General features: G+C 46.5%; 1 protein-coding gene and 1 pseudogene across 2 annotated transcripts; one reads left to right on the forward strand and one right to left on the reverse strand.

Moving 5' to 3' along the window:
- Positions 1–19,096: 19,096 nt before the first annotated feature.
- STEAP3 (STEAP3 metalloreductase) lies at positions 19,097–67,616 on the reverse strand. 2 transcript variants are annotated; one of them, XM_055397947.2, is made up of 5 exons: positions 67,533–67,616; positions 39,633–40,132; positions 37,465–37,992; positions 29,255–29,419; positions 19,097–21,924 (listed from the first exon to the last, which is right to left on the reverse strand). In XM_055397947.2, the coding sequence occupies exons 2-5, from the start codon at positions 40,110–40,112 to the stop codon at positions 21,643–21,645; spliced, it is 1,455 nt and encodes a 484-aa protein (XP_055253922.2). In that variant the 5' UTR covers positions 40,113–40,132; positions 67,533–67,616; the 3' UTR covers positions 19,097–21,642. The 2 variants fall into 2 exon arrangements, with proteins under 2 accessions (XP_055253922.2, XP_055253921.2); XM_055397946.2 differs by lacking the exon at positions 67,533–67,616 and adding an exon at positions 60,392–60,619.
- Positions 67,617–143,612: 75,996 nt separating this feature from the next.
- The window catches only part of LOC129538446 (aldo-keto reductase family 1 member B1 pseudogene), a 906-nt pseudogene continuing 339 nt past the window's right edge, over positions 143,613–144,179 (forward strand).

A 144,179-nucleotide genomic window follows, 5' to 3' on the forward strand; every position in this document is an offset into this window, starting at 1 on the left:
TTGTAACCTGGGCCACACAGAACAGGAGGTTCGGAGGTGCCAAAATATCAAATCTATTGCTACCCCTCTAGCCATCTGTCTCAGGTGATGCTGGTGGTTGAAAGAATAAATATATGAAAATTAAGACCACTCTGCCTGCAAAAGAGAAGAGAAGGCAAGCTGGCCGTAGGCTGTCACCTGGAATCACCTACTGGGAAGTGCTGAGTCACCTCTAGATGAAGGATAGAGAGGAGGCTTGAGTGACAGACTCACTGGCAGCACCTTGTACGAGGAAGCTTCAGTTCAAAGTGAAAACAGATTCTCTGCCTTGGAGTCAACCTATCAGTATAAAATATTTTTCTCTTAATACAGGGGTATTTGTGATAAATAGATCAACACAGAAATGCCTGGTTTCATTTTTCATTTACGTGTTCTCCTTGGAACACCTCTCACTTTCCCATCTTAATGGCCTTTCCAGAACTTTTCAGAGCACATCCAGCCAACTCCTAGTGTGTCTGGGGATGATTTCTGGTGGTGGTGCACTGAGAAAGTTACTCTTGTTTTACCTGCCCTCCTGGTCTTCTGGTTGAGTGGAGAAGAGGCTTCACTCTGGTGCTTAAGACGTCCCTCGCCTGATTCCTTCTTGTTTGTTTTATATTTTCAAAGATACCAGGGCCAGTCCACTAAGCGTTTTAGCAGGTAAATATCTAGCTAGACTTAGCAAACCCTCTTTTGTTTCTAAGGTTTTATTTGTTTTAAGACTTTATGGAAGGTAGTACTGGTTTTTCATTTACATAAGAGGCATTTATTTAGCAAACACTCATATAGCCTTTGAGGCTTCCCTGGTGGCTCAGAGGTTAAAGCGTCTGCCTCCAATGGTCTCCTGGGAGACCCAGGTTCGATCCCTGGGTTGGGAAGATCTCTGGAGAAGGAAATGGCAACCCACTCCAGTACTCTTGCCTGGAGAATCCCACGGATGGAGGAGCCTGGTAGGCAACAGTCCATGGGGTCACAAAGAGTCGGACACTACTGAGTGACTTCACTTTTCACTTTCATATAGCCTTTATTCTATGGAAGGCCTGTTTCAAACACTATAAAGAGACAGCCCTTTGTTTCTCACAACTTGATTGTAAACCTCTGTGATAAGAACTATAATCACCCTCATCATGTTTGTGTCATGCTAAGTCACTTCAGTCATGTCTGACTCTTTGTGACCCTGTGTACCACAACCCGCCAGGCTCCTCTGTCCGTGGGATACTCCAGGCAAGAGTACTGGAGTGGGTTGCCATGTCCTCCTCCAGGGGATCTTCCCAACCCAGGGATCGAACCCAGGTCTCTTATGTCTCCTGTGTTGACAAGCAGGTTCTCTACCACTAGCGCCACCCGGGAAGCCCACCCTCATCACATAGATGGGGAAATTGAGGCACAGGGGGGTTAAATCAGCTTAGGAAGTGGCAGAAGCAGTATTGAAACCAGAGCAGCTTGACTCCAGACTGTGTTCTTAACCTCTGTGCACCTCTGCCTCTGCAGAAGGAATGCTTTAAAAATTGATGTATTCAAGGGAAAAAAAAATGAGCTGATTCAAAAAACATGATATGAAGAAAATGAGGTTCATGTACTATTTGGAAATGGCAGAAATGGTGACGGTGAACTAAAATGAGCGTTGCTGGTAGCTCACCTGGCTTGCAGGATGAGGAAGTGACTGGCCGACTAAGCACTTTACCTCAGACACAACGCACTGCACCCAAAGGATCCCTGGAGCTGCAGATAAGACTTCTTGCAGGTTAATTGTGTTGTAGAGACCTCCTGCTGCAGCAGACGATGTATTTGTAATAATTTGTACATGAATTCACAGGTACACGCACACACACGTGTGTGTGCACACTGCTGCTCTCACTGCTGTTATGGCCCAGGAATTGAGCTGCACAGCTTGATCAGCACCATTCCTTCTTTTCTTTCTTCATGGAAGTATAGTTCATTTACAATGTTGTGTTACAAAGGCAAAACAAAACAAACAAAACTATTAGTTTCTTGCATAGAGCAAAGTGATTCAGCTTTATGTGTGTGTGTATATTCTTTTTGCGATTCTTTGTCGTTATAGGTTACTGTAAGGTGCTGAATATAGTTCCCTGTGCTATATGGACATCACCAGATGGTCAACACCGAAATCAGATTGATTATATTCTTTGCAACCAAAGATGGAGAAGCTGTATACAGTTAGCGAAAACAAGACCAGGAGCTGACTGTGGCTCAGATCATGAACTCCTTATTGCGAAGTTCAGACTTAAATTGAAGAAAGTAGGGAAAACTACTAGACCATTCAGATATGACCTCAATCAAATCCCTTATGATTATACAGTGGAAGTGAGAAATAGATTTAAGGGACTAGATCTGATTGATAGAGTGCCTGATGAACTCTGGACGGAGGTTCGTGACATTGTACAGGAGACAGGGACCAAGACCATCCCCATGGAAAAGAAATGCAAAAGAGCGAAATGGCTGTCTGAGGAGGCCTTACAAATAGCTGTAAAAAGAAGAGAGGCGAAAAGCAAAGGAGAAAAGGAAAGATATAAGCATCTGAATGCAGAGTTCCAAAGAATAGCAAGGAGAGATAAGAAAGCCTTCCTCAGTGATCAATGCAAAGAAATAGAGGAAAACAACAGAATAGGAAAAACAAGAGACCTCTTCAAGAAAATTAGAGATTCCAAGGGAACTTTTCATGCAAAGATGGGCTCGATAAAGGACAGAAATGGTATGGACCTAACAGAAGCAGAAGATATTAAGAAGAGGTGGCAGGAATACACAGAAGAACTGTACAAAAAAGATCTTCACGACCAAGATAGTCACGATAATGTGATCACTGACCTAGAGCCAGACATGTTGGAATGTGAAGTCAAGTGGGCCTTAGAAAGCATCACTAGGAATAAAGCTAGTGGAGGTGATGGAATTCCAGTTGAGCTATTTCAAGTCTTGAAAGATGATGCTGTGAAAGTGCTGCACTCAATATGCCAGCAGATTTGGAAAACTCAGCAGTGGCCACAGGACTGGAAGAGGTCAGTCTTCATTCCAATCCCAAAGAAAGGGAATGCCAAAGAATGCTCAAACTACCGCACAATTGCACTCATCTCACACGCTAGTAAAGTCATGCTCAAAATTCTCCAAGCCAGGCTTCAGCAGTATGTAAACCGTGAACTCCCAGATGTTCAAGCAGGTTTTAGAAAAGGCAGAGGCACCAGAGATCAAATTGCCAACATCCGCTGGATCATGGAGAAAGCAAGAGAGTTTCAGAAAAACATCTATTTCTGCTTCATTGACTATGCCAAAGCCTTTGACTGTGTGGATCACAATAAACTGTGGAACATTCTGAAAGAGACGGGAATCCCAGACCACCTGACCTGCCTCTTGAGAAACCTGTATGCAGGTCAGGAAGCAACAGTTAGAACCAGTCATGGAACAACAGACTGGTTCCAAATAGGAAAAGGTGTACGTCAAGGTTGTATATTGTCACCTTGCTTATTTAACTTATATGCAGAGTACATCATGAGGAACGCTGGGCTGGAAGAAGCACAAGCTGGAATCAAGATTGCTGGGAGAAATATCAATAACCTCAGATATGCAGATGACACTACCCTTATGGCAGAAAGTGAAGAGGAACTCAAAAGCCTCTTGATGAAAGTGAAAGAGGAGAGTGAAAAGGTTGGCTTGAAGCTCAACATTCAGAAAACAAAGATCATGGCATCTGGTCCCATCACTTCATGGGAAATAGATGGAAAAACAGTGGAAACAGTGTCAGACTTTGTTTTTTTGGGCTCCAAAATCACTGCAGATGCTGATTGCAGCCATGAAATTAAAAGACGCTTGCTCCTTGGAAGGAAAGTTATGACCAACCTTGATAGTATATTAAAAAGCAGAGACATTACTTTGCCGACCAAGGTCCGTCTAGTCAAGGCAATGGTTTTTCCCGTGGTCATGTATGGATGTGAGAGTTGGACTGTGAAGAAAGCTGATCGCCGAAGAATCGATGCTTTTGAACTGTGGTGTTGGAGAAGACTCTTGAGAGTCCCTTATACTGCAAGGAGATCCAACCAGTCCATTCTAAAGGAGATCAATCCTGGATGTTCATTGGAGGGACTGATGCTAAAGCTGAAACTCCAATACTTTGGCCACCTCATGAGACGAGTTGACTCACTGGAAAAGACTCTGATGCTGGGAAAGGTTGGGGGCGGGAGGAGAAGGGGACGACGGAGAATGAGATGGCTGGATGGCATCACCGATTCTGTGGACATGAGTTTGAGTGAACTCCGGGAGTTGGTGATGGACAGGGAGGCCTGGCGTGCTGTGATTCATGGGGTCGCGGAGAGTCGGACACGACTGAGCGACTGAACTGAACTGAACTGAACTGAACTGTGCTATATTGTAGGACTTTGTTGTCCTATATACAGTGGTGTGTATATGTTAATCCCAAACTCCCATTTCATCCCTCCCCACCCTTTTCCCATTTGGTCACCATAAATTTGTTTTCTTTGTTTGTGAGTCTGTTTCTGTTTTGTAAATAAGTTCATTTGAAACATTTATTTTTTAGATTCCACAAATAAGTAGAATATGATATTTGTCTTTCTCTGACTTACTTCACTTAGTATAATAATCTCTATTATCCACGTTGCTGCAGATGGTAATGTATCAATCTTTTTTATGGCTGAGTAATATCCCCTGGCGGAGGGAATGGCAACCTACTCCAGTATTCTTGCCTGGAGAATTCCAAGGACAGAGGAGCCTGGTGGGCTACAGTCCATGGAGTCACAAAGAGTTGGACAAGACTGAGTGACTAACACTTTCATTTTCACAATATTCCAATGTATATACGTACCACATCTTTATTCATTCATCTTATTTTCTTTAACCTGTATTATCTCTTTAAATTTTCACAACAGCCTCTGTGGTGGGTTTCATACCCATCCCAGGATGAGGAAGCTGAGTCTGGGGTATGCTATGGAACTTGTCCAGGCCACCCTGCTGACAGGGGTGGACCTGGGCTGGGAGACTGGCCAGGCTGCTCCTAAAACCCAGCAAGGTCTCAGCTATGATATTACATTCTCAGTTACTTATTCCTTAAAGGTGAACTGAGTCTTCCTACATTCTCTTTCAGAAAAAAAAATGTTGGGTCTGAACATAACTCTTGACCATAAGTCTCAGACTCTGGCATTTAAATAATAAATAACTTAAATCTTAGGGACTGATTAAATTTGTCAGCTCTTTATTTCATCAGGTAAACACATTATTTCCCTAAGTAGTAGCAAAGTTCAACAATGCTTCTTTAACATTGTCAATACACAAATGAAAGGAGATCATGACAGAGAAACACAGGGAGGACATAAGCTTGGAATAATCTGTGTGTGTATGTACATGTGTGCAAACATATGTACATGTGTATAGTATATTTTTAAGACAAATGAAAGCTTCTTTATGGAGCCAAGTTGGTAGTATTGGGGAACCACTGTCTTAAGAGTTCTTGCCTAGTGTTTCTGCTGTTTTCTATTGGCTGGTAATTAGATAATTTTTTAAAGTGAAACATTTGTAATGTATTAGTATCAGGTATACAGCAAAGTGATTTTTATACATATGTGTATATATATGTGTGTGTGTATATCTTTTCTTTTTCAGATCCGTTTCCATGATGTTATTATAAGATATTGAATATAGTTGTACTATACAGTAGGACCTTGTTTTTTTAATCTATTTTATATAAGTAATGTGTTTACACTGATCCCAAATTACCAATTTATCCCTTCCCTCTCCTTTCTCCTTTGGTGACCATAAGACTGTTTTCTCTTTTATTTATTTATTTTGGCTGCACTGGGTCTTTGCTGCACATGGGCTTTCTCTAGCTGCAGAGAGTGGAGGCTACTCTCTAGTTGTGGTGTGCAGGCTTCTCCCTGCTGAGACTTCTCTTGTTGCGGAGCACAGACTCTAGGTGCACGGGCTTCAGTAGTTGAAGCATGCAGGCTCAGTAGTTGCAGCCTGTGGGCTCTAGGGCATGTGGGCTTCAGTAGTTGTGGTGTGTGGGCTCACTACCAGGCTCTGGAGCATGGGCTTACTTTCTTTCCAGCATGTGGAATCTTCCTGGACCAGGGATGGAACTCGTGTCCCCTACACAGGCAGGTGGATTCTTACCTACTGCGCCACCAGGGAACACCAGTAAGTTTGTCTTCTGTGTCTGTGAGTGTTTCTGTCTTGTAAATAAGTTCATATGTATCATTTTTAAAAATTCCACAAAAAAGTATATCATGATATTTGCCATTGTCTGACTGACTTCACCTAGTAGTTTAGTTGCTTCAGTCATGTCCAACTCTGTGTGACCCTATGGACTGTAGCTCACTGAGAGAGTCATTTCCTAGGCAGGTTGATAAGTCTAGGGGTCCCCAAGGAGAGAGGGTCTGGAATTCTCAAGGAGGAAGAAAGGACAAACTTTTTTTCCCTCTATATTCCTTAGGATTATGTATCCTGCCTGAGGACAGTCTCTGGATTAAACCTTCCGGCTAAGCCTGTTATCTTAAAATGTAAATTATGGGAGTAGGTCTGGTCTTTTTAAGGACTGTATAACAATAATGTATCCTGCCTGAAGGCAGTCTCTGGACTAAACCTTCTAGCTAATCCTGTTATCTTAAAATGCAAATTATGGGAGTAGGTCTGGTCTTTACAACCTCCAGACATTGTTCAGATTCACTGGAGAGTATATAACTCCATTGCTAACACTAGCAAGTGGGTTCTCTTTCTACCCTCTTCTGATGTCTATGTCTATCTCCTTTATACTTTAATAAAACTTTATTACACAATAGCTCTGAGTGAGCCTTGTCTCTGGCGCCAGATTGAATTCTTCTCCTACGGAGGCCAAGGACCCAGGTGTCTTTGCGTGATTCAGCAACAACTTTTCATCAGCAGGCTCCTCTGTCCATGGGATTCTCCAGGCAAGAATACTGGACTGGGTTGCTGTTTCCTTCTCCAGGCGATCTTCCTGACCCAGGGGTGGGACTTGTGTCTCTTATATCTCCTGCATTGGCAAGTAGGTTCTTCACCACTAGCACCACCTTGGAAGCCCATGATAATCTCTAGGTCCATCCATGTTACTGCAAATGATATTATTTCATTCTTTGTAATTACCGAGTAATATTCCATTCTATGTATGCACCACATTTTTAAAAACTCATTTGTCTGTCAATGAACAGTTAGCTGACTTCCACGTCCTGGCTGTTGTAAATGTGCTGCTATGAATGTCGTAGCCACGCGTTCTGGGAAACAAACTCACTCAGAAGGATGATGCAGATAGTGAAGTGCAGTTTATTACACTGGCGGGCCCAAGGAAGAGTCTCCTCTTAGCCAAGGACTCCGACCAGCATTTGTGAAAACCTTATGTACCCTAAGTGTACGTGCCCCAACCCACCTCCCCAGATTCCCTGAAACTAGTCTGAACAAAGGAAGAGAAAGATATAATCAAAGTTAACCCGTGATTTATATGCCTTAAGCCTCGGTAGTTAACAGTGGACAATTATCAAAAGGCCTGTGGTCATACCCCAATAAGCATAATAGAATATTTGATTCTATTTAGTTACACAGATAATTAGGGTATTCTTTTAGGCTATGGAGAGTCTAGGTATGAGCCCTGGGGTTCTTCCATCCGGGGGGTCTGGTTTTCCAGTTGGTATGTCATTTCCATAGATAGTGGGCATATAGCTCAAAGTCCACAGTCCAGCCCAAGATGGAGTCCTGCTTTCAAGATGGAGCCTGTTCTGTCTGTTTCCTCCTTCATGAACATTGGTGTATACATATCTTTTCAAATTGGAGTTTTCACTTTTTCTGGCTGTATTGGCTGGTTACTTTTAAAATGACCTCCTTCAAGTGATGCTAATATCTCCCAGTTATCCTGAAATTAATCGCTCTGATTATGGACTGTACTGGCTCTTAGTTCTGTAGGTTTTTAAAAAGCTGGTTCACAATCATCACCATCTCCAGTGACATGATAAATCCTAGGAAGTTGTGAGCTCTGAGAGGGGAATAGCAGTGTCTGTTTTTTCACTGCTCCGTCCTGGAACTTAGCACAGTGCCTGGCACAGAGGGGGTGCACAGTAACCACGAGTTAGGTAACTGAATGAATGAATGTTGGATGAAAGACGTGATTACACTTACAGTTTCTTATTCTTTGTGGCCAGAGCTGATAAACTCTTAATATAAACATACTTGTAAATTATGAAACAACAATGGCAAAGTACACTATTAACCCACTACTGACCTTAAGGAAAAAGCTTGTGGGTACCCTTCCTATCCCATCCTTCTTGCTTCCTTCTAAATAAAAACCACCCTGAATTTTGGGTTTCTTATTCTGTTGCTTTTTAAAAGAGTAGTTAAAAAAATCCCACAGGTGTATTCCATCCTAAATCTTATGTTTACCACCCTTGCTTCCTTAAGATAGTTTTAAAAATCACATATGTAGGTAACCCTAATCAGAGTGTTTTTTAGTTTTCACTTGGTTTCTGAAGTTTATAAAAAATGCTATCATATAGCTTATGGTTTTTTACTTTTTTTTTTCACTTCATATTATGTTTCTAAGCTTCATTGGAACAATAGGTGGTTTATTTTCATTGCTGAATAATAAACAGGCCATCATCTGAATAGTACAATTTACTCATGAATTCACCTGTCAATGGAATTTGGGTTATTTCTAGTTTGGGGCAATTGTGAACAGTATGGCTATAAACATTCTTTAAAAATATTGTTTTGGTTGTTAAAATAAAAGCATATACATATATACATGTATGCTACTGCTGCTGCTAAGTCACTTCAGTTGTGTCCGACTCTGCGCGACTCCATAGACGGCAGCCCACCAGGCTCCCCCGTCCCTGGGATTCTCCAGGCAAGAACACTGGAGTGGGTTATATACATGTATATATAGCATAAAAAGTGAAAAGTTCATGAATTAAAAACTGAACACCTTTAAATACCCCCATGGCAAGATGACTGACTCTGACTTCAAAGCCCACAATAGTCACCATGCCCTCCTCCCATTGGACTTTGTGCTAATCACCTCTTCATTTTTCTCTGTTGCACTGTCACCATTCCTAGGCACTACAGTTTAGCTTTGCCTGTTTATCTTTTCTTTCTTAAAATGTCTTTTCTAGATCTCCTTTCACCTGTAAGTCCCCATTCCATTTCCTCTCCCTCCTCTTGCCATTTTGAATTATTAGGCTTTTGTTTTCATCGGTGCATTCTCTGGCATGCTTTTATTATCTACAGGGATGTTATTCTGCTCCTCATTTTTCTTTGAATAACTGTACAGGATTTGACTTCAATCCTTTTCTCTTACTTATGCATACATGATATTAGGTTTCCCGAACTTATAGGAAGGAGGTTTAATTTAAGAGTTGTTCTACTTTTACAACTTTAGAGCATCCTCTTCTGCAGTTTTTGTTAAGTATTAAAGAACCCTGGCACCTCACTTCCTGCCATCTCCAGATTACTTTTATCAGGTTCTTCTTCCCACTCCCTTTACTCTATTTCCCTGACCCGCTCCCTGTAGATTCTATTTCTGGCAGTTCCTCCTCAGTTGCAATTTTTAAAAATAATTTATTTTTATGTTTTTGGCTGTGCAGGGTCTTCAGTGCTGTGCAGGCTTTTCTCTAGTTGTGGTGAGTTCGGGCTACTTTCTAGTTGCAGTGTTCTGGCTTCTCATTGCAGTGGCTTCTCTTGTTGCAGAGCACAGACCCAGTATTAGCAATTTGCAAATATTATTGCCCATACTGTGGGTTGTTTTTTCACTTCTTGGTGATGTTGTTTGAAGTATAGAAGTTTTTAATTCCATTTCATCTATTTTGTCTTGTGTTTCTATGCTCTACATGTCATATTGAAGAAACCATTGCCTAATCCATGGTCATCAAGATTCATACCTATGTTTTATTCCAAGAGTTTTATCATTTAGCTCCTATGTTTAGGTCTTTGATCCATTTGTGTTAATTTTTACATGTGGTGTGAGGGAGAGGTCTAATTTATTTCTTTAGTGTGTGACTATCCAGTTGTCACACCATTTCTTGAAAAGATATTCTTTCACTATCAATTGGCACCATTGTTTAAAACCAATTGACCATAAGTATATGGGTTTATTTCTTGACTCCAAATTCTATTTCATTTTGAACTGTGGTGTTGGAGAAGACTCTTGAGAGTCCCTTGGACTGCAAGGAGATCCAACCAGTCCATTCTAAAGGAGATCAATCCTGGGTGTTCATTGGAAGGACTGATGCTAAAGCTGAAACTGCAATACTTTGGCCACCTCATGCGACGAGTTGACTCACTGGAAAAGACTCTGATGCTGGGAGGGATTGGGGGCAGGAGGAGAAGGGGACGATAGAGAATGAGATGGTTGGATGGTATCATCGATTCGATGGAGGTGGGTTTGAGTGAACTCCGGGAGTTGGTGATGGACAGGGAGGCCTGGTGTGCTGTGATTCATGGGGTCGCAAAGAGTCGGACACGACTGAGCGACTGAACTGAACTGAGGCCCTGCACACACCCTGATCCTTATCAGCAACCCCACTCTTGAACTATTTCTATAAAACTCCTCACCAAATCCTCCCAGGTTGGGACAGTTTTCAAGGGTAGGAGCCCGCTGTGTCTCACTTTGCCTGGAAAAGCAATAAAGCTCTTCTTTTCTAATTCACCCCGACTCTGTCTCCAAGATTTGATTTGGCACCACTGCACAGAGGCTGAGTTTTTGGCATCAGAAGACCCAGCCTGGATACTTTCACACTCTCCTTGGGATGATAGTGGTATTGGAAAGTGCTTTTCTTTCCCTGACAGCACTCAGTTGTTCAGCTCAGTTCAGTTCAGTCGCTCAGTCGTGTCCGACTCTCCGCGACCCCATGAATCACAGCACGCCAGGCCTCCCTGTCCATCACCAACTCCCGGAGTTCACTCAAACTCATGTCCATTGAGTCGGTGATGCCATCCAGCCATCTCATTCTCCGTCGTCCCCTTCTCCTCCTGCCCCCAACCTTTCCCAGCATCAGAGTCTTTTCCAGTGAGTCAACTCGTCGCATGAGGTGGCCAAAGTATTGCCCTCTAATTTCAAGCTTATTGCTCTACTGTTTCTAATAATGCCCTAGGGCATAAATTGTCCTACAAACTAATCCAATCAAAGTATGGTTCCTTTGAAAGAACAGTTTCTGAGTTATGTTTGATACTCTGACTCTCAAAGAGGATTCCTCCCAGCAGTCCTACTCCATGAGTCTCTCATAAACTAGCCATCCTACAGTTTAGGTTGTGTTTTCTTAAAAATCCATGAATCTCCTTCTCATTGTCTTTCACCAAAACCTTCACTGTTCTTGATAGTGCTCTTCAGTTCAGTCGCTCAGTCGTGTTCGACTCTTTGCGACCCCATGAATCACAGCATGCCAGGCCTCCCTGTCCATCACCAACTCCCGGAGTTCACTCAAACCCACCTCCATCGAGTAGGTGATGCTATCCAGCCATCATATTCTCTGTCGTCCCCTTCTCCTCCCGCCCCCAATCCTTCCCAGCATCAGAGTCTTTTCCAGTGAGTCAACTCGTCACATGAGGTGGCCAAAGTATTGGAGTTTCAGCTTTAGCATCAGTCCTTCCAATGAAAACCCAGGATTGAGCTCCTTTAGAATGGATTGGTTGGATCTCCTTGCAGTCCAAGGGACTCTCAAGAGTCTTCTCCAGCACCACAGTTCAAAAGCATCAATTCTTCAGTGATCAGCTTTCTTCACAGTTCAACTCTCACATCCATACATGGTTTTTCCAGTGGTCATGTATGTATGGATAGTGCTCTTAGGTTTGAAGTTTTCCATGCTCTACTGAAACGGAAATCAGTTCCTTTGGGAAGAGATAAGGAACTACCTATTTTACAGTCTGCTTCTTACCCAGCAGAAATCACTGTGCCAGGGCTCTAGAGCTGCAGGCATGGACAATGACAAGCTTCTCTCTGAATCATACTTCTTCTTAGGAGCTGAGTGATCCCTGGAATGTGCTGGCAGCAACCTGTAGCCCCTTTGGCTTGTCTCTCCTGGCATGAAGCCATCACATAGGACGGGGCAAGGCAGGTGGGGCCCAGTATTCTCAGCATGCCACATCTGGGGTATAAGCTCTATTCTACATGTGGGGGCTGAACATAAGAAGGAAGCCTCCACCTCTCAATGACACTTGCTTAGAATTAGCCTTGCCGAAAAAGGTCCATCTAGTCAAAGCTATGGTTTTTCCAGTAGTTGTGTATGGATGTGAGAGTTGGACTATATAGAAAGCTGAGTGCTGAAGAATTGATGCTTTTGAACTATGGGGTTGGAGGAGACTCTTGAAAGTCCTGTGGACTGCAAGGAGATCCAACCAGTCCATCCTAAAGGAAATCAGCCCTGAATATTCATTGGAAGGATTGATGCTGAAGCTGAAACTCCAATACTTTGGCCACCTGATTCGAAGAACTGACTCATTGGAAAAGACCTTAATGCTGGGAAAGATTGAAGCCAGGAGGAGAACGGGGTGAAAGGATGAGGTTGGATGGCATCATCTACTTGATGGACAAGCTTCAGGAGCTGGTGATGGACAGGGAAGCCTGGCATGCTGCAGTTCACGGGGTTGCAAAGAGTCAGACATGAATGAGCAAATGAACTGCTAGGCAGCTAGGGATAGGATGTGAAACACTAAAGTTCTGCCTCTCCTAGGAATAGGGCCCTTCAATGGTAGCTTGAGGAGAGGGAGTCCTATGTCTTTGGCTGCAGAAGTTTGGAATCTTCACTGAGCTGGAAGAGGGAGGAGGGTGGTCTTTGTTCAAATTGCCTACTTGTGCCTTTGTTACCAATTTTGGGGTGTGTGTGTGCTTGCTAAGTCACTTCAGTCATGTCTGACTCTGTGCGACCCTATGGACTGTAGCCCACCAGGCTCCTCTCTCCATAGGATTCTCCAGGCAAGAATACTGGAGTGAGTTGCCATGCCCTCCTACAGGGAATCCTCCCAACCTAGGGGTCAAACCTGTGTCACCTGCGGCTCCTGCATTGCAGGCAAATTCTTTACCACCGAGCCACTGGGGAAGCCCAATTTTGAGGGGTAGGTTTTCTCAAATATGCAGAAGTGAGAGATGTCGGCTCCGGCGCAACCGACCACACACAGAAGCGTGGCGGAGAGGAGCTACCCCACATTCAAGGTAAGGTATAGCGGCTGCGCTTTGCTGGAGCAGCTGTGAAGAGATATTCCACGACCAAGGTAAGAGAAATCCAAATAAGATGGTAGGTATTGCGAGGGGGCATCAGAGGGCAGACACACTGAAATCATAATCACAGAAAACTAGTTGATCTGATCACATGGACCACAGCTCTGTTTAACCCAATGAAACTAAGCCATGCCGTGTGGGGCCACCCAAGACGGCTGGGTCATGGTGGAGAGGTCTGACAGAATGTGGTCCACTGGAGAAGGGAATGGCAAACCACTTCAGTATACTTGCCTTGAGAACCCCATGAACAGTATCAAAAGGCAAAATGATAGGATACTGAATGAGGAATTCCCCAGGTCGGTAGGTGCCCAGTATGCTACTGGAGATCAGTGGAGAAATAACTCCAGAAAGAATGAAGGGATGGAGCCAAAGCGAAACAAATACCCAGTTGTGGATGTGACTGCTGATAAAAGCAAGGTCTGATGCTGTAAAGAGCAATATTGCATAGGAACCTGGAATGTTAGGTCCATGAATCAAGGCAAATTGGAAGTGGTCAAACAGGAGATGACAAGAGTGAACATCGACATTCTAGGAATCAGTGAATTAAAATGGACTGGAATGGGTGAATTTAACTCAGATGACCATTATATCTACTACTGTGGGCAGGAATCCCTTAGAAGAAATGGAGTAGCCATCATGGTCAACAAGAGTCTGAAATGCAGTACTTGGATGCAATCTTAAAAACGACAGAATGATTTCTGTTCGTTTCCAAGGCAAACCATTCAATATTACAGTAATCCAAGCCTATGCTCCAACCAGTAATGCTGAAGAAGCCGAAGTTGAATGGTTCTATGAAGACCTACAAGATCTTTTAGAACTACACCCCAAAAAGATGTCCCTTTCATTATAGGGGACTGGAATGCAAAAGTAGGAAGTCAAGAAACACCTGGAGTAACAGGCAAATTTGGCCTTGGAGCACGAAATGAAGCAGGGCAAAGGCTAATAGAGCTTTGCCAAGAGAACGCACTAGTCATAGCAAACACCCTCTTCCAACAACACAAGAGAAGACTCTACACATGGACATCACCAGATAGTCAACACCAAAATCAGATTGATTATATTCTTTGCAGCCAAAGATGGAGAAGCTCTATACAATTAGCAAAAACAAGACCAGGAGCTGACTGTGGCTCAGATCATGAACTCCTTATTGCCAAATTCAGACTGAAATTGAAGAAAGTAGGGAAAACCACTAGACCATTCAGATATGACCTAAATCAAATCCCTTATGATTATACAGTGAAAGTAAGAAATAGATTTAAGGGACTAGATCTGATAGATAGAGTGCCTGATGAACTCTGGACGGAGGTTCGTGACATTGTACAGGAGACAGGGAGCAAGACCATCCCCATGGAAAAGAAATGCAGAAAAGCAAAATGGCTGTCTGAGGAGGCCTTACAAATAGCTGTGAAAAGAAGAGAAGTGAAAAGCAAAGGAGAAAAGGAAGGATATACCCATTTGAATGCAGATTTCCAAAGAATAGCAAGGAGAGATAAGAAAGCCTTCCTCAGCGATCAATGCAAAGAAATAGAGGAAAACAACAGAATAGGAAAAACAAGAGATCTCTTCAAGAAAATTAGAGATTTCAGGGGAACATTTCATGCAAAGATGGGCTCGATAAAGGACAGAAATAGTATGGACCTGACAGAAGCAGAAGATATTAAGAAGAGGTGGCAAGAATACATAGAAGAACTGTACAAAAAAGATCTTCACGATGGTGTGATCACTCACCTGGAGCCAGACATCTTGGAATGTGGAGTCAAGTGGGCCTTAGAGAGCATCACTACGAACAAAGCTAGTGGAGGTGATGGAATTCCAGTTGAGCTATTTCAAATCCTGAAAGATGATGCTGTGAAAGTGCTGTATTCAATATGCCAGCAAATTTGGAAAACTCAGCAGTGGCCACAGGACTGGAAAAAGTCAGTCTTCATTCCAATCCCAAAGAAAGGCAATGCCAAAGAATGCTCAAACTACCGCACAATTGCACTCATCTCACACGCTAGTAAAGTCATGCTCAAAATTCTTCAAGCCAGGCTTCAGCAATATGTGAACCGTGAACTCCCAGATGTTCAAGCAGGTTTTAGAAAAGGCAGAGGCACCAGAGATCAAATTGCCAACATCCGCTGGATCATGGAGAAAGCAAGAGAGTTCTAGAAAAACATCTATTTCTGTTTCATTGACTATGCCAAAGCCTTTGACTGTGTGGATCACAATAAACTGTGAAAATTCTGAAAGAGATGGGAATACCAGACCACCTGACCTGCCTCTTGAGAAACCTGTATGCAGGTCAGGAAGCAACAGTTAGAACTGGACATGGAACAACAGACTGGTTCCAAATAGGAAAAGGAGTGCGTCGAGGTTGTATATTGTCACCCTGTTTATTTAACTTATATGCAGAGTACATCATGAGGAACGCTGGGCTGGAAGAAGCACAGGCTGGAATCAAGATTGCCGGGAGAAATCTCAATAACCTCAGATATGCAGATGACACCACCCTATGGCAGAAAGTGAAGAGGAACTCAAAAGCCTCTTGATGAAAGTGAAAGAGGAGAGTGAAAAGGTTGGCTTGAAGCTCAACATTCAGAAAACAAAGATCATGGCATCTGGTCCCATCACTTCATGGGAAATAGATGGAAAAACAGTGGAAACAGTGTCAGACCTTATTTTTTTGGGCTCCAAAGTCACTGCAGATGCCGACTACAGCCATGAAATTAAAGGACGCTTACTCCTTGGAAGGAAAGTTATGACCAAGCTAGATAGTATATTAAAAAGCAGAGACATTATTTTGCCAACCAAGGTCTGTCTAGTCAAGGCTATGGTTTTTCCCGTGGTCATGTATGGATGTGAGAGTTGGAAGCTGATTGCCGAAAAATTGATGTTTTTGAATTGTGGTGCTGGAGAAGACTCTTGAGAGTGAGTCCCTTGGACTGCAAGGAGATCCAACCAGTCCATTCTAAAGGAGATCAGTCCTGGGTGTTCATTGGAAGGACTGATGCTAAAGCTGAAAATGCAATGCTTTGGCCACCTCATGCGACGAGTTGACTCACTGGAAAAGACTCTGATGCTGGGAGGGATTGGGGGCAGGAGGAGATGGGGACGACAGAGAATGAGATTGTTGGATGGGATCACCAACTCAATGGACATGAGTTTGAGTGAACTCTGAGAGTTGGTGATGGACAGGGAGGCGTGGCATGCTGTGATTCATAGGGTCGCAAAGAGTCGGACACGACTGAGCGACTGAACTAAACTGAACTGAAAGCCACCTATGCTGTAGACCTTATCTCTTCCTATACCCTCTAGAACTTCGACCTCTTTCTTGCTCTTCTTGAAAGACTCAGTTCATCTTGTTCTTTTCCAGAAACATTTAAAACATGTTCAGGTCAGAACCATGGGAAAAAATAACCAACTCTCCTAATCCCCCATTTCTCCAAACTTTTCTCTCCCCTACTTCACAGCCAAATCTTAAAATAGTGTCTAGAACTAGCCTCCATTTCCTTACTTCTCACTCATTCCCAGTCTTTACTTTATCCCCAACATTCCATTGAAATTCTCACCTAAAATTTCCATATTTCCAAATTCAGTGGACATATACTGGTCTTTACCCTACTTGAATTCTCCATAGGATCAACACTGTTTCCAACATTCACATGAGCGCACACACATACTTTCTCTTACACTTCTTTAGCTCTTATTTTAAAACGTTAGTTTTAAAGAGGGTTGCTGCTGCTGCTGCTGCTACTAAGTCACTTCAGTCGTGTCTGACTCTGTGTGACCCCATAGATGGAAGCCCACCAGGCTCCCCTGTCCCTGGGATTCTCCAGGCAAGAACACTGGAGTGGGTTGCCACTTCCTTCTCCAATGTGTGAAAGTGAAGTCGCTCAGTCGTGTCCGATCCTTAGCGACCCCACGGACTGCAGCCTACCAGGCTCCTCCATCCATGGCATTTTCTAGGCAAGAGTACTGGAGTGGCTTGCCATTGCCTTCTCCGTTAAAGAGGGTTAACAGTGTTTAATTGAATATCATTGTGTTTCTCTCAATACCAACTTACTCACTGTAAGATCATTACTTATAATAATTTCTACTCATTATTAGTATTATACACACACACACATATATACCAGTTCAGTCGCTCAGTCGTGTCCTACTCTGCGACCCAATGGACTGCAGCATTCCAGGCTTCCCCATCCGTCAACAACTCCCGAAGCTTGCCCAAGCTCATGTCCATCGAGTTGATGATGCCATCCAACCATCTCATCCTTTCACCCCCTTCTCCTGCCTTCAATCTTTCCCAGCATCAGGGTCTTCGCATCAGGTGGCCAAAGTATTGGAGCTTCAGCTTCAGCATCAGTCCTTCCGATGAATATTCAGGACTGATTTCCTTTAGGATTGACTGGTTTGATATGTCAGTGTAAATTACTTTGGATTTGTTTCTACTTTATATTTCAATTAAGACCTTATGTTGATTTAAAGGGTTTCCCTGGTGACTCAGATGGTAAAGGATCTGCCTGCAATGTGGGAAACCTGGGTATGATCCCTGGGTTGGGAAAAAACTACAAGTAGTAGTTTATATTATTTCTGAATTTCATTCATAGAAACGAATTTTCAACATATTTGTTAGAAAAAGTTGGTGCTAGTCTGGTGAGATTGAGAGTTTCTGCTGTAGCAGTGCCAATTTCTTCCTTCTAAAGAGATCCAGTGCAAGAGAGCTTCTGCACTTCCCAGTGTCCCCCTTCATTACTTTTGAAACAAATTCAGCTTTTCAAGTAGCTGAATGATAATTCTCTTTAACTAATATGAGTTATTTTGGTTGCTCCTTAGTTCTTATGTGAGCTATCAAAATACTGGATATTTTTTCATCTACTTTATCCCTTCTTTTTAAACTTACCTCTCCCAGCCTTATGCGTGGGAGGATGCATGCTTGCAAACTTCCAAGTACAAGATTTTGTTTTCCTATTGAAAATTATTTTTAGCGAAGTTTTATTCTGGCCGTGGTTCTTATTTTGGAAAACTCTTTTCACAGGCTCAAAATGGCAAGGCCATCTTTTGCTTATTGTTCCCAAGAAATGGTTTTCAACCACTAGATTGCTTTCTGCACATGGGTTTCATTTTTATTTCCTGGTACAAGACAATTCTGGTTGCTTCAGGAGAAAAGCTTGACTGCATGACAGGCGGGTGTTCTGTGAAGAGTTCCTGTTTTCTTGATGGACCAGAGCCGATGTGTGGGACCACCTGGCAGCACCCTACATGGAGCACACAGAGGGCAAGACTGTGGCGGGTGGGGTGTTTGCTCCCTCTACTTTTAACAAGGGTTTGCAGCAGCATCAGCAGTATCTCACCAGGGCAGCCAGGAACCAGAGCCCAGGGGAAGCTTAATGGAGCAGACATGCACTGGCTGTGGGCTGTAGACTGTAGCACAGCAGAGACTAAGAAAGCCACTGAAGCCCTTGTTACTCTGTCCGAGGATCAACACCGTGTGGGGCACTTGGGAACTTATTAAGATGCACAGTCCTCGTTCCTGACCCGTGGATCCAAATCGAGTTGTGGACGAGATCCTGATGCAACTCCTGTGCACATTTTAGTTTGAGGAGCACTGCTGCTCTAATCAGACCACAGCACAGACACTGCTCCCTCCAGGGAGTCTTCCTGGTACTCCTTTCAGTACCCCAGCACTCTGTCACCTGATCTCATCTGTGTCCTCACTGGCCTTGCTGCTGCAGGTCTGCATGTCCCTTCCTCAGAGCTGAGTGCTAACCCAGATCATTCTGTGCTCACCTTGCACACGACCTGATTCAGTGCATATTCTAATCAGAAGGCCCACTGGGCCAGTGAACCAATGAATGGGCAGGTGATCAATGAGACAGAAATAACAGCCTGAAGGCTAGGTGTTTATTTTTGCTGCTTCTCAGACAAGCTCCTCAAGGTAAAAACAAAACACACAGCTTCAATAGCATAGATTTTAAACGTTCAACCTCATACCATGACATTTCAGGTTTCCAGAGCACTTTGGTTCAGGCACTTTTGTACCCAGAGGCACAGAGAATTTCCCAGGCTGGAAGGGAGTGACTTACTCTCATGGGGGTGCTGTTGTCAGCTGCCTGTTGAGGTACGGAAGAGCAGCAGTTGACACCAGGTCAAGGCCAAACACACAGCCCACCCTGCCTTTCATGAGCTGATTGTCCAGTTGGGGTGTGGTCAGGTCCTCTGCTGCACCTGCCCCCCTGAGGATCACCTGCAGCAGAAGTTGGGCAGGGAAGGGGAGGGAGCATATTAGACTTGGCTCTGTGTCAGCATCTTTGGTGTAAGGACACATCCCAGGCCCAGGAAGGGCCGGAGAAAAGGGGCAGCTAATACTGAGTGGGACTGACAATCCTTGGTGAGTCCCAGCTGCCCATGTTCTCCCTGCTTCCTATCAGCAGGAAATTGATGGGCATTTTTGTCAAGCAAATGCTGAAATCTCTGCTTCGCCCACCGCCTTTCCAGTGAGCTTCTCTGAGGCCAAGGCTTCAGCTCCATCAGGGCCCATCTGGGAGGCAAGCTCATGCCACTCAGCTCTTGAGCAGCAGACGGAAGACATCCGCAGGAAGCAGGCAGTTTTGTCTGCACTGCTTTCCCTCCATCAGTCACTGGCCTAATGAGATATGCTTGCACTTGGCTCCTTTTTTTTTTTCCTTTTTACTTAAGGACCCTAATGCGCTCCACAGACATGAGCTTATGCAGTCTCCATGGGGAGGCAGGAGCATTTGTTCTGTGGCACTCCTGGGTCAGCTTTTGCCAGCTGACTCTATTTCATGAGATGGTTAGATAACATCATCAACTCAATGGATGTGAATCTGAACAAACTCTGGGAGATAGTGAAGGACAGGGGAGCCTGATGTGCTGCAGTCCACAGGGTTGCAGAGTCGGACATGACTTTGCGATAGAACAACAGGATGCCCCCTGGCCTGGGAGACCTAAGAATATAAGCATGACCAACACCCCCTTTCAGGGTACATCTCACTGATGTCTTCCATCAGGACTGCACCCCTTTGTGTTCAGAGAAAACACATCATCCCGATGCTGCCAGGGGTTGGGGGCTTAGCTGAGAACAGCTGTTTCTCTCCACAGGGGAAATAAAAAGTTTCAGTATGAATCGGTGAGGGACAGCATACAATCCAAGGACACATGTCCTGTGGCCTCTCTTGCGCTTTGAGGCAGCAGTGTTTCTAGTTTGTAGTTTTGGTGGAAAAGACCTCCCACTTTACCCCCGACAGCTATTTTGAAACATAACCCTGCATTAGGAAGAACTTGGAGCCAGTGTAGCTTTGGGGTGTTCAGAAGGCAGGTTCTCTGCCTGGCAGCAGCAGGAAATTAAAAAAGTCCCCAGTGTCCTTCTACAGGGCAATCAGTGAGGACTATCCATCCTTCAGCCCTCTGGCTGGGGCCCTGAGAAAGGCAGGTCTTATTTTCCCCACCCCCTTGAACCAACTTTTAGAGGGTCTGCTCCTGGGGAGACGTTCAAACTAATGATTTACAAGGTGAGAAGGCACAGTGGTTTAAAGAACAGTCATCACCAACTTAAAGAAAGGAAAAAAAGTACACTTGTTCTCAAGACAGGGTTCATTAGTGGCTCTGGTAAGGAGGTGATTTCACACTCCCACAGGAGGATCAATTTGCAGCTGGCGGGGTGATTTCTGACTTTTAGGGAAAAAAAAACTCTCCCCAGCTCAGGGAGGTTTAGGGGTAGCAGCCTTAGCCCCAATCGCTCCCCCTTCCCACCTCCTAACCTGGCAAAGGATGAACCTTCAGGTGGCTCCCTGGACACAGACCTGGGCTCACCCCCAGTGCCCTCAACCCCACCTGGCCTCCTGCTGCAGCCAAAGGAAGGGTGGCACCCTGCTCCCTGGTGACTGGTCAACCCTGTGCACCTGGATTAGGCTCCAGGCAGAGCTCCTGTTTGCCCTGCCACCCAAGAGCCTCAGCTCTGCAAATGCCTAGGAAAAGTAGCAAAATGGGCAGGGAGCAGGGAGGCGCACACATGGATGGACTCATCAAAGTACAAGCCTCTCATTGCCTTTTCTGTGCCAAGTCTGCTCAGCTCTCTGCAGGTGTCACAAGTGTGAGCTGCCCTTCTCCTAACATCTGGCACTGGCTTTGAAATCTACAGGTTGAAATCTCAGGGACTCAACTTTTGAGCTAAGTAAGTGTAATTGTAAATCCTGTTATCTATATGAAATACACGTGGACATATATACATCACACACAGGCGTGTCATTCTGAATATTACTGCACACATCCTAGGAACCCAGACCTCGGCTCACCAACTTGTGTGTAATTCTGCTGTCCTGCATGATCGAGAAGTCCTGGAAAACTCCGGGCACTGTCCTGCCTGCGTCTGGTTCCTGGAGCTGGGTGCAGGCCCGTCACACATGGCTTGTCTTCTGGGCCAGGGCGTGGTCCACGGGCAGTGTGAACCTGACTGAGCCATCTTTCTCCCAGCCCCTCCGGATCTTGGTGAGTCTGTGGCTGACGCATGGCAGGAGCAACAGGCCTTTGGCCAGGATGATAACACAGGGCACCAGCAGGGTCAGGGTGAAGGTGGGGGGCAGGAAGAACTTGTAGCGGCTCTCCTCGAAGGCACGGGTCCAGCCGTAGGTGAGCGTGTGCAGGGTGCTCAGTACCAGAGCCACAAAGCCCAGAGTGGACTGCAGGGGAAAAGAAGCAGGGTGACTTTAGTGGGGCTCTGGGTTCAAATCCCAGCACCATCACTCACTCTCTGCATGATCTTATTACTACCAAAACTCGCTGAACCTCAGTTTTTCCAACAGAAAAATGGGAACAATTCTCGTATGCCAATGTGTGTAAGAATCGGTTGATTCATAAGGATTCAATAAAATAACAGTGCTTTTCCCCAAACTGTATTATTCATACTTCTGCTGCTGCTGCTGCTGCTAAGTTGCTTCACTTGTGTCCAACTCTGTGTGACCCCATAGACGGCAGCCCATCAGGCTCCCCTGTCCCTGGGATTCTCCAGGCAAGAACACTGGAGTGGGTTGCCATTTCTTTCTCCAATGCATGAAAGTGAAAAGCGAAAGTGAAGTCGCTCAGTCGTGTCTGACTCTTAGCGACCCTATGGACTGCAGCCTACCAGGCTCCTCTGCCCGTGGGATTTTCCAGGCAAGAGTACTGGAGTGGGTTGTCATTGCCTTCTCTGGCTGTTGGGTGGGGTATGGCCAAAAAAAGAAAACATAAAATAAAACACAATGGAAAAAGTTCCCTTGACACCAACAGTGAAGATGGCTCTCAGGGGCCTCTAGACTAGGTGTCTTCACACTGTATACAAAGCCCATAGCACCACAGAGATGCTGCCTGTGGGTACTGGTCCCTTACTTCCTGCCCGTGCTCTGAGCTACAAACACCCCAGGTACAAATCCTACCAGGATTACTCTCCTGCCTGGAAGGAGATTAGTGATGCTAAGGAGATCAAGACCATCACAAATCCCAATGGACACGGTCCAGGCTGTCTTACAGCAGAGCATCCCACCCTTGAGCCGGGTATGGGCTTTTGTGGGTCACTTCCGGCCACAAGCAGGTCATCACCCCAAGTGCTATACAAATACCACTTTCTATGGGGATCATAATGTGAAAATAGCCAAGAAGTGCTGATCTGTAACTCCAGTCTCTGGGAATCTTTTTGCAGGTAGGGTTTCTTGCAAACTACCAATGATGCCTTCCAGATTTACTGTTGGTGCTAGTCTCAACTGACACTGTGACCCTCAACAAGTCGCTTCATTAGCCTCAGAGAAAAGGAAGTGATTAAAAAAGCTAAAGTCAGAATTGTGGGGAAAGCGCTGTATGGATGCAGCATTCTGCAGCCCCCAGACCTGGCAGGCAACAGTGCAGAGCAGAGGGCACCTAGGGTTAGGGCTTTGTAGAGGCTGGGGAGGAGCGCACAGGGCACTGAGAGAGTCCTGGTGGGGTAGACCTGTGCTCACTGCATTAGGAATATGCAATGACCTGTCAAGCAGTGAGCACACGTGCATTTTCTCCAAGGAGACACTGCAAGGGTCTAATCGAAATGTGGCAGCTTGATGGTACCTGAGGGTGCTTTTTACAGGTTGGTTTTGAGCTTTCCACAGAGAAGCTGTAATTGGCCTCCTGGATTTCCTTCCGGCCCAGCTTGTCAGCATCAATCCAGGGGCTTGGCTGAGAGAGGCTGTCTTGTTTTCACTCAGACACGGCTCTAAGTGGGTCTGATTTTACTACTGTACCTCATGCCTACTCCTCACTAGCATGGGCGGTGCTTTGTTTATACCCGCCCCAGTGTAAACCCAAGACGGTGAACCTTAGTAACTGGTTCAGAAGAATTGCTTGTAATGCTTTTACTAAAAATAGTAATAATAAATATTTTCTAGTGGCTATACACACAAGTTCATAAATAGGTTCGCAAGTATAACGTTTTAACCCTAAGTAAAATACTAGCTGGAGTCCCCTTGTGGCTCTGGTAAAGAACCCACTTGCCAATGCAGGAGATGAGGGTTCGATCCTGATTGGGGAAGATCCCACATGCCTCAGAGCAACTATGCTCGGCACAACAATTACTGAGCCTGTGTTCCAGGGTCCAGGAGCCTCATTACTGACCTCGATCCTTGGGTCGGGAAGATCCCCTGGAGAAGGAAATGGCAACCCACTCCAGTATTCTTGCCTGGGAAAATCCCATGGACAGAGGAGCCTGGTGGGCTACAGTCCATGAAGTTGCAAAGAGTTGGACATGACTTAGTGACTGAACAAGAAAAAAAAATACTAGCTGCCAAAAGATCCCATGTCTATCCTTCCTTAGCCATCTCTGGTTCTTCTTGGCTTTGTGACCATTTCAAGGATCTTTTTATCACATCCTTAACAACTGCTTGGCTCAGTACAGCCTGTTGGGAAAGGCCATGGTTGGCTCTGTGCTACCCACAGCTACTTCAGGTATCATATGAAAATGGTTGGCCCCCAAATGGGAGGCTTCTTGACTGTGAGTCACATGTAACCAGAGTCACTTCCAGACCTGTCAAGAATTTCAAATCACCTAGCAACTTCTGAACCACACTAACTTTTTCTAAGTTCTGATCTACTGATAATGAAGACTCAGGTTAAAGAAGTTCCCAGCATTGAGAAAATATTTGGGATTAATACCCAGAATATATAGAGAACTCTTAAACTCAACAACAACAAAAACAAACAACCTAATTCAAAAATAGGTAAAGGACTTGAATAGAAATATCTCCAAAGAAGATATATGAATGGTCAGTAAACACATGAAGAGATGCCCAACATCAGGAAAATGTAAATCAAAACCACTCCACATCCGTTAGGAGGGCTACTATTAAAAATAAAACAAGAAAAGTGTTGGTGAGGATGTGGAGCAATTGGAATACTTGCTGCTAGTGGGAGTGGAAAGAGTGCAGCTACAATAGAAGATGGTATGGTGATTCCTCAGTGAATTAAAAAACAGTCACCATGTGCTTTGGCAATTCCACTTCTGGTATATATCCAAAAAAATTGAAAATAGGGTCTTGAAGAGTGCTAACTATAAGCACAGAGTCCTCACCTGACCACAGAGTAATTCTCCATCAGGAATAAATCTTCAACTAGCCTTCCAACCACCCCGACATTTCCCAAACAACTTCCAAGTCCCAAACTACTGCTCTCCTTACTCAGGTGAATTCACTGGGTTTTGCTGAGATGGCTGGGATGTGCCTTTTCACAGCCAGATCTGGCTGCATAGTAACATCACTTGGGGAACATCTTAATGCCTAAGCGCCAGTCCTAGGAATTCAGATTAAATTGGTTGGGGATGGGGCTCAGACATCGGTAGCTTTTACAAGCTCAGCAATGATGCTGTTTGCAGATAGGACTAAGAATCACCAATTTGGGAGACTCTCCTCACCTGAGACCTAGCTTCAGGCTGAGAAGTCTTCGTGGCCCCTCTGCTCAGGCTGTTTGATGGTGGTGGACCCAGTCCTTTCTGTTCCTTCGACAAAGACCCACCCAGGGCCTGAATGTGCTTACACTCTGCACTGTGACACTTTCCCAGATGCTGCAGCACTGAGAATCCACCCAGGGCCTGAATGTGCTTACACTCTGCACTGTGACACTTTCCCAGATGCTGCAGCACTGAGAATCCACCCAGGGCCTGAATGTGCTTACACTCTGCACTGTGATACTTTCCCAGATGCTGCAGCACTGAGAATCCACCCTGGCCCAGGAATGAGGCCTGGCAGCCCCAGTGAGGCTGAAGCACCTCCCTTGGTGACATGTCCTGGGGCTCCAGGGTTTTGCCCATGCTCTCCACTGTCTCCGGCCCTGATCTGGAGAGTGATGGACTGTGCTGGACAAACAAGACATGCCCTGGGAGACAATAAAGACCTGCTCCCATTCAGACATCCTCTTCCCTTCACCATCCAGAATCCCACAGCGACGGATGGCAGGAGGCCTCAGCCTCAGGCTGATGGCTCACAGAGAGGGCTGACAGCCAAAGACCGGCCAATGCAAAGGGCCTTTTGACTTTCCAATCCCAATGAGAAGCCTGGATGACTCCAGAAAGTTTGTTTCCCTAAAACTCACTCTCGGGAACAATTTAAAAATCCCAGAACAGCCAAAGGGAGGCATGGTCTTGGGGCAATTAATGACCCCCACAACAAGCTAAGGCCATTTCTATTATATGTAAGTTTGTTAGTGAGAAAGAAACCACCAGGTCGTTGCTGGCTCCTGCCAGTGTTCAGTTACTGTGGTGGGAAGGGGCTCTGGACCATTGCTCACAAGGCTGGGATCAAAGCAGGCCTCTGCTATTATTTCAGGCAAGTGGCTAGAGTGGGCAAGGCCACAAGAAGCTCCTCTAACTATGGGGCAGAACTGAGGTGCTAAGAGCTGAACCCTAATTTCTCTTCCAGTTGAGCTGCACTGACCTGGGTATTCTGCAATCTGACGATGTTTAACTGACTTAATAAGGAGCAGTTGGCACAGCCCAAAACAATAGCAACAAAAACACCCAGACAAACAAAACTCCAAATTAAAAACTTTGAAAACAGCCTCAGGAACGTAAGCACAGGTCAGCTTGTTGAATCAACACACTGTTTTGATGGCTTGTAGCTCAGTAAATCATTACAGACCCAGGGGTCAAGACAGGCCCACTGGGAACCACGTGGTCTCCACAGTCAGTTTCTAGGCCCTGGTGACCTTCTGTGGTCATTCTTGGCTGGGGAAGGAAACGTGGTCGGGGTACTCCTCGTTATAAAGCAGTGCCTACCTTACGGAGAAGCTCACCTCAAAACCTATACAGCCCCCACTGGGTGCATGTGTCAGGCACTATACACGTCCTCAACACAAATTCTCCCAGTGACTACAGGAGGCGGACACAGACAAGTCAGGATACAGGTCAGGATGCTCAGAGAGCTAAGAAACTGTCTAGTGGTGCAAGGCTGGTAAGTAGTGGTCTTGGGACTGAAACCCAGGTCTGCGGGCTCCACCATCTCAGAGACTGTCACACACTGCAAGGCATGCACTTAAGTCACTCAAAGAGCTTATAAAGACAGATTCTAGAGCCAGCCCCTAGGTTGGGGTAGTCCTGGGTATCTGCATTTCTCCAAGAGCTCTGTGACTTCTAACTTTTTGATGTCAGCTCACCATAAGAATGGCATTTTCATTACTGCCCAGTACACAATGACGTTATCCACATATGTATCTATAACTACTGAACTGATACAACTGAAAAAAAGATGCCTGTGCTTAGAACATGTAAAGTGCCCTGACATTTTGGGAGACATTCTACTCTATGTCATATTTAAAAAGCTTGTTGTAGCCCCAAAATTGATTTCATGACCCATCAGTGAGTGTCCACTGCAGTTTGCAAACCCTGCCTTGGACTGTTCTAAGGCCCTTAGGGGAGTCTCTTGGCCTCTCCTGAGTGCTGAGTGCCTCAACTGTTCAGTCTCTTGCTGCTTCCTACTGGGCTCAGAAATGGGCAGTTGGTGGCTTAGTGATCATGGAAATGCGGCCACATGCCCTGAGAATAATGGCAAATCTCTTTGTATTTGTGTTTCACACATAATCTTGCACAGTGAGTCGCAGCACCTCTGGAGGGAATTCACTCCACTCCACAAGAGTGTCAGTAAGGCTTGGGAGCACACATGATCTGCCCATGGTTCCAGAGCTGGAGCAAGTCTGTTCCTCCTCCATGTCAGCACTCTTGGGAAATAAAGCATTTGAGGACGGAATGTGGGCACTGGATTTCCACAAGTAAAACCCTGCCTTTCCACCCCTCTCTCGGCCTTTCCATACCCTCTTCCTGCAGCATCAGCAGGACTTTCCTATTGGTATTTCAACTCTTCAGTATGTAAAGCAGAGCGGCTGCTGAGGTCCCTGTCAGCTTTTGCTAACAAAACCAAATCCCCCGGCTTTCTCTGCCAGCAGGAGCCAGGGCTTGTAATCTATGGCTGCTTAAGGAAGCAACTTTCTGGTGAGAGGAGCAAACTGGTCTGTTTTAATTGTGGATAAACCATGCAGCCCGGCAGACTCCAGGCAGGAACTGGAAAATCCCAGATTTGGGTGTTTGACACATGAGGATTAGTGGCAGATAAATAAAATTCTTCCTTCCCCTCTTTTGCCAGCATGTAGTCAGGCCTGAGTATTCCTCCAGAGACCTTCCAAGAGCAGAGCCAGTGAGAGTCAGAAACTGACATACTTATAAAACACAACTCTGTTTCGTTCTAGGGTGTGCATGTGTCCCCAGTGAGGAACAATAAATTTGGATTATATAAGAGTGCCACACCATTGGTGTCCCTGTTGGAATCTCATGCTGTGTCCTTGCTGCGCAGAGAAAATATGCAACAGATGTTTGTCGGCAGTGGGGGTGGAAGTGATAGCTGTTCCCTGCCCTGATACCACGTCGATGGTAGAATCCAGTATTAGTCAGCACTCATCACTGGAGTGGGTGAGTTAGTGTGTCAGCACCGGGGGTTGACCACGTGCTCTGTATAGAGAGCAGTGGGCGATGCCAGAGGAATGCAAATGTCCCTTCCCAGTTGTCCTTAAAATTAAAACATGGCTATGCCTGGCTTTAGAGGATGAAACAGCAACCCACTCCAGCATTCTTGCCTGGGAAATCCCATGGACACAGGAGCCTGGGAGGGCTATAGTCTACGGGGTCACAATGAGTCAGACGCGACTGAGCAACTGGCCATGCACACATGCATGCCTGGCTTGTTCGCAGGTCTAGCACAATGCTGGGTGCAGAGTATGTGTTCAATAAACACTCAGTGAATAAATGCATGAAGAACCTTTGCCACTAGTAGCAGCTTCCTAAGTGTGTTCTGTAGAGTGTAGATAGCTGTTATGTGGGTGGTGGTGGCGGGGGAGGTGGGGTAGGGAGGGTGCTATGACTCAAATAAGTCGGCTGAACAAGGTTTGCTTGTGGTAGACATTAATTTGATGTGCCAAAGTGCATTGTGACTAACTCAGGGGGCAGCGGATCTTTTCCCAAATGTATTTGACCCCACATGTCCTTTTTCATAGGAGCGGTATCCTTTGGGAAATGCTGTGGTTTATTTCCTATAAATTGGAGACCCTCACTCACGCCCACCTCCCATCCACTCTGCAAGAGTCAAGAAGCCAAAGGGAATAAAAGGGCCCGGTTGAGCTGAGGGTGCTGGGTGGGCCGCTAGGTTCACTCAAGAGCTCGCTGACTCCCTAGCCAGATCAGCGACACATCCACTGACTCCACATTTTGGGATTTTGTTTCAGAAGCCCAAGAATTGCAGAAACTGAGAATGTGTACTCCAGGGTTAAGCGTTCTGCCATTTGATTTTTTCACGTGCCTAAATCTGGCTTCCCCAGATGTTGTGAGGATGAGCTGGTCCCAGGCAGCCCCTTTCTCAGGAGACCTGGGTGAGCCTGCCAGGCTCCTGGGACACTGGACTGAGTGGTTCTGTTGCACAGATTATGAAAGCCAAGGCAGCATGCGGATGGGAGAGGCAGGGCCCAAGGCTACCTTACCTGGACAAAGCTGAACTCCCTCCAGTTGAGTGAGTTTGCAATGGATGGCAGTGAGGTGACAGCCAGCAGGGACAGCATGCCAAGGGCCAGCACTCCCAGGGACAGGTAGATCTCCATCCGCCACACTTCCTCCTCATTCCAGAGGTGACTCTTATTGGTCAGGACCTAGTATAGAAGGAGGGAAAACCACGACCACTGTGGTCACGGTCGATGCCCTGGGATTTGGGCCAGCGAGGAATTTGGGACGGGAGAAACCCAGTAACAACCAACATTTCTACTTTCCACCTTATGTAGTGTGTGTCTAGCTCTGTTTGAAGCCCTTTTCAAGTATCAGCTCACCTGATCTTTAGAACGACCCTGTGAGGGGGAGTTCATTACTGTCCCCATTTTTCAGATGAGGGAAATGAGGCACAGAGATCAAGTTACCTTGCCGTGGTCACACACACCTCAGGAGATGGCAGAGTTGAGATTAGGAGCCAGGCAGCGGGCTCCGAAGACATGGCTCCCTCCCCACGGCTTTCACAAATTTGCCTGGGGCCAGTCAACCAGAGCAGCCACATGAGCCAAGAGTAAGGAGCCAGAGAATTTGATAAGACACAAAGAACCTCCAAACATGACCATCTCTCAAGGTTTTCGGGTACCCAAGTCCCCCAGAGCAGGGAGGAGCTCTCCAAGCTCAGAATCCCCTCAGCTAGGTGGGCTGCTGCCCCTGCTGCCCACCTTCCCTCCCAGCCTGTCTCACCCTGGACCCTTGGTCCCCCAAGCTGCCCCCATCACTGGTTCATACTCCAGACACACACAGACACCAACCCCCTCAACATTACCTAACTAGCTCCCAGCTCCCATCTTCCCACCCAGCTCCTCATTTCTGTCTGAGGAATATAGCTTTGACTCAACTGTGGAGTCCCATACCGAGGTCACAGGTGTGAGGCCTTTAATGCAGAGCCTAGATCCAAGGTCAACTCTGGAACTGACTGAGCCTCATTGTAACCGTTGCCAAAACCCACCCTGATCCTTACTGGCCAGATTCCTGACTCCAAATTAGGCAAAAATGCCCCTCCTCCCAACCCCTCCCCCCTGGTACTCACCCTATTGCACCCAAACCAATCACCTAATGCCACCCTTCAAGCAGGACTTTTCTTTGTCCTGAGGCCATAAAAATTGGCTACCAACCCATGTAAAGCATCAGCTCTCCCTTGAGCCGACCAGCTGTTCTAACAGCGTCCTGTCAGCTCTCCCTCGTCTGTCAGGAGGTTGGCCCACTGTGCTCACAAGCCCCACATTAACTCGACTCTTTGTTCTTAATAAACTCAATCCCATCTGAAATGCTCTGTGTCTGGAAGTTCTTTTCCAACCTGCACTCGGAATGCCATGACATCAACCACTGCTACACAGCAGAGGCCAAGATCCACTCACCAAGCAGACCCATGAGCACTTAAGAAGCACCTACTGTGCCAACATCCGTTGGGTCATCAAAAAAGCAAGAGAGTTCCAGAAAAACATCTACTTCTGCTTTATTGACTACGCCAAAGCCTTTGACTGTGTGGATCACAACAAACTGGAAAATTCTGAAAGAGATGGGAATACCAGACCACCTGACCTGCCTCCTGAGAAATCTGTATGCATGTCAAGCAGCAAGAGTTAGAACTTGGCATGGAACAACAGACTGGTTCCAAATCAGGAAAGGAGTACGTCAAGGCTGTATACTGTCACCCTGCTTATTTAACTTATGTGCAGAGTACATCATGAGAAATGCCAGGCTGGATGAAGCACAAGCTGGAATCAAGATTTCCAGGAGAAATATCAATAACCTCAGATATGCAGATGGCACCATCCTTATGGCAGAAAGTGACGAACTAAAGAGCCTCTTGATGAAAGTGAAAGAGAAGAGTGAAAAATCTGGCTTAAAGCTCAACATTCAGAAAACTAAGATCATGGCATCTGGTCCCATCACTTCATGGCAAATAGATGGGGAAACAATGGAAAGAGTGACAGACTTTATTTTTTTGGGCTCCAAAATCACTGTAGATGGTGACTGCAGCCATGAAATTAAAAGATGCTTGCTCCTTGGAAAAAAGGCTATGACCAACCTAGACAGCATATTAAAAAGTGGAGACATTACATTGCCAACAAACGTCCGTCTAGTCAAAGCTATGGTTTTCCAGTAGTCATGTATGGATGTGAGAGTTGGACCATAAAGAAGGCTGATCGCCGAAGAATTGATGCTTTTGAACTGTGGTGCTGGAGAAAACTTGAGAGTCCCTTGGACTGCAAGGAGATCCAGTCAATTCTAAAGGAAATCAGTCCTGAATATTCATTGGAAGGACTGATGCTGAAGCTGAAACTCCAATACTTTGGCCACCTGATGTGAAGAACTGACTCATTTGAAAAGACCCTGATGCTGGGAAAGACTGGGGGCAGGAGGAGAAGGAGACGACAGAGGATGAGATGATTGGATGGCATCACTGACTCGATGGACATGAGTTTGAGTAAGCTCTGGGAGTTGGTGATGGACAAGGAAGCCTGGCGTGCTGCAGTCCATGGGGGTCACAGAGTTGGACATGACTGAGCGAATGAACTGAACTGAACTGAACTGTGTGCTAGGCCCTGGGCCACAGAGAACAAAGATCCCTCCCTCACAGAGTTCCGGATCCCCCACTGAGCTCAAGGGATGCACCCACTGATGAGCCACTGCAGGCCCAGAGGTGTCTACTTCCTTCCTCCCCACGGGGAGGGCCCTTGCAGCTGAGCCCCCTCGAAGCCAGGCTGACAGATCCTTCTATTAAAACTATCGTTTCCCAACTAGACCAGGTAGCAGAGTTCCCGGAAGTCAAGGTGTTCTCTCAGAACACTGGGAAATGCTGGTGCTTCAATTCTACCCACAGGACAAGGAACAGCATTTCCCTTAGGAAATACGAGCAGGCTTTAGCAGGCACATCTCCGCTTTGCAAAACAGTCAGTCAGGTTTTTGAGAAACTATTTCAGCAGAGGGAAAAAAAAATAACCCAAGTGCAGCTAGAAGATGTAATAATAAAAATGAATCTAGTGGGCTGAGCAAAAATGGTTGAAAAGCTTATGAGAAAAAGTTGAAAGAAACTGAACAAATGTCATCCATTGAGTACTTTTCCTGCAATTTGTGAAAAACGATGGACTCTGTTCTATTTCAGGACGGGCTGGCTCTCACTGGTGTCATTAAGCCACAAAAGGACCAGGAGTATGGAGAGCCAGGTTCTCACCCTGACCACGAGTCCTGTGAGACTCTGGGCAACTCCAGCCCCGGCCTATTTTTCTCCACGGACAGAGCAGGAAGAGCATGTGTCTAAAATCCTAGAATTTTGCTCCTTTACCAAACAAATGTCATCACCAGCTAGGGAAGGCGGGGCCGGATATTACCCTGAAGCGGGCTGGGAGGTCTCCCTCCTACCTGAGCCTGGTGGAGGCTTACTCACACCTTCCCAGGACTAACCACTGCTGCTTGTAAGTCATCCCCATGTTCTGAGTTGTTTGTTCTTCAGATATACTTCATTAGTCACTCCCTTCTGCATTTCGGTAAGATTAGGCAGTTAATGTCACAAGTCAAGAGTCTGGATGATGACACACACCGCATTTGCTTGCAGAATGTCTTGTTTTTTCCTAATGTTTCCACTCAGCAGTGATGCTGGGAAGGGGTTGGGTGAGGTGGGTGAGGGAGTCACAGGTGGTGAGGAACTGGTGTGAGCGTCTGGATATTAGGCCGTGGGGGTCTCACCCAACCACAGTGCTGTTCTCAGGGCTTCCAGCGACCAGGGTCACACACAGCTAACCGGGACATAGATTCAATAGCTCTCCACTCCCCTAGGGAATCTGCCATGCCCAGAGCTAATCAAGCTGGCCACCTTGACACAATGAGGACAGTGCTCATCAACAAGAGATGGAACGCGGGCATCCACGCATGACGTTCCCTTTCCCTGTAGGTTTCAGCTTAGAGGCAGAAGGGCTCAGGGACAGGACACCTAGAAGGCTCACCATGTCCCAAGAGTGGGTGGTGGTTGGCAAGAGGGTGATGTTGACCTCCAGCCAAACCCGGAGACTATGGTAAGGCAGGAGAAGGGTAAGTCTAGGGTGCTGGTGAGAGGAAGGAGAAGACAGTGTGTGTATAAAACATTTTCTTTGATATTAATTTTGATCTTAAAATGTATTTCTAAGGCACCATTGAAGTAAATCAGAAAGCACTAGTAAATAAAATATGATTTATCATAGCTGTAAATCAGAAAGTACTAGTTACCATTGGTAATACTATTAATACCAAACATGGTCTCAGAGGTCTTCTCTGCAGCTGGTGTGCAGCTGCATCTCCAATTCTGTGGACCTGGGGTTAAAGGAAACCTGTGTTTCCTGTGCCCAGGCTAGTGTGCTCCCTTCCCTCCAGTCGGGCAGCCAAGGTGGTGAGTACCTGCCTCCTGAAGGCCCTGAGAGGGTAGCCCGAGGGCAGACTGGGAAAGTCACAGGTCACAAACTTCCCCCAGAGCTCTGCTGTTAGGGGCTGAATGCAGAACAACCTCAGATGCCCAGTCTTGGAGCCTGAGGGCATGGTTGACCCGCAGATTATCTAGTATCTAAACCTCCAGGTTCAGGCAACTCATCACTTCTAGGGTGTGCATCCTACTTCTGGGCTACTCTGCTGTTAACAGCCTCCCCGCTCCACCCTCTGACATACCCACAGCAGCCCTGGCTCTGCCCTACAGAACACTGCAGAACAAGGTTTGGCCTCTTCACTTGACTTTGCTATCTGTCTCTGATCCCATCCTGTGGGAGTGATGGTTGCCTGGCAACCTCCACTGGGGCCTGCAGCCTTACAGGGCTTTGAAACTCAGGGAAAATGACCTTGCACTTGCCCCTCTGTGCCTTGGTATTTGCATCATGGCAAAACTATATTAACATAATATCAAGAAGAGCCTTGGGGACTTCCCTGGTGGCACAGTGGTTAAGAATCTGCCTGCGAGACAGGGGACACAAGTTTGATCCCTCGTCTGGTAGATTCCTGGTCCCGAAGACGCTGCAGAGCAAAGAAGCCCGTGTGCCATAGCTACTGAGCCCACACTCTAGAGCCTGCAAGCCACTACTGAAGCGCATGAGCTGAAGGGCCCATGAGTGACAACTACTGAAAACGGAGCACCCCAGAGCCCGCACATCACAACTACTGAGCCCGCGCACCTAGAGCATGTGCTCAGCAACCAGAGAAGCCACTGCAATGAGAAGTCTGGACACAGCAACAAAGAGTAGCCCTGCTTGCCTCACCTAGAGAAAGCCCACGCATCAACAGAGACCCAGCACGGCCAAAAATAAACAAATGATTGAATTAAAAACCAAAACAGAAAGAGCCTTTGCAGGGCGGAGAATCTGGAGAGTGGCAGTCAGAGGGTGAGCAGGGGAAGGGGCAGCCAGGGGTTTGCCTCATGCTCTGGTGGGAAGGGGGCATCACCTTCTTCCCTACCCACTGCCTGAAATGCCTGCCACCCAGATCTGCCACCTCCTGGGCTGCAAGCGCTATGCCATACCCTGAGAGGCTGTGCAGGACCTCCTGCCCAGTGGGAGAATATCAGAGAGCATCAAAACCACTAGCACTGGTGAGACCTGCACCTCCATCAGGGCGCTGAGAACCAACGAGGGGCTGTGACTTGCTCAAGGTCAAGCTCTTTGTTCTCATCAGTGATGCTAGAGGATAAGAGTCCAGGGTTCTGGCCTGCAGGCCTGCACGCCACCCCATGCCAGCTAAGGGGAGGATGAGACTGTCTTATTTCATCCTATGGCCTTAGGGCCTGGTAGAGTAGAACTCAGTGAATGAATGAGCTCTGGGATCACTTACTCAACTGGTAATTTGGACTTGTTTTCCCTGTAGAAATTACATGGGCATGAACATGGATCTGGAAGAGAATGGTTGGATCTGCATCCCACCTCAGCCCCTTACTGGCTGTGTAACTTTGGCCAAGTAACTTAAACTCTCTGTGCCTCAGTTTTATTACCTGTAAAATAAGGATAGTACAGCATCTGCCTTATAGAGATAAGGGCTAAATGAATTCACGCTGGGTATGTAAAGCTCTTAGAATGCTACTTAGAACACAGTAAGCTCTTTTTAAAGTGTATGACCATTATTTTTCCCTTTCTCTCTCATTGCCAGCAGGTGTCTTGCTTTTTCACCCGAAGTCTGGGTTCCAACTTTCTCTTATGAAAGCCCAAGCCTACAGATGCAATGATGCCAGGTGTCCATGGGTGGGAAAGGACAAGGGCATTTGAGAAGCTGCGAGCAGGGAAGCAGGAACCCAAGTGAGTAGGGGCTGAGGTCTATGGTTCCCAGGAAGTGGCCCCACCTTGTCCCACAGTCCTGTTCTGGGAAGTGGCCAGGCCTCTGAGGGGCTGGCTACATGGCAGATGTGCCTGGGGATGGCACAGCCTCAGTAGGATCCCTGCTTCCCAAGCAAGAACAAAACTGCAGCTAGAACCAGGGGTAGATGAGAAGGGTCTCATTGGGTGACTCAAGTGTCCTGGAGTGTGTAGGACCCACATACCAGGCCAGAGGCTGAGGGCCAGAGGTAGAATCAAGCAGGTTAGGGAAAATAAAGAAAAGTAGTGTTGCTTGCAGACCTGAGCTTTGGAGTCAGAATCAGGCCCTGTGAGTTTGTAAACCAGGAGGAAGCATCTAGGGGGCCTATTTCTGTGGGTACAGGCGCCAGGCACAACAGCTGCCTGTTGTGCTATTTGGTTTGGCCCAAAGGCCCTGCATTCCCAGGAATCCTGATGGCAAAAGAGCACCATCTGGCTTTCCTAAATACATAATTACTGTGCCCCCCCCAAAAAACATATTTCTGCAGCTTTCCCCATCTCAGATGATGGTAACTCCATCCCCCTAGGTACTCAGGCTAAGAGCCAGAGCACCTCATCTATCCCAAGTCTATTACAGCAATCCTGTGTACTCGGGCTTCAAAACATGCCTTCAGTAACTTCTTGCCCCTCTGCTGCCCCCACCCCATTCCAAGCCTCCATCGCCTCTCATCAGGGTTCCTGCACAGCCTCCTAACTGGTCTCCCAGCATCTTCATCTGATCAAGTTAGAAGATCTTCTATCTTCTCCACCTGGCAGAAGAGCGAGCCAATTAAAACCCAGCTGTATCATCAATTCTCTACTCAAACCCTTTCACTGGCTTAGAGTCTAAGACCCAAGCCCTTCCTTGGCCTTCAAGGCCTCTCTGGTGTGGCTTCAGCCTCCCAGGTCTCACCCACCACCGCCTCCCTGGGCTCCACCAAGAGGTCCTCCTTGCTGTTCCTCAAAGGTGCCAGGCAGCTCCTCTCCTTCCGACCTGTGCTCACATATCACCCACTCAGCAAGGCCTCCTATACCACCGTTTAAAATTGCACCACACCCTTCTCCACGGTTTTCTTTTCCTCCTTAGCGATAGGCATGTGTGCTCAGTTATATCTGACTCTCTGTGACCCCCGTGTACGTGGCCCACCACGCTCCTCTGTCCATGGGATTCTCCAGGCAAGAATACTGCAGTGGGGTGCCATTCCCCACTCCAGGGGATCTTCCCAACCCAGGGATTGAACCCACATCTCCTGCATTGGCAGGCAGATTCTTTACAACTGTGCCACCTGGGAAGCCCTCCTTAGTGATAACCACCTTCTAAATACCCTCTGTAACTTATGGCTACACGTTAAGTCTCCCTGGCTTGGGAGCATAGAGACTTTGATGCTTTGTTCACTGATACTCAAAATCTTGGACAGCAGGATGTGGATATGGCCCAGTCTGGCAGAACTGTGCGGTGTGTGTTCAGTCATGTCTGACACTCTGCAACCCCTGCAAAGGTATGAAGGCCTATTTTGAAGCTGGAGTACAAAGAATTACTGTAATGGACATGGGATACATAAGGCAGTCGAGGATGACACTGGGTTTTCAGCCTGAGAACCTAGAGGGATGGAGTTGCCATCAGTGTAGCCCTCCAGGCTCCTCTGTCCAAGGGATCCTCCAGGCCAGACTACTGGAGTGGGCTGCCATTCCTCCTCCAGGGGATGTTCCCAACTCAGGGATCAAACCGCCATCTCTTGCATCTCCTGCATTGGCAGGCAGACTCTTTACAGCTGTGCCACGGGGAAGGATTGGCAGATGACAAGTGGAGGGTTGGACCTACGGGACAGCCAGTACCATGACTGGCAGGAGACGACTCCCGAGGGCCGTACCTGCTTGACGGCCAGGTTGACCAAGTCGTAGCGGTGGGAGCGGCGCAGCGGCAAGCAGAGACTGTAGAGCGCGTGCAGGGCCGCGCAGAAGAAACTGAGCAGGCCGATCTGCTTGCGGTGCTGCAGCCAGTGGTCCAGCCAGTCGGGGAAGCGTTGGTACTTGGTGCCGCGGCACAACTGCAGGGCAGCTGCCAGCACGCCGGGCAGATACACCAGCGACAGCAGCACGTAGGCCACGCAGGGCAGTGTTGTGTTGACCACGAACACAGGGAGCTTGTAGAACTTGTTCTTGCCCTCCTGCACGTAGGGCTCCAGCACGTCCCGGACAAAGTTGTAGGCGTAGAAGAAGATGAAGAGCCCCAGGGCCAGGAGAGCGGGCACCTTCCAGCCTGGGAAGAGGCGCAGGGGCATGGCCTCCACCTCCCGGGCTGAGGCCAGGGACCCCATGTCCACAGGGGTGAAGCCCATGGCCCGCACCATCTCCAAGACAGTGCGCTTGGCTTCCGGCTGGTCACTGCAGATGGGCACCTGTGAGGAGGTGGGAAGCGTCAGATGGGGGTCCCTGAGTGGGGCCTCAGAGAGCCTCCTGGCCAAACTCCTCACTAAATAGCCAAGGAAACTGAGGCCCAGCAAGCTACCAGGTAAGGTACAGCTGGAGCAGAAGGTGGCCCTGACTCCCAGGCCAGAGGCCTTTCCTCCCTATGGTCTCTCAGTCTCTGACACAACAATGCCCACTACTCAAGGATAATGGCCAACACTCATTCAACAGTGATCATCTCACCCAGCTCACAGCCATCAGCATCCATAAGTAGAACACCCATCTAGGCAGCCCCCAGGAGCCCTTAGAATAGGTGCCTCGAGGACTCTGGCCTGCCCTGAGGGTCGCTCGGCAATTGGGCTCTGCATATGGCCTAGAAAGTGCTGCTGTGGCTGCGGCTCCATCCCTCAGTCCACAAGTGTCCTCTCTGACCACGTCCTCTTGCCCGTTACAGCTCTCAGCCAACACACAAGGCATGCCACAAGCCAGCCCCTGCCTTGCAGCCCATTGCTCCCCGCTGTGAGCCCCCAGGCAGGTCCATTGGTGTCCTCTGATCCCAAACACTCCATGGGTCTTGCTGACACTGCTGTGGTCAGCTGCTCTACCAACACTGCCTCAGGACCTACTATGTGCTAGGCTTACCATGTGTGGTCCCTCAGCGTTGCCACAAGCCTGAAAGCAGGTACTACTGTCCACGTTTTTCAGGTGAGGAAACTGAAGTTTGGGAACATCAGTTCTCACCTCTCTGCCTCAGAAGGAATGCCCTTCTGTGCCTGATGACATGAGGTAAGACCAAGGCCAAGGCTGACCTCAAAGGCTTCCGCAGCCTGGTGCTGGTTCTGTTCCCTCCAGGCCCTGCTATTTTACATTCAGCCACTGTCCCTTGCCTGTCCACATACAAGAGTCCCAAGATGCAGGCTGTGAAGAGGACCCTCCAGTTAGAGGGGCTGGGTACCTGTGGGCTCTCCCACAGCCTGGCATGGAGTTGGCAGAGGAGCCATCTGGGCTGGACTCATTGGAAGAGGGTCTCATACACATGTGGAGCCTGGCATCCTTCCTTCAGGAAAGTGCAGGTGGCCTCTTGACATTAAAAACCATCTTGTCTTGCTTAGAGCCCCTCTTGCCAACAACTGTATGCAGCAATGGCTGTTTTCTGGAGCCATTTTCCACTTCCAGAAAAACCTGCTGTTAACTATTCTGAGAAATCTACTCAGTTCTTGGAAGCCCTTGGAATAAATGGGATAAAGTTTGGGACTTGCTTGCTTCCTCAGGACCTGGCACAGGTTCTTCTTTCTAAGTCCAATCCTAAAAGCAAAATCTCTCTTCTTCTTGACTCCAGATAGTAAAAAGAAAGCCATCAACCTTTTCCTCCTTATTTTCTTGGAAATCAAATTACCACAGAAGAACATGGATTTCCGGTTCAAACCCCAGCTCACCAAGCTATGGGACCTGGTGTAAGTAAACTCATTAACAACTCTGCACCACATGGCCCTACTCTGTGAAATGGAACTTTGCAGTCATGTGAGCTGAGCTGAGATAATGTACACGAAGAGCCTGGCTCATCAAGGGCCTTCAGTGAAAGTTAGCCATTTACATTTATTACGATGACTGGCATTCCTCCAGCACTTACCTGCCTATTTCCATCCCTTGGACCAGACTGCAGGGTCCAGGCAGAGATGACATTGAAGGCCTTGACCACTGCGCAGGTGGGGAAAAGGGAGGCCAGGTACTCAGCATTGGACTCACGGTGCTGAAGGTGCTCCCGCTCTGTGGGATTGCTCACGTCCACCAGGATCTTGCCAGCCAGCTGGTCACTGAGGCCACACAGTGTGGAGTAGTGTTCCCGGAACATAGCCACAAAGATGACCTCCGGGGAGCCCACCGCCTCCTCCTGGAAAGTCACTCGCACTGCTGAGGGAAACAGCCCAGCCATGCGTTTGGGGTTGCGGCTCCCCACCACCACACTGAAGCCGGAGCCCACCAGGCGGGTGGCCAGGGAGCGGGCAAAGTCCCCACTGCCCAGGATGCCCACTTTGGGAACCTCACTGGGGACCTCAGCAAGGCTGCCATCACTGTCCACCAGGTGGTGGCTGATGAGCGGCTTGTCCATCCTTCCTGATGTTCTGGTGGCTAGAAGAGAAAACAGGAAGTTGGTCAGCGGAGGGCTTGTGGACTGCCCCTCCCACCAGCTCCCTCTCTTGTCCATCAGAACTGCATGATGGCCCAACATTCACCCAGCAGGCCTTTCAGTGTTAACATGTGCCAGCATGGGGGCACAAGCTGTATAAGTCCCAGCCCCTTCCTCAGGAGTTCACAGATTCCAGAAAAGGAGAGGGAAGGACCTCTGCGTTCCACACTCTGTCCTTTGTCCTGAATTATTTCCTTGGTACAAATTTGTGAGAGTGAGAGTGCTGAGAAAGAAGGATATGGAATTTCTATGATCAATGCTATGCATGTCTTTTCAAAACCATTATGTAGTAGTCAGTGTTAGTATCCAGGAGTGACCCCAACCTCAGCATCATTGGGTTTATCGGATTCCCAGGAAGGGTAGATGACATGCTCCTGTGCTTGTTTACATTCTGCATTTTGGAATGGTATCTCTGATGCTCTTCCTTAAGTAGACAGTGAGCAGCTTAAAGGTAGCGACCTCATCTTCTTTGACTGTGGATCTCACCATTTATCACAAGGCCTGGCACAGAGCTGGTGTTCAGTGCTTACTGAATGAATGAATGAACACCAGAATTCTACTCTCAGAGGGTAGGACTGGAGTGGGGCTTGATAGTGAATGGGACCTAAGATTGGGCCCCCTGAATTTGGGCTACAAATTTACAGTAAACTTGGGTGGGAAAGTTATTTGTTTTTATTGTCACCAACTTCTAGCTGTATGTTGCTATTTTCTTTGGTATGAATGTAAGCAGCAATACAGTAGTACTAGCCTATCTGCAGCTTTGTCGCCAATAATGACCAATGTCACATCACAAGTTTAATTGTGAAAGAGCTCTCCAATATGATTTAAACTCATCATTAATTTAAAATTATGGCAGGTAGCACACCTAACTACATAAGCAAATATTAATATACACAAGGAGAAAATAGCAACAATAACAGTAGGGGACCTCACTATCCCACTTTCAGTAATGGATGTATCAGACAAAAAAAAGTCAGCATGGAAACACTGAACTATACTTTAGACCAAACAAACCCAGCAAATACACAGAGGACATTCTATCCAACAGCAGCACAATAGACATTCTCCTCACACGTCACAGAACATCCTTCAGGATAGAGCATATATTAGGTCATAAAACACATCTTAACAATTTTTAAAAGCTGAAATCACATCAAGTATTTTTCCGACCACAATAGTATGAAACTAGAAATCAGTAACAGGAGAAAAATTAGAAAATTCACAAATGTGTGGAAATTAACATACTCCTGAATGACCAATAAGCCAAAGAAGAAATCAAAAGAGAAATTAAAAAAAAAAAAACCTATCTGAAGCAAGCAAAAATGGAAGTATAACATACCAAAAAATATGAAGTGAAGCAAAAGCAGCTCTAAGAGGAAAGTATAGCTTAATGACAAAATGAAGAAAAAAGAAAGATCTCAAACAAATTAATTTACATCTCAAGGAACTAGAAAAAGAACAGCAAAGTCCAAGTTAACAGAAGGAAGGAAATAATAAAGATCAGAGTGGAAATAATTGAAATAAAAGCTAGAAAAACAATAGAAAAAAATCATTGAAGACCTGGTGTTCTGAAAAGATAAAATTGACAAATCTTTAGCTAGATTCACTAAGAAAAAAAAAAAGATTCAAATAAAATTAAAAAGAAAGAGACATTATAACTGACATCACAGAAATACAAAAGATTATAAGAGACTATTATGGACAATTATATGACAACAAATTGGACAACACCAAAGAAATGGATAAATTCCTAAAAACATACTATCTACCAAGACTGACTCAGGATGAAATAAAAAATCTGAACAGGCCAGTAATGAGTAAGGAGATTGAATCAGTGATTTAAAAAACTCTCTGACTTAGCTGACTAGATAGATGTTGAATCAAAGAAGAATATCTATAATGATCTAAAGAAGTTACTAAAATACTCTTCCCTTTCCTAACTACATGTCTCTGTGAGGCTGGATTTTCTTCATACATTTGAACCAAATATTGCCCCACACTGAATATGGAAACACGAGAATCCAGCTCTTTCATATTAAGCCAGCCCTTAAGGAGATATTAAAAAACATAAAACAATGCCTCTGTTTGCATTACTTTTTGTTTTGGAAAATATCATTTTCATGAAAATATCTCACTATTTTAAAATAAAATGGATTTATTGTGACTATTTTAAAATAATAAGCAAAAAACAAAAAAAACCCCAAAGCCTCTCCCAAAAAAGAAAGGCCCAGGACTGGATGGCTTCACTGGTGAATTCTTCCTGAGATTTCCTTACAAGTTAATGCTAAATCTTCCCTCACTCTTCAAAAAAACTGAAAAGAAAGGAACACTCCCAAGCTCATTTTATGATGCTATCAATACTCTGATACCAAAGCCAGATAAGGGCACTACAGGAAAAGGAAATTACAGGCCAATATCCCCGATGAACATAGATGCAAAAATCCTCAATGAAACACCAAGAAACTGAATTCAGCAGCACATTAAAAGGATCCTACACCATGATCAAAGTGGGATTTATCCCTGGGATGTCAGGATGGTTCAACGTAGGCAAACCATTAAATGTGATATGCCATAATGAAAGAATGAGGGGTAAAATTAATATGATCATCTCAATAGATGCAGAAAAAACATTTAACAAAAGTGTACATTCATTCATGATAAAAACTCTCAACAAGTTAGATACAGAATTAGGAATGTACTTCAGTATAATAAAGGCCATATATGACAAGCTCACACATAACATCATACTCAATGGTGAGAAGCTGAAAGCTTTTCCTCTAAGATCAGGGACAATACAAGGATGCCCACTCCTGGCCACTTCTATTCAACATAGTAGTGGAAGTCCTAGTTAGAGCAATCAGACAAGAAAAAGAACAAAAGACATCCAGATTGGTAAGGAAAAAATAAAATTGTCTTTCTTTGCAGTTGACATGATCTTATATATGCTGCTAAGTCACTTCAGTTGTGTCCGACTCTGTGTGACCCCATAGACGGAAGCCCACCAGGCTCCCCCGTCCCTGGGATTCTCCAGGCAAGAACACTGGAGTGGGTTGCCACCTACTTCTCCAATGTGTGAAAGTGAAAAGTGAAAGTGAAGTTGCTCAGTCGTGTCTGACCCTTAGCGACCCCATGGACTGCAGCCTACCAGGCTCCTCCATCCATGGGATTTTCTAGGCAAGAGTACTGGAGTGGCTTGCCATTGCCTTCTCCGGATCTTATATATAGAAAACTCTAAAGACACCACCAAAAAACTATTAAAACTAAGAAATTAATCCAGTGAAGCTGCATGATACAAAATCAACAAGCAAATAAGCTGTATATATACCAACAATGAACTATCTGAAAAAGAAATTCACTAAACAATCCCATACAGTACCATTAAAAAGGACTTCCCTGGTGGTCCAGTGGTTAAGAATCTGCCTTCCAATGCAGGGAGTGCTGGTTTGATCTGTGGTCAGAGAACTAAGATCCCACATGCCTTGGGGCAACTAATCCTGTGTGTGCTGCAGCTAAGACCCAATGCAGCCAAATAAAACAAATAAATATTTTTTAAAAGAATAAAATACTTTGGAATAAATTTAACCAAGGAGGGGAAAGATCTGTACACTTGAAACTATGGAACACTGATGAAAGAAATTGAAGAAGATGCTAATAAATTAAAAGACTTTCAGATTCATAGCAATCTATACAAAAATTCCAATGACATTTTTCAGATATAGAAAAAAAAATACTAAGAACCACAAAAGATCCCAAATAACTAGAGCAATCTTGAGCAAGAAGAACAAAGCTGGAAGCATCGTACTTCTTGACTTCAAATTATATTACAAAGCTTTAGTAATCAAAACAATATATTACTGACATAAAACAGACATAAACCAAAACAGAATAGCCAACCCAGAAATAAACCCATGCATATATGGCCAAGAATGTGCAATAGGGAAAGGACAATCTCTTCAATAAATGGCATTGGAAAAACTGGACATCCTCATGGAAAAGAATGAAAGTGGGCCCATATCTCATATCAAACAGAAAAATCAACTAAAAATGGATTAAAGACTCCACTTAAAAAAAAAAAAAAAAGACCTGAAACTGTATTACTGTCCTAGAAAAAAACTTGGGAAAAAGCTCCTTGACATTGATTTTGTCAATGACTTTCTGTAGATTTGACACCAAAAGTACAAAGATCAAAAGTAAAAACAAACAAGTTCAGTTTGACTACATCAAACTAAAAAGTTTTTGCACAGCAAAGGAAAAACCAACAGTCAACAACATGAAAAGGTAATCTGTGGAATGGAAGAAAACATTTGTAAATCATATATCCAATAAGGGGTTAATTTCTAAAATATTTAAGGAAATCATATAACTCAACAGTAAAAACCCAAGTAATCCAATTAAAAATGCAAAGGAATTAACAGACATTTTGCTAAGGAAGGCATACAAACGGTCAACAAATATATAAAACGATACTTAACATCGCTAATCAGGAAAATGTAAATCAAAACCTCATGCCTGTTAGGATGACTAGTGTCAAAAAGTCAAAAGATAGTAAGTGTTGGCACACATGCAGAGAAATGAGAACCCTTGTGCACTGCTATTGGGAATGTAAATTCGTACAGCCATTGTGAAAAACAACACAGTGGCGCCTCAAAATATTAAAAACAGAACTACCATATGATCCAGCAAACTGCTACTGAATATTTACCAAAGGAAATAAAATCACTATCTTGGAGAGATCTGTACCCCATGTTTATTGCAGCATAATTCATAGTAGACAAGATATGGAAACAACCTCAGTGTCTGTCCATGGATGAATGGATAATGAAAATAAGGTGTATGAGTACAATGGAATATCATTCAACCTTAAAAAAGAAGGAAATATTGATATTTGCATCAACATAATGAACCTGGAGGACATTATGCTAAGTGGGATAAACCAAATACAGAAGACAAATACTGCATGACCCCACTTACATGTGGTTCTGAAAAACCCCAACTTAGAGAGTAGACTGGTGCCCAGGAGAAATGGGGAGATACTGGTCAAAGGGCAGAAACTTTCAGTTATGAGTATGTTTGGGAGATCTAATGAACATTATGGTGACTACAGTTGATAACGGCACACATTATGGGGGGGGTTGTTGTAGAATGAAGAAACCAACATGTGTTAAGCATCCAGAACAGTGCTCTCTCAGCACTTAAGCCAGCACTGGGTGGATGGTGGCTCTGGTGATGAAGCAGACCCTGGGTGCCAGCACTGTCCCAGCAGCAGGGATGAGGTGATGGGAGGATGCAGTGGCCCTGCCAGAGCCTCTGCACCTGGGGAAGAGGGGCGAGTGGTGACAGGGGCTTTGCAGGCGGCCTTAGATTCTCAGGCTAGCATCAGGGACTTGGGCCAAGATAACTGTACATCCCTCCCTAGGGACTCCAGCTTTCCCTATGGTCAGTCGGGGCTCGGACAGGTACCCTGGGGTCTCCCCAGTCCCTGCCCCAGCCACCTGGAGACACCAGCGCCAGAGCAGGCTTTGTTCCTTCGGGAGGGAGAATCACCACACTGAGGCCTCCAGGTGACCTTCACGTTTGCTAATGATTTGGAGGATCCCAAGCAGGTCCCCTCATGAACAGAAGCCGCTCCTCTGGCTTTGCTGTCCCCTTCTCCTTCCCATCTCCTGAGCAACTACCACATGCTGAACACTCTTGGGAGCATAAAGATGAATAAGAAATGCTCCCTACTCTCCAATGGTTTATAATTGTGTGTGTGTGTGTGTGTGTGTGTGTGTGTGTGTGTGTTGGGTGATGCAGGAAAAGAAGGGAAAGGGCTTCCAAAGGGGCAGCCAACGACAACTTCATGGCACACACGGCTTCTGCTGGTCCTTGAAGAGCCCCGAGTGATCTACAGCCTCACAGTAAACATGAACCAGCCCAAAGAGAAGTCACTGAGACCTGGACTTGGAATCCTGTCTGTGTTTATCTGCAGACTTAGCATCACGAGGTGGGAGGCAGTGTTCGGTGCTGGCACTCACTGCTTCAGAACCTCATCTGTATTTGCTTCCCATCAGGGATCTGAGGTGATGCAGCTGAAGCTGAGGGAAGCCACAGCCCCAGATTGGGGGACCTGGGACTGGTCCCAGTTTTGCACTGAACTGACCCTGAGACATTGGAACATCTAGGGACCTATTAAATATGCCAGACTTATTGTCTTCAGGGGCCCTGCTTTGAGTCTCAGGGTAAATGGAAACTAAACATGAAACACCTCCAAAAATGCTTCTTGCTACCAAAATTTGGTCCTTGGGACAGGAAAAGGCCAGCCACCTGGGCAGAGGTGCTAGGTTCTGATCATAGCCACGACCATTGCTCACTACCCAGGTGCTTCTGCACTTTAGTCCTCTCACCTTTAAAATGGGGACACAAAGTGCATCTTTCTCCAAGGATTGTTGTGAGGGTGAAATCAGAAAACAAGAGCTCAGAGCCACCTTTTCTGACTGGTGCTATGTGTACGTGTACATGTGTGTGGGTGTGTGCTGTGGGTATGTGTGTATCCATGTGTACTATCTTCTGAAGTGCTTCATGGGCCTTTCAAAATTCTTTGGCCCCCCCAGTGCCCAGCAGGGCATGTGGTAGGATCCTGGAGGCCCCAATGGTCTAGTGGAACCCCTGTTGCCTGTCCATGTGACCCAAAGGTGAGAGGGCCTAACCCTGCCTGGGCCCTGGCTCCCCTGCTATGGCTCCCAGATCTATTTACAGATCTGGGGGAGGTGGAAGGGAGGGGATCAAATTGCAGCTGGGTTAGGGCAGCTGGGGCCTTCTGCCTGCACACCCATACCTGCCCGCCTCCCCTTCTCAAACTGTGGACAGAATGACATGTAGGCCTGGTTGTGAAGGAATTGGCACAAACCACAGTTCCCAGTCCCCTCTGGGTCTCTGCCGTGCTTGCTGGGCCTCTCTTCCTTCCTGGCAGGGCCACAACATGGGTTGTTTGTGGCTGGGAGCCAGGCCTGGCCTACAGGCCTGCTTGCCAGCTTCTGTCTGCTCTTGGATAGGCCTTCAGAGGTGGGCAGTCAGGGCATGGACAGCCCTGCAGCCCCTTCTACACGGGTGACACACACCCATCAGACCCTAGGGGTTGGAACAGGCCACAGCCACAAAGGCGTTGCTTTGGGGTTGGATGTGGGTGGGGGTGGGGGTGCCAGCTTGGCACCCTGCAGCTGGAGGGTCTGCAGGCTACCTGGGATGCCACCCCCTCCACCCCCAGAGCAGAGGCTGACTTAGCTAACATTTCTGGCCTCATGGACTGCAAGAGGAATATGGTACAATTCTTGCCCTCAAGTGGCCCACAATTGTGTTCAAGCTTTATTTTTAAATTTTAACATTAAATCTGGGGGGCACACATTCCTGTAATTCTATGTATGTGCTGTGCTAAGTCACTTCAGTCGTGTCTGACTCTTTGTGACCCCATGGACTGTAGCCTGCCAGGCTCCTCTGTCCATGGGATTCTCCAGGCAAGAATACTGGAGTGGGTTGCCATGCCCTTCTCCAGGTGATCTTCCCGACCCAGGGATCAAACCAGAACTGCTCTATTTATTTATAAATTGAGTATATTTTAGTATGATTTGTGCACTCTGTTATATACAGAATAAATCATATATAAACACACATAAATGTAAAGAGATAAGGCTAAAAATTTAAACACAAACAGAAGCTCTAAGTTTTCTTCTCACTCCCAGGGATGATCCCTGACAACTCCTGGGGAAGTTCACACCCTCCAGACACTGGGGTCCCCACGGAGTGACAGGCACAAGATGCAACTGAACACGGTTCCCTGGGAGAGGACCCTGCCTGCAGACAGGGCAGCTGGGCAGCTTCCTGCAGGAGGTGGGCCTGAGCTGAGCCTTGAAAGATGTGCAAGTGAGCCCAGAAAAGCCTTCTAGAAAGATGAGCCTGTGTGAGAAAAGGCCCAGGAGCTGAAGAGCAGGGATCCACAGATAGCTCGTGGCCCTGGGGCAAAGGGTGTATGTGCCCACAGCCAGCACCCAGGAGCTGGCAAGTCATAAATGAAAGTGCAAATTCTTACCTAGAACTTAAAAAAAAAAAAAAATCTAAAAAAGCATAGAGATGAAGAGCATGGCCCTCAGAGGCTGGACTTCCATCCTGACAATTTCCTCACCAGTAGACACTGGACAAGTCCCTTCAGTTTCCTCCTCTGTGAAATGGGGGAGGACTGCCTGGCTTCCCTCAGTGGGCATGGGGTAGTTGAGCCTGGCACACACCTGGGACGTGGCCTGTGGTTAGGGACCTAGCAGGCTTCTCTAGGTCCATGTCTGTTGGCGTCCCCATGCCTTGCCCCGGTCAACTTTGGGAACGTAGAGATCGCCATGCTTGTTCCATGGCCCGACGTCTAAAACGCAGCCTTGTGCCTGACACACTGCAGATGTTCCATGCATATTTGTGACTAGACATACATGTCATAGGAGTTTCCAGCTTCAAAGTTTACTGTGTCTCAAAGGACAAAAATTTGTCCTTTGGGGGCAGAAATCCTTCCAAAATGCAGTGCCTGTTTCAAGAGAAGGCAAGCACATCCTCACGCAGAGATCAACCTGAGCCACAGGAAGGGATGTTCCTGAATCTCCTCTTGCTTTTATAGAACTGTGTTGTAGGCTTATCTCCTCCCTCACTGGCAGGACATTTATCACAGCTGTCAGCCCGCTTGCCTCTTAATTAAAGCCCTCCCAGATCCTGTTAATTGGCTGTGGACAAGAAATACAGACGACACCCTATCGAGAAAGGGAAAGGACAACCCACAGAAGGAGAGAGCAATTCTGGAAGCCATATCTGGCGGGGGACTTGTTTCTAAATATACAAAGAACTCTTACAACTCAATATTAAAAAGACAGCCTATATGAAATTGGGCAAAGGATTTGAGTAGACATTTCTCCAAAGAAGATTTACTGGTTTTCAAGAAACACACAAAAAGATGCTCAACATGATCAGCCTCCAAGGAAAAGCAAATTATCAAGAAAACCATGAGGTATCACTTTATACCCACTAGGATGGTTTAACAAAAAAAAAAAAAAGAGAGAGAGAGAGACACAAAGATAAAAATTGTTGGTGGGGATATAGAGAAATCGAAACCCGCATCCACTGCTATTGGGAAAGTAACACGGTACAGTCACTGGAGAAAAGAGTCTGGAAGTTCCTCAGAAATTTAAACGTAGAGTTTCTATATACTCCAGCAATCCCACTTCTAGGAACACAGATACCTACAAAAATGAAAGCATATATACATACAAAAATGTGTGCACCAAGGTTCCCAGTAGCTCATTCACAATAACCCCAAAGAGGAAACAACCCAATGACCTCCACTCATGAATGCATAAACACACTGTGGTTCACGCACACAATGGAATAACATTCACAATAAAAAGGAATGAATTACTAATACACACTACAACATTATGAACTTTGAGAATATTATGCTAAATGAAAGGAACCAGTCTCAAAAGGCCACATACTGTATGATTCCATTTATATGCAATGCCTAGAAACAGGCAAGTCTACAGAGACAGAAAGTAGATGAGAGACTGCCAGGAACTAAGGATGGGGCGGGGGGTAAGGGGTTGGGAAAAATGAAGAGTGACTGCTCACTGCTACAGGGTTTCTTTTTGGAGTGATGAAAATGTTCTAAAATTGATTGTGGTGATGGGTGTACAGCTCTGTGCATATACTAAAAAACCACTGGGTGGCTTACTTTAAATGGGTGAATTATATAGTACATGAATTATAGCTCAATAAAGTTGTTACAAAAAAACCTGAGACACTACACAGCCTGTTGCTGCTACTGCTGCTGCTGCTGCTAAGTCACTTCAGTCGTGTCCGACTCTGTGTGACCCCATAGACGGAAGCCCACCAGGCTCCCCCTTCCCTGGGATTCTCCAGGCAAGAACACTGGAGTGGGTTGCCATTTCCTTCTCCAATGTGTGAAAGTAAAAAGTGAAAGTGAAGTCGCTCAGTCGTGTCTGACCCTTAGCGACCCCATAGACTGCAGCCTACCAGGCTCCTCCGTCCATGGGATTTTCTAGGCAAGAGTACTGGAGTGGCTTGCCATTACTATGTATAAACTAAGAGCAAACATGCTTTGGTGAGAGTTTAAGGACGCCTCATGAGTTAATGCATGGATTTTCTGACATCAGTGTTGGTGATTCTGCAACCTTCTCAAGTTATCTCCTGTTCTGTTCTGTTCAGTCGCTCAGTCGTGTCTGACTCTTTGCAACCCCGTGGACTGTAGCCTATGGGTTTCTCCGATCATGGGATTCTCCAGGCAAGAATACTGGAGTGGGTTACCATTTCCTTCTCCAGGGGATCTTCCCGACCCAGGGATCGAACCCAGGTCTCCTGCATTGGAGGCAGACGCTTTAACCTCTGAGCCACCAGGGAAGCCCTAGTTGTTTCCAAAATTTGAGGTTTCTAAGCCCCAGGACATCTAGAAAACTGAGGCTTATGTAATTAACACTATTAACTATCGCTGTAGGGGAGATGGTTGTTGCTGTTGTTTAGTTGCTCAGTTGTGTCTGACTCTTTGCGGTCCCCATGGGCTTTAGCCCCCCAGGCTCCTCTGTCCACGGAATTTCCTAGGCAAGAATACTGAACTGAGTTGCCATTTCCTTCTCCAGGGGATCTTCCTGACCCAGGGATCGAACCCATGTCTCCTGCATTGCAGGCAGATTGTTTACCACTCAGCCACCTTGGAAGCCCCAAAGGCAGACAGTACCATGGGCTAAACAGCCCTCTTGGCTTCTGAATGGGCCTTGCAGCTTTTGCCCACAGAGCTGGTTCTCTGCATTCCACCCCATGTCAGCAGACAGCTGTTCCAGAGCCATAGTGGATGGCCTGCAAGGAAGGGCGCTGAGGCCTGAGGCTCACCCACCAGCTCCTGGGATGCATCAGTGAATAGGCAGGCATCGTCTGCTCCTCATCCAAGTGGCTGAGGGTTTATATAAGGACCTACAGCTGGAAAAACAAGAGACCTCTTCAAGAAAATTAGAGATTCCAAGGGAACATTTCATGTAAAGATGGGCTCGATAAAGGACAGAAATGGTATGGACCTAACAGAAGCAGAGGATATTAAGAAGAGGTGGCAGGAATACACAGAAGAACTGTACAAAAAAGATCTTCACGACCAAGATAGTCACGATAACGTGATCACTGACCTAGAGCCAGACATCTTGGAATGTGAAGTCAAGTGGGCCTTAGAAAGCATCACTACTAACAAAGCAAGTGGAGGTGATGGAATTCCAGTTGAGCTATTTCAAGTCTTGAAAGATGATGCTGTGAAAGTGCTGCACTCAATATGCCAGCAGATTTGGAAAACTCAGCAGTGGCCACAGGACTGGAAAAGGTCAGTCTTCATTCCAGTCCCAAAGAAAGGCAATGCCAAAGAATGCTCAAACTACCGCACAATTGCACTCATCTCACACACTAGTAAAGTTATGCTCAAAATTCTCCAAGCCAGGCTTCAGCAGTATGTAAACCGTGAACTCCCAGATGTTCAAGCAGGTTTTAGAAAAGGCAGAGGCACCAGAGATCAAATTGTCAACATCCGCTGGATCATGGAGAAAGCAAGAGAGTTTCAGAAAAACATCTATTTCTGCTTCATTGACTATGCCAAAGCCTTTGACTGTGTGGATCACAATAAACTGTGGAAAATTCTTCAAGAGATGGGAATACCAGACCACCTGACCTGCCTCTTGAGAAACCTGTATGCAGGTCAGGAAGCAACAGTTAGAACTGGGCATGGAACAACAGACTGGTTCCAAATAGGAAAAGGTGTACGTCAAGGTTGTATATTGTCACCTTGCTTATTTAACTTATATGCAGAGTACATCATGAGGAACGCTGGGCTGGAAGAAGCACAAGCTGGAATCAAGATTGCTGGGAGAAATATCAATAACCTCAGATATGCAGATGATACCACCGTTATGGCAGAAAGTGAAGAGGAACTCAAAAGCCTCTTGATGAAAGTGAAAGAGGAGAGTGAAAAGGTTGGCTTGAAGCTCAACATTCAGAAAACAAAGATCATGGCATCTGGTCCCATCACTTCATGGGAAATAGATGGAAAAACAGTGGAAACAGTGTCAGACTTTATTTTTTTGGGCTCCAAAATCGCAGATGCTGATTGAAGCCATGAAATTAAAAGACGCTTGCTCCTTGGAAGGAAAGTTATGACCAACCTTGATAGTATATTAAAAAGCAGAGACATTACTTTGCCAACCAAGGTCCATCTAGTCAAGGCAATGGTTTTTCCCGTGGTCATGTATGGATGTGAGAGTTGGACTGTGAAGAAAGCTGATCGCCGAAGAATCGATGCTTTTGAACTGTGGTGTTGGAGAAGACTCTTGAGAGTCCCTTGGACTGCAAGGAGATCCAACCAGTCCATTCTAAAGGAGATCAATCCTGGATGTTCATTGGAGGGACTGATGCTAAAGCTGAAACTGCAATAGTTTGGCCACCTCATGCGACGAGTTGACTCACTGCAAAAGACTCTGATGCTGGGAAAGGTTGGGGGCGGGAGAAGAAGGGGACGACGGAGAATGAGATGGCTGGATGGCATCACCGACTCTGTGGACATGAGTTTGAGTGTACTCCGGGAGTTGGTGATGGACAGGGAGGCCTGGCGTGCTGTAGTTCATGGGGTCGTGGAGAGTCGGACACGACTGAGCGACTGAACTGAACTGAACTGACAGCTGGAAACTTGCACACAGTTGCCAATCTGCCTTCATTAGGTCCAATACATTCATCTTTCCCCACCAAACTCATCCCTTCCTTAATTAGGCAGAAGATCGGCCCCTGAGAGCCATCAGTGGTCATTGGGAGGTTGCCTAGCAGAATGCGGTCTCCTGAAACATCTGGATTTACTCAGGATCAGTCACCTTAGGAAAATGCAAAGTGGACCAGCAAGAACACAGGCAGTTATGGGGTCATATTTTAGCTGCACCGCTTACGAACTGGGTGGCCTTGGCAAGTCACTTTACCTCTCTGAGCCTCAGTTTCTTCATCTGTACAATGGAGTGATGTCACTTACTTTAATGAAACATAGTAAGGATTATAGGAGGCAGCAAAGTGCCGCAATCTGAGCCTGTTAAAACTCATACGAGTTTCATGTTGTTCCTCCCTGCTTAGGATTTTTAAAAACCTTTTATCTGTGTAAAGCAGAAATAAATGCACCTAAATCAATAAATGGTGTTCTCTGCTGAATGGAAAATTTTACTCTAAAATTTTCTAAATATACGCTCTGAGATAATGGTCTGGATATCTGCACACACTTCTCACTAAGACAATTGGAGGAAAAGTCATGCTGCTCTTTGGGGCTCAGGAAGAGGTAACAGGGGGTGGTCGGGCAGGGAGGGGTACAGTGGAGAGAGGCTGGCGGTCAGGGGCAGGGCACCAAGGGTGGTCTGGGACCGGGCTTTGCCAGTCTCAGCACCAGGCTCCCCCCTAGGGATGGAGCTCAAGCCACTGGTGTTGACAGGCCACCAGCAACCCTTACCAGCCACCCCAGCTCCTAGATCAAACCCCACCAGCAGCCACTCTGCCTTCATGCTTTTTGACAACAGCCCTTTCGCACTGACAGCATCTCTCTTTCCTGCCTTTGTCCTCCCCAGACTCCAAGGGCAAGAACAGTCAAATTCACTTCTGTAATTGCCGCACTTAGCCCAGCGCCTGGCATGTATTAGGTCAATCCTGAGCTACACTGGAGTCATCTGGAGGGCTTGGTAAAACATACCGCTGGGTGGGACTTCCCTGGTGACTCCATGGTGAAGGGTCTGCCTGCCAATGCAGGGAACACGGGTTTCAACCCCTGATCCAGGAAGATCCCACATGCTGTGGAACAACTAAGCCCATATTCTACTACAACTACTGAGCCCACGTGCTGCAATTACTGAAGCCTGAGCCCCAGAGCCTGCGCTCCTCGGTAAGAAGCCACCGCAACGACTGCGGAAAAGCCAGGGAAGCAACGAAGATCTAACATGGTCAAAAACAAATAAATAAAATTATATATGTATTATAAAAAAGAAGCCATACTGCTGGGCAGGCCTTCCCTGGTGGTCCAGTGGTTAAGAATCAGTCTTTCAAAGCAGAGGACGCGAGTTCAGTCCCTGGTCAGGGGAACTAAGATCCCACATGCCAACGAGGAACTAAGCCCAGGAGCTGCAACTACTGAGCCTGCACACTGTGCTCTGCAACAAATGATCCCAAGTGCCACACAGCCAAATAAATAAAGAAGAAAAAAAAAAAAAACCTACTGCTGGGCTGCATCCCCAGGATTTTTGATGCTGCCGGTTCTAGGACCACAGGCTGAAAACACTGCAGCAGATGCTCACAAAAGGTCTGTGTGAGGGGTGAGTGAATTAATGAATCACTCGCACATGAGAACCACTCCGGATCTGACTTCCTCCTTGAATTCTTATAGTCAGGCCTAGCCTTTAGGCCACCTCCCTCATAAAGCCTCCCTGACCCCTGGGACCCCAGGGGTCAGTTCAGTTCAGTCGCTCAGTCGTGTCCGACTCTTTGCGACCCCATGAATCACAGCACGCCAGGCCTCCCTGTCCATCACCAGCTCCCGGAGTTCACCCAAACTCATGTCCACAGAGTCGATGATGCCATCCAGCCATCTCATTCTCGGTCGTCCCCTTCTCCTCCTGCCCCCAACCTTTCCCAGCATCAGAGTCTTTTCCAGTGAGTCAATTTGTCGCATGAGGTGGCCAAACTATTGCAGTTTCAGCTTTAGCATCAGTCTTTCCAATGAACACCCAGGATTGATCTCCTTTAGAATGGACTGGTTGGATCTCCTTGCAGTCCAAGGGACTCTCAAGACTCTTCTCCAGCACCACAGTTCAAAAGCATCAATTCTTCAGTGCTCAGCTTTCTTCACAGTCCAACTCTCACATCCATACATGACCACGGGAAAAACCATAGTCTTGACTAGGCGGACCTTTGTTGGCAAAGTAACGTCTCTGTTTTTTAATATGCTATCTAGGTTGGTCATAACTTTCCTTCCAAGGAGTAAGTGTCTTTTAATTTCATGGCTGCAATCAGCATCTGCAGTGATTTTGGAGCCCAAAAAAATAAAGTCTGACACTGTTTCCACTGTTTCCCCATCTATTTCCCATGAAGTGATGGGACCAGATGCCATGATCTTTGTTTTCTGAATGTTGAGCTTCAAGCCAACCTTTTCACTCTCCTCTTTCACTTTCATCAAGAGGCTTTTGAGTTCCTCTTCACTTTCTGTAGCTCTCCTATACTCCTCAGTCTTGAGGGCCAGGTGTGCCCCATCCCTGCATACACTTTGGCCTCCCAAAGCTGGCTCTTTCTGGTTAAGGAGAAGGCAGTCAAGGCTATGGTGGCACTGCCCACTCAGCCAATGAGGCGAACCCTCCAGGCAAACTGCTCCCACGGCCCCCCTCCCCGTCCCGTGTGTGGGTCACCAGGCCCTCTGCAGGGGGTCACTTCTCCCACTGAGGGAGAAGAGAGTGGAGAAACCAGGAGGCCACATAGATCCCGTGGACCCAGGAGCCCCCAACACATCAGCTGGGTGATCTCCCCAAAAGACTTAGTTTCCTGAAGGACCAAGAATTCAGATGGCCTGAAGTCATATCCATATCCATGTATTCTTTCACTAGGATTTGACAGCCAGGCCTGGAGGAAATGCTCACTTGCACAGTTCATCACTACCTACCGTCAGCACAGAGGCAGGAGGGTGGTCATTGCTGCTTGCAAGGGGGAGGGAGGAAGTCCCGGTGGTCAGCACCAAGGCCAGTGGCGCAAAACAGGGAAGATGCTAGCAAGGGGCCCTGTGCTACACAACCCCAGGGGCACCATTTACATTGTGATCCATGTGAACAGTGCCCTCTGGAGTTGTGCAGTGCACATCCTGTGCGGTTTTACGTAAAGGTTGGTGCTGCCAACCCTGGTCTGAATACCCACTGCGTACTCAGCAGGTGTTCTGGTTGCTGCTGCTGCTGCTAAGTCGCTTCAGTCGTATCCGACTCTGTGTGTGACCCCATAGATGGCAGCCCACCAGGCTCCTCTGTCCCTGGGATTCTCCAGGCAAGAATACTGGAGTGGGTTGCCATTTCCTTCTCCAATGCACACATGCATACTAAGTCGCTTCAGTCATATCTGACTCTGTGCGACCCCATGGACAGCAGCCGACCAGGTTCCTCTGTCCATGGGATTCTCTAGGCAAGAATACTGGAGTGGGTTGCCATTTCCTTCTCCAGGTGTTCTGGCAGGTGGCTAAAAAGACAGTTTGTCTGTTTGAGGCTCTTAGGGGAAAGGTCGGCTACACCCTGTAGCAAGGAGAAAAGTGCTTGAATGAGGGCGCGCCCAGCACTGTGGGAGCCAGGGAGGAACACTTGCCTCTGCCCAGTGAGGTCAGGGTGCTGGCACGTGGAGGCAGCCAGCTCCCTATGGACTGGTTAAGTCAGCCAGGTTGGAGGCTGTCAGGCAGCGGCAACTGAATCTGCCGCCTCAGCGATGGGGGTTGGATGGCTTCTCGCTTTCCAGGGACACTTGGTGTTGCAATTCCTGGGGCCAGATGGGACTTGTGGCTGGTTGCTGCCTCAACCCTTTCCCCTTGCCATGATGTACATTTGCACATCCAGCAATGGGCCCACCTGGCCCTGAGGGCTCCCCTGCCCCAGGGAGGATAGAGGAAGGGAAAGGGGCAGGTCCCCAGACTTTCGCCAAACAGCTCAGCCTGCCTCACATGGCCAGATTCTTGGGTTTGGGGTGCATGTCTCCTGACTTTGCCCAGCTGATGGGCCACCTTTTCCAGGAAGCCTCTGGGGTGCCTGACCCTGACCCTCAGGGGCCTCTTCCTCTGAACTCTTAGGGATAGTGGGACTCATCCTCCACTCTCCAACTGCTCTGTGTGGGGATGGTCGTCATGCCACTCCCTTCCAACCACCTGCTGCAGGCCAGCTCCACACAGAACTCTGACTTTTGTTAGAAGTCTAGTAGTAGACCGAGTAAAGCCGCTCAGTCGTGTCTGACTCTTTGCGACCCCATGGACGGTAGCCTACCAGGCTTCTCTGTCCATGGGATTCTCCAGGCAAGAATACTGGAGTGGGTTACCATTTCCTTCTCCAGGGGATCTTCCCGACCCAGGGATTGAACCCGGGTCTCCCGCATTGGAGGCAGACGCTTTAACCTCTGAGCCACCAGGGAAATCTATGAGAACTCAAAGAGCTGGTCCAGGTGGTCCTGGAAGCACCTCCCGGCTTCCTCCTGGGCCCTGACGGATGGAGGGGACCCTGTGCTCTGTGACTCAGCCTGCAGTCCTGTCACATTACCATTGACTACACATACTGGTTGGCTCGTCTATCATCCCACCAGACTAGGGGCCACTTTGGACTCATTTCTGTCTCTAGCATCTGGTCCCCACTCCAGTGCTCTTGCCTGGAGAATCCCAGGGACGGGGGAGCCTGGTGAATTGCAGTCCATGGGGTCGCTAAGAGTCGGACACAACTGAGTGACTTCACTTTCACTTTTCACTTTCATGCATTGGAGAAGGAAATGGAAACCCACACCAGTGTTCTTGCCTGGAAAATCCCAGGGCCGGGGGAGCCTGATGGGCTGCCGTCTATGGGGTCGCACAGAGTCGGACACGACTGAAGTGACTTAGCAGCAGCAGCATCTGGTCTGGGACCTAGCACCATGTAGGTGGTCCATCAATGTTTGTGGTTTGGATGGCTTAACTGCTAGACTCTGTGCCTGAGGGCAGAGTGCTCTTGGGAGTGAGCTCTGGCTGTTCACCCCAGAGCCTAGCTGGGGTCCTCCTCTACCCAGAGGGGATTAAATCATATGATGAGTTTCGATGTCCTACTGTAGCTTGCTTATACTGTTAGTTAGAACTGGCCAGACATTTATTTCACTGTTTAATGAACTTAGTAACACAGAAGACTAATGCATAGCTGCACTCACACACTGCAAATAAATAGAATGACACAGTTCGACTCATGCAACTCTGGCCAAAGTAGGAAATCAAACACCACATCTGAGGCACATCAGGGTGCAGCCTGGTAAGGACAAACCCAGGGAAGGAGGCTTCAGGGATGCTGGGCCAATGAGCCAGGAGGTAGCAACCATTCAGAGCGATCTGGCCAGTCTCCATCAGGGAATAGTACCTGGGGCAGGCGAGGCACAGCTGTGGCTTCGGGCAGATGAATTCCTTGGCTTTTCCCAATCAAGACCCACCTGGCCTATGGTCATGACTCTGGACAGCCTTCCTTCCTTATGCTTTTTCCTGATCAAGTCATAGACTTAATCTCTGTGCCTGAAAAGTCTTTTCCTTCCAAATGACAAAATTCAAGGTACAGCAGAAAGGCCAGTCCTCTGTGAAGCCCTCACCTTACCTCCTCTTCCAGGCAGGATTAACCTCCTTCCCCTGGTCCCCTTGGCTCCCTGCAGCATGCTAACAGGATGGAACCAGCATATAATGGTAGGAACTTTCTCTGAGAGGCCCAAAGGGTGGATGGTGGTGGAGTTCCCAGCCTCCTTAAATCTCCATCGCCCTTCCCCATGTGCTAATGTTAATATTAAAATGAACACACTTTGATATGAATAATTCACATTTCCCAGTCTGGTAAATGTGACAGCTCCGACAAAATCTTTCCCATTTTATAAATCTGAAAGAGACAATCTAAGTACAAAGCCGGCTACTTGTTAGGCAAATAGATATGGTTTTCAGGGAAGTCCCCTAGTTCCTCCTTCCCTCCACATGACTGCCCCTAAAGCCACGTCATGTAGAAATCCCGGTCTCCCTGGGGCTATGAGGTCCGCCAGCCCTTCCCTACTGAGATGCAGCTGGGAGGTCACAGCCCAGTACCCAGAAAGTGTCTGGCACACGCCACACCAGCAACAATCAGGAGTCAAAGAAGAGACGACGAGGTGGGGTCTGACTCACACGGTGGACAGACTCTGACTGTGGACTTGTACACTCAGGGTATCACTGCTTCCATTCACAGATGAGAAAACCGAGGTCAAGTTAGGACTTCCTGATGGCCCCTAGATGGCTCTTGCCCTAGCCCCATCCAGGCCTGCTCATGCACATGGGTGTGAGTAATAGCCAGTCATCTGGTCTCCACGGAGCTCTGAGGTGGTCTCGGCTTCCTCTCCACTCTCCCTCCACCCAGCTCAGCTGCCCAAACTCATACTTTTCAAGCTCTCATTCTCAAGTTTTTCCTGCAAATCCAGGGCTGCCCTCTGTCCTAGATGCGAAACCACAGCAGCACCGGCCCTCCCTCCCTGATCTCAGGTTGAGGGGTCCAGGGGGCAAGAAGGAGGTGCTACCTGTGTCCAGTTGCCCACCCCCCAAACCCCCACAGCTGACCTGACAGGAGACAGCATAGAAGATGCCATCTCAAGTACAGGTTTAAAAGCTGGGTCACAGACACGCACATCTAATTGGTGCGTTTCTATTTTTTTTCCTGTGGGCATTTTCCCTTTCTGATGGACTCTAACAAACATTTTACTGTTATATTTCTTGTAATACTGCCTAGAATCATTATTTAGACATCATTAAAAAATCATTATATTTTTAAAAGGAAGGCTGAACAGTTCCTACAGAAGAGAATAACAAAGCAGGGGTGCGTGCACATGCATCCATACACAGCCCTGCACACACACAGACACATATACGCGAGTTTGGCTGGACAGAAAAGAGGTTTATCATCACACTGCCTGCAAAACAGAGGTGGATGAATAATTTACAAGGCTTTTTACAAACATTTAGATTTTTGAAACATTCTAAAAAAAATCCGGTTCGACTATTTACAGCAGCAGTTCTCTGATAAACCAACCCAGAAGTGGTTACTAATAAGTAAAATTTACAATTCCCAAATGAACCCGCCTTCCCTTTTTTTTTTTTTTAACACACCAGAACCCACAAAGCCAGTACTCACATTAACCGAAGGCACTGTGTGTGATAAATCCTTGAACCCTTTACTAAGGTTTCTGACTTAATGTGCTGATGATAAGATTTCCCATTTTGGCAAGAACATCACCAGATGGTGCTCTTTGGTGCCAGTTCTAAAACAGGGGCTCCCCGAGATGCTGGGGTACACTCAAGCAGATCAGGATTGGAGGGGCTGGAGAGAGGGCCCCACATGCTGCCCAGGCCATGTGGCTCTGCACCCTATAACCAGACTCACCCACGACAAGCCGATGCGAGGGTCTGACGCACGCGTCCCTTGACAGCCCCACTGTGATCTGGCCACCCGTTCTCCCTGGGGTCTCCCCCTGACCTGACTTTGGCTTGGAACACAGAACTCAGGCGGATGATCAGAAGGCGTGGGACTGCCAGGGGCTTGGACAGCCGGGCTGCCACCGCCTCAGCCTGCACTCTGGTTCCCGGCTGCCGGGAGTGAACGTAGCAGTGACTGATGCTTGGTTTCAGAGTGCACTGCGAGCGAGTGGCTTGGGCTTGATACTTCCTGTTTAGGGAGGAAACCTCACTGGTGATAATTAGTGGCTCAGACTCAAGTCTCTTGGCTGCAGGAACTGAGGCACGACAGCCAGCAGAACCCAGGATACATAAAATGAATAAATGTCATCCAACGCAGGGCAGACTGCCTCACCACAGGAGTCTGTGTGTGTGTGTGTGTGTGTGTGTGTGTGTGTGTGTGTGAGACAGAGAGAGAGAGTGCCTTTTCTTCTCAGACACAAAGCCAAACGTAATGGCTGCAGAAAATGGCAATTTACCAATTGCTTCAGGGGGTAATTTATTGCAATCACTGTGGCTGTCATTGGCTTAGTGATAATTCTTTCTACATTAGGTGCCAACAAGGCTTCACAGTCATCTTTACTAGCTAGTGGGTGCCTCTCTCCCGTGGGAAGACAGACAGAAGGACGAACAGAAAGACAATACTGTCCAGGGGACATAGCTTGGATGGGGAAGGCCTGCCTGTGCAGTGACCCTGGAGGCCAGGCCACACCAACAACACAGGGGGAGGCCAGAGGTGTGGAAGCTTTTGTATCATTGAAGTAAACTATGCCAAGTTCGGAGAAGGCAATGGCACCCCACTCCAGTACCCTTGCCTGGAAAATCCCATGGATGGAGGAGCCTGGTGGGCTGCAGTCCATGGGGTCGCGAAGAGTCGGACACGACTAAAGTGACTTAGCAGCAGCAGCGTGCCAAGTTCAGTCTTACGACAAGTACCTTTGTTTTCAATTTGTTGGAAAACTGGTGATTTTGGGAAACTAGCTGTGAGGAACTATGGGCATCTGGGCCTTTGATGACCAGAATACACATCCTGGTCTCCAGACAGGTTTACTCTTATTACCAGCAACAGGTCAGGGCCTGCATGGTTCTCGGCTAAGGCTCCTCTGTCTCACCCTGTGGGCAGGGAGGGGCATTGTGGAATGTCTCCCGAGTCTAGCCTAGACCAGCAATGCACAGACTGACTTTCCCCTGATCAACTCATCTGCCACCCCTCCTTCTAGTCCCCACTGCTCCCCTCTTCTGCCAGTGCCATCATCTCCACCTGAAGTCTTGGCATCCTTCCGTCCATTCACACTCCTCTTCCCTGAAGATCTAGCCTGAGTCCTTGGGCATGCAAGGCACCTCCAGCTGCGCCCCCCCTCAGAGCCCCCCACCCATCTCCCTCATTCTGAATACAGAGGCAGCTGTCCTCATGGGGGATCTAGTTAGACAGATCTAGGTGTGAATTCAGGTTTGACCGTGCACAGCTATGTGACCTTGGGCAGGCTACTTTCCTTCTCTGTTCTGATGGTTAAGCAAGACAGTAAGCAGGAAAGCTCCCAAACCTACATCTTAGAACTGCTATTTCGTATGCATGGCCTGTGTTCTGCTGTAGGCCACCGGCCACATGCAGCCCTGGACTCTTTCCCTTCCGCTGCCAAGGAGCATTCTGTATCCTCATTTGGCTTCCCAGTTGACTGTAAGTTCCCTGAGGGCTCTCCACTCCTGTGTACCTACACAGCCTCTTGGAGAAGCGGCCCTGTCAGGAAACCACACTTCCTTCTGAAAGCAAACCCTCCAGGCATGAGCTCCAGGCATGAACAGCACCCCCATGGTTCCAGCTGTGATGCCCTGCCCCCTGGGGCTCTCCCAAAGCCACTAGTTGTGTCCTGAGCTCCCCCAATCTTGTGATTCCCTCTCCCTTCACATGTCGCACAGAGCCATGCCAGATCAGAATGTTCTGGAAGAGCTGTAGCAAAACTTTGTTGTTGATTTGTCGCTCTGTCATGTCTGACTCTTTGTGACTACACGGACTGTAGCCCGCCAGGTTCCTCTGTCTATGAGATTTCCCAGGCAAGAATACTGGAGCAGGTTATCATTTCCTTCTCCAGGGGATCTTCCTGACCCAGGGGTGAAACCCCCATCTCCTGCATTGCAGGCAGATTCTTTACCACTTGAGCCACAAGGGAAGGCCACAGCAAAATTACGAGAGGACAAAGGCCACCAAGCCAGAACTCACAGAGCTGTCAGATCTCCAGCCTTCTAATCTAGGAACACCAGGAGGGCAGGGCTTTCCCAGATTGAACCCCCTGAACTCTCATCACAACCCTTGGCCACCTGGCTCAGCATGTCTTGTTTCTTCCCTAAAAATTCCAGACGCCACCTGATTTCCAGCCAGTGTGGAGCCATCTCTGTAGATAGCCACAAGGGGCCTGCTCTGACCTCCAGGAGAGGCTCAGCCCCACACCAGGTCATGGCTCATTTGCCAGACCCCTACCCCACCATATCTGTGCAATACTGACCCACATACACGTCTGGCTGGGCACCTGGGCTTGGCACAGACCCATTTGATTCAAAAGGCCCACTGGGGTGACTCCACAGGCACTGTATTTGGCCAGGCTGTCTTTCACAAAATCTACCTGGAGGGCCCATCTCACAGGGCCACCTGAAGCCCCTTAACATCCTCAGCTGTCAGCCTTGAGTGATACACCTTCAGAGAGACCTTCATCCCAATAGCAGGGCATGCTGTCACCTCCCCAAGCCCACCAGTCAAATCACAGGCCTCCCCTTTCCACAGCCTGACAGCCACCAGAAGCGCTGGTCGCTACAATCATGGGTCCTCCCATCACAGATGGCACACAGGCTCTGGGAACCATGCTGTCTGCACTTGAACCAAGACAGCCTACTCCCCACAGAAGACTTAGGAGGCCCATTCACCAGTCCATAAACTCCTTTACATTTACCTTGACTGATTTGATAGTCTTGAGGCTGCATTTTTAACAGTTTAATCTCCTAATTGGATAGCTCTAAAAGGCTTAAAAACGTGCTGTGTGCTTCGACCCCACCTGGATCTCATTAAGCAGAAGGTGGAGTGAGCCCTTACTGCCTGATTGCAGGTCAATTAGGGCTCACCTGTGGCACGTTTTGCCAGATGACAATGGTGACTGATGAGGACAGACTGATTGGAAAGAGTTGAGCATCAGGTAATTCTCCAGTGACAGTGTTCCATACCTGAGGACGGGGGAAATCTTTTGCTCTGGGTTGAAGAGACAATGCAGGGGTTTATGATTCTGCATAAATTTGCAGCCACTGATCCTGCCAGGGCAGTGGTCAATACCTCCAGCTCAGGGAGGAGCCATCTCTGGTTTTGAATCCTGGCTCCCTCGCATTAGCTGTGGAACCTTAGTTCTCCCACTCATATTCAGAAATAAGTGGAGGGTGTTGGTTTTCGTGTGATTATAAACGACAACCTACACTCATTCTGCTAGAAGTGGGACTCAAACCAGGTCCTGAGTGCCTGACACCAAGTTAGTGCTCAGTAAATGTTGAATGAAGAAACAATTAGGCAAAATTTGGACAAGTAGTTATAGTCAGTGGTTAGAACAAATCTGGTGTCAAAAGAATGGAGTCTCATGTGTTCTTGGGAAACATAAGGCTGGGAGAATAGCACTGTCTATTTCATAGGACAGTTGGAAGGTTCAAGTGTGCTTGGCACGTGGGGAGCTGACTATTCAGTGATGATGACGATTGCTTTTCAGTTATGAAGTGGTGCTCACTGCATGCCAAGGGCAGGAAGGGCTGACACGCAGAGGTCTGGGAATGGCAGATCAGGTTGGACAGGTAGGTGGGCCCAGCTGTGGGGCGCAGATAGGAGGAAGTGAGACTTCTGTACCCAAATGTTTGAAAACCACCTAGTGTGCCATGTTCCCACCCCTTGCCTTCCCACCTCCAAGTTCTGTAACCCAAACTAAACTTAGGCCTGGGCTCAAGACCAGGTCTGCAACAGAGAAGGGGACCATGGAGGCCATGCTCTAGTGAACTGAGGGGTTCAGACAAGAGGAGCAAAGAGCCTGTAAGGTTCCCAGCTGCTTTTCACACTCAAACCCTGGGAGAATGGGAAGGGGTCTGATATTTACTGTACTCCTAAACCTCAGCACACACAGTGCATCCTCCCCCAGCAGGCACTATTGTTCCTGCTTTATTGGAATATCAGGTCCCAAGCCCTTAGCGAGGTCTTGTAGATGAAACAGGTTCCGAGAACGGAGGCCGTGCTTTAGGCCACACGGTAAAGGGCTCTGATGACTGCAAAGGCAGGCCCCCTCTGCAGTTAGCCACTCCACTGTTCAGGTTTGCAGCTATGGACTTTAGTCCTTATATTTCCCCTTTTAACTATCTGAAGCCTTGCCCAACACTCTGATATATCCTATAAAGGAAGGGCCCTGAGTTAAGGACAGAAAACTTGGAGGGGAGAGGAGTTCATCTGTTTGGCATCTCTAGGCCAAAGAGGGCATACCTATGATCCCAGTGTGACCAGGCCTGGTCCTGGGGAGCTCAACAAGCTTGAGGCTGTCTGTCCAACCCTCTAATGAACAAATGGCCTGGCCTGAGCTCCCTGCAAACTCTGAGGCCAGGGTCACCACATGCCAACTCCAGGCCTTCCTCCCCCAGGCCTGGCTGAGGTCACTTGTCCATCATTCAAGGCCTCCTTCAGGAAAACTTTTCTATCCCAGTGACAGCCCCTGCCCCATGAAGTCCATTCATCCATCAGACATTGCTTAAGTGTTGCAGGGAGAGTCAATTGACTCCATGTTCGATCTATTTCTTTGACTTGTTTTTCATCGCTTTTGTTATTATAATCATACGTTAGGGCCTGCCTCAAAGAACTCTGTCCCTCTGCCTGACTGTTAATCTGCTGCTGCTGCTAAGTCACTTCAGTCGTGTCCGACTCTGTGTGACCCCATAGACTGAAGCCCACCAGGCTCCCCCATCCCTGGGATTCTCCAGGCAAGAACACTGGAGTGGGTTGCCATTTCCTTCTCCAATGTGTCAAAGTGAAAAGTGAAAATGAAGTCGCTCAGTCATGTCTGACTCATAGCGACCCCATGGACTGCAGCCTACCAGGCTCCTCCGTCCATGGGATTTTCTAGGCAAGAGTACTGGAGTGGCTTGCCATTGCCTTCTCCGGACTGTTAATCTAGAGCGCCCTTATTCAGCTCCTAGGGAGATAATCTGACCCTGTCCACCAGTGAGTGGCTGTAAGAAAGACGAGAATAGCATATCCCTTTCCCAAGGCTGGCCATTCCCAGAGATGTTTTGCAAGACTGATGGCCTTTTTTACTTTACTTCCTCATTGCCTCTATTCTCCTTTTTTTTATCTTAGTTCCTCACTGCTTCTCTCTCTGGTTCTATAAAAGAACCTAGCACCCAGACCCCACAAGATGGTTTTTGGAGATATTAGTCTGCCATCTTCTCGATCAGCCAGCTTTTCAAATAAAGTCGTATTCCTTGCCTCAACACCTCATCTCCCGGTTAACTGGCATGTTGTGTGGAGAGTAGAGTGAACTTGTACTTGGTAACAAAAGCACCTGCTCCAAGCTGGCCCCTCTGGAGGCCACTGGGGATACAGATGCGGGTAGAGATGACTTAGATATGGTCTCAGCCCCCTAGGCACTCCTGACTAGATGCTGGGGGGTTCACTCTGCAGAATTGGACTCGGCCATCTGTGGGTAGGACCTTGTTGTTATTTAGTTGCTTAGTCGTGTCTGACTCTTTTGCGACCCCATGGACTGTATGTAGCCTTCCAGGCTTCTCTGTCTGTGGGATTTCCCAGGCAAGGATACTGGAGTGGGTTGCCATTTCCTTCTTCAGGGGATCTTCTCAACCCAGGGATTGAACCCATGTCTCCTGCATTGGCAGGTGGAATCTTTACCACTGAACCAACAAGGAAGACCTAGGTATCTGTATTTTTAAGAAACCATGCAGGTGACCGAGGGTCACACCCAGGTTAAGACTCTTCGGTCTTGTGGATTTTCTGGCCCCTAGCCTGGGATTCTTCAGGCTGCCACATTCCTCTGAGAGCATGACCTATCTCTCCCAGTAGTAGCATCCTCTTGGCTCTCATGTCAGATAAATCAGTGTACAAATCCTACTTTTGCAACTTAGTACTCCTTATAAAATACCCATGCTGCCTGACGCTCAGTTTCCCCAACTTAAATGCGATAATAATGGTGCCTTTCCATACTGAAGAATACTGTGTGCAAAGCAAGAATTCTGGTGTAGATAATGCACAATAAATGTCTGCTATTAATCATATCATCACTGGACTCTGGTGGACAGAAATACTTCCCTGTATTTCCAGGATCCCGCTCTGCAGCCTGCGTCTCAGAGGTGGCCTTGGAAACCTCTGAGGCCTCTCCCCAGAGTCCTCTGCCAGGGCTCCAACAAGACCTGTCTGCATTTTCCCTGAGGACCCAGCCTCCTGGTCCTCAAAGGACATACTAACTCGTCGTACCCTTCCCTTCATCTAACCCAGAGTGAGCAAAGTTCCAACCACGCCTCTCTGGGCAGCCTGCCCCAATTTCGGGGAAACCGGTAAGTTTGCCAGGCAAGAGCTCCGCGGGCAGAGGACACTGGTCAGCCCAGCCTCTTCCTGGTCAAGGTCGGGAGCCCCCGCCCCTGCCGCCTGCCCCGCCCGGGGCAGCCACAGGGCTGGGAGGCCTGGCGAGATGATCCCGCCCCCGGCTCCGGCGCTCCCCGGAGACCGCGGGCGGGAGCAGCGGGGAACGCGGGACCGCTGGACTCGGCGGGTCCGCGGGGTGCGGCGCGGGATGCAGCATCCCGGGGAATTAGCTCGGTCCCTTCGGCCACGACCCCGGCGCTGCGCGCGCCCGGCCCTGCCCACCTCGGGTGGCGCACGAGGTTGAGAAGGAAGGCACACAGGGAGTGGAGGACCCGGGACCCGGGTTCGCTGCCGCCGGGCACACGTGGCTGGGTCCCAGTCGCCCAGGTTTCCTGCACGCGTGGGCAGCCTCCGGGGCCGGGGTCCCTGGCAGCGCGCAGCCCCGCGGAGACCTGGGCGAGGGGTCACTCACCTTTCAGGCCCGCCGCTGCTCCGAGCGGCGGCAGCAGAAGGTCCGCGGCGGCGGAGGCGGTGGCCCGGCCCGGAGGCTCCTCCTCTCCCGGTGCCCCGCCCGCCCGCGGGGCCGGACCTGCAGGGGAGGCGGCCGCCCGCCTGCCGGCTGCTGCTGCTTATCCGGCTTGGCCACCTCCCCCGGGACCGCAATCGGGTAGCTGCAGGGTCCTCGGTCCCCGCCTGGTCCTGCAGCTCCAGCAGTGGTGGTGGGCGGGGGGGACGAACGACCCTCCCCTCCCCCGGCCTAATGTTCCTAAACCTCCGGAACGACTCCTCTATCTCCCCCATTAAAGTGGGCAACTCTTAACCCGGACAAGCAGGGCGTCTGGAGTCCAGGGTAACTTCTGGGACCAGCTGGCTCCCTTCATCCGAGGGACACCTCACATCCACGTCCATTTGATACTGCCAGGTTAAGTGGCAGGCCAAGTTCACACAGGTGGGAAGATGCCAAGGCACCAGTTCAACCTGGCTTCCTTCCATCCTGCACGGGGCGCAGCAGCGGAGGTCCCCTCCTCCACTAGGCTGCAGCCAGGCCTCCGTGCTTCCGTTGCTGCTCTGTCCCTGGTCTACCCTTACCGCAGACCTCTGACCCTTTTTCAGAATCCTCACTTGCAGGGCCTGGGAACTGGGGCAGGGCCCTTGGGAGGGAGTTAGTCTCCTCATCTAGACTTCCTAGGCTTGAAACTACCACCCTGCCCTGAGACTGATGGCCTCCAGCCCTGAGTACTGTCCTCCACTCCCCCATGATGGTGGCCTCCCAGCACAGCCGTGAGTCAGGTATAAGGTGAGGGTATCTTTCAGGTACCTTTCTAGAGGTGTGCGCCTTCATCTGAAGCCCTTTCCCACCTGCAGTCTCACATCATGTGCTGCTGACCACCATTCCTCTCCTTCACAGGTGAACACAGGGGCCCTGATCGTTGTGGGGCACCAATGTCACACCTCTTCTGGGAGGCTGACTGGGGGTTGCCTGGCCCCTGGGATTCTCTCTGGATTAGTCCTCTAGGACATATTCTGCCAGCCCTTGATAAAGAGCTTCAAATTACTCCAGGATCCCAAGCTGTTCTGGGGAGATAAGTCCTAGGGAGGGGCTATCTGAACCCCGAGACCAGAAAGGCAGGGGGCTGGGCCTCAAGGATGGCCCCACAACTAGACCTCAGGGAGCGCGATGAGGGGGAGAGGCAGAGCTCTGGCCAGGTGGCGGGGTGAGTCCTTTTCTCCATCTTCTTGCTTCACCAGCACCGTGTGCTTCCTCACTTCCGTAGGTTTCCTCTTGCATGAAACACCCACCCACCGCAGCTCTCCACTCTGCCAGACCCTGAGGCCCAGCTTCTCTCCCACCTCCTGTCCCACCCTGCCCCAGGAAAACATCCTCTCTGGGCTCTGGAGGCAATTCTCATAGGTCCTTTGTGCATTCCACACTCAGGGAACTGCACCGTATCACAGTGTTCCAAGATTGGGGACACAGTTGCCCTATGCCTGGTTCTGGCCCTGGGATGGCCGGTTGCCTCTGCAGTGACTTTGGGGAAACAGGAATGAGCGTGTAGCCTTCTTTGGTGCCCCTCACATGGTGCCCTGCACACAGTAGGTGCTCTTTAAATATCTTCTCTGTCTGATGAGGGTCTCTGAGCACCCTTCCTGTTACTTCAGAGGAGTTGGGGCACAAGGAGTTGCAGCTTGGGAAATAGAGACGCTGAGAGGTCCTCCAGTATTCTCAAAGGATCTGTCTAGCATCCTTCCAAAGAGACCTGGTAGGCCTCTGAGGGGCTCCCCATGAGTTGGAGAGAGGGCAAAGGCTGGAGCAGCAGATACACACAGAGGAATGTCCTAGTGGAGCATGAACTTGTGCAAGAGAACAATGAGGGGCCTGAAAGGCACAGGGAGGGAGAGAGGTGAACACTCTGCTGAGGGCAAGCACCTTGGTGGACAGAGCACCATCGACACCATTGGCCTTTGATGCTTGGCCTGTCTGTATCACCTGACATGGGGCCTAGTGTGGGTGAGAGCTGAATCAGTGTTTCCTGGAGCCCAACTCCCGGAAGCAGACGAGCCATCTCCTGAGCCGGGAAGGAGGACGGACGGTGCACTGACATTGGCTGAGCACCTCCTCTGTGCCAGACTTGTGTCCACGGCCAGGCCAAGGGCAGAGTGGCTGGAGCCATCCTTCGGAGACATTTGTCAGATCATGTTACTCCTTGGCTCAAAACTTGCCCCTGGCTCCCTGGTCTCTGAGAGTCAAAGCAAAGTCCTTTCTATGGCGACCACGCCCAGCAGGACCTTGTCTCCGGTTCCCTTCTCTCTGCTCTCACTCAGCCCTGCCACGCTAGCCTTCTCCCTCCCTCCTTTGGATCATTGAGAAATAACATCACCTCTGTGAGGCTCGCCCAGTTATCTGCATCCCTCATCTGGGTACCCTGCCTATTTCTTTTCACTTAGCCTTTTTCTCCTCTAGTGTGTGTGTTAGTCACTCAGTCATGTCCGACTCTTTGCGACCCCATGGATTGTAGCCCGCCAGGCTCCTCTGTTCACGGGATTATTCAGGCAAGAATAATCCCATGCCATTTTCTACTCCAGGGGATCTTCCCAACCCGGGGATTGAACCCATGTCTCCTGCATTGGCGGGAAGAGTCTTTACCACTGAGCCACCAGGAAAGCCCTTTTTTTCTCCTTTTAACACTATAAGACACACCTTCTCTGCTGTTCATTAATGTTCTGTTCCCACAGAAATGTAAGATCCTTCAGGGCAGGGAGTTTTATCTGTCTCTTTCACTTCTTTATTCCCAGTGCCTGGCACGTAGTCGGTGCTCTGTAAACAGTTGTTGAATGAATGCTTGGCCATTCTCAACCTTCTGCACCCCCCAGCATCTCTGGGAAGCTTCACCCAGGGCTCCCACCCACGTCTGGTCTTCTCCTCTGCTTGCTCCAGAGCTAGCACTGCAGGCACACAGGAGGTGCTCAGTACATGCACTGGTGGATATCTGGATATGGAGCCCCTGCATGTCAGTTTCTTGAGATTGCTCTTTTTCCTGCAGACAAGGCTACTCCTTTGGCTTAGAAGATGAGAGTATCCGGGAAGAGAATCTAGGTTTATCTCCTACTTGGCCCAGAGAGGAGAAGGAGATAGTTCAGACTCAGCTTCTTGGATTGATCCAGCACTTATAAGCTTGGACAGAACACATCCATTTCACAAAATAAATACTCTAATTGACTACTAAATCAAGATGGTCTCTAGAAGCCATGTGCCAGATGTATTCTGACAGCCTGGCTGGGAGCCAGGCTAGCTGGACCTAGATGTGCTCAGGCTGGACTGTGGCCCTAGGAAAGGTGCCCTGCCCTCCACTGCCCAGCCCAGGCAAAGTGAGACTACCCAAACCAAGCCTCTGGGCACAGGGAACTGCTTCCTTCTGTGAAGGAGGGAGTGGGACTGCAACTTGGGGAAGTGATTTCAAGGGAAAATGGAGGGGTTGTGTCTTCTTCCATGACGACCCTGTGGATAAAGCCTTGTCAGAACCACTCAGAGGTGAGGCAGTGGTCGCAGGCACGGGGTGGGCTGTGGGGGACAGGCGCTGGAAGGGGAGGCAAGCTGCAGAAGTGTGCTCAGGGCTCAGGGTTTAAGCTTACAGTCTCTTTCATGTCATGGATTATTTCAAGCCAATATTTTACAGCATTATAAGGTGTGGCTAACAGGGCCCTCAACCCTCTGCCCCTGCACCCAGGGCTTGGCACTCTGGTGTAAGTCTTGCCCTCCTTCTAGTCCTCTATTGCAACATGAGTTCTCCCCAAAGGAAAAGCTCTCTGAGTTCAGTGGAATGAGAGACCGTATCCACAAAAGATTTAACTGTGGCAGCACAAGAGCATGAAGAAGTTTCTAGAGGCAGCTGCTTTTAGGGGGAGGGGTGGGCAGGAACAGCCATTTTGCTAAGGGCGCTCTGACACATGGTAGATACTTATCAGTCTCTGTGTGAGTCGGGAGTCATGGCTTGGGACTGGACACCAGTGGTCAGTGGGAACTAGGGCAGCACTGCATTACCTTCAGTTGGGGGAAGCCGCACAGGTGCACAAATAGAGAAGTCTGGGCTTTTAGCTCCTTGCTCCAAGTATGGTACACGTGGAACCCTGGGAGGTTTTTAGAACTGCCCACCCCAGATCTAAATCAGAAAGGCATTTTCAAAAGACTTGCCGGAGATTGCATGCGTATCAAAGTTTGAGAAATGCGGGTCTACAACACCGATGAGGAAAGGGAAAACTCGCTGAACACCCAGGACAATCTGACCATCAGAAACCTGTATTGGAATGCATTCACCCTAATGGGGTGGTACTTTAATACCATTCCCTTTGCCTTTTCAAAGGCTCTTGTGAGCCAAATAGCTTGATTTCATCTGCTTCTGAATTTTTAGAAATATGAAGTAAATGACCTATTTCTCACAATGCTCAATGCCTGTTATATAAAGCTCTAAGAAAAAAAATAAGACTAGTATGCATCTTCCTTTCCAGTTGCTGATCCTATTTCCCTTTTTACCATGGAGACTAGGATACTCAGGCCCATATTCATGATTATCTTATCTTTACTAAATATATTTAATGAAAGTCGCTCAGTTGTGTCTGACTCTTTGCAACCCCATGGACTATACAGTCCATGGAATTCTCCAGGCCAGAATACTGGAGTGGGTAGCCTATTCCTTCTCCATCAGATCTTCGCGACCCAGGAATTGAAACGGGGTCTCCTGCACTGCAGGCGGATTCTTTACCAGCTGAGCGACTTTAAGTTCTACTTTATTTTTACCCCAGCCCATGATTTCCCATGTCTTATTTACTATTAACCTTATTGTGAAGCTCTTCTTTATAAGCTGTTCAAAATTGCTTTTGGAAAAAGCTGATTGTTTAAGAAAAATAAATGGGTAGCATCTGTGTGTTACAACAGCAAATTCATTTCTCCCTGGACAACCATTACCTTTCCATTCCCATCCTCTGCTGGATTTTTGAGAAGGTGGAAGGATTGGGAGACGGATGAGTCTGCCCGAAGTTACTAAGAAAAGAAAGCTCGACCAGCTAGGTGGCACTGGGGCGTCAGTGGTGGGCTTCAGTGACACCCATACTATGTTCCTTCCTGCTTTCTCCCAGCCGGTCCATGCCCAACTCACCTGATTGGGGGTGCAAGGGGCTGTCCTCCATGTCAAGGGACTTACCGCACCCTGGAGCAGGGGATCTGCTCACCAGCTGCCCACTCTCCATGTGCTGCTTCTTCTGCCCCTGGGCCCGAGACTGGTGGCCAGGGCTCACTCAGCTCACTCGGCTCAGCGTGGGCGGAGTGTAGAGTCAGCCCAGACTGCGCAAGCGCAGGAGTGTCAGAGCCTCTCCTGGCCCAGGTGGGGTCACTGACCTCAGGGTTATCTGCACATGCACTGTGGTCAGTAGCTAGATAAGGCTTCCTTCCAGGCCTGAGGATGTTTTCATCCTGCCTAATTCTCTGCTTCCTGGGTATTGGCTCCCAGAGGGAGGTGGGTAAGGAAGTGACATTTTTGAAGTTCTATCACAGATTTAACTTATATGCAGAGCACATCATGTGAAATGCCAGACTGGATGAAGCACAAGCTAGAATCAAGATTGCCGGGAGAAATATCAATAACTTCAGATATGCAGATGACACTACCCTTATGGCAGAAAGCGAAGAACTAAAGAGCCTCTTGATGGTGAAAGAAGAGAGTGAAAAAGCTGGCTTAAAACTCAACATTCAAAAAACAAAGATTATGGCATCTGGTCCCATCATTTCATGGCAAATAGATGGGGAAACAATGGAAACATTGACAGATTTTATTTTCTTGGACTCCAAAATCACTGCAAATGGTGACTGCAGCCATGAAATTAAAAGACATTTGCTCCTTGGAAGAAAAGCTATGACAAACCTAGACAGCGTGTTAAAAAGCAGATACATTACTTTGCAAACAAATGTCTGTATAGTCAAAGCTACAGTTTTTCTGGTAGTCATGTATGGGTAAAAGATTTGGACCATAAAGAAGGCTGGACACCAAAGAACTGATGCTGTTGAACTGTGGTGTTGGAGAAGACTCTTGAGAGTCCCTTGGACAGCAAGGAGATCAAATCAGTCAATCCTAAAGGAAATCAGTTCTGAATATTCATTGGAAGGACTGATGATGAAGCTGAAGCTCCAATACTTTGGCCACCCGATGTGAAAAGCTAACTCACTGGAAAAGACCTTGATGCTGGGAAAAACTGAAGGCAGGAGGAGAAGTGGGTGATGGAGGATGAGATGATAGGATTAGCATTGAAGTAGAAATTACTAGTCAGTGTAGAACTCTGGTTGGGGCATAGGCCTGGATTACCAGTAATGCTGAAGAAGCCGAAGTTAATCGGTTCTATGAAGACCTACAAGACCTTTTAGAACTAACACCCAAAAAAGATGTCCTTTTCATTATAGGGGACTGGAATGCAAAAGTAGGAAGTCAAGAAACACCTGGAGTAACTGGCAAATTTGGCCTTGGAGCACGGAATGAAGCAGGGCAAAGGCTAATAGAGTTTTGTCAAGAGAATGCACTGGTCATAGCAAACACCCTCTTCCAACAACACAAGAGAAGACTCTACACATGGACATCACCAGATGGTCAACACCGAAATCAGATTGATTATATTCTTTGCAACCAAAGATGGAGAAGCTGTATACAGTTAGCGAAAACAAGACCAGGAGCTGACTGTGGCTCAGATCATGAACTCCTTATTGCGAAGTTCAGACTTAAATTGAAGAAAGTAGGGAAAACCACTAGACCATTCAGATATGACCTCAATCAAATCCCTTATGATTATGCAGTGGAAGTGAGAAATAGATTTAAGGGACTAGATCTGATTGATAGAGTGCCTGATGAACTCTGGACGGAGGTTCGTGACATTGTACAGGAGACAGGGACCAAGACCATCCCCATGGAAAAGAAATGCAAAAGAGCGAAATGGCTGTCTGAGGAGGCCTTACAAATAGCTGTAAAAAGAAGAGAGGCGAAAAGCAAAGGAGAAAAGGAAAGATATAAGCATCTGAATGCAGAGTTCCAAAGAATAGCAAGGAGAGATAAGAAAGCCTTCCTCAGTGATCAATGCAAAGAAATAGAGGAAAACAACAGAATAGGAAAAACAAGAGACCTCTTCAAGAAAATTAGAGATTCCAAGGGAACTTTTCATGCAAAGATGGGCTCGATAAAGGACAGAAATGGTATGGACCTAACAGAAGCAGAAGATATTAAGAAGAGGTGGCAGGAATACACAGAAGAACTGTACAAAAAAGATCTTCACGAGCAAGATAGTCACGATAATGTGATCACTGACCTAGAGCCAGACATCTTGGAATGTGAAGTCAAGTGGGCCTTAGAAAGCATCACTACGAACAAAGCTAGTGGTGGTGATGGAATTCCAGTTGAGCTATTTCAAGTCTTGAAAGATGATGCTGTGAAAGTGCTGCACTCAATATGCCAGCAGATTTGGAAAACTCAGCAGTGGCCACAGGACTGGAAGAGGTCAGTCTTCATTCCAATCCCAAAGAAAGGCAATGCCAAAGAATGCTCAAACTACCGCACAATTGCACTCATCTCACACGCTAGTAAAGTCATGCTCAAAATTCTCCAAGCCAGGCTTCAGCAGTATGTAAACCGTGAACTCCCAGATGTTCAAGCAGGTTTTAGAAAAGGCAGAGGCACCAGAGATCAAATTGCCAACATCCGCTGGATCATGGAGAAAGCAAGAGAGTTTCAGAAAAACATCTATTTCTGCTTCATTGACTATGCCAAAGCCTTTGACTGTGTGGATCACAATAAACTGTGGAACATTCTGAAAGAGATGGGAATCCCAGACCACCTGACCTGCCTCTTGAGAAACCTGTATGCAGGTCAGGAAGCAACAGTTAGAACCGGTCATGGAACAACAGACTGGTTCCAAATAGGAAAAGGAGTGCGTCAAGGTTGTATATTGTCACCTTGCTTATTTAACTTATATGCAGAGTACATCATGAGGAACGCTGGGCTGGAAGAAGCACAAGCTGGAATCAAGATTGCTGGGAGAAATATCAATAACCTCAGATATGCAGATGACACTACCCTTATGGCAGAAAGTGAAGAGGAACTCAAAAGCCTCTTGATGAAAGTGAAAGAGGAGAGTGAAAAGGTTGGCTTGAAGCTCAACATTCAGAAAACAAAGATCATGGCATCTGGTCCCATCACTTCATGGGAAATAGATGGAAAAACAGTGGAAACAGTGTCAGACTTTGTTTTTTTGGGCTCCAAAATCACTGCAGATGCTGATTGCAGCCATGAAATTAAAAGACGCTTGCTCCTTGGAAGGAAAGTTATGACCAACCTTGATAGTATATTAAAAAGCAGAGACATTACTTTGCCGACCAAGGTCCGTCTAGTCAAGGCAATGGTTTTTCCCGTGGTCATGTATGGATGTGAGAGTTGGACTGTGAAGAAAGCTGATCGCCGAAGAATCGATGCTTTTGAACTGTGGTGTTGGAGAAGACTCTTGAGAGTCCCTTATACTGCAAGGAGATCCAACCAGTCCATTCTAAAGGAGATCAATCCTGGATGTTCATTGGAGGGACTGATGCTAAAGCTGAAACTCCAATACTTTGGCCACCTCATGAGACGAGTTGACTCACTGGAAAAGACTCTGATGCTGGGAAAGGTTGGGGGCGGGAGGAGAAGGGGACGACGGAGAATGAGATGGCTGGATGGCATCACCGACTCTGTGGACATGAGTTTGAGTGTACTCCGGGAGTTGGTGATGGACAGGGAGGCCTGGCGTGCTGTGATTCATGGGGTCGCGGAGAGTCGGACACGACTGAGCGACTGAACTGAACTGAACTGTAGAACTCTGAGACCTTAGTGTTGTTTTCAGCAAACATCCACTTCATTGTCCTGAATTCCTGGAATGTCTCTTTAGTCTGATAAGTTATCAGCACTCAGATCCAGGGAATGGCAGTAATTGGATTCTGTTCCACATGCTTGGGGGAAAAGCAACTGGTGATTGTTAATCTTCAGTTCAGTTCAGTTGCTCAGTGTCCAACTCTTTGTGATCCCATGGACTGCAGCAAGCCAGGCTTCCCTGTTCACCACCAACTCCCAGAGCTCACTCAGACTCATGTCCATTGAGTCAGTGATGCCATCCAGTCATCTCATCCTCTGTCGTCCTCTTCTCTTCCTGCCTTCAATCTTCCCCACCATCAGGGTCTTTTCAAATGAGTCAGTTCTTTGCATGTTGGAGTTTCATCTTCAGCATCAGTCCTTCCAATGAATATTCGGGACTGATTTCCTTTAGGATAGATTGGTTGGATCTCCTTTCAGTCCAAGGGACTCTCAAGAGTCTTCTCCAACACCACAGTTCAAAAGCATCAATTCTTTGGTGCTCAACTTTCTTTATAGTCCAACTCTCACATCCATACATGGAAAAACCATAGCCTTGACTAGATGGAGCTTTGTTTGCAAAGTAATGTCTCTGCTTTTTAAATATGCTGTCTAGGTTGGTCATAAGTTTTCTTCCAAGGAGCAAGCGTCTTTTAATTTCATGGCTGCACTCACCATCTGCAGTGATTTTGGAGCCCCCCAAAATAAAGTCTGTCACTGTTTCCATTGTTTCCCCATCGATTTGCCACAAAGTGATAGGACCGGATGCCATGATCTTAGTTTTCTGAATGTTGAGTTTTAAGCCAACTTTTTCACTCTTCTCTTTCACTTTCGTCAAGAGGCTCTTTAGTTCTTCTTTGCTTTTTGCCAAAAGGGTGGTGTCATCTCCTTATCTGAGGTTATTGATATTTCTCCTGGCAATTTTGATTCCAGCTTGTGCTTCATCCAGTTCAGCATTTCTCATGATATATTCTGCATATAAATTAAATAAGCAGAGTGACAATGTACAGGCTTGATGTACTCCTTTCCTGATTTGAAACCAGTCTGTTGTTCCATGTCCAGTTGTAACTGTTGCTTCTTGACCTGCATACAGATTCTCAGGAAGCAGGTGGTCTGGTAGACTTTGACTGTGCAGATCACAACAAACTGTAAAATTCTTAAAGATTATTAATCTTAAGCCCATATATCTGGTAAAATGGCCAGAGGGCATGAAAAAGGGTGGTGACTTAATCCAAGGATAAAGAGAAACCATAAAGATTTTAAAAATCTTGACTTAAATTGATTGGTTTAACTTGACTTTAGATTGATTGGTTAGAAATAATGGTTATTATTGGTTAGAATCGGAGAAGGCAATGGCAAGCCACTCCAGTACTCTTGCCTGGAAAATCCCATGGAAGGAGGAGCCTGGTAGGCTGCAGTCCGTGGGGTCGCTAAGGGTCGGACACGACTGAGCGACTTCACTTTCACTTTCACACGTTGGAGAAGGAAATGGCAACCCACTCCAGTGTTCTTGCCTGGAGAATCCCAGGGACGGGGGAGCCTGGTGGGCTTCCATCTATGGGGTCACACAGAGTCGGACACGACTGAAGTGACTTAACAACAACAACAACAATTGGTTAGAACAATAATCGTTTAGAAATAATTTGAGGAAGGATATAAAAACTGCTTTCAGTCCCACCTTGGGGGTACTCTTTACCCCCTCTCAGTGTCTATGCTGAGAGCTTTGTACTTTCCTCCTCTTTAATCCTATTCACTTGCTACTGTGAATGTTTGCGTGTTCATGTATTCCGTTCTTCAGCTCTGCAGACAAGAACTCAGATTCCCATCTCAGCATCTCTGATTCAATGGACGTGAGTTTGAGCCAGCTCTGGGAGATGGTGATGGACAGGGAAGCCTGGTGTGCTGCAGCCCTTGAGGTCACAAAGCATCCGACAAGACTGAGCAACTGAACAGCAGCCACAACCTTGAGGCAAGGACTGCGCCACATTTAAATCATGCGCTTTAAGCCCCATCGAGACATTGTGAGGTGAATAGAATGAGTCACATTTTCAGATGAAGAAAGCATCACGCAGTGAGGAAATAGAGCTGGGATTTGAACCAGGTCTGCCTCAACCACAGGTCTTTCTGCTACCTCTGCCTCACCAGGTGCATGGCTCCTGTGGGCAGTGGCCAGCACACCTTTGTGCTAAGGGCTGGGGTCAGCCTAGTCAGGGGCAAAGCAGGAGTAATCAATGTAGTGTGGTCAGAGGGAAGATGAATCTGGATGGGGAAACACTTGCAGCCCTGCCCCTCCTGGGTGGAGTCCTATGAGCCGCCCTAGCCTCTCAGAGGTGAGGCTCCACGATGAGATCTGCATAGCCTGGAAGCAGGTCTGTAAAGTTTCAGGTAGGTTTTCAAGAGTTTGGTTCTTTCCAGTGTACTGTCTGCTTTCACTGATGTGCACAAGTGGGCTGTCATCCTCAGAGTTGTGTAAACATTTGCTATTCCATGGCAGCATGTGAGAAACTAGGTCTCTGCAGGACAAATAAGGGAGATGGTGGCCCAAGTCCTGGTATATATTCCAAAAGCCAAGGCAACAGTCAGCTAGATCCTGGGGACTCCAGGGAGGAGAGGGACCGGGGATTGGTCTTTAGAGGCATTTGCAGGACAAAGCAACATATTGACCTGGCTTCAGACTGAACCCAGGATTCAAACTTGGTTTCCTCAGCTGCAAAATGAGTGCATATATCTCCTTCAGGTGATTGTAAGAATGAAGTGATAAACTGCCAGGAAAATGCATGGCACATAGCAGGTGTTCATTAAAAGGTAGTCAATCAGTTAAGAGGAAAAGGAAGAGTGAAGTGGGCAGACCACTGAAAAAAGTCATTTCCGTAAGAAATGCACTTCCTAGCAGGCCTCTCTTCTCCCCCTTGGAAAAGTCTTCTTCCTTCTGTGTCCTGATCTAAATTCTCCCTGTCTCTGAGAATCCCTCAGGGAACTAGCTCCCCTCTCAACTCATGTCAAAGACCCCTCAGTGAATGCCAGTTTCCCCACTCCATCCTCCTGTCATAGTGGTCAGTGGGCACTGTGGGCCCGCTAGTCAGCTTCCAGGCTGACTGTAGAAACTTCTTGCCCAATTCCCTGCCCCTGCCAGCTCAAGGTGTCTGAAAACTTAGTGTCTGAAACTTCCCCCAGTGCCTTGTGAGTCCTGTGAACAGGTCTTGGCCTGTGCATTATCTGGGGATCCCTGAAAGAAGCAGCAGATGGGGCTGGGGACAAAGGGATGAAGAGAGGCCTGGTTTGCCTTTGGGTGAAAATCGAGGCTTTGTCCTGCTGGCTGTGGGGGCCCAGGAAGATTTGAAGAGGCATGAATGTGTGTGATAATAATAGCTAAGAGTTTTTGAGGCATGCTATGTACCAGGCCCTGTTCCTAGCATGTTAACTGTGTTAACTCATATAATCCTTGTATGGGCAGTTTCAACTACAGATGGGCACTTGCCCAGAGTATTGGCAGTGACTGAACAACAAGGGCATTTGCCATCTGCCTCTGTGGAGATTGAACCCTGGTGTTCACCTTCAACACTCCCTGAGGGGAATTTCGGGTGGAGTGAGACACCCTGTGCTTCAGGGAACCTGGTGGGATAGGTCTTTAGATAGGTGGATATTTTAAGGAACAGATTTTATGATCCCAATTCTTGCATCTCCTCATATCCAGAAAACCACTAAATCCCTTCATGATGACATCAGATCCTGGCAACTAACAGAGAACCTCTTGTAAAGTAAGCATTGATGGCACTGAACTCTCCCTTCACCATAATTTTATGGATTGAGCTTCCCCCATGACCTCTTTGGAGCAGTTTCTCAGAGCTATCTGAGATGCTGTCTCCTCGTCTGCAGTCCTCATTTTGCCCCAAATAAAGCTTGACTCACAATTCTCAAGTTGTGCATCTTTTTCAGTCAACAGCAGGTCATTCAAAATGGCTCTTCTCTTACTGTCTGTATATCCCCTCTTCAACCAGACCTTGCTTCATTCACGTAACTACCTAATCCTTTTTAATTACTGAGCTTAATTAGTTCCTGGTAACTGATGAGCCCACCTGACGTCAATAAATAGTAGCCTCCTTTTCCTCTGAGTAGCAAAACCTGCTGTCATGTCTCACTCACCATCTGTCACACACAGTGGGGGTCTCTCCAGGACCCTCTGCATAAGATCCCCTGTCCAACAAACCACTGCTGTCTCTGTCACTGTCTCCAGGCTTTTTCTTTGATCTTGAGGCTGAGCAACGACAAGGCTTGCACATCCACAGGGTACAGCCCAACAATTTTCATAGAACATTCTCCCCATTTTCTTTTTTTTTAATTTATTTTTTATTGGAGGCTAATTATTTTACAATATTATATTGGTTGGTTTTGCAATACATTGACATGAATCCGTCCTGGGTGTCCCCATTTTCAAATAGGAAACAGGTATGGGGAGGTCACACCACCTGTTGCATTGTATTGTTAGTCTCTCAGTTGTATCCAAGTCTTTGCAACCCCACAGACTGTAGCCTACCAGGCTCCTCTGTCCATGGGACTCTCCAGGCAAGAATACTGGAGTGGGTTACCATTTCCTTCTCCAGGCGATCTTCCTGACCCAGGGATCAAACCTGGATCTCCTGCATTGCAAGAAGATTCTTTACGATCTGAGCTACAGGGATGTCCCTACATCACCTACTTGGTGTGAAATAGCTCAGAAAGTGGTGGAGCTGGGATTGAAAACCGGTGGGTATCTTTTGGTGCCCACTCCCTACCACTTCCTTCCTGTCTCTTGGAAGCCGTTGGGGGTGGATCAAAAGGCACATGAGATGCTGGGAGAGGGTGAAGTGTACTTAGGGGACAAAATAAGTCTGGTAAATCTTGTGCATTCAGAACTCCTCACTCAGGGCTAAGGGCTGCATGTTTAATCAGCGTTCAAAGCAACTGCCTAAGTTGTTGTCTGGCTGGGGCCAAAAAGGGCGTTCAAAAAGGTCATTTAGCCAAAATCAAATCTCTTGCTTTCTGGAATCCAGGAAGGGAAGTGACTGAGAACCTATGGCCCACCCACTGCCTTTGACACTTGGAGAGAACAAGGCTTTTGAAGTTGAATCCCGAGCCTCAGTTTTCTTATCTGTAAAAGAAATGGAGCTGATGACAGCAGGGGAGTAAACTACATGCAGATGGTAAAGTTAGGCCTTGAACACACATTAATTCCCCAATCTGCCCTCACCTATATTCCTTGGTGTGTTGTCCTTCTCTGCTCCAATCAATCCCCTGGATTCCAGAGCCTGGAGGGATGGAAGGAGGATGCTAGGACCCTGGGTACCTGCTGCCCATTGGACCTGGCCCAGCCCTGGCTGGAAGACCTGAACTTTATGGCTGCGAGGCCCAGTCTTCCTTTAGCTCTCCCCTCACAACCATTCCTGACATTCCAGAAACCCTCATTCATTGAAGGTGGGAAGCAGGGTTGTTGTTGTTCAGTTGCTCAGTTGTGTCCAACTCTTTGCAACCCCAAGGACTGCAGCACACCAGGCTTCCATGTCCTTCACTATCTCCTGGAGTTTGCTCAAACTCACATCCATTGAGTTAGTGATGCCATCCAATGATCTCATCCTCTGTCACCCCCTTCTCCTCCTGCCCCCAATCTTTCCCAGCATCAGGGTCTTTTCCAATGAATTGGATCTTTGCATCAAGTGGCCAAAATATTGGAGCTTCAGTTTCAGCATCACTCAGGATTGATTTCCTTTGATTGAACTGGTTTGATCTCATTGCAGCAAGGAGAGCAACGGACAAGGGAGGACTTTTCCCGATTCTGCTCTAGACTCATCAGTCTACTCTGATTCTGGAATTTCTCTGTGAGGCTTGGAGCCTCTTGGGCATGTTCTCCAGTCTGCTGGTGGTATTGTTCATGTGCCTGATGTACAGTGAGGCCAAACAAACCAAAACGGAGTTTGGAGCAGAGAAAGTTTTATTGCAGGGCCAATCAAGGAGAGCAGACAGCTCATGCTCAAAACACCTGAACTTCCTGAATATTTTCAGGGAAGTTTTTTTTTTTTTTCTTGATAGTTAATTATTTGCCTGCACCAGGTCTTAGATGTAGCATGTGGGATTCAGTTCCCCAAGGCATCAAACCCAGGGCCCCTGCGCTGGGATCTTGGAGTCTTAACCACTGGACCAATAAACCTAGGAGAACCCAGGGAAGAGTTTGTACAGGAAACATTTGGGATGAGGGCTGCAGGGTGCATGACTTTTTTCAGATTAATTAGTGGTGATGTAACAGGATGGTGTTCCAGGAATCTTGAGTTTCGTACAGAGGGAATGGGGGCTTAGTTCCTGTGGAACTACGAACTCAAAGATGTGCTGTTATTCAGTCTCTCAGTCATGTCCGACTCTCTGTGACCCCATGGACTGCAGCACACCAGGCTTCCCTGTCCTTCACCATCTCCTGGAGCTTGCTCTAACTCATGTCCATTGAGTCGGTGATGCCATCTTACCATCTCTTCCTCTGTCATCCCTTTCTCCTCCTGACTTCAGTCTTTCCCAGCATCAGGGTCTTTTTCCAATGAGTTGGCTCTTCACGTCAGGTGGCCAAAGTATTGGAGCTTCAGCTTCAGCATCAGTCCTTCCAATGAATATTCAGGACTGATTTTCCTTTAGGATTGACTGGTTTGATCTTCTTGCAGTCCAAGGAACTCTCAAGAGTCTTCTCCAACGTTACAGTTCGAAAGCATCAGTTCTTTGGCGCTCAGTCTTCTCTATAATATATTCCAATGCTAACATCCACACATGACTACTGGAAAAACCGTAACTTTGCCTAGATGGACCTTTGTCAGTAACGTTATATCTCTGCTTTTAAATATGCTGTCTAGGTTGGTCATAGCTTTTCTTCCAAGAATCAAGTGTCTTTTAATTTCATGATTGCAGTCACCACAGTGATTCTGGAGCCCAAGAAAATAAAGTCTGTCGCTGTTTCCATTGTTTCTCTACCTATTTGCCATGAAGTGATAGGACTGATGCCATGATCTTAGTTTTTGAATGTTGAGTTTTAAGCCAGCTTTTTCATGCTCTTCTCTCACTTTCAAGAGCCTCTTTAGTTCCTCTTTGCTTTCAGCTGTAATGGTGGTGTCATCTGCTTATCTGAGGTTATTGATATTACTCTGGCAATCTTGATTCCAGCCTGTGACTCATCCAGCCTGGTATTTCGCATGATGTATTCTGCATATGTTAAACAAGCAGGGTGACAATATACATCCTTCATGTACTCCTTTCCCAATTTTGAACCGGTCAGTTGCTCTATGTCCGGTTCTAATTGTTGCTTCTTGACCTGCATACAGGTTTCTCAGGAGGCAGGTTAGGTGGTCTGGTATTCCCATCTCTTTCAGAATTTTTCAGTTTGTTGTGATCCACACAGTCAAAGGCTTTAGCGTAGTCAAAAAAGCAGCAGATGTGTTTTTGGAATTCTCTATGATGCAATGGATGTTGGCAATTTGATCTCTGGTTCCTCTGCCTTTTCTAAAACCAGTTTTTATATCTGGAAGTTCTTGGTTCATGTACTATTGAAGCCTAGCTTGGAGGATTTTGAGCATGACCTTGCTAACATGTTAAATGAGTGCAATTGTGTAGTAGTTTGAACATTCTTTGGCATTGCCCTTCTTTGGGATTGAAATGAAAACTGGCCTTTTCCAGTCCTGTGGCCACAGCTGAGTTTTCCAAATTTGCTGGCACATTGAGTGCAGCACTTTCACAGCATCATCTTTCAGGATTTGAAACAGCTCAGCTGGAATTTCATCACCTCCACTAGCTTTGTTTGTAGTGATGCTTCCTAAGGCTCACTTGACTTTACACTCCAAAATGTCTGGCTCTAGGTGAGTGATCACACAATCGTGGTTATCCGGGTCATTAAGATGTTTCTGGTATAGTTCTTCTGTGTATTCTTGCCACCTCTTCTTGATATCTTCTGCTTTTCTTAGGTCCATACTGTTTCTGTCCTTTAATGTGCCCATCTTTGCATGAAATGTTCCCTTGGTATTTCTAATTGTCTTGAATAGATATCTCAGTTCAGTCACTCAGTCTGTCTGACTCATTGTGACCCCATGGACTGCAGAATGCCAGGCTTCCCTGTCCATCATCAACTCCCGGAGCTTGCTCAAATTCATGTCCATTGAGTTGGTGATGCCATCCAGCCATCTCATCTTCTGCAAAGGGCTGACTCATTGGGAAAGACCCTGATGCTGGGAAGGATCGAAGGCAGGAGGAGAAGGGGGTGACAGAGGATGAGAGGATGAGAAGAGATGTCTAGTTTTCCCATTCTATTGTTTCCCTCTATTTCTTTGATCACTGAGGAAGGCTTTCTTAACTCCCCTTGGTATTCTTTGGAACTCTGCATACAGATGGGTATATCTTTCTTTTTCTCCTTTGCCTTTTGCAAAGATGTGTATCAGATTGTTATCCCTTGGGGAGGAACTAGGACTCCGCCTTATCACTGCACTAATGTTTCTTGACTGCTTTTTCTCTGATTCTGCATTTTCTCACTTCCCTAGTTAATAACTGTTTGAATCTGCCCGTTGGAACTCCAGAAGGTCTAAGAGGTGGAAACCTTTCTCCACAAATAAAAAATAGGGGAAAGGCTTTTGTATGTGGGAGGGCCCTGCAGAATCATGCTCGGTTTCAATCTTCCCTGTTCTTTGATACTCCTCTGTTTTGAGGAGAACATGAAAGGGAATAAGGTTTTGGATTGAGAGGTATGAAACTGGCCGAGGAACTGGGCTTTGGGGAGACTCAATTTCAATGGGTCCATAGGCACACCGGCTCCTTTGGTTCTGGTTCCAGCTCTGCTACAGACTCTGTGATCTCAGCTGAGAACTTTGCTCTTCCTTGGGCCTCTGTTTGCCCAGATATAAAATGGGGGAGGGAGTTCAAATACTCTGAGAAGCCTGAGTTCCCTGCAGATGCCTCTGTGGAGTGAGGGACTTGCCTAAGGGAGGACTCCACGCTGTGCCCTCCTCTCAACTAGAGCAGAGCTGCCCTTACCTGTCTGAGGGTGGCATCAGGTTGAATGGCCTTGGATTAGACATCCTGAAAGTCCTCTCTATGCTTAAGATTCTAATATGGTTAAATTAAGGCTGCAGTACTCTCGCCTGGAAAATCCCATGGACAGAGGAGCCTGGTGGGCGGCAGTCCATGGGGTCACTAAGAGTTGGACACGAATGAGTGACTTCACTTTCACTTTTCACTTTCATGCGTTGGAGAAGGAAATGGCAACCCACTCCAGTGTTCTTGCCTGGAGAATCCCAGGGACGGGGGAGCCTGGTGGGCTGCCGCTATGGGGTCGCACAGAGTCGGACACGACTGAAGTGATTTAGCAGCAGCAAGGCTGCTGAGGAGTAGGGAAGGATTGGAATTGCCAAGATCTGCCTTTCCCAGGTACTGCGAATTTCTGTGGTCCTGATGGGGGTTCAGGGGTAGCAGGTGGAGGAGGGGAGGAGTGGAAGTGCAGGCCTGTGGGAGACATTCTCTGCTGGGGGTAGGGCAGAGGGTCTGGATCCTCTCTTGACAGGAAACCCAGGGGGCCACACCTCTGCTGGCATACTTTCCTGGAAAGCAGAGATGCAGGAATGAAATAATTGGCTACAAGACACGGGATACAGTGCTCATGCAAATTTATGCAAACACCATGCAAATGAACATGGCCTTAGGCAGGGTTCCCTGGGATGGCAGTTGGTTGGGGTTGGGGTGCCTCTCCTTCACTTCTGACTTTGCCTTAGGCCTCTGAGAATTTCACAGAGACCCATAGCCTTCCCTTTGACAAACCCTATTCCCAGTGGGCTTAAGACAGACAGACACACAGACAAACCAAACAACTATGGAGTGCCTACTGTGGGTAGGTCCTACTGTATAGGAAGACACCAGGTCCACCAAATGGACCACAGAGAGGAAGAGTCCAGGCAGCCTGATTTGGGACAATGTCCTCATTCCATAGAAAAGGACAGCGAGGCTTGGGGAGGTGAGGTGAATTTCCCCATCACCCAACTAGAAGTGACAGAACTGGAATTCAGTCCAAGGCTGCCTAGTTCTGACTCCATGCCCCTTCACCATGACTGCTGTCTGCAGTGCTGTGCCACCTGATATCTAGATACTATTGCATGTGTGCATATATGTGAGAATGAGCCTCCAGAGCCTGGCAGGGGGGCCCAGGCTGCCTACCATGGTAGCCCTGGGCCACCTCTCCATTCCCAGACTAGAGCTTGGTAGGTGCTCGATGAATGTTTTCATGAATGCATGGAAGTTCATCTTTACTGTAAGTACTTAAAGTCTATTTCAGCTACTCAAGGTATTTGTTGCTCTTAAGTCAGCCTGGTCTAGAGTGAGACTATGTTGCTGGTCAAAATCTTGGCTTTCTTTGCCTACTGAAGCTGAATAAAAAATTCAGAGACAGAATTTGGAGGAAATAGAAAGGTGGTTTTAATTCGCAGCTGGTGGAGAGGGGAGCACATTAGCCTCATGCCTCAAGAACTGTTCTCCCCTCTGGGAGGAGTCTAGGGGCTTATACTAGGTGAGGAACAAAGGTGTTAGGATCTTGATTTCTTCCTCTTGCATTGTTTCAAAGACAGTCGTAGGCTGGCATCAGGAACTCAGTAATTGAGTCTGGAAGTTTGGTGGCTCTGTGGCCTTCTTTCTGATATGTAACTACAAGGGGAAGGGTGTTGTAAGGGTAAACACCAGACACAGGATGTATTTAGCACAGAGTCAAGGGAAAATAGGTGTGAATTGTAGCTCCTGCAGATTTCAGTTCAGTTCAGTTGCTCAGTCCTGTCTGACTCTTTGCAACCCCATGGACTGCAGCACGCCAGGCTTCCCTGTCCATCACCAGCTCCCAGAGCTTACTCAAACTCATGTCCATCGAGCCAGTGATGCCATCCAACCATCTCATCCTCTGTCATCCCCTTCTCCTCCTGCCTTCAGTCTTTCCCAGCATCAGGGTCTTTTCCGATGAGTCAGTTCTTCTCATCAAGTGGCCAAAGTATTGGAGTTTCAGCTTCAACATCAGTCCTTCCAATGAATATTTCAGGACTGATTTTCTTTAGGATGGACTGGTTGGATCTCCTTGCAGTTCAAGGGACTCTCAAGAGTCTTCTCCAACACCACAGTTCAGAAGCATCAATTCTTCGGCACTCAGCTTTCTTTATAGTCCAACTCTCACATCCATACATGGCTACTGGAAAAACCACAGCTTTGACTAGACGGACCTTTGTTGGCCAGGTGATGTCTCTGCTTTTTAATACGCTGTCTAGGTTAGTCATAAGTTTTCTTCCAAGGAGCAAGCGTCTTTTAATTTCATGGCTGCAGTCACCATCTGCAGTGATTTTGGAGCCCCTCAAAATAAAGTCAGCCACTGTTTCCTTTATTTCCCCATCTATTTGCCATAAAGTGATGGAACCAGATGCCATGATCTTAGTTTTCTGAATACTGAGATTTAAGCCAGCTTTTTCACTCTTCTCTTTCACTTTGGTCAACAGGCTCTTTAGTTCTTCTTTGTTTTCTGCCATAAGGGTGGTGTCATCTGCTTATCTGAGGTTATTGATATTTTTCCTGGCAATCTTGATTCCAGCTTGTGCTTCATCCAGTTCTGCATTTCTCATGATGTACCCTGCATATAAGTTAAATAAGCAGGGTGACAATATACCACCTTGATGTACTCCTTTCCCAGTTTGGAACCAGTCTGTTGTTCCATGTCTGGTTGTAACTGTTGCTTCTTGACCTGCATACAGATTTCTCAAGAGGCAGGTCAGGTGGTCTGGTATTCCCATTGCTTTAAGAATTTAGAGTTAGGGGGCAGAAAAGCAAACTTCGAGACATGCAGAGTTAGAAGCAGTTAAAGGTAAAAAAACCTAGGAATGTTCTGGCCCGCTCACTGTTCTCTTTACCTTTTTTGTTCTCAGGAAAGGGAAACAAAAAAACTCATTTCTTCTTTTTTTTTCTTTTTCACTGCAATAACTACAACATGTGGATAGCTAGGGATGTGTTCGTTTTCTTGCTTCAGAGATTGGATTTCTACCAGCTGGTCAAGTCATGGGGAAAGAAGCTAATCTGGGGGTGGGAAAGCAGGGGGCCTTAGAATTGGGCAAGGATGCCCCCCACTGGGCCAGAGAGTGCTGAAATGAGTGTTCAGGTAAGGAGGAGCAAGAGTTCCAGCTAGTGGGGATTGAGTTGCAACTTACTTCTTCCCCTCTCCAGCTTTCCCTGTTCATTTCATTTCTATGGGATCATATGGGCACAGTTGAGAACTGAGTGGATTTGTAAGGTCAGTAAGTTGTAAGATCATGAAGTGAGTGTGAGCTGTAAGGTTTGCGTGAGCCAGGAGTGCTGGACTTAGGTTATCTTCAAACTTTGAGGGACGTTTTGCTCAGAGTCATGGTTGTGCCTAGTTGTGCTGTAGGCAGTCAGCAATCCCATTCCTTCTTCAAAGCCAGTGGGGTCATCAGTGGTCCCCTAGTGGAAAGAGCTGTGCCTACATGACTGCACATGTGACCATCTCATATGGTCATTGGCAAATGTGGGGGTCAGACCAGAGGCTAGAGAAAGGGCCTCATGCAAGAGCCCTTGGAAGCAGTTTTCTGGGAAATCTGACTTTGTTCAGTCACTAAGTCGTGTCTGACTCTTTGTGACCTCATGGACTGCAGCACGCCAGACTTCCCTGTCTTTTACTATCTCCTGGAGTTTGTTCAAACTCATGTCCACTGAGTCAGTGACACCATGCAACCATCTCATCCTCTGTTACCGCTTTCTCCTCTTGCCCTCAGTCTTTCCCAGTGTTGACTAAAAAGATGTACAATGTGAGAGTTGTGAGTGAAGATTTATTTGGGGCAAAATGAGGACTGCAGCCCGGGAGATAGCACCCCAGTTAGTTCTGAGAGACTGCTCCAAAGTGCCAATCTGTAGCTGACACCAGCACCTGGGTGCTTTTCAATCAGTTGTCTCTTCACATCAGGTGACCAAAGTATCAGAGCTTCAACTTCAGCATCAGTCCTTCCAGTGAATATCCAGGGTTGATTTCCTTTCGGATTGACTGGTTTGATCTCCTTGCTGTCCAAGGGACTCTCAAGAGTCTTCTAGAGCACCACAGTTCAAAAGTATCAGTTCTTTGGCACTTAGTCTTCTTTGTTTCTGGGAAATACTCAGAAATAATGGGGGGCGGTGGCAGGTGTACTTTGAGAAGGGCTAACCTTCTGGGTAGATGATGGTAAGAACTTGTATTACAACGATTTCAACCTAAAAAGCAAGGGCACATTCTTTTGGGATCATAGGCTGATGGGCTCAGAGACCCGTATATCCCACCCTGGTCTCTGGCCTGCGGACTAGTCAATCATGGGGTGGAAGAATGCCCAAAGGCTGGTATGGCAGTGACAGAGGAATGGGCAGAACTGGCAGGGGCCTGGGAATCCAGGCAGAACTGATGGCAAGTGTGGGGTCCCTGGGCCTAGCATCCAGTCTTCTTTTCCTGCCAACCTCAAAGCACTGAGCTTTCCTCCCAAGCATCATTTACTTCAGAATTTGACTGGGGCTTCCCTGCTGGCTCAGTGGTTAAGAATCTGCCTGCCAAAGGAGGAGACATGAGTTTGATCCCTGATCCTTGAAGATCCCACATGCCACGGGACAGCTAAGCCCCTGCACCACAACTACTAAGCCTACACTTTAGAGCCGGTGCTCCGAAACAATGAGAAACCCACGCACTGTAACTAGAGAGTGGCCCCTTCTTGAAGCGACTAGAGAAAAGCCCATGCAGCAGTGAAGCAATTAAAAAAAGAATTTGACTGGTTCCCTAACTAAGACACACCTTTTCACTTTGCCAGGCTTTTCATGCAGTGAAAAGTGAAAGTGTTAGTCGCTAAGTTGTGTCTGCCTCTTTGCAACCCCATGGACTGTTGCCCACCAGGTTCTTCTGTCCGTGGGATTCCCCAGGCAAGACTACTGGAGTGGGTTGCCATTTCCTTCTCCAGGGCATCTTCCCAACCCAGGGATCGAACCCCAGTCTCCTGCATTGCAGGCAAATTCTTACCACCTGAGCCACCAGAGAAACTCCATTTCATGTAGGGACCAGGTACAATTACTGGTTAAATAACATGCCAAACCCCAAAGCAGAGGCTCAAGTTCTTGGCAGACGGCAAACCGCAGTGCCTGGCAGTGTGGTGAGCCCGGCTGCAGGGGCAGCGTGGGCTCTTGCCCAAGCAGGGCAGAGGTGGGGGTGCCTGAGCACTTAGGCAGGGTTGGATTAGTCCATTTCCTAGACCATTAGCAAGGCGAGTGACTGTTGAAAAATTAACCACAGGCAGGGGTAATGCGCTTTGAAGAGGAAAGTCTCAGAGGCTCAAATGGAGGACCTCGGCCTGACAGGCTGGCCGCCATGGGCGGAGCTTTTGGAAAAGAAAAGAGAATGGAAAGATATGGAGTTTGCCCCCATAGCAGCCTTCCTCAGTAGTGTGGTTGAGGGAGAGACCCCAAGGGCTGGGGCTTCTCTTTCATGGCCCCCACGGAGCCTCAGATCTGGGAAGACTTCCTTGATCTCTTTCAAGGCTCTGCTCTCTCACCTCGAGGGTCTTCCCTGCCCCCCACCAATGGCACAAGTAGGCCCACCTTCTCCAGTCAGTCCCCAAATGTGTTTCCTTGAGGCAGAAGTCCAGTTGGTTGTAAACACTCCTGGGCAGAGAGCTCACCTGAGCTGGGGCAGGAGATCAACTAATGCTCCCTCTGCTTGGCATGGGGTCCCCTTGCCTGCCTGCTGGCTTTCCTGTACATGTGCCAGCTGCCCCACTTCCATTATTTCTAATGTCCTCAGCACTCTTCCAAGATGGTCCTTACCATCTGCCCATTTCTCAGACAAGAACACAGATCCCTCAGCAGTGAGAGCTGAGAAAGTCATGTGGCAGGCAGTGCTTCAAGCAGGCCAACTCAGTGCAGCATGGATCTTGAATGTGTCTTCAACCCCCTCCCCTTGCTGAGGGAGGTAACACCTGAACCATAGGTTTCTTTCAGGCTCAAGTTCAATTGGCAAATGTCCATACCACCTGCAATGCAATAGATAAGATCCTTGGCTCAAGAAGATCCCCTGGAAAAGGAAATGGCAACCCACTCCAGTATGCTTGCTTGGAAAATCCCTTGGACGGTGGAGTCTGTGGGGTCACAAGGGTCATACACGACTTCATGATTAACCCATCACCACATCATATTTGAAAGCTTCTGATGGATAGTTGGTTTGTCAAAAGGGTATAAAGCCAGGGCTTTCAGACTTTTTCTTGGAGTCATGCAATCTGGCACAATACATACCTACTTATATATAGCTTATAGATCCATACCTGAAACAAAAGTGTGAGGAGACAAAACATATCCTCACCACGTGTGGTAAGATCTGATATTTAAACTTTTATTCTCTTCCACTTCATTAAAGAAAAAGCTTGTTGACCTAATCCTCTAACAAAGGTGTAAACTGAAATTTGCCAGCACTGGCTGGTGGCCATGTACGCCTGGTCAGGAAGCGGTCCCGCCAGAGTGCTGTGGTTGCTGTGGTGTGGTAGTGGGTTGTGGCCTTTTGGGGTCTGAACAATGGGGCCTGTGTGAGAAACGGATGGGAGACTGGCCAGCCACAAGCATCTCAAGCCTGCACCCCAGGGAGTGCCTGGGGTCTGAGGCATCCACCCTGCATTTCAGAAGGACCCAGATTCCCTCACCTAGCTGGGTGCCTTTGAACTTAGTCACTCTCCCTGTTCTCAGTTTCTTATCAGAGCACTGAAATGGTGGGAGCTGATAATGCCCACGGGCTGTTCTAGCTTGACCATTCTGGGATGGCTCCAACATGAACTTGACTTTCTAGGCTGTAAAACCCTGCCCACTGAGGGGCAAGTCACCAGAGGCTGAGTGGGGCTGGCAGCACTGCAGGAGCAGGGAGTGGGACTGGGGTAGGGGTGGCAAGCAGCAAGACTTGAGGCCTTCTGTTATTGCTCTGGGCACTCAGGAAGCATCACAGGTGGGGAGCCATGGACCTGCCATTCCCCTCTTTAGTGGGCTCCTCCACACCTTCTAGCATTTGGAATGCAAGAAAGTAGGCATAATCACACATTGAGACACCCTAGCCAAACTTCATACCAGCTCACCCTGTTCTCAGAGTTCTTCACCACTTAGTGAGCAGCTTCATCTCTTTTGTGTTGGATGTTTCTTTAATACGAAGAATTGTATTATTCTTAAACACAGGCTACAGTCTGAGTGCCCTGGGCCAGGAGGAAAGCAGAATTCATCTCAGAGAGGGAAAGAGAGATAGGTCTGCCCCTTTGGGACTCCACCTTGGCCATGAAAGTCAAACTCCTGCTTAATCCTTCACCTCACACCTAGGATCACAGGCATCAGACTAACGGGAGATAAGTTTTCCTTTTCCTTTTTTTTTTTTTTAGTATTTTTATTTATTTGGCTGCACTGGCCCTGGGTCTTTGTTGCTGCGTGCTGGCTTTCTCTAGCTGTGGCGAGCGGGGGTTACTCCTTGCTGTGGCTTCTCTTGTGGAGCACGGGCTCAGTAGTTGTGAAGCATGGGCTTAGTTGCCTTGCAGCATGTGGAATCTTCCTGATCAGGGATTGAACCCATATCCCTTGCATTGGTAGGCAGATTTTTAACCACTGCACCACCAGGGAAGTACAAATTTTCTTGTATTTTCAATAACAGGAATTTTGCATTTCAGGCCACTTGCCACTTGGGAGAGAGGGTGAGGAGCCAGAGCTCAAAGTCAGGCAAAAGGAAGATCTAAAGAGAAAAGGGTTCCTGAAACAGGGTGGAACCTAGGAGCTTCTTGTTAGAAACTGTGCTGTGGGACATTCCGCTCGAAGTTTTCCAGCCCCACGTCAGTTATGTGCTCCAGGTTCTCAGACTTTCGTGAGCGACTGTCTTGAACACCTGCTTATGGTTAGTATGCTCTGGGGACTGTGGGAAGGGGAGCAGGCTGAGTCCATGTCAGGCATCTAGGACATGGAACTGGAGCTGTGTTTGTTCCACTGTTGGCTGGGAACAGACCACTGTGTGGACTGGCTAGGAAAACATGAGCCCCTGAACATTCAAGAAGTTTGGATTCCAGAACGTTTGGGTGGCCCACCACTGGGTTTCAAGGTCATCTCTCTAGCCAGCTCTGCAGAATGGTCATGGCTTTTGCCAACCCCCTCTTGTCCTTTGTTGCATGTTTGTTAACTTCTGCCTACATTATTTTCCTTTAGGCTAGGAAAGCAGTAAGGAAAAGCCAAGATCCCCTAAAAGAATCACTTACTGTCCTATTGGGCTCTAGTGTCCTTTCATCTTAAGAGACAAGTAATGAGATGTCACACGCACATGGCCCTTACAGTACCAGGCTCCGTCCTATATATGGTCTGACATATATACCTATATGATTTCATTGTCTTATGGTCAATCCACGAGGTGGGCTCTGTGACTATCATCCCCATTTCATAGATGAGGGAACTGAGGCATTCAGAGCTTGCATAGGCATAGCCTCTCTCCTGTGACTAGCTCTCAAACTGCAGTGTGTTTCTTGAATGATTTCCGATTAGCCCAGTGGTTCTCGTCTGTGCCAGTTACACCCGCCCTCCCCCCAGCAGGTGACACAACAACATCTGGAGACACTTTTGGGCAGAGCCTCAGGCCAGTGTGCATGTGGTGTATTTGCAGGGAGAGCTCAGGGAGCTGGGTGCGGGGCTGGGGAAGTGAAATGGAGAGGGAGGAGCCAAATCAAGGGTACATTGCTTGATGTGATCTCCATCCTGCTAGAAGCTTCTGGGGAGTCTATGTGTTTCTGCAGACCCTCCAGCCTTATGGCCATGGAGGACTGCTCCAAGGCTCCTTAGTGGTCCCGCACTTCTGAGCTGGGAGCAGACTAGGCCCTGCTGCAGTCAGAGGGGAGGTGAAGGGAGTATGAGATGGAGCACTAGAGCAAGGGACAGACCCAGTGGGCCAGTGCTGAGACGCCCACCACAGCATCAAGAGACACTGACACATACCCGGTGAGGACTGTGGAGAAGGTGATGGCATCCCACTCCAGTGTTGTGGCCTGGAACATCCAATGGATGGAGGAGCCTGGTAGGCTGCAGTCCATGGGGTCGCAAAGAGTCAGACACGACTGAGCGACTTCACTTGCACTTTTCACTTTCATGCATTGGAGAAGGAAACGGCAACCCACTCCAGTGTTCTTGCCTGGAGAATCCCAGGGACGGCGGAGCCTGGTGGGCTGCCGTCTATGGGGTCGCACAGAGTTGGACACGACTGAAGCGCCTTAGCAGCAGCAGCGGCAGTAAGGATTGGCAAAACCCCTGCCTTTGGGCCATCATTGTCTGGTTGGGGAAAAAAGATAGGATTCTCCCAAACAGCTGGTGAGGCCAGGACCTTACATAACCCAGCTGCACACCCACTGAGCAACAGATGACAATGTCAGAGCTAGAAGAAGCTTCAAGGAGCCTCTTGTTAATTCCAGTCCAACCTTCTCACTGACAGAGGAAATTGAGGCTCATGTATTTATTTGTTCAACAACTATGTCCATTTTATTATAGTAAAATGAGAGAGAAGTTATTTATCTTCAGAAGGCAGCCGATGTTTTGGGTGATTCACCAGGAAGTCCCAGAGGACTGGACGGGGTCGGGGGTGGGCAGGGCCAGCTTGGAGCACCTCTGCTGACTTACCATACCCCTTGGAGGGTGATTCCCAGTTATTTTGGACACACCAAGGAAGACCTGACCTTTGCTGGAGATTTGGCCGTCCTCCCTCAGTTGTTAATGGGTATTGATCTACACATAAATTCTTGAGTATGAGAGATGAGGACTCTTTAAAGAATGAGCATCAGTTCATGTAGAATTTGGAGTCCTACAGAAATATGGATACTGTGTCTGTACTTTTGGTTCTGTTTAACCTTGAGCGGTTCGTCTTTCCTCTCTCTGAGCCTAAATTTCCCCATGTTTTTAACCCAGCTAGAGTCTTCCAGAAAGGCGGGCTTTGTTGAATGCATGAACCAACCCACGTAACAGTCAAATTTAGATAGATGGTAATGATGACCCTATATGTGAGACAGCAAAAGAGACACAGATGTAAAGAACAGACTTTTGGACTCTGTGGGAGAAGGCGAGGGTGGGATGATTTGACAGAATAGCATTGAAACATGTATATTATCATATGTGACATAGATCGCCAGTCCAGGCTCGATGCTTGAGACAGGGTGCTCAGGGCTGGTGCACTGGGATGACCCTGAGGGATGGGATGGGGAGGGAGGTGGGAGGGGGGTTCAGGATGGGGAACACATGTACACCCATGGCTGATTCATGTCAGTGTGTGGCAAAACCACTACAATATTGTAAAGTAATTAGCCTCTAATTAAAATAAATTAATTAAAGAAACACAAACAAAAAAACAAGAAAGTAGCCTTGGAGATAATCTTACCTTGTTTAAAGATGGGGAAATTGAGTCCCAGGGAGAGAAAGCATCAATTGCCCTCCAAACACCTATAAGCAAGTGAAGGAGGCAGACGTGTAATACGAGGTGACAAGTATTAGAGCAGGGATGTGTGCCAGGAACATAAGCATAATGAGAAGGGTGATGAAATCTGTCCAGGCTTCTATGGGTGGTGGGGAGTGGGCTGGAAAAAGCCTTAAATTCCCCCAGATGCCACAGAAGTGTCTGTTAGTATCATAGTCTTTAATTTTCAATTTTTTAAAGTTTATTTTTAATTGGAGGTTAATTGCTTTACAATGTTGTATTGGCTTCTGCTGCACAATAAGAGGAATCAGCCATAAGCATACCTACATTCCCTTCTCGAACCTTCCTCCCACATCTGCCCCCAATCCCACCCCTCTGGATCACCATGGAGCACCAGGCTGAGCCCCCTGTGCTGTGCAACAGCTTCGCATTAGCAGCCTCGTATTCTCTCCTCCCTCCCTCTCTGCCTCTGTCCCTCCTTCCCCGTCTGTGACCGTGAGGGCTCTGGGTTGCCCACAATAGACCTGTGCTCTGACCGTCTGGAGCAAGATATGGGTCCTTACAGAATCGAGGGAGGCACCAGGGAAATGAGCTGGAACCACAGGCCACCAGGAAGACAGCTGAGGTCACGTGACAGGACTCTGTGGCCATCAGCATGGACACCAGATGCCACTTGTTGCTTCTTCTGCACCCAAGCCATCTGACCAGCCCTGCTTCCAAGTGTCACTCACTCTAGTCTAAATCCCAGTAGGAGATCCCTTCATCTGAACTTTGGGCATCATCTAGCCATCGGCTGCCCAGGCTAAAGGGAATAAATCAGGGCCTTTCAGCTCTCCTGGAGGAGGCAGGGCTAACCTTCTCCAAGACTCACACAGCAGCCATTCCCTGAAACGTGGGGAAGTGGTCCAGATATCGGGTCCCTCTTACTCTGTGTTCTGTCCTCTCCTGGCCTCCCTGCACTCACCCTACGTAGGATGTGGTCCAAGTTGCAAAGAGCTCATGGCCCATGAGAAGGCAGCCTGAGACTGAGTCCTCCCAATACCCCAGGCTGGGCCCAGGGCTGATCTCTCGCATTCCAGGAATATCTGAGAGGTGAGTCTGGCCCATAGTGCCCTGCATCTCCAGAGAGCATCTTAGTGAGCATTCTGACCTTGGTTCTAACGCATCCTACAGATGTCAGGACCAAAGAGAACTTGATCAGAAGAGGACACTTCTGCAAAGTGGTGAGTGCTCACTCCACTCCCAGACTCTGAAGTGAGCGGCTGAGGATCCCAAGGCCACAGGAGGACCTGAATTAGCGCACTCTTCTCCCTCTCTTCTCCCTCCACCAGCTGCTCTCAAGAAGTGACAACACGAGGCATCACCTCCCTCCTGTCTATGCTAGATAAGACTGTCACACACAAAAGGTGACGCATATGGATCTGCACCTTGCTTTTTCTTCCTTAGCAGTGTATCTTGGTGATACACTGGCCCTCCATGTCAGGGCATCTAGATGTCTCATTCTTTGTGATGGCTGCAGAATATATGCCTTATTTATTTACCTAGTCCCCTTTGGATGGAGAGTTTGATGGTTTCCATGCTTTGCTCTTACAGGTTTTTTTTTTTTTGTATGTGTATGTGACTGTATTTGGGCTTCCCAGGTGGCTCAGTGGTAAAGAGTCCGCCTGCCAATGCAGGAGACCCAGGTTCGATGCCTGGGTCAGGAAGCTCCCCTGGAGTAGGAAGTGGCAACCCATTCCAGTATTCTTGTCTGGAAAATTCCAAGGACAGAGGAACCTGGTGGTCTACAGTCCATGGGATTGCAAAGAGTTGGAGATGACTGAGCGGTTGAGCAAGCACACATGCACATGATTGTATTTGGAGGAGAAATTCCTAGAAGTAGAATGCCTGGGTTAACTAGTATGCACATTAAAAATGTTGTCAGATATTGCCAAATTGCACTTGAGTAGAGGCTGTATCAACGTGCACTCCCAAGGGCAATGTATGAAAATGGGTTCCGGTTCCATACCTCAGGGTATCTGCAATGTGGGAAGGTAGGAGAGGTGACATGTTTGCTCATCAGAAACAGCCAAGATAGCAATGCCTGGTACTTGGCTGGGAAGATATTTTCATAGTTCTCTGGCTGTGTTATAAATGTTAATTTTCTGAATGCAAAGCATGTTGTCAGGGTTTTTCCCTTTTGATGGTGGAATTGGTCTCAAGAGCCTCCCTTAGCCCTCGGGGTGGTGGCTTTCAGGGTAAAGGAGAGACAACAGAACTTTCCTCTGGCTGTGCACTCCCCTGCATTTCAAACCGATTGGCCCTGTGGCAAGTTCATTGCTCAGCCAACAGGAAATGGCAGTGGCCCAAATATATCACTCTGGAGCAAGCATTCCTTCACTTGCTCACTAGCCTGCGTCTGTCAGTCCTTTGTCCATCCAGCGATCTATTCATCCATCTATCCCTCTCTTCTTTCATAAAACATTTATGAGCACCTGTTTTAAGTGACTTAGCAGCAGCAGCAGCAGCAGCAGCTCTGAGTTAGGCACTGATATATGTGCTCGGAAAGCTACAGGGTGATGGGAAGGGATGTAGAAATGCAAGCAACCAACAACACTGTGATGCAGAGAAAGGCTGGTTACAGTAGATCCACTTTTTACAGAGCTGCACTGTGCTGGGCCCCTGTACCCGGGATGCAGAAACACTGGAGGGAACCATCCTCCTTCCCCTAAGGAGATCAGGGTCTCCCAGGGAGGAAGGGTAGTCACCATTTCCTAGTATCAAGGAAATGCCCTCTATGTGTAGGAGCACTGAGGAAGGGATTTGTTCTTGCTGGGGTGAAAGAATGTCACAGTATTTTATTTGCTTTGCATGCTAAGTCACTTTAGTCATGTCTGACTCTTTGTGGTCCTATAGATTGCAGCCCGCCAGGTTCTTCTGTCCATGGGATTCTCTAGACAAGAACACTGGAGTTGGTTGGCGTGCCCTCCTCCAGGGGATCTTCCCAGTCTAGGGATCGAACCAGCATCTCATTATGTCTCCTGCATTTGCAGGCGGGTTCTTGACCACTAGTGCCACCTGGGAAGCCAGTTAAACTGGTTGCAAGCTCCCATTTGTCAGGATAGAGGAGAAATCCATAGCTGCCATGTTCTGGGCTGGCCACCCCCTGGGGTGAGCATTCAGGGATCAGCACTCTGGTCTTCTGCATTCCTCTAAGTTCCCATCCCAGAAGGAGTGGTTCCTCTGCCTCCATGCAGACTGAAGCTGGAGGTCTTCACTAAAGGGGAAGCCTCAGGATGTAAGGTCAGCCTCCCTAGGGACCTCCCCTACAAGGTCTGTTATCTGCTGGGGGAGGCGTTCAGATGAAAGCGTGGGTTCCTGCCATCTCAGAGACTGCACTTGCAGAGTTTCTAAATTCCTAGGTCTTGGGGAAAACGAAATCTTCCCTTCTCCCTGGATTCCAATCTTGCTGAACTTAACTGTCCCTTCCTTCCAGTGAAATCAGTTCGATCAACTTGATGAGCACGGACTATGAAAACAAGAGCCTTCTGGGCATCATCTTCCTGGGTGCCTGGGCAGCTTCTGATCTCAGCTGGCTGAGCAACACACAACAGGGAATCAGAGGCCTGGTCCCTGTTCTGTATGGGGAGGCGAACATCCCTACCCCAGTGTAGAGGATATGGCTGATCCCCTCAGATGTGTTTATCTGTGCCTGTGCGCCCATCCCCTGGGGTGTAAGGGCATGTTGTCTAAGGCTCTGCACCTGTGACTCTGAAGCCTTCAGGCTTTTAAGCCACACTGCCTGCACACATGCACAGATGGCTGAGTGCAAGACTAGTGCTGGCCCGTGAAAGCCTAGCTACCCTACCTCAAGTGGTGTAGCTGACATTGAGCTGAGTCTAGAATTTTGCCCCTTTAAAGCACAATCTTCTTCCATTTTTTTCTGTTCTGCTCCTCTCACTCCCTTACTGGTTTCTCCTGGGAGCACTCTCTTAGCCAGTCTCATGAACTCCCATCTCAGCGCCTGCTTCCGAGGAATGGACCCACGTCAACCAGTGGGGACAAAACACAGATATGGACTGTTCCTGGTGTTCCCTTTGGGAATGCAGTGAAACTCTTTCAGAGCAGAGTTTCACAGCAAAAGGGACTCTTGAACCCACCCAGTCTCACTTGGCTCAGTTGGGTAGACCAGATGACCAGCACAGACCAAGGAGAGGCAGCTTCCCAGGGCGCAGGTGAGAACAGCATAATGTTCGACTGCAGACTACAAGCTCAGGCCCCAGTGCAGCTCAGCTGCCCTGGATGAATAACCCTAACCACCTTGGTTTCCAGCCCCTTTGCCCAGTGTGAGCAAGCCAGACTCCAGAATAAGAAAAGTGAAATCCCACTTAAACCAGTAAAACCACAGAGCTGGATGGAATCTCCTAGATGACCTTGTCTTGTATGGTGAAAGAGCTACAAACCAAGGTGTGTGGCCCTGGGGCAGCTTACTGTCTGCAGGCCAGGTGCAGGGACCCGATGTTCCTGAGTGCTCAGTCACTCAGGTTGCTACTTCCTCCTCCAGGGGGTCTTCCCGACCCAGAGATCGAACCAATGTCTCTCATGTCTCCTGCATTGGCAGGCAGATTCTTTACCAGTAGCGCCATCTGGGAAACCCCTTATGTTCCTAAAGCAGTGAAGAAGGCTTGATAGAACGAGTGGAGATTCTTGAGCTTTGAAGGATGAAGGGAGGTCACTAGTGAGAAAGGGCAGGCATTTGAGGCAGAGGGAACCCCTTCTTACTTAATGCGTGACCTTGCCCAAGTTGCTTGTCCTCTCTAAGCCTGGCTTTCCTTTTGTGTAGGATGAGGGCAGCAACAGTACTTAATTCCTAGGGTGTTGTAAAGATGAACTAAGCAGGTGAAGATCTTAGTATAGGGCCTGACCCATAGCCAATGCAGAGATAACATGAGATATTATTGCCATGTTTATATGAGGAAGAGTCGATGGAACTGAAGTTGTTTGGATGGTCTACTCAACAAAGACCTGTATGTGTATATCAAGACCCAGACCAAATAGGGTCTCCTGCTGCTGCTGCTGCTGCTAAGTCACTTCAGTCGTGTCCGACTCTGTGTGACCCCATAGGCAGAAGCCCACCAGGCTCCCCCTTCCCTGGGATTCTCCAGGGAAGAACACTGGAGTAGGTTGCCATTTCCTTCTCCAATGTGTGAAAGTGAAAAGTGAAAGTGAAGTCGCTCAGTCGTGTCTGACCCTTAGCGACCCCACGGACTGCAGCCTATCAGGCTCCTCCATCCATGGGATTTTCTAGGCAATAGTACTGGAGTGGCTTGCCATTGCCTTCTCCGATAGGATCTCCTACTGTCCTCTTATTTCTTTTCCTTTCAAAATAGAATTGACCATCCCCTCTTTAGGCATCCTCGTGTGTGCCCTGGAGTGGATGCTGTGCTGTGTTACCCAGACCCCCATTCCAGGCAGAGCCATTTGCTTCTCCAGCTGCCTGCAGTAAGTATTGGCTGCAATGGCAGGATCACTGCAGTCCTTTCTGGCAATTGCCTTGAGCTGGAGCCAAAAGCCCTGCCTAAGGCCCACACCCTTGCTGGGAGAGGCCCACACTCTAGGGCTTGGGAGCAGGGTAAAGGCCAATCTTCTTGCCTCATTTGAGACAGCTCTGAAGGGCCATCAGCTCAGTGTTCCTCATAGAATTAGCTGAGGACTCCATTGTGACTGCAGTTCAGTATAAGTCTGCCCTCTGTCCAGTCTTGCTTCTGTCATTCCCTCACAGGTGTCAACCTTCTGCGTGCAAACCTAAGACACACCCTGAGCATATTCCTCTATGTCTGTTTGTTTCCTCCAATAAAACTGGGGCCATGTGTTCTCCACACCAGGGTCCCCAGCACGTAGCACGGAACAATGATGTATTAAGATTAGTGCAGGTGCTATCAGAGTCCAGAGCAGGAAATGCCCAGTTAAGATGAGTGGCTTCCAGGCAGAGGTGGCGTCTGAGCCAAGTCCAGTACTAGCCCTTTGTGAGCCAACTCAACTGGCCAGCAAAGCACAGAGGTCTTGGCTCAGATGAGGGGTTCCAGGACTAGTACCAATCCCCAGGCTGCAGGTTCCTGAAGAAGGTGGGATTACAGGCTCCCAATGGCCTCCAGGTGACACCTAAGCCTCAGAATGAAGGCTGAGAATTCACAGGGAGGGAAGTGTGAATAACTAATTCCATCAGTGCAGAGTACAGCAAGAGGGATGGAAGCCAAGCTGACCCTGGACTCTCTAGCCTGTGTGGGCAGGAAGAAGGGGGCCCAGGTATCTCAAGCCCCACTGGTTGCAAAGACAGTGTGGGAAGGAAAGGTGAAGCATTTGCAAACACACATCTAGAGCTGAGGAGAAATTTGGGGAGAGCTGTTCAAAAAGGGTGGACAGACATGGGGTAGAAATAAGAGTTGGAACTTGAAGCCAACTAGTAAAAGTAGAAGGGGAAGAGAAGAAGGCAAAAGATCTGACCCGGGGTGGAGGAAGGGATGGGGCCCTGATGGTCAAGGGGGGAGGGTCGAGGGGAAGAGACACAGAGGAGAGGCAAAGAGATCTCAGAAGTCAGAGGGGTCAATTGTTACTTGGATGTCAGCGAGGTTGAGGGAAGCCACGGGTTGATTTGGGGAGACCCCTGGTGGCCTATGAGAGGCTGGTCAGAGCACTGAGAGCACAGGTTTTAGAATCAGAGCTGGGTTCAGGCTGTAGTTCCTTTACTTCCTGCCTGTGTGATCTTGAGCAAATCACTTAACCTCTCTGGTTTCTATGTCTAGATCTGTAAAATGTGGTTGTTACAAAGACTAAAGGACACAATAGTTAGAAAAGCACTTGACCCAGTGCTTCGCCGTGGATAGTTTCAGTCACTAACAATTGCTGTGGAAGGTGAGGGCAGAGGGGAGAATATGCTTGAGAAGGGGCCAGGGTGAGAAAGGCTTTGTGAGGCCGGGGGTGGGGTGTGCTGCTGTGTGGATGGGGCCAGGAATGCACAGGGCTGAAGTCTCTAATGTGGGCGAGGGTAGCTGACCCTGGAGGTGTGCCAGGTGAACAGAGGCAGAGAGGGAGGAGTGTGGAAGCATCCTTAGTCCCTCCGGGCTCGGAGGAGGCAGGGCCCTCATTGACAGCGACACAAAGCCATTTCCCCTTATCATGGGTCTGCTTATGGCCATAACATATGGGATGACACTAGATTTGGCCATCAAGTAAATGGTATAAAGAAATAATTGGAAAACGGATCTGGAAGGAGTGGAACTTTCCCCTGGGCTTCTGCTGTCTGTGCCCTGCTCTCTGAGTATTCTGCAGAGCCAGGCAAGTAAGTATGTCAGGCTTAGGTGTGATGAGAAACTTTACCTTAAAAAGAGCCTGAAATTACCCACGACAGTGGAATAGCCTTTGTCTCCTGAACAGAAGGAGGACGAAAGACCTTGAGTGTTCCCTGGGGGTGGGGGGGAGAGAAGGGTGTTAAATGTTAAAGGGGCGCCATACCATGGTGTCTTCCTTGGGTGGGCAAGACTCACGGTCCCACCTGGGGAGGGGTCCATGTGCTGGGATGAGGGTACACTAGGCTTGGTGGAGGAGGTGGCTGCATAGGAGAAACACGTGCTTTTGCCTGCAAGTCAATTCATCCATCTCTTGGCCCCAGCAATTCATGTCCTTACACCCAATCCTTGGCACACTCCACAAACCAGAGCTCTTGCTTGGACTTTTGGGGGAAAGAAAAGTGGGGTTACTGATATCTAGGACAGCCCTGGGAGGAAGAACTGGTTTTCCAGGGGATAGAGTGTGAAGAGAATAGAGGGGAATCCTCCTTTTCCATACCCCCAAATCTTTTACAAAGAACCCAGAGTATCGTATGGAAATGCCACTCTGATGTGCCTCTCTGTGGCTTCAGACCTGGTCATCCCTCATCCCGTCGCCTCCGGGTGCTTATGGCCCTAAATCCCACTCACACCTTCCATGGTCCATTGTCCAAGACACACTGTATTGTAGAACCATACTTCCTCCTTCTGTTGTACCTTCTGGGCAGGAAGCACTGTTTTAGGTAACTGTTTTCTCTTCTTGCCTCTAAAAACAAGTCAGGAGCAGCCTCACGAGGAGCTTCCCAACTCCAGTCAAGCACACAGGATGGGACCCCAGTTTTCACATCTCTGGATGAGAAGAGCGTCTCCCACAGGCTGGTGGACTTCCATGGCATCAGCCTCACTTCTGACACTTGTTCAAAATAGATTATTTGATCTTGCCCCAGAACCCCTGAATCAGAATTGTATTTGGAAACCCGGATTCTTGACTTGGGGTTTCCCAGGTGGTGTTGGGGTAAAGAACTTGCCTGCCAAGGCAGGAGGCATAAGAGACTCAGGTTTGATCCCTCGGTTGGGAAGATCCCTGGAGGAGGGCATGACAACTCACTCCAGTATCCTTCCCTGGAGAATCCCATGGACAGAGGAGGCTGGTGGGCTACAGTACACGGGGTCACAAAGAGTCAGACATGACTGAAGCGATTTAGCACACATGCATACTTGACTTGGAGGGAGAAGTCTCTACTTAGAGCGTTGTATCCCCAGCTAAAGGCAGATTGCCTTACAAGAAGTGGTCAAATTCCAGAAAGTTAGAAAACACTTCTCGGCTTTACAAAAACTGGAAAGTATGAAAATTCTCCAAATAAGCTATACAAGAATTTGATGTTGCTAAACGCTGATAGCAAACAATTAATTTACTAGAAGATAAAAGTGGAATGAACAAATCGGTAATGAAGAAAGGGAGTATTTCTACAAAATCCATTTTTATTCATCTCCATTTGATGTCCATCAAAATGAATCATTGACCATGTAGTAAATAAGTAAAAATGTGATACAGTTGTGCACATGCATTAGTGGCTTTATGTGCAATAAAGGAAATGGAAGGAGAGAAAAAACGGGAGCAGAGTCATCAGGATGTGGTAGGCCCCTCCTGCCTGCTGCTGGAACACGCAACTCTGTCCGCCCTCCCTCGGCAACTGTGTGAGCTGTGTCTTTGCATCTGTGCTCATGAAAGGTTTTACTGAGTAGTGCAGGCCTTTTCTTTGAAAACCTAACCGTAGAAGCATCCTACCCTTCCCTTGTCACATTAATGAGAAAGTTGCTCTCAGTCCTGATCCCATCCTTTGCTTTCTCAGGGCACATGGCCAGTGCAGGGACCTTCTCAACTGCCCTCCCAAAAGAGGTACCCATTTTCCACCAGGGAGCATGGGGAAAGCACCAGCAGGGGCTTGTTTGTCTGATGTGTTCTCCAAATGATCATCAGACACATCAAGTGGGAGAAGCCACGGACGAGATGTCTGAGATCTGTGGCAGGGATTTAGTCCCCATTGCCTTGCTGATTGGAGACCTCATGGGTCCTCCACCTGTTCCTTGTCTACCCCCATCCTTCTTCCCAGTGTTGCTTCGAGGGTTGCTCTATCACATTATCCCTAACCATCACTCTAACCCCTGTTCCAAATCCCGCTACAGCCCTGACCTAGTTAGTTCCTGCCCCACTGCAGTTAGGTTCCATATCACCCCCTTTTTTCCCCTACTTTTTTAAATTAGAGGAAAATTCATACTTCATTGGTATATGAACATTAAGAAAAATATGTAGTCATGTAATCATCCCATATACAAGATACAGGACAGTTCCAATTCCCCTCAGGATGACCTCATGTTGGCCCTTTGTAGTCATTTCCTCCCCTAGTCTTTCAATTCAGTTCAGTTCAGTTCAGTTGCTCAGTCGTGTCCGAACTTTGCGACCCTAGGAATCACAGCACGCCAGGCCTCCCTGTCCATCACCAACTCCCGGAGTTCACTCAAACTCATGTCCATCGAGTTGGTGATGCAATACAGCATTCTCATCCTCTGTTGTCCCCTTCTCCTTGCGCCCCCAATCCCTCCCAGCATCAGAGTCTTTTCTAGTGAGTCAACTCGTCGCATGAGGTGGCCAAAGTATTGGAGTTTCAGCTTTAGCATCAGTCCTTCCAATGAACACCCAGGATCGATCTCCTTTAGAATGGACTGGTTGGATCTCCTTGCAGTCCAAGGGACTCTCAAGAGTCTTCTCCAGCACCACAGTTCAAAAGCGTCAATTCTTCGGCGCTCAGCTTTCTTCACAGTCCAACTCTCACATCCATACACGACCACGGGAAAAACCATAGCCTTGACTAGACGGACCTTTGTTGGCAAAGTAATGTCTTTGCTTTTTAATATGCTATCTAGGTTGGTCATACCTTTCCTTCCAAGGAGTAAGCGTCTTTTAATTTCATGGCTGCAATCAGCATCCACAATGATTTTGGAGCCCAAAAAAATAAAGTCTGACACAGTTTCCCCATCTATTTCCCATGAAGTGATGGGACCAGATGCCATGATCTTTGTTTTCTGAATGTTGAGCTTTAAGCCAACTTTTTCACTCTCCTCTTTCACTTTCATCAAGAGTTACTCTTCACTTTCTGCCATAAGGGTGGTGTCATCTACATATCTGAGGTTATTGATATTTCTCCCAGCAATCTTGATTTCAACTTGTGCTTCTTCCAGCCCAGCGTTCCTCATGATGTACTCTGCATATAAGTTAAATAAGCAGGGTGACAATATACAGCCTTGACATACTCCTTTTCCTATTTGGAACCAGTCTGTTCTTCCATGTCCAGTTCTAACTGTTACTTCCTGACTTGCATACAGGTTTCTCAAGAGGCAGGTCAGGTGGTCTGGGATTCCCATCTCTTGAAGAATGTTCCACAGTTGATTGTGAGCCACACAGTCAAAGGCTTTGGCATAGTCAATGAAACAGAAATAGATGTTTTTCTGGAACTCTCTTGCTTTTTCCATGATCCAGCGGATGTTGGCAATTTGATCTCTGGTGCCTCTGCCTTTTCTAAAACCAGCTGGAAGTTCATAGTTCACGTGTTGCTGAAGCCTGGCTTGGAGAATTTTGAGCATGACTTTACTAGCTTGTGAGATGAGTGCAATTGTGCAGTAGTTTGAGCATTCTTTGGCATTCCCTTTCTTTGGGATTGGAATGAAGACTGACCTTTTCCAGTCCTGTGGCCACTGCTGAGTTTTCCAAATTTGTTGGCATATTGAGTGTAGTACTTTCACAGCATCATCTTTCAGGATTTGAAACAGCTCAACTGGAATTCCATCACCTCCACTAGCTTTGTTCGTAGTGATGCTTTCTAGGGCCCACTTGACTTCACATTCCAGGATGTCTGGCTCTAGGTGAGTGAATACACCATCGTGATTATCTAGGTCATGAAGATCTTTTTTGTACAGTTCTTCTGTGTATTCTTGCCACCTCTTCTTAATATCTTCTGCCTCTGTTAGGTCCATACCATTTCTGTCCTTTATCGAGTCCGTCTTTGCATGAAACGTTCCCTTGGTATCTCTAATTTTCTTGAAGAGATCTCTTGTCTTTCCCATTCTGTTGTTTTCCTCTATTTCTTTTCATTGATCGCCGAGGAAGGCTTTCTTATCTCTCCTTGCTATTCTTTGGAACTCTGCATTCAGATGCTTATATCTTTCCTTTTCTCCTTTGCTTTTCGCTTCTCTTCTTTTCACAGCTATTTGTAAGGCCTCCTCAGACAGCCATTTCGCTCTTTTGCATTTCTTTTCCAAGTGGATGGTCTTGGTCCCTGTCTCCTGTACAATGTCACGAACCTCCGTCCAGAGTTATCAGGTACTCTATCAGATCTAGCCCCTTATATCTATTTTCTCACTTCCACTGTATAATCATAAGGGATTTGATTTAGGTCATATCTGAATGGTCTAGTGGTTTTCCCTATTTTCTTCAATTTAAGTCTGAATTTGGCAATAAGGAGTTCATGATCTGAGCCACCATCAGCTCCTGGTCTTGTTTTTGCTAACTGTATACAGCTTCTCCATCTTTGGCTGCAACCCTAGCCTCTAGCCCCTGATAATTACTGATTTGTTTCTATAATTTGGTCTTTCCAGAATGTCATAAATGTCCACGATATTTTCCAAACTGTCATAGCATCCTACAATGTGGACTCCTTTGAATCTGGCTTCTTTCACTCAGCATAATGCATTGAATTTCATCATGTTGTTGAATCTATTGGTTGTTCGTTTCTCTTTATTGCTGATTAGCTTTTCATTGTGTGAACGGAACACAATGAGCTCATTCATTCATCAGTTGGAAGAAGTGTTGGGTTGTTTCCAGTTTTGGGTGATTACAAATAAAGTCATTGTAAACACCTGTGTGCAAGTGTTTGCGTGAACATACTTTCCATTTCATATTTTACCTAGGAGTGGGATTGCTGTGTCATGTGATAAATTTTGTGTTTAATTTTATAAGAAACTGCCAATTTCTTTTCCAAAGTGGTCATACCATTTTGTATGTATGTATACTCAAGCAACATATGAGTTTGTACGTATGTATGACAAGGAGATCAAACCTGTCAATCCTAAAGGAAATCAACCCTGAATATCCTTTGGAAGGACTGATGCTGAAGCTGAAGCTCCAGTACTTTGGCCACCTGATGACGACTCATTGGAAAAGACCCTGATGCTGCGAAAGATTGAGGGCAGGAGGAGAAGGGGGTGACACAGGATGAGATAGTTGGATGGCATCATTGACTCAATAAATATGAGTTTGAGCAAACTCTGGGAGATGGTGAAGGACACAGAAGCCTGGCATGCTGCAGGCCATGGGGTTGCAAAGAGTCCGACATGACTTAGCGATTGAACAATATGTACATATACAGATATGGCTTCATTTGTATATACACACACAAAAAGCAATGAGAGAACCATTCGTTTACATGTGTGTGTGTATACACAAGTATGTATGTATATAATACATTTATTTGTATTTGTGTGTTTATATTCACAAGCAATGTATCAGAGCTACAGTTCCTCCTCAGCAGCTGTATTTTTTTTTTAAGTCATTCTATTAGGGCAGAGTCATCTTTCATTGTGGTCTTGATTTGCATTTCCCTAAGAGAAGGGTCAGGAGGGGCGGCCTTGAGGCGATACCCCTCGCCAAGGTAAGGTGAAGCAACTGCACTTTGCTGGAGCGGCTGTGAAGAGATATCCCATGCCCAAGGTAAGAGAAACCCAAATAAGACGGTAGGTATTGAGAGGGGGCATCAGAGGGCAGACACACTGAAATTACAGTGAATTTAGTCAATCTGATCACGTGGACCACAGCCAAATGTGGTCCACTGGAGAAGGGAATGGCAAACCCCTTCAGTATACTTGCCTTGAGAACCCCATGAACAGTATCAAAAGGCAAAATGATAGGATACTGAATGAGGAATTCCCCAGGTCGGTAGGTGCCCAGTATGCTACTGGAAATCAGTGGAGAAATAACTCTAGAAGGAATGAAGGGATGGAGCAAAAGCAAAACCAATACCCAGTTGTGGATGTGACTGGTGATAGAAGCAAGGTCCGGTGCTGTAAAGAGCAATATTGCATAGGAACCAGGAATGTTAGGTCCATGAATCAAGGCAAATTGGAAGTGGTCAAACAGGAGATGGCAAGAGTGAACGTCGACATTCTAGGAATCAGCGAACTAAAATGGACTGGAATGGGTGAATTTAACTCAGATGACCATTATATCTACTACTGTGGGCAGGAATCCCTTAGAAGAAATGGAGTAGCCATCATGGTCAACAAAAGAGTCGGAAATGCAGTACTTGGATGCAATCTTAAAAATGACAGAATGATTTTTGTTCGTTTCCAAGGCAAACCATTCAATATTACAGTAATCCAGGCCTATGCCGCAACCAGTAACACTGAAGAAGCCGAAGTTGAACGGTTCTATGAAGACCTACAAGACCTTTTAGAATTAACACACAAAAAAGATGTCCTTTTCATTATAGGGGACTGGAATGCAAAAGTGGGAAGTCAAGAAACACTTGGAGTAACAGGCAACTTTGGCCTTGGAGCACGAAATGAAGCAGGGCAAAGGGAAATAGAGTTTTGTCAAGAGAACGCACTGGTCATAGCAAACACCCTCTTCCAACAACACAAGAGAAGACTCTACACATGGACATCACCAGATGGTCAACATCAAAATCAGATTGATTATATTCTTTGCAACCAAAGATGGAGAAGCTGTATACAGTTAGCAAAAACAAGACCAGGAGCTGACTGTGGCTCAGATCATGAACTCCTTATTGCCAAATTCAGACTTAAATGGAAGAAAATAGGGAAAACCACTAGACCATTCAGATATGACCTAAATCAAATCCCTTATGATTATACAGTGGAAGTGAGAAATAGATTTAAGGGACTAGATCTGATAGATAGAGTGCCTGATGAACTATGGACGGAGGTTCGTGACATTGTACAGGAGACAGGGACCAAGACCATCCACTTGGAAAAGAAATGCAAAAAAGCAAAATGTCTGTTTGAGGAGGCCTTACAAATAGCTGTGAAAAGAAGAGAAGCGAAAAGCAAAGGAGAAAAGGAAAGATATAAGCATCTGAATGCAGAGTTCCAAAGAATAGCAAGGAGAGATAAGAAAGCCTTCCTCAGCGATCAATGCAAAGAAATAGAGGAAAACAACAGAATAGGAAAAACAAGAGATCTCTTCAAGAAAATTAGAGATTTCAAGGGAACATTTCATGCAAAGATGGGCTCGATAAAGGACAGAAATGGTATGGACCTAACAGAAGCAGAAGATATTAAGAAGAGGTGGCAAGAATATACAGAAGAACTGTACAAAAAAGGTCTTCATGACCTAGATAGTCACGATAATGTGATCACTGACCTAGAGCCAGACATCTTGGAATGTGAAGTCAAGTGGGCCTTAGAGAGCATCACTACGAACAAAGCTAGTGGAGGTGATGGAATTCCAGTTGAGCTATTTCAAATCTTGAAAGATGATGCTGTGAAAGTGCTGCACTCAATATGCCAGCAAATTTGGAAAACTCAGCAGTGGCCACAGGACTGGAAGAGGTCAGTCTTCATTCCAATCCCAAAGAAAGGCAATGCCAAAGAATGCTCAAACTACTGCACAATTGCACTCATCTCACACGCTAGTAAAGTCATGCTCAAAATTCTCCAAGCCAGGCTTCAGCAATATGTGAACCGTGAACTCCCAGATGTTCAAGCAGGTTTTAGAAAAGGCAGAGGCACCAGAGATCAAATTGTCAACATCCGCTGGATCATGGAAAAAGCAAGAGAGTTCCAGAAAAACATCTATTTCTGTTTCATTGACTATGCCAAAGCCTTTGACTGTGTGGCTCACAATAAACTGTGGAACATTCTTCAAGAGATGGGAATCCCAGACCACCTGACCTGCCTCTTGAGAAACCTGTATGCAGGTCAGGAAGCAACAGTTAGAACTGGACATGGAAGAACAGACTGGTTCCAAATAGGAAAAGGAGTATGTCAAGGCTGTATATTGTCACCCTGCTTATTTAACTTATATGCAGGGTACATCATGAGGAACGCTGGGCTGGAAGAAGCACAAGCTGGAATCAAGATTGCTGGGAGAAATATCAATAACCTCAGATATGCAGATGACACTACTCTTATGGCAGAAAGTGAAGAGGAACTAAAAAGGCTCTTGATGAAAGTGAAAGAGGAGAGTGAAAAGGTTGGCTTGAAGCTCAACATTCAGAAAACAAAGATCATGGCATCTGGTCCCATCACTTCATGGGAAATAGATGGGGAAACAGTGGAAGCAGTTTATTTTTTTGGGCTCCAAAATCACTGCGGATGCTGATTGCAGCCATGAAATTAAAAGACGCTTACTCCTTGGAAGGAAAGGTATGACCAACCTAGATAGTATATTAAAAAGCAGAGACATTACTTTGCCAACCAAGGTCCGTCTAGTCAAGGCTATGGTTTTTCCCGTGGTCATGTATGGATGTGAGAGTTGGACTGTGAAGAAAGCTGATCGCCGAAGAATTGATGCTTTTGAACTGTGGTGCTGGAGAAGACTCTTGAGAGTCCCTTGGACTGCAAGGAGATCCAACCAGTCTATTCTAAAGGAGATCAATCCTGGGTGTTCATTGGAAGGACTGATGCTAAAGCTGAAACTGCAATAGTTTGGCCACCTCATGCGACGAGTTGACTCACTGGAAAAGACTCTGATGCTGGGAAAGGTTGGGGGCAGGAGGAGAAGGGGACAACAGAGAATGAGATGGCTGGATGGCATCACCGGCTCTGTGGACATGAGTTTGAGTGAACTCCGGGAGTTGGTGATGGACAGGGAGGCCTGGCGTGCTGTGATTCATGGGGTCGCAGGGAGTTGGACACGACTGAGTGACTGAACTGAACTGAAGGCTTCCCAGATGGCACTAGTGGTAAAAACCTGCCTGCCAATGTAGGAAACATAAGAGATCCACGGGTTCGATCCCTGGGTTGGGAAGATCCCATGGATGAGGGCATGGCAACCCACTCCAGTATTCTTGCTCGGAGAATCCCATGGATAGAGGAGCCTGGTGGGATATGGTCCATAGGGTCGCAAAGAGTTGGATATGACTGAGTGACTAAGCACTCAAGGATTAATAATATTAAGTATATTTTTATATGCTTATTTGCCATCCATGTATTTTATTTGAGGAAGTGTCCAAATCTTTTGCCTTTTTAGAATTGGGGGACTTCCCTGGTGGTTCAGTGGTTAAGAATCCACCTTCTAATCCACAAGTTCAATTCTTGGTCGGGGAACTAAGATCCCACATGCCACAGGGCAACCAAAACTCAGCGATACAACTACTGAGCCCACACACTCTGAAACCTGTGGGTCACAGCCAGAGAGTAGCCCACAAGCTGCAACAAGAGATCCCACATGTCACAGTGAAGCCCTGACACAGCCAAAAATAAGCAAACGCATAAAGAAATAAGTACATACAATAAATAAATAAAACTGAATTGCTTTGAGTTTTGAGCTCTTTCTGTATTCTGAAACAAATTATTTTTATGAAATGTGTTTTGCAAACATTTTCTCATATTCTGGATTTGTTTTTTTTTATCCTCTAAACAGTGTCTTTCACTGAGAAGACGTTCTTAATTTTCAATAAAGTCTGATATATCGATTGTTTTTGGTGAATCATGGTTTGATCGTCATGTTAAGAAATCTTTGCTAACCCAGGATCATGAATATTTCTCTAGTGTTTTCTTCTGTCAATAGAAAATTTATAGTTTTAGGTATATTTAGGCCTCTGTTCCATTTTCCTTGAGATTTTCTATGTAGACAATCAAGTCATCTGACAATAAGAGTATAAGTTCTATTTTAACTTTTCCAATCTCTGTGCTTTCTGTTGCTTTATCTTACCTACTGCACTGGCTAGGAACTCCAAATGATATTAAATAAGAGTGGTGAAAGTGGACATCTTTTCCTTGTTCTTGATGTCAGAGGAAAGCCTTCTGTTTTTCATTATTAAGCAAGATGTTTACTTTTTTTCTAGATGCCCTTGATCAGGTTAAGGATGTCCCTTTCTGTTCTTAGTTTGCTGAAAGTTTTCTCTTTATTGTGAATGGATATTGAAATTTGTTACATGTTTGTCCTGCATCTATTTTGATTATTAAATATGTTTTCTGCTTTAGTCTCTTGATCTAATTACTTTATTTTTGAAAGCTGAGAAAATCTTATATTCCTGGGATAAATCTTAAGTGATTATGATATGGTATCCTTTCAATATCGTGTCTAATTCAATTTGTTAATATTTCATGGAGGATTTTTGCATCTACACTCATTTTTTTCATTCCTGATTTTGGAAATTTCTGTCTTATTCTGTTGGTCAGTTTGGCTAGAAATTTAATTTTATTGATCCTCTTGAAACAGTTTTTGGTTTAATCAATTCTATTGTTTTGAATTCGTTGTTTCAGTGAAAAATTTGATTGTTTTAAATTTTATCTATATTATTTTTTTCCCTCTATTGGCTATGAGTTTAAGTTGCTTTAATTTCTGTAGTTTCTTAAGGTGGAAGCTTAGAGTATTGATTTGGGACCTCATTTTTTTTCCTAATATAATTATTTAATGCTATAAATTTCACCAGAAGCATTACTTTAGCTGCATCTCATAACTTTTGATTTATTATGTTTTCATGCAATTAAAAATATTTTCAAATTTGCTTATTGATATCATGTATGACCTATGAATTGCTTTACAAGTGCATAGTTTATTTTCCAAATATTTGGAAATTTCTCAGATATTTTTCTGTTATTGATTTCTAATTTAATTTTATTAGTTGGCTCAGAGAAGATACTTTGTATAATCTCAGTTCTTTAAAAAAGCTTTCCTCCCTCCCCAAACAGTATAGAGTATGTTTTATTGTGGTAGGTGTTCCATGTGCAAACAAAAATAATTCTGCTGTTATTGGGTCAATTAAACCAGGCTTGTTAATAGTGCTATTCAGGTCTTCTATGTTCTACAGTTAAGTCACTCAGTCGTGTCCAACTCTTTGCAACCCCATGGACTGCAGCATGCCAGGCCTCCCTGTCCTTCACCAACTCCCGGAGCTTACTCAAACTCATGTCCGTTGAGTCGGTGATGCCATCCAACCATCTCATCTTTTGTCATCCCTTTCTCCTCCTGCCTTCAATCTTTCCCAGCATCAGGGTCTTTACCAGTGAGTCAGTTCTTCTCATCAGGTGGCCAAATTATGTCCTTACAAATTAGCTGCCCATCTTTTCTAGTAATTAATGTGAGAGCAGTGTGAAGTCTCCAAGTGTAATTGTGTATTTCTCTGTTCAGTCCAACCAATTTTCCTTGCATGTATTTTGAAACTTTGTAGTTAGGTACATACATATTTAAGGTTTAATTGATCCTTTCATCATTATATTATGTTATGCTTTATGCATAATATTCCTTGTTCTGAAGACTACTTTGATATTAATGTAATCATTCCAGTTTTCTTTTGATTGCCATATCATTTTCTATCCTTTTGCTTTCAACATACTTATGTTTTTATACCTAAAGTATTTTTTTTCCTTGAGAACAGTATATGGTCAGGTCTTTAAAAAATTTCTATCTGATAATCTCTGCTATTTAAATGGGATTTATATCATTCATATTTAGTATCACTACTGATAAAGGTTAGATTTAGATCTACCATTTTATTATTTTCTATTTTCCCCCCTTCCTACTCTGTTTCTTTTTTTTCTGCACTTTTGATTATGTGAATATTTTTTAGTATTTTATTTTTTCTGAGAGAGAAACTCCTGTTTTTATTTTATTTTTAAACGTTTATTTAATTTTAATGGGAGGATAATTGCTTTACAATATTGTGTTGGTTTCTGCCATATAGCAGTATGAATCAGTCATACATATGTCCTCTTCCTCTTGAACCTCCTTAGTATTTGATTTTATCATATTGACTTTATTCTCTTTTTTTTTTTTTCCTTTTTGGTGATTGCTCTAGAGGATATAAAGTATATAACTGGGTCAGTTTCCTGGGGCTTCTGTAACAAATAACCACAATCTGGGTAGCTTTAATGACAGAGATTTATTTTCCCACAGTTCTGGAGGCTTGAAAGTCCGAGATCAAGGTGTGGGCAGGGCCACGCTCCCTGTGAGAGCAGCACAGACGGGTCTGTTGCAGCCTCTCGCTTAGCTTGGTAGTTCATCTGCTTGAGGCGGCACAACTCTACCCTTTACATGGCATTCTCCTTGTGTCTCTATCTTTGTGTCCACATTTCTTCTTTTTTCTAAATTCACAGTCATCTCAGCTTAGGGCCCACCCTAATGACCTCATTTTAACTTGATTATTTCTATAAAGAGCTTATCTCTTAATAAGGTCACATCTGAGGATTTCAACATACAAATTTTGGGGGACACAGTTCAACCATAGCAAAAAATAAATAACCTTTTGTAGACTATTTAGAGTTAAAGGGCTTCCCTGGTGGCTCAGAGGTTAAAGCGTCTGCCTCCAATGCGAGAGACCGGGTTCGATCCCTGGGTCGGGAAGATCCCCTGGAGAAGGAAACGGTAACCCACTCCAGTATTCTTACCTGGAGAATCCCATGGACGGAGAAGCCCGGTAGGCTACAGTCCACGGGGTCGCAAAGAGTCGGACACGACTGAGCGACGGAACGGAACGGAATGGATTTTACCATTTTAAATAAAAGGTGCAGTAACTATACAAGTCCTTTACCCTCTACCATTGTATAGCTATTGCATGTATTACATGTCTTACATGAAAACTGCTCCAGAAACCATTATAATTTTTGCTTTGAGCACTCATGTATATTTTAAAGAACTTAAGAGGGGGAAAATATATTTATACAGATATTTATGTTTGTTTTGCTCTTCCTTCATTCTTGAAGTCCCCAGTTTCTCTTTGGCATCATTTCCTTTCAGCCCAAATAATTTCCTTCATAGCAGGGCTGCTGGTGATAAATTCTCTTAGTTTTCCACTATCTGGGAATATTTTTATTTTGCCTTCATTCCTTAAGGATAGTTTCACCGAATATAGAATTCTGAGTTGGAAGGTCTTTGCACTTTACAGAAGCTGTCTTACCATCCTTTGACCTCTGTGATCATTCAAATGTTCTCCTATAAGTAATGTGTCAGTTTTTTCTGACTGCTTTTAAGAGTTTTTGTCTAATCTTTGTCAGTAGTTTCAGTTTGATGTGTACGGCTGGTTTTCTTTGAGTGCCTCCAGTTCATGTGCTGCTTTTCGTTTATGTCTTTTCCCAATTTGAGACATTTGACCATTATTTCTTTAAATTTGTGGTGCACTGCTATGTGTTCCTCTCTTTCTAGGACTTCACTGACACAAACATTAGATCGTCAGTACTGTCCCGCGGGTCCCTAAGGTTCTGTTTATCTTTTCAATCATTTCCCCCCCATTTCAGTTCTTCAGTTAGTATAACTTTTACTGACTTATTTTCAAGTTCATTAACTTCTTCCTTTGTCACTTCCATCTTGCTTATTGAAATTTGTCCAGTGAGTGTTTTATGCCTGATATCATATTTTAATTTTTTTACAGTCTCTATTTCTCTGATGAGCATTTTCCCATTAATTTAAGTGAGTTTACCACTCAATGTTGTTATTACACTTGCTTTGAAATCTCTGTCTGATAATTACAATATGTGCATCATCTTTTGATGGTGTAGTTGCTAACTCGTTTAGTTGCTGACTCTTTTGCGACCCCATGGACTGTAGCCTGCCAGGCTTCTCTGTCCGTGGGATCTCCCAGGCAAGGATACTGAAGTGGGTTGCCATTTTCTCCTCCAGGGCATCTTCCTGACCCAGGGATCGAACCTGTGTCTCCTGTGTTCTCCTGCATTGGCAGGCAGGTTCTTTACCATCTGAGCCACCAGGGAAGTCCATCATCTATTGCCTCACTCCAGCTAGGGCACCATAGAACTCACCCCATTATCCTCACCATTCCCAATTCCAGACGTTTTTAGCCTTTAAAAAAGGTTTTAGCAGCTCAAGACCCAGCCTGAGTCAGAGAGGCCCTGTCAACAGCTTCCCACAGAGCAGACTCAAAACACTAGAACTTACAATGCCACTGACAGTCATCATCTGGTAAATCTCATTGTCCAGGAAGGCTCTGTTCTTGTTCTGAAGTTCCTGTTTCAACGTCTCCATATTCAGGTCTTCTTCAAGGTCTGAGAGAGTCTCACCAAGATGGCCACTGACTGTGTTGAAAACTGTTCCGCCGGGAATTGGGGCATATGAGTGAATTCTCCTGGCAGGCCTGACTGGAAGACCTCAGGCAGCCATACCCGGGCCAGCCCTTGCTTGTCACCCCTTTGCTTTCTGAGAGCCCAGCCCCCTGAGTTCAGGTCCCATTTCAGCCAGTCTCCAGCTTGTCCTCAACCTTCTTGCTGGCAGCTTCTGTTTGTCTCAGAAGTTCAGCAGCCATCTCTCCAGGAGAACAAAGAGCCATCAGGAAGGCTGCTGCCTCATTTTTTTTTTTTTAACTTTTTATTTTGTATTGGAGTATAGCTGATTGACAAAGTTGTGACAGTTTCAGGTGGACAGCAAAGAAACTCGGTCATACATATACTTGAATCCATTCTCCCCCACTCTCCTCTCCCATCCAGGCTGCCAGATAACATTGAGCAGAGTTCACTGTGCTACACAGTAGGTCCTTGTTGTCTATCCATTTAAATAGAGCAGTGTGTACATGTCCATCCCAAACTTGCTAACTATCTCTTCCCCTACCCCACCCCAATCCCCCCTCCACCTCCCACCCCACCCTGGCCTCACATTTTAACTTGCAGAGAGACTACTGTCCCCACCACAAATCCTTTCTCTGTGAAACCAGGAGATCTTGCTCTCTGCCTTCTCTGGAACTCTGTCCTGGCTTGCTTAGACTGGATCTCAGCAGCCGAGGGGACTGAACCTTCCTTCCTCTGTGCCTCTGAGAGTCCAGCAGAGAGGAAGGGGGCTGGTAAGGAGCCCAGTGAGAGAGGGAACTAGGTCTGGTGGGCTTGGCTCCGGGAAATCTGTTCACCCCCATCTTCACTGGTAACTTCACTCTTGTGAGCAGAGAGCCCTGTGCTGACACATCCATGAGGAAAGCTGAGTGAGTCATGTGGACATGTCCGCAACGCCCTGACTCTCTGAGGACCCTCAACTTTAGGCTCCTGTTTATCCTCTGTTTCCAAGGATAAGGCAGGAAGGTAGCAGGGGGCTTCTTCATTGAGCTGCTTTTGTGAAACTTGAGATATTTGTCAGAGATTTTTGGGGGACTCAGAACAATGCTTTGTGGTGAGCTCTATTGTGAGCCTACCCACCTGGGACCTTCTCCCTCCTGGCAGTCCACTCCCAATCTTTTCACCCCCCATCTGCCGCTTACTTCCCATGCCATTTCAGCCCCATAGTCAGATGGCAGCTTCAGGGCCAGGCGCTTGGTGCGCAGGGCCATCAGTCTTGGTCCCTGCCCTTAGGGAGCACACATCCTGATTCACTTCAGTGGTGGCCCTCAGGTGGTTCTGAGCTTCCAGCTTTCTATGGGGAGCAGTGGTTCTCAGAGTGTGCGCCCATGACCAGCCGCACCTGGGTACCTGTCAGACCTAGGAATAAGGAGGTCAGGGGGTGGAGCCCAGGAAGCTGTGTTTTAACAAGCCCTCCATGTGAACCACCGCTGCTCAAGGACTGAAAAGGAAATGAGAAGACAGAACTAGGAGAGGGTGGGGGCTGGGGCAGAGGCATCAGGATAAAGTGTGTCCGCTGGAAGGGCTCCGACTCATAGTGCCACCCTGTGGTCTCTGCTCATGAACTACTGCACAGTGGAGGTACGCGCAATGCAGGTTCCCTCTGGGGCCTTGTCCCTCTGCCTAGAGGCTGAGTCTAGGGACAAATCAGGACTTCAGTACTGCATATACTTCCTCCCTCTAAGCCCCAGATCTGTTCCCCATGGCCTGTCAGTTAGGAGAGACCTAAATCTCCTGGTCCAAACATCCAGAGAAGGAAAGGCAGTTAGTCCTGGCCTCACTGCAATTCAGTTCAGTTGCACAGAGGATCCTAATTTATCTTATCTTGAACTCACCCTCTTAAGTGAGGAGAGCCTGGAGACTCTGGATCCAAGTCCTTTTGCGTAATCAGGGTGCTGAGAATCTAGGCAAGGAGAATGAATGGGAATGGGGAGGGATGGTGAGAAGGAAGACAGGGAAGGAAACAGGTGGGAACAGCTTACAATCACTTGGCCAGCCCCCACTGGGACCATCTCTATGTGGATAGTCCAGCCTAGAGGCTCAGAGAGCGGGTTAAGGTAAAAATCAGATGGAACCTGGAGTCCAAAGCCTGCTGGGGAGTCTCAGTGGCTTAGGCCATTCCTGGATGCTATCTTGGAGAAACCTGGGCAGACCGAAGACGGCTTGAAAGATTCAAACTCACAAAGGACTGGGAGAATCATCAGATCTGAGCATAGAGAACTGAAGGGCAGATTTCACTGAGCAGGAATGTATGTGTGTGTTGGTGGGGGATGGGGGTGGAGGGGTGGGCGGAGTCAGGGAGGAGAAAGTCCTGGGTCCTGGAGTCCCAGAGTTCCTCTGCTGGAAGCTGAGCAGCTTGCTGAGGAAATCAAGCGGAAGTTGGCCTTCTTGTCTTGTCTTGCATCTGTGACACCCTTTGTCCACCAGGAGCATTGCCACCTACACAGACAGCAGGGAATTCTGCTTGAACTCTGATTCAAATACAGCCAATCAGGGGTTCTGATCATCATTAAATAGCTGTATTATTTCCCAGGATTGACACTTTATGAGATAACAATAAAGAACTTGAACTCTGATTAATTTAGAGAACTTATGATGGACATGGTCTCCATTTAGCTTCTTGAAAGGCTGAAGATAAAATTTGTGGACATTCCCTTACTGGAGTCTCGGAGCTATAAGTACTGGGAACTATTCTAATAAGGGAGGAGTCAGGGATGACTCCAAGTTGCCTGGTCTGGAAGAATTGTGTCCTGAGAGACTGGCATAGGGCACAAGCAGGACTGGGACAATGCTGAGTTTAGCTTTAGACATGGAAAAGTAGAGATGAAGGAGGAATCTTCAGAAGGAAGCCTACAAGAAGCAATTGAGAAAGACTTTTTGTCTTCTAATATTTTGTTTATGGCCATACTGCCCTGAATGGGTCTGATCTTATCTAAAATCTGAGTGACTATATTTGCAAGATAATATCAGTCCTGGAAATAGATATTACTGGGGTCATTGCAAGCAGGTGGCAACCCTAAAAATGGGTAAACTCCCCAGGGCAGTTTCAGAAGCCTTCTAGGAATTGGTGGTGAGTGGGTGGGAATCCCAAAGTTGAAAATGAAAGAGTTGTTTGCTTTCTCAGTCCAGGCCTCCATCCCCTTCACCTAGTGGTAGCAACCTGGGTGCCAAGAAGATGAATATGAAAACATTTGGAGAGTGTTATGAGTTGAATTGTATTTCCGCAAAAGATACATTAAATCTGTAAACCCTGGTACATGTTAATGTGACCTTATTTAAAAATAGGGTCTTCCGTAGTTCAGATGAAGTCATTAGAATGGTCCTAATCCAACATAGGGCTTACAAAGTGGCTCAGTGGTGAAGAATCTGCCTAATGCAGGAGACACAGGTGCCATCCCTGGGTCAGGAAGACCCCCTGGAGAAGGGAATGGCTATTCACTCCAATATTCGTGGCTGGGAAATACCATGGACAGAGGACCCTGGCAGACTAGAGTCCTTGGGGTCACAAAAAGAGCTGGACATGACTAAGTGACTAAACAACAACAATGCAATATGACTGGTGTTCTTATAATAAGGGAGAAATTTGGACACAGATGCATAGGGAGAATGCCATGTAATAGTGGAGGCAGATATTGGAGTGATGGGGCTGAAAGCCAGTAATGCCAAGGATTGATGGCCACAACCAGAAACTAGGAAAAAACAAAGAAGGACTTTGCCAACATTTTGATTTTGAACTTCTGCCCTCAAGAACTGTAAGATAATAAATTTCTGTTGGTTTAAGCCATCCAGTTTGTGGTACTTTGTTGTGACAGCCCTAGGAAACTTATAGACTTCCTTTTCCTGAAAAGTGCTCTAGTCTGCCCCATAAAGAGTGAAATAACAATGGCTAACATTTATTGATCACTAACAATTATACTAGGCACTGTTCTGAGCATTTCACATGATTAAGTCAGTCCTAGAATGAGACTATTCTTTTTTTAATTTTTAAAAATTACTCTGTTTTGGTTGCACTGGGTCTTCAATGCTGTGAGTGGGTGTCCTCTACCTGCAGCAAGCAGGGGCCTCTCCTCATCGTGGTGCACCGGCTTCTCATTGCAATGGCTTCTCTTTTTGCAGAGCATGGGCTGTAGGGTGTGCAGGCTTCAGTAGTTGCTGTACTCGGGCTCAGTAGTCGTGGGGCGTGGGCCCTAATGTGCAGACTCAGTAGTAACAGTGCATGGATTTAGTTGCTCTGAGGCATGTGGAATCTTCCCAGTCCAGGGACTGACTGTGTCCTCTGTGTTGGCAGATGGATTCTTAACCACTGGATCACCAGGGAAGTCCAAGGCTACTCTTATTATCCCCATTTTACAGATGTTAAATGTGAAGGTAAGTGGCTTGCATAAGGTCCCCCAGCTGGTACCTGGCAGAGTTGGAGTTTGAACTTAGTTCTCTGTGATTCCAAACCCCTTGATGCCTTTAGATCAAACTGGCTTTCCACTAGTGCTAGCCTGCTTTTAATCCCTGCACATTATACTTGACCCTGTACCAGCTTCGTCCTAGTCTGGGGACCCCCGTGAGCAAGCAGGATAGTAAAAACCGGAGGAAAAATGTGACAAGATAGAAGTAAGGAGAAGATAAAGGAGGAAGAAGAGGGGAAAAGGAGAGGCGGAAACAGAACCTCGCACCCAGCTTCCTCAGAATCAGGAAAAGAAACACTGAGGAGAGACTGACACAGGAAGATAAAACGTCAAGGGGGTGTGGCGGAACATGCTGGTGAATCCTGAAACAGGGGTAGGGAGATGAACTGAGCAGAGAACAGCCAGCTCAGCAGAAGGCTCAAAAGAAGACAGACCTTAGGTGATGCAGAGAAGGACAAGAACTGCCCCCAAGCCCTAATTCTCTCCAGATAGTTTGAAATCTATCCTAGTCTTCAAAGGCAGTGAGCTATCTTCTTTGCAAAGTCCGATAAACATTCACTGGTTTAGGCCATAAACACCTTGTTGTTGTTCCTGAGACCTGCTCATGAAGCAAGAACAAATCTCACACTGGTCCTCTCAGGCTTCTCTACAGTAGAAGTCTCTAAGAGGTAGGCTGTGTCTGTGACAGCTCCCTAAATGCCCATTACTTCCTTCCTCTATGGTTCCAGGCAATGGTCCCAGTGTTGTTCAGAATAAATTTCTGCTTCTCCGTCTACTCTTTTTTTTTTTGGTCTACTCTTAAAAAAAAATTATATATATATTTGACTGTGCTGGGTCTTAGTTGCGGCACGTGGGATATAGTTCCCTGACCAGGGATCAAACCTAGGCCCCCTGCATTGGGATCTTGGAGTCTTTGTCACTGGGCCACCAGGGGAGTCCCTCAGTCTGCTCTTGATAGAGGAGCCCTGTTGGCACTAGGAATTCTAATGACCAAGTTGAAAGCACTCAGTTCTCCACTGCCTGGACCACCATTGCTTCCCATCAGGATAATAACATCCTCAGTCACTACTAATGAATGTTAAGTAATGCAGTAAGACAGAATAAAGGTATACAGGTATAAAGAAATGGAAAGAAAAGACAAAGTATTATGATCTATAGGTGATCTTATCATCTTCAAAGAATTCACAAAAAATATAAGGAAAGTTTAAGATTAAAACAATGACTAGATATAAAACCAACATAGAGAAACCTATAGCATTTCTATATACAAGCTATAATCAACTAATAAGACAATAGGAAAAAACACAATCAAAACTATAGTTAAAAAAAAGCAAACAGCAAAAACCCAAAACTATAATGTATCTTGGAGTTACATTGTCGTTTTCCTTGGAAGAAAAGCTATGACAAGCTTAGGCAGCATATTAAAAATCAGAGACATTACTTTGCCAACAAAGGTCCATCTAGTCAAAGCTACGGTTTTTCCAGTAGTCATGTATGGATGTGAGAGTTGAACTATAAAGAAAGCTGAGCGCCGAAGAACTGATACTTTTGAACTGTGGTGTTGGAGAAGACTCTTGAGAGTCCCTTGGACTGCAAGGAGATCAAACCAGTCAATCCTAAAGGAAATCAGTCCTGTATATTCATTAGAAGGACGGATGCTGAAGCTCCAATGCTTTGGCCACCTGATTCGAAGGGCTGACTCATTTGAAAAGACCCTGATGCTGGGAAGGATTGAAGGTGGGAGGAGAAGGGGATGACAGAGAATGAGATGGTTGGATGGCATTACTGACTCGATGGACATGAGTTTGAGCAGGCTCTGGGAGTTGGTGATGGACATGGAAGCCTGGCGTGCTGCTGTCCATGGGGTCGCAAAGAGTCAGACATGACTGAGTGAGTGAACTGCACTGAACTGATTCTGGAATTAACCTAGCTAAAAATGTGTAACAACTTTATGTAAAAATTTTTTGAAGTTTATTGAAGAAATTGAAAGAAGATTCAAATAAATGATTTAGAAGTTTCAATATTGTAAAAAATTATTATTCCCAAATTAATCTATAAATTTAATATGATCCTAAATGATACTGCCAACAAAATTTTTAACACCACTTGGCAAATTGACATTAAAATTAATCTAAAAGGTCAAGTGGGCAAAAATTAGTAAGATAATTCTGAAAAATAAGAATCATGAGGAAAAGTGAATGTATCAGATAAGAAGACATGTTACACCCTTTCCTACTCCTGCTGTGTCATGTGCCTGATGCTGTGTCAACCTAGAGAGGTGTGATGGGGTGGGGACGGGTGGGAGGTGGGAAGGGGGTTAAAGAGGGAAGGGACATTGTATTCCTATGGCTGATTCATGTTGATGTATGGCAGAAAACAACACATTGTAAAACAATTATCCTCCAATTAAAAATAATAAATAAAAAGAACTGTTACAAAGTTATTTAACCCTAATAGCATCATATTGAGCAACTTTCAGTTCAGTTCAGTTCAGTCGCTCAGTCGTGTCCGACTCATTGTGACCCCATGAGTCACAGCACGCCAGGCCTCCCTGTCCATCACCAACTCCCAGAGTTCACTCAAACTCATGTCCATCGAGTCGGTGATGCCATCCAGCCATCTCATTCTCTGTCGTCCCCGTCTCCTCTCACCCTCAACCTTTCCCAGCATCAGAGTCTTTTCTAGTGAGTCAACTCGTCGCATGAGGTGGCCAAAGTATTGGAGTTTCAGCTTTAGCACCAGGCAAATGGATAAATGGGATAGGATAGAGAAGCTATGTATACATGGGAATTTGTTATATGTTAGAGCTTGGCATCATAAATCAATGCGGTAAAGATAGGCTTTTAGTAAATGATATTGGGATAACTGAATAGCCACATGGAAAAAAATTAAATTAGATTTTAACCTATACTGTAAACAAATGAAACATTCCAAGCACATTAAAAACTTAATTGTTAAATAATAATATTTAAAAATATTATAAATGGTAAAATGGGATATGGGAGTCAAAAGGTACAAATTTCCAGTGATAAAATAAGCAAGTCCTGGGGATATAATGTACAGTCTGACAATACATAATAATACTGTACTGCATATTTGATAGTTGCTAAAGAGTGTAGTTTTTTTTTAAGGGAGGGGATATATGTATACATATAGCTGATTCATTTTGTTGTACAGCAGAAACTAACACAATATTGTAAAGCAACTACACTCCAATTAAAAAAAAAAGAGTAAATCTCAAAAGTTTTCATCACAATAAAAAAAATTCTGTAACTATATATGGTGACATGTTAACTAGAATTATTATAATAATCATTTGGAAATATATACAAATACTGGATCATTATATCATACACCTGAAACTAACATAATGCTATATGTCAATGATACCTCAATAAAAAGTATTAGATTATAATACAGGAAAACACTTTTATGGTTTAGGGATAGGAAAGACTTTTAAGCAAAGCTCAAACTTGAAGAAAAGATTTATAGGAATAAACTGGTAAATTTGAAATTAAAACAAACAACTTTGCCATGTCAAAAGAAAACACAAAGCTAAAAGGTAAGTAATAAAATGAAAGAGCATATTGGCAACAGATACAATAAAGATTTAACATAGAAAATATATGAAGGACTGACTACCACAAACCAAGAAGAAAATGAGCACCATTTGATAGAAAAATGAGCATTGGATACAAACAAGCAATCATAAAACAGAAAGTACAAATGGCCAGTAATTACATTAAGAGGACCAACCTCACTGGTAATCAGGGAAATACAAAGAAAAATGATGGTGAGAGAAATTTTCTGCCATTGTATCAGTTAAAATTGAAGTTGGAAGTTGATGAGAGCAGGTGTAAAGAAATGGGTTCTTTGTGTACTGATATAGGAAACATATCTGATATAGGATGCTTCACCGGTGGCTCAGATGGTAAAGAACCCACCTGCAATAAGGAAAACCTGGGTTCAATCCCTGGGTTGGGAAGATCCCCTGGAGAAGGGTATGGCAACCCACTCCAGTGTTCTTGCCTGGAGAATCCCCATGGAAAGAGGAGCCTGGCAGGCTACAAAGAGTTGCAAAGAGTTGGACACGGCTGAGTGACTAAGCATATAGTAAACAAAAATTGTACAACCATATAAGACAATTTCACTTTAATAACCAAAAATGCTCATACCTGTGACTCTGCATTCCATTTCTAAGACTGTAGCATAGAGGAACATGCACAAGGTGTACACATGCATAAGGAGCAACTCCAGAGGTGTTTATACAGCATCCTTGCTGATAGGAGACCCCGGTTTGATTCCTGGGTCAGGAAGATCCGCTGGAGAAGGGATAGGCTACCCACTCCAGTATTCTTGGGCTTCGCTCAACTGATAAAAAATCCACCTGCAATGTGGGAGATCTGGGTTCAGTCCCTGGGTTGGGAAGATCCCCTAGAGAAGGGAAAGTCTACCCACTCCAGTATTCTGGCCTGGAGAATTCCATTGACTGTATAGTCCATGGGATCGCAAAGAGTTGGACGTGACTGAGTGACTTTCACTTCACTTGGTGACAGAAGAAAACTGAAGTAACCTAACTGTTCATCAGGAAGTGAATGGATAAAGTCAATAGGGCACGTACACTAGTAAAATGCATTCATTGGACTTAGAAGTTAAAAGCAGTGAACTAAATCAGTGGCTCTCAAACTTTTGGGCTCCAGACCCCTTTGCCATATTAAAAATTACTGAGAACCTCAAAAAGCTTTTTAGAGAAGGCAATGGCAACCCACTCAAGTACACTTGCCTGGAAAATCCCATGGATGGAGGAGCCTGGTGGGCTGCCGTCTATGGGGTTGCACAGAGTTGGACACGACTGAAGCACTTTAGCAGCAGCAGCAGCAAAAAGCTTTTATGTGGGTTATGTTTGTTGTGTTGTGCTAAGTCACTTCAGTCTTGTCCGACTCTTTGTTAACCTATGGACTGTAGCCCCCCATGCTCCTTTGTCCATGGGGTTCTCCAGGCAAGAATACTGGAGTGGGTAGCCATGCACTCCTCCAAGAGATCTTCCTGACCCAGGGACTGAACTTGTGTTTCTTTTGTCTCTTGCATTGGCAGGCAATTTTTTACCACTAGTGCCCCCTGGGAAGCTCTTATGTGGGTTATATCTACTAATATTTACAGCATTGGAAATGATAAGGCTGAGAAAGTTTTAAAATACTTATTAATTCATTAAAAATAAGCCCATTTAATGGTCCATAGTATTTATAATAATATAAACAACATTTAAATGAAAAATAGATATATTTTCCAAAGCAAAAAAAAAAAAAAATAGTGAGAAGAGTGGTATTGCTTTATATTACAATTTTTTTTTTTCCAAATCTCTTCAACTTCTGGCTTACTAGAAGACAGCTGGATTCTTATACCTGCTTCTGCATTCAGACTATTGTACTTTCACGTATAATATAGTTTCTTGAAAACTCCACTGTAGACTTGTGAGAAAGTAAGAGTGGAAAAAGGCAAATAAATTCTTAGTGTGATTATGAAAGAGTTTGACCTTAGGGACCTCCAGAAATGGTCTCAGGAACTTTGTCCCCAGACCACATTTTGAGAACCCATCAAGTAGATCAATACAGACTTATTTTTAACAGTATTTAAAATTTAGTGTTTTAGCTTGGTTTCCACTAAACAGCTGAAGCAAATGATTACATTTAGGTACTATACTTTGGGAAGTGATTTCTGGGATTAGGAGTTGGGGGACTGAGAAGAATGAAATGGGGAAGCAGGAAAGCCAATACAGGGGTGTATTATCAAGTTGATGACTTCTGTTGGCAACTGAGGCTCAGGTTAATTGGGGATCCCCTGAGAAACCAAGTAGGATATACTATAAAATCATCGTGTGCCGGAGGTCTGAAAGTATGGATTATTGATCCATTGGCTCCCATCTTCCACTAGTCAAGGATTGCCCAAGGGAGGGTTAACCAGTGCACCAGAACACCTGGGGCAGAAAGGAAGCCATGTGAGGTGCAGCTGAGGTGACGTTGTCAGGCTACACCTGGGAGCCCCTGGTTGCCACAGCAACTATTATACAGAAGGCTGGGCAAGACAATGTGAGATGAGGCCTCAAAAACTCAAGAATAATCAGCACATTGTATGGGAAAACCAGGTTGCAGAATAATACATACAGCAAGATACCATTTATGGAAATAACAAAATCACCAAAACAATAGTATATATTTTTGGGGCATAAAATAAATTCTTTCAAATAGATTTACACAAATATGTGTGTATGTGCATATGTATATAAGCATGTGTTATGTACATACATACAAGATTACGACTAAAAAAGTATTGGATTTTTATATACCTACTTCAGAGGAAAGATCTAGACTGGACATGGGGTTGTCTCAGAGTTTTTTCTGTAATTTTCTAACCTTTCTTTAGCCCCCAAGCTTTAAAAACAGAGGATTAAAAAGAAATTTGCTGAAGTTAATGGACAGAATTTGTTTGTTTGCCCCCTCTCTTCCTGTGGGACAAGAAAGCAAAGGGAGCAAGCCAAGCCAAGGGACTCTAAGAGAATAAATTGTGGAGTCTGGGGTGTGTACAGGAGAGAATGGCATATGTCCCTTTTAGCTGAATGATCATCCCCACAGAGAACCAGAGTGACTGACCGATGAGAAATTTGAGGGAAGGCATGGCAAGGGTGCCTGGGAGTTTGGGATGAAACCTGAGTAGACTCTTGCTTCCTTTGTGGAGAATTCTTTTTATAAAAAATTTATTTATTTTAATTGGAGGCTAATTACTTTATATTATTGTATTGGTTTTGCCATACATTGACATGAATCTGCCCCGGGTGTACATATGCTCCCCATCTTGAACCTCCTCCCACCTCCCTCCCCATCCCATCCCTCTGGTTCATCCCAGTACACCAGCCCCGAGCATCCTGTATCATGCATCAAACTTGGACTGGCGATTCGTTTCACATATGATAATATACATGTTTCAATGCCATTCTCCCAAATCATCCAACCCTCGCCCTCTCCCACAGAGTCCAAAAGACTGTTCTATACATCTGTGTCTCTTTTGATGTCTCGTGTACAGGGTTATCATTATCATCTTTCTAAATTCCATATATATGTGTTAGTATGCTGGGAAGGGTTGGGGGCGGGAGGAGAAGGGGACGACGGAGAATGAGATGGCTGGATGGCATCACCGACTCTGTGGACATGAATTTGAGTGAACTCCGGGGGTTGGTGATGGACAGGGAGGCCTGGCGTGCTGTGATTCATGGGGTCGCGGAGAGTCGGACACGACTGAGCGACTGAACTGAACTGAACTGATACTGTATTGGTGTTTTTCTTTCTGGCTTACTTCACTCTGTATAATAGGCTCCAGTTTCATCCACCTCATTAGAACTGATTCAAATGCATTTTTTTTAATGGCTGAGTAATACTCCATTGTGTAAATGTACCACAGCTTTCTTATCCATTCGTCTGCAGATGGACATCTAGGTTGCTTCCATGTCCTGGCTATTATAAACAGTGCTGCAATGAACATTGGAGTACATGTGTCTCTTTCAATTCTGGTTTCGTCAGTGTGTACGCCCAGGAGTGCGATTGCTGGGTCGTATGTCAGTTCTATTTCCAGTTTTTTGAGGAATCTCCACACTGTTCTCCATAGTGGTTGTACCAGTCTGCATTCCCATCAGCAGTGTAAGAGGATTCCCTTCTCTCCACACCCTCTCCAGCATTTATTGCATGTAGACTTTTGGATAGCAGCCATTCTGGCTGGCGTGAAATGGTACCTCATTGTGATTTTGATTTGCATTTCTCTGATTTTGAGTGATGCTGAGCATCTTTTCATGTGTTTGTTAGCCATCTGGATGTCTTCTTTGGTGAGATGTCTGTTTAGTTCTTTGGCCCATTTTTTGATTGGGTTGTTTATTTTTCTGGAATTGAGCTGCAGGAGTTGCTTGTATATTTTTGAGATTAATCCTTTATCAGTTGCTTCATTTGCTATTATTTTCTCCCATTCTGAAGGCTGTCTTTTCACCTTGCTTAGAGTTTCCTTTGCTGTGCAGAAGCTTTTAATTTTAATTAGGTCCCATTGGTTTATTTTTGCTTTCATTTCCAATATTCTGGGAGGTGGGTCATGGACGATCCTGCTGTGATTTATGTCGGAGAGTGTTTTGCCTATGTTCTCCTCTAGGAGTTTTATAGTTTCTGGTCTTACATTTAGATCTTTAATCCATTTTGAGTTTATTTTTGTGTATGGTGTTAGGGAGTGTTCTAGTTTCATTCTTTTACAAGTGGTTGACCAATTTTCCCAGCACCACTTGTTAAAGAGAGTGTCTTTTCCCTTTTTGGAGAATTCTTAAGGTGGAGATCTGCCTTGGAGCAGCCGTGATGGTGAGCAGGGAGGGCCAGTGCTGGGAAGCTGCACTCTTGGGCAAGGCAAAGATTTGCTGTTTCCCAGGAGCTAAATGGAGCTCCCAGAAGCTGGGCTAGTTCAGTTCAGTTCAGTTGCTCAGTTGTGTCTGACTCTCTGCGACCCCATGAATCGCAGCACACCAGGCCTCCCTGTCCATCACCAACTCCCGGAGTTCATCCAAACTCAAGTCCATTGAGTTGGTGATGCCATCCAGCCATCTCATCCTCTGTCGTCCCCTTCTCCTCCTGCCCACAAATCCCTCCCAGCATCAGAGTCTTTTCCAGTGAGTCAACTCTTAGCATCAGGTGGCCAAAGTATTGGAGTTTCAGCTTCAACATCAGTCCTTCCAATGAACACCCAGGACTGATCTCCTTTAGGGTGGACTGGTTGGATCTCCTTGCAGTCCAAGGGACTCTCAAGAGTCTTCTCCAACACCACAGTTAAAAAGCATCAATTCTTCGGCGCTCAGCTTTCTTCACAGTCCAACTCTCACATCTATACATGACCACTGGAAAAACCATAGCCTTGACTAGATGGACCTTGGTTGGCAAAGTTATGTCTCTGCTTTTTAATATGCTGTCTGAGTTGGTCATAACTTTCCTTCCAAGGAATAAGCGTCTTTTAATTTCATGGCTGCAATCACCATCTGCAGTGATTTTGGAGCCCAGAATAATAAAGTCAGCCACTGTTTCCACTGTTTCCCCATCTATTTCCCATGAAGTAATGGGACCAGATGCCATAATCTTAGTTTTCTGAATGTTGAGCTTCAAGCCAACCTTTTCACTCTCCTCTTTAACTTTCATCAAGAGCCTTTTTAGTTCCTCTTCACTTTCTGCCATAAAGGTGGTGTCATCTGCATACCTGAGGTTATTGAGATTTCTCCCAGCAATCTTGATTCCAGCTTGTGCTTCTTCCAGCCCAGTGTTTCTCATGATGTGCTCTGAGTATAAGTTAAATAAGCAGGGTGACAATATATAGCCTTGACGTACCCCTTTTCCTATTTGGAACCAGTCTATTCTTCCATGTCCAGTTCTAACTGTTGCTTCCTTACCTGCATATAGGTTTCTCAAGAGGCAGGTCAGGTGGTCTGGTATTCCCATCTCTTTCAGAATGTTCCACAGTTTATTGTGATCCACACAGTCAAAGGCTTTGGCATAGTCAATGAAGCAGAAATAGATGTTTTTCTGGAACTCTCTTGCTTTCTCCATGATCCAGAGGATGTTGGCAATTTGATCTCTGGTGCCTCTGCATTTTCTAAAACCAGCTTGATCATCTGGAAGTTCATGGTTCATGTATTGCTGAAGCCTGGCTTGGAGAATTTTGAGCTGGGCTAAGCTGCCCTCAAAAAAGCCCACTTGGGAGTATGGCCTGCTGGGGGGTGGGGTTCCCCAGGAAAAAGCTGTGAGGGTGAACCAAAGATCAGTCAGCGAGCACATCGTTCACGTTGATGTACTTCTTATGGAGGACAAACATCCCCTGGGTGTTTCGAGGAGGTGATTCCTCCAAACCCACTTGGAAAGCGACAGTGTTACTCATGTAGTCATGTCTGACTCTTTGTGACCCCCAGGGACTCCTTTGTGCATGGAATTCTCCAGGTGAGAATACCAGAGTGGGTGGCCTTTTCCTTCTCCAAGGGAACTTTCTGACCCAGGGATTGAACCTGGGTCTCCCGCATTGCAGGCAGATTCTTTACCATCTGAGCCACCAGGGTAGCCCAACTGATTTGGGGGACAAATCACCCACCACTACTCCTCTAAGCCTGGCCCCTCTCTCTCACCTTCTTCTTCCTGACCTTGAACCTGGAAGAGTCAGGCTCGGGAAGGGAGGGAGGGAGGGAAAATGTGAGAGAGCAGGCCTATCCCTCCTTCTGCACCACAGGGATGGTTTGAGCTGGGGGAGGGAAGAAGTTGACACCAGACTGAGTCCTGATGCAGACAAGGTTGCACTTTCATTCTTAAAAATACTACTCCGGTTCTGAAAGCTCAGTGTGACGGAAAAGCTGTGGGTCTAGGAAAAGTGCGCTGACAGAGCAGAGCTGAAAATATAGCATTGGGAGAAAAAATAGAGTTGTTTTTCTCTGTGCCCATTGAGTTCTGCCCATTCAGTAAATCAGATATTCTTATTTGCACAAAAATATACATATATATGGTCAATGCTGAAGCACCTATGTCCAAATGTTACCTGTCATTAGCAGACTGCACGTTACCTGTTCAACCTCTGTGTTTCCTGTTGTTTAGTTGCTAAGTTGTGTCCCACTCTTTTGCAACCCCATGGACTGTAGCCTGCCAGGCTCCTCTGTCCATAGGATTTCTCAGGCAAGAATACTGGAGTGGGTTGCCATTTCTTTCTCCAGGGAGTCTTCCAGACCCAGGGATTGAACCTACATCTCCTGCATCGGCAGGCAGATTCTTTACCACTGAGACACCTGGTATTTCTGTATTTCTTACAGAATCCTAATTTTGCTCTGGTATCACCCAGCTCTGAAGTCACATGGACCAGGAGAGCTGGTTGGTCTAAGCCAAGGAGGCAATACCATTCCCTAAGTATGTTCTGGGGACTTTTATGTTTGGGAGGAGGGCCCTGCTGTAGGTATTGAATGAGAGGGGTCTAGGAATGCCAAATATCTTACAGTGCATGGGACAGTCCTTGAGAGAAGGGCCCCGTAGTCCATGTGATATTTTGATGTCCCATGAGACATTGATGGGAGAAGGCAATGACAACCCCCTCCAGTACTCTTGCCTGGAGAATCCCATGGACGGAGAAGCCTGCTAGGCTGCAGTCCATGGGATTGTGAAGAGTTGGACACGACTGAGCAACTTCACTCTCACTTTTCACTTTCATGCATTGGGTACTGAAATGGCAACCCACTCCATTGTTCTTGCCTGGAGAATCCCAGGGACAGCGGAGCCTGGTGGACTGCCATTTATGTGGTCACACAGAGTTGGACACAACTGAGGTGACTTAGCAGCAGCAGCAGAGACATTGATGCAGGTGAAAAACCCATTTCTAAGACTGAAACTTCATCCATTTGACATATACATACTCTAGATATCTCTTTGCTTGTTTTTTAAATTAATTTTTGTTGGCGTATAGTTACTTTACAATGTTATGTTAGTTTCTGCTGTATAGCAAAGTGAATCAGTGATACATATACACATACCCCCTCTTTTTGGATTTCCTTCCCATTTAGGTCACCACAGAGCACTGAGTAGAATTCCTTGTGCTATACAGTAGGTTCTCATTAGTCATCTATTTTATACATAGTAGTGTATATCCCGATCTCCCATTTCATCCCCCCTCCCGCATGTTTTTAATATAACCTGACTTTCCTAGGAATGTAACTATTGTATAAATCAAGGAATGACTGCATTGTATTTTGTTGAAAGGTTATCAAGGGTTGTTCACCGTGTTAGAAAATCGTGCTGTCAATGGCAGTGGCCTTGTGGTAGTTGAGTCATCTCCTGCATCTGTCTGCAGCCTTGGCATTTCCATGTGTAGCTGCCAGCATCTCACTGCTTTATCACAACCTACTTGATAAAACTGCTGCCTGTGTCTTTGCTTATTAAGAGACATATTAATTTGTTTTAAATTATTAATGTCTTCTTTACAAGTGATATTTTGAATCCCTTTAAAAATACATATTTAGGGGGAGTTCCCTGGTGGCCTAGTGGTTAAGTTTCTGGGCTTTCACTGCTGTCCTGGGTTTAGTCCTTGGTTGGGGAGTTGAGATCCTATAAGTAGGGAGGTGCAGCAAAATATATCTATATATTATATATATATAATATATACATATATATGTACATATAAAAATTGCTATCTATGACTTTTGTTTCTGGATTGAAGAACATTTGTTATAAGAATCCTTGTTTTCACAAGGACTAGTTGAGTCTAAGATATTTTACTTATTTATTTTTGGCTGTGCTGGGTCTTCATTGCTACTTGGACTTTAGTTGCAGGGAGCGGGGCTACTCTCTAGTTGCAGTGTGCAGGCTTCTCATTGCCGTGGCTTCTTTGGTTGCAGAGCACGGGCTCTAGGGTGCACAGGCTTCAGTAGTTGTGGCATGTGGGCTCAGTAGCTTCAGCTCCTGGGTTCTAGAACACAGGCTTAGCAGTTGTGGCACATGAACTTAGTCGCTCTGAGGCATGTGGGATCTTCCCAGACCAGGGTTCGAGCCCGTGTCTCCTGTGTTGACAGGCGGATTCTTTCTCACTGAGCCACGAGGGAAGCCCAAGTCTAAGATGTCTGAGGTGGTCCCTTTTCCTTACTAGTGACACTTTGTTAACATGGGCCCCCAGCGCTTGGCCAAAAGCTATCCAAGTTGAAGGAAAGGCTTTCAATCAGAGTGGAGAGGAGTTGATGAAGAATTCATATGTAAAGAAATTGATGGAGGACACTAACAAGCTGGTCAGCAGTACATTTGATGAAATGAAACTTCTTGGTCAATAGTACATTTGATGAAATGAGACATCTTATGAATATCCTTTGATCAAAGTGATTTCCTGTTGTAGAGCCCTCAAACCCTTGAATGCTCTGAATTTGGTATGACCACTAGGACTCTGGGTGAAGGAGCTTAGATAGCTTCACATGAAGAATCTGTATCACCTATATACAAAAGGTATTCAATATATCAAAAACCAAGCCAAACTAGTGGCTAGTTTGGGTGTGGACATGTGACGTAATTTGGCCAGTGAGATATATGGGTACATCTAGGGAGGCACTTTAATGAAAGGAAGAGATGTCATCTTTTCTACCTTGGGGAATTGTTTTCCTTTATCATGTGCCTGGCTCTTAAGAACAGGAAGTCTGAGAACTAAGTCTACACACTTAGAGAGTAGAGTAGGAGAGAAAGGACCTGGTCTTTGGTCATATAGTTGTGTCGTTAAGTAGTCAAGACTAGGGTCACCCCTCATTTGCATTTAATCTCCCAGTAAATCTGCTGATATGATGTGAGGCTATGACTAAGTGTCATTGCCATTTCTTTTGTTGATAATATTTGCCTTCTCAGACAAAATAGAACAAACTAAACCAAAATCTCCTTCGAAGGAAAAAAGTAATAATATGCATGACGGGAAAACCAAACACTACAAAATGTTTATAATGAAAAGTCAGCCCTTCTTTACCTGTCTCCCTGCTCCTTCCACCAGTCTGTTCACCACTTTCCCAGAGGCAATGAATGTCACAAGTTTCTTGTGCATTCTTCTAGAAATATTCTGTGTATACACCAGTATATTTGCTCACACACCCACTTCCTTTTCAAATGCATCATCATATGTTGTAAATTCTTCCCTTTCCCTTTTCCCCCTGCTATGTGATTATAGAATTAGGACAGCAATTATCTTTGATATTTCCCTACTTGAAGGCTAATTAGAGAAGTCATCTTCTTGGCATAGTAAAGTGGAAAACTTTGTAAATAATTTTTTTCAATCCATTTGACTTTTATTTTCTTATGCTGTCGTTTTACTTTCAAAATTTCAGTGTGTAATGCTCTTCATAGAAGTAAAGTTCAGGGGCTTCCCTGGTGGCTCAGTGGTAAAGACTCTGCCTGCCAATGCAGGAGACGTGGGTTCAATCCCTGATTCAGGAAGATCCCACATGCTGCTGGGCAACTAAGCCTGTGTACCACAACTACTGAGCCAGTGCTCCAGATCCCAGGAGCCAAAACTACTGAGCCCATGAACCACATTTGCTGAAGTCCACACGTCCTAGAGCCTGTGCTCTGCAACAAGAGACGCCTCCACAATGAGAAGCTCACATACTGCAACTAGAGAGTAACCCCAGTTTGCCGCAACTAGAGAGAAAGTGTGCATGGAAGCAAAGAGCCAGCACAGCCAAAACAAGAAAGAAAGAAAGAAAGTTCAGATCTTTTAAGAAAATAAAGTTTCTTGGAAGAGGGGAAATTGCCAACGCTGTTGCTGGGAGGGCAAGGCAACCTGGAACCCACATCCTCCTGTGTCTGCCTCCATCCCAATCTGAGGTATCCAGAGGGTCTGCGGAGGTGGGGTTAGGGCTGGTGGCCATGGTGAGAGTCCTGGGTATGGAGCTGCTTCACCCCTTAGAGCTTCAGTTTCCTCCTCTGTAGATCTCCATGGCCTCCTGCCTCCCTCCACTGTTTTTCCATTTTAAATAAAGTCAAACAAAATGTGGGAGGGAAGGGATAAATCAGGAGCTTGGGATGAACACACATCACACTACCATATAAAAGATAGATAGCCAACAAGGACCTACTGCCTAGCACAAGGAGCTCTACTCAGTGTTCTGGGGTAGCCTCCATGAGAAAAGAATCTTAGGAAGAATGAATTATACCTGTGTGTGTAGCTGAATCACTTTGGGTGCACCTGAAACTAGCACAACACTGAACTGTACTCCAATCAGATGGGTGCTCCGATGGGTCTTTGTCGCTGTGCCCGGGCTTTCTCTGGTTGTGGCAAGTAGGGGCTACTCTGTTGCGGTGTGTGGGCTTCTCACTGGGGTGTTTTCTCTTGTGGAGCATGGGTTATAGGTGTATGGGCTTCAGTAATTGTGACTTGTAGGAATTAGAGGGCAGGATCAGTAGTTGTGGCACACAGGGTTAGTTGTGGAATCTTCCAGGACCAAAGATCCAACCTGTGTCTCCTGCATGGACAGGTAGATTCTTATCCCCTATACCACCAGGGAAATCCTGCCCATTTTAAAATCAGGTTGTTTGGGGGTGTTTTTGCTATTAAATTTTATGAGTTCTTTACATAATTTTCATATTAGCCCCTTATCAGATACATGGTTTGCAAATATTTTATCCCAATCTGGTTGCTTTTTCTTTTTGTCAACCATTTCCTTTACTGTTAGAAATTTTAAACTTTGATGTGATCTCACTTGTGTATATATATATTTTTTGCCTGTGCTTTTGTTGCCAAATCCAAGAAATCACTGCCAAATCTAATCTAGAATTTTTCCCTATGTTTTTCTTTTAAGAATTTTGCAGTTTTAGGTCTTACAGTTAGATGTTTAATCCATTATGAATTAATTTTTCTATCAATATATGGCACAAGGTAAGGGTCTATTTTCATCCTTTTTCATGAGGATATTCAGTTTTCCCAACACCGTTCATTGAAGAGACTCTCCTTTCCCCATTGTGTGGTTTTGACACCCTTGCTGAGGATGATTTGTCCATATATGCAAGAGTTTATCTCTGGGCTCTTTATTTTGTTCCATTGGTCTACATGTCTCTCCTTATGACAGTACCATACCATTTTGATTACTGTTGCTTTGTGGTATAGGAAGCGTGAAGTCTCCAACTTTGTTCTTTTTCTGGATTGGTTTGACTTTTGGGTACCTGCTGAGATTCCATATGAATTTTAGGGTATTTTTTTTCCCTGTTAAAAGTGTCATTGGGATTTTTGGTATGGGCATTGTAACGATGTAAGTCTTCTAATCCAGGAGAGAGCGGTCAGCTTTTTAGTCTAATCTTTCATGTGGCTTGTTGGGTGGTGTTGTGGGTCACTGGTCCTGCAGCATGGGTGCCTGTGATGATGTGTTTTTGCTCAAAAGGAATCTTGGGGGGGCGGTACGTGATGAGTCTGTATTCACAGAGCTGCCTGCAGCCTCCAGATGGTCCAAGAATGGGGCAGAGGGTGTGGGGACAGTATGTGGAGTGGCAGGAAATAACCCTGATAGTGGATGCCTGCCTCCCTACAGCATGGCTTAGCCTCCCTGCTTGAAGATATTCCTACATTCCAGGAGCTGGTGAAGAGCAAGGCTGTGCTGCTATCTGTCTGGGTCACCTCCTCTTCCTACTGCGCAGTGGTGTCCCCAGAACAGAGCAGAGTGCCTGAGATGTGTCAGGTGCCTGGTTACACAGAAGACCTGAGAGAGGGTAGCAGAGCACCCGGTCAGCAAGTGATGGTCACTCCTCTCCCTCACCCTCCTCTGGAGGCCAATCTCTGAGGGAGAAAAGGCCTTACTGGAGAGAGGCAGGGCATGAAATGCAGAGCCCCTGTGCTCATTTTTCTGCAGAACCCAGAGGCCTGGCCTGGGCTGGCCAAGGGCAGAGGAAATAGTCACTAAGTGGATATGAGACTAAAGCTTTTAATAGGACTGGACATCTGTTTGTGATGTCCTGCAGGGACAGAGTCTGACTGAAGACAAGGATGGAGAAAATAAAGCCTTTTTATGCTTTACCAGGGCTTCACTTGTGGATCAGATGGTAAAGAATCTGCCTGCAATGTGGGAGACCTAGGTTCAATCTCTGGATCAAGAAGATCCCCTGGAGATGGGAATGGCTACCCACTCCAGTATTCTTGCCTGGAGAATTTCATGGACAGAGGAACCTGTTAGGTTACAGTTCCCAGAGGTGCAAAGAGCTGGACACGATTGAGCACATCTTCCTCTTTAACATATGATTTTTGCATGTGCTTTATAATGTCTATAATTTATCAATTCTCTAGTCCATATACAAAAAGGTAAGTAGTGTGTTGAGGACTGTCCCTGATCGTGTAAGCCTGGCTCCGCCTCCTGGAGAAAGGTAGGGAGTGCAGGGCCCTGCCCTCTGGGAGAGAAGCACTTTCAAGGGAGGTGCAGGTGAGCATATGGGATGCTGCAGAGTAGAGCTTCCCACCTGAGCCCCAGGTGCTGGGAGTCTCTGGTGGCGGAAATGTTGGCTTCTTCTAACATTGAAGGAGAGGGCAAATCACTTCCAGGTGAAAACAGCTTGCCCTTTGATCTCTATGTGCCTTGAGATGTGAAAGGTGGTGCACTGTCCAGAGACTTGAGGGTCTAGTTGTGTGCATGGGTTGGGTTTACTTACAAGTCCTGGGACCTTGATAGGAACCATTTCCACGTGTCAAGGGTGGAGGTGAGGAGACCCTCCAGAGCACTGGGTGAGTGAGGTAGAGTCTTCACCACTCTGGAGGGAGGGGGTAGATATGGACTGATCTAGGGGTGGCAGAGGACAGCTGGGTAGAAGCCTCCCAAAGGGTCCTTGCCCAGGATGGAAAGTGAGCAGACAGCAGAAAAACTGGGCATGTTTTGGAAATTACATCAGAGAAAGCAGAGATAACCAGAGGATTAGATCATGAAGCTAAGAAGCTTCAAGTGGGCTTGAAGAAGGCTTGAGGGGAAGTGACAGGTGGATGGCTACTGAAGCACGTAAAGTTTGTTCCCTGTGGGGAGGCTGGTAATGGCTGAGATGTCATGCCTCGTATTGAGCTTCGAGTTTTCCTCCTTTATCAGTGTCCAAGAGAAATGCTGATGGCCCATTAGACCTGGACTGGGAAGCACGAGCCACCACCCCCACCAGCTCATCTTGTCTTCTTTTCTCTGTATACAAAGAGCTCTGGGTTCAGGAATAGAAAGGAACTTTGTCTTATTTTGACTTCTTGCTGAGAAGGCCCAGTATGGCTACCATTTTGAGCCATGAACTTTCTTGTGGCTTCACTGACTCTTTAGAAGAAGGTGTTCTGTTACTGGTGTGGAAACTGAGGCTGGAGATGTCAACATCTGCTCCTCGATGGTGAACCCCAGTCTGCTGAACTCCAAAGCTCCTCCCTATACTTCTCAGTTCATGAGCATTCCCAAAGCATGGTGCCCAAGCCACTGGAGGTAAGTGAGAAGATTATGGGAGAATGTTTTTTTTTTCACTTATTAGTAATAGTTTTATGGTTTTCCATTTAGGGTAGGTATTTTTGAACAGGTGAAAGTAATTAAAAGGGAGTTGAGGACTTCCCTGGTCGTCCAGTGGTTAAGAAGCTTCCCTGGTCTGGGAAGATTTCTCGTGTTATGGGGAAACTAAGCCTATGTGCCTCAACTACTGAGTGCATGCTCTAGACCCCGTGTGCCACAACTACAAAAGCCCAGGTGCCCCAGAGCCTGTGCTCTACAAGAAGAGAAGCCACCACAATGAGAAGCCTGTGCACTGCATCATGAGAGGAGCCCTCACTTATCGCAACTAGAAAAAGCCTGTGCATAGCAATGAATACCCAGTACAACCAAAACATCTTTATTTATTTTTAAATTAATTTATTTATTTTAATTGCAAGCTAACTATTTTACAATATTGTAGTTGTTTTTTCCATACACTGACATGAATCAGCCATATGTGTACATGTGCTCCCCATCCTGAACCTCCCTCCCACCTCCCCATCCCATCCCTCAGGGTCATCCCAGTGCACCAGCCCTGAGCACCCTGTCTCATGCATTAAACCTGTACTGGTGATCTGTTTCACATATGATAATATACATGTTTCAATGCTATTCTCTCAAACCATCCCACCCTTGCCTTCTCCCACAGAGTCCAAAAGACCGTTCTATACGCCTGTGTCTCTTTTGCTGTCTCGCATATAAGGTCATTGTTACCATCTTTCTAAATTCCATATATATGCATTAGTATACTATATTGGTGTTTTTCTTTCTGACTTACTTCACTCTGTGTAATAGGCTCTAGTTTCATCCACCTCATTAGAACTGATTTAAATGCATTCTTTTTAATGGCTGAGTAATATTCCACTGTGTATGTGTACCACAGCTTTCTTATCCATTCATCTGCAGATGGACATCTAGGTTGCTTCCATGTTCTGGCTATTGTACAACAGTGCTGCGATGAACATTGGGGTGCATGTGTTTCTTTCAATACTGGTTTCCTCAGTGTGTATGCCCAGCAGTGGGATTGTTGGGTCATATGGCGGTTCTATTTCCAGTTTTTTAAGGAATCTCCATACCGTTTTCCATAGTGGCTGTACTAGTTTGCATTCCTACCAACAGTGTAAGAGGGTTCCCTTTTCTCAACACCCTCTCCAGCATTTATTGTTTGTAGACTTTTTGATAGCAGCCATTCTGACCAGCGTGAGATGGTACCTCATTGTGGTTAACCAAAACATTTTAAAAAGGGAGTTGATATAAACATTAAGTGAACATTAGTACAAGTGCTATAAGGACATGCAAATATCAGGATACTTCTAGCAGAATCTTGCCCTGCTCTCCTGTCACCTTTCCTTTCCAGGACAATTGGCCTGGGGTTAGCCTGCCCCCATCATTTCAGGATTTATCGTCCAGTCACTGGATTTCCTTGTTCCTCTTCCAGTGAAGGGAGCTGTCATCACCTGGGAGTTGGGAGGGAGGTGGTCCATTCATGGAGGACATCTCCTAGCTACCCAGATCTGTTCTCTGACAGCCCAGCTAGGTTGGATGTTCGCTTCCCCCATGACAAAGATGACCTCAGAGATGGGACGGTTTTCACCTGCCCCTCAACCCAATCCTTAGTCTGGGCTCTGAAAACACTGCAGAGAGATGATCCTGGGCTGGGGGAGATGGTTACAGTTCCTGGACCAGACCTCACAGGGCTGAGGGTATGTAAAGATGCCTTATCATAGCAGGAAAGGAAACTGGTGGAGCGAGGACCATACCGATCTAAAATCATTGCTCTGAAGACAGCTTCTTTCCTGTCCCCCATCATATCTGCTCTTATTCACACGCACGTCTTTAAAGAGCTTTAATTCATTACATATCATTTTGTATTCTGTTCACCCCCCCCCCCACCAGCCCCAAGCCGACCATGTGCGTGTGTGCTAAGTCGCTTCAGTCGTGTCTGACTCTTTGTAACCCCATGGACTGTAGCCTGCCAGGCTCCTTTGTCCATGGGCTTCTCCAGGCAGGAATACTGGAGTGAGTTGCTCTGCCCTCCTCCAGGGGATCTTCCCAACTCTGGGACTGAATCTGTGTCTATCCTCGTCTCCTGCATGGGCAAGCAGGTTCTTCACCACTAGTGCCACCTGGGAAGCCCCAGAGCAGACCTCACCCCAGCCCTCCACCATGCTGCTCTGTCATTTTTGTGATGACCATTGTGATCTTGCACAGGGCCCCCTCCAGTGGGTCTTCAGTCATGGACTAAATCTCCCTGGGTAACAACACTAAGATGGCTCCAATGTTTCATAATTATATAAAAGATTGCAAGGAACTGCTTTAACAGATATCGCTTTTAAAATATTTTTAACCATTTTTTTAGGATAATTATTTGCGGTCCCTCTTATTACTTCATCCTCAGTCCCTCTTGATTTTCCTTGCCTCTTTTCTAGAAATTACCTCCCCTTTCCCTTCCCCAGCAGCCTCCTCTCTTCTTCCTGCCTGTCCTAACTCCCGCTCCCCTATCCACACGGTTTGATGAAAAACAAACAAACAAACTGGATATGGAGTCAGAAGAGAGGAATCCAAGGTAGGATTTGTCACTTTCCAGTTGTGTAACCCCCAGGCAAGTCACTTGATCTTCCTAGCTCTTGTTTTATTTCTATCTTTAAACATAAGAAAAACAGAGGCTGAGCACAGAGAAATTCTAGGGCAGTGAAAATGCTCTGTCTTTACTCTGATGGTGGATAACAGGCATTATCTGTTTGTCCAAATTTATAAGATGTACAATACCAAGATTGCGTATTCATGTAAACCATGGACTTTGGATGATAATGATGTGTCAGTGTAGGTTCATTATTGGTAAGAAGCAGACAACTCTGGTGAAGGATGTTGCTAATGGGGGAAGCTGTGTACATGTGGGGCAGGGGCACACGAGAAACCTCTGTACCTTTCTCTCAATTTTACTGGGAACCTAAAACTGCTCTAAAAATTAAAGTCTTTAAAAATATGTAAGAAAGGGGCTTCCCTGGTGGCTCAGTAGTAAAGAATCCAGTTGCCAGTGCTGGAACATGGGTTTTATCCCTGTTGCAGGAAGATCCCACATGCTACAGAGCAACTAAGCCCCTGCACCACAACTATTGGGCCTGCATTCTAGAGCCTGTGTTCTGCAACAAGAGAAGCCACCACAGTGAGAAGCCTGTGCACTGCAACTAGAGAGTAGCCCCCACTCACTGCAACTAGAGAAAAGCCTGCACAGCTTCCAAGATCCAGAGCAGCCAAAACAAGCAAGGAGATCAAACCAGTCCATCCTAAAGGAAATCAACGCTGAATATTCATTGGAAAGACTGATGCTGAAGCTGAAGCTCCAATACTTTGGCCACTTAATTTGAAGAACTCACTCATTAGAAAAGACCCTGATGCTAGGAAAGATTGAAGGCAGGAGGAGAAGGGGATGACAGAGGACAGATGGTTGGATGGCATCACAAATTCAATGGACATGAGTTTGAACAAGCTCTGGAGATTGTGAAGGACCTGGAAGCCTGGTGTGCTGCAGTCCATGGGGTCGCAAAGAATCAGACATGACTGAACACCTAAACAACAACAGCAAAATAAATAAAATTATTAAAAAATATGTATGATGGTCCTCTGATCCCAGTCGGTGGATCTCAGCGATGGCCATCCACATCGTGCTCTACACTGGCACAAAGATGCCCATGTTGGGGCTGGGCATCTGGAAGTCCCTTTCAGGCAAAGTGATGGAGGCTGTGTAGGTGGCGACTGACCTTGGGTACCATCACATTGACTGTGCCCACGTGCACCAGAATGAGATCAAGGTGGGGTTGGCCCTCCAGGCGAAGCTCCAGGAGAAGGTCATGAAGCATGAGGACTTTTTCATCGTCAGCAAGCTGTGGTGCATATTTCACAACAAGGACCTGGTGAAAGGTGCCTGCAGAAGCTGAAGTTGGACTACCTGGACCTCTACCTCATCCACTGGCCCACGGGCTTCAAGCCTGGGAAAGACTCTTCCCATTGGATGAGGACCACACCGTGATTCCCAGTGAGAAAGATTTCATGGATACCTGGACAGCCATGGAAGAGCTGGTGGAAGAAGGGCTGGTGAAAGCTATTGGAGTCTCCAACTTTAACCATCTCCAAGTGGAGAAAATCTTAAACAAACCTGGCTTAAAATACAAGCTGGTGGTTAACCAGATCAAGTGCCACCCATACCTCACTCAGGA

Source organism: Moschus berezovskii, chromosome 2 (genome assembly GCF_049115385.1).
Source record: "Moschus berezovskii isolate FMDL1 chromosome 2, NW_MosBer_1.0, whole genome shotgun sequence".
In the NCBI taxonomy this organism is placed as follows: domain Eukaryota; kingdom Metazoa; phylum Chordata; class Mammalia; order Artiodactyla; family Moschidae; genus Moschus; species Moschus berezovskii.

Coding starts and splice junctions, on each gene's coding strand:
- STEAP3 (XM_055397947.2), bottom strand. CDS start 40,112: ATGGACAAGCCGCTCATCAGCCACCACCTGGTGGACAGTGATGGCAGC. Junction 29,420..37,464: donor TCAACCTGGCCGTCAAGCAG/GTACGGCCCTCG, acceptor CTTCTATACTAG/GTCCTGACCAATAAGAGTCA. Junction 21,925..29,254: donor GGGAGTTCAGCTTTGTCCAG/GTAAGGTAGCCT, acceptor TTTCCCCTGCAG/TCCACTCTGGGCTTTGTGGC.